This window comes from Ranitomeya imitator, chromosome 4, assembly GCF_032444005.1.
Source record: "Ranitomeya imitator isolate aRanImi1 chromosome 4, aRanImi1.pri, whole genome shotgun sequence".
NCBI classification, from domain to species: domain Eukaryota; kingdom Metazoa; phylum Chordata; class Amphibia; order Anura; family Dendrobatidae; genus Ranitomeya; species Ranitomeya imitator.
The window spans coordinates 693,214,130-693,358,308 of NC_091285.1; the positions used below are offsets into that span (position 1 = coordinate 693,214,130).

The 144,179-nt window shown below is 44.7% G+C and overlaps 1 protein-coding gene across 2 annotated transcripts; it reads right to left on the bottom strand.

Annotated features, from left to right (window-relative positions):
- Nucleotides 1-7,633: 7,633 nt before the first annotated feature.
- On the bottom strand, nucleotides 7,634-110,354 carry CLDN15 (claudin 15). 2 transcript variants are annotated; one of them, XM_069767473.1, is made up of 6 exons: nucleotides 109,686-109,817; nucleotides 78,859-79,010; nucleotides 11,946-12,110; nucleotides 11,080-11,161; nucleotides 10,586-10,693; nucleotides 7,634-10,350 (listed from the first exon to the last, which is right to left on the bottom strand). In XM_069767473.1, exons 2-6 carry the CDS (start codon nucleotides 78,947-78,949, stop codon nucleotides 10,224-10,226), a joined length of 573 nt encoding a protein of 190 aa, XP_069623574.1. In that variant the 5' UTR covers nucleotides 78,950-79,010; nucleotides 109,686-109,817; the 3' UTR covers nucleotides 7,634-10,223. The 2 variants fall into 2 exon arrangements, with proteins under 2 accessions (XP_069623574.1, XP_069623573.1); XM_069767472.1 differs by lacking the exon at nucleotides 78,859-79,010 and having other exon boundaries at nucleotides 109,686-110,354.
- Between the last annotated feature and the right edge of the window lie 33,825 nt (nucleotides 110,355-144,179).

Genomic DNA, 144,179 nt, shown 5'->3' on the forward strand with positions numbered 1-144,179 from the left:
TTTGTCTTTTCATCTTGCTAACAGTCATTATATGTGGGGGCTGCCTATTCCTTTGGGGTATTTCTCTGAGGTAAGTCAGGCTTGTATTTCCATCTTCAGGCTAGTCAGCTCCTCAGGCAGTGCCGAGTTGCATAGGTAGTTGATAGGCGCAATCCACTGCTGCTTCCAGTTGTGTGAGGATAGATCAGGTACTGCAGTCTACAGAGATTCCACGTCTCAGAGCTCGTCCTATTGTTTTGGGTTATTGCCAGATCTCTGTATGTGCGCTGATTACTGCACGCTGTGTTGCCTGATTGCCAGCCATAACACATTATACAGTTTGGGGGCTAATGCAGAGGCCATTATACAGTTTGGAGGCTAATGCGGGGCCATTATACAGTTTGGGGCTAATGCGGAAGCCATTATACAGTTTGGAGGCTAATGCGGGGGCCATTATACAGTTTGGGGCTAATGTGGAGGCCATTCTAAAGTTTGGAGGCTAATGCGAAGGCTATTAAATGGTTTTGGGGGCTAATGTGAGGACCATTATACAGTTTGGAGGTTAATGAGGGGGATATTATACAGTTTGGAGGCTAATGCGGAGGCCATTATACAGTTTGGGGGCTAATGCGGGGCCATTGCACAGTTAAGGGGCTAATGCAGGAGCCGTTATACAGTTTGGAGGCTAATGCGGAGGTTGCTTTACAGTTTAGGAGCTAATGCGGGGGCCATTATACTGTTTGGAGGCTAATGCGGGGTCCATTATACAGTTTGGGTACTAATGTGGGGGCAATTATAAAGTTTGAGGGCTAATGCGGGGACCATTATACTGTTTGGAGGCAAATGTGGGAACCATTATACAGTTTGGAGGCTAATACAGTGGCTAGTATACTGTCTGGAGGCAAATGCGGGAACCATTATACAGTTTGGGGGCTTATACGGGGGCTATTATGCAGTTTGGAGGCTAATGCAGAGGCCATTATACAGTTTAGTGGCTAGCGTGGGGGCCATTATACTGTTTGGAGACTAATACGGAGGCCATTATACAGTTTGGGGGCTAATGCAGGGGCAATTATACAGTTTGAGGGCTAATTTGAGGGCCATTATACTGTTTGGAGGCAAATGCGGGAACCATTATACAGTTTGGGGGCTAATATGGGGGCCATTATACTGTTTGGAGGCTAATGCAGGGGCCACTATATAGTTTGGGGCCTAATGCGGGGGCCATTATAAAGTTTGGAGACTAATACGGAGGCCATTATACAGTTTGGAGGCTAATGCGGGGGCCATTATACAGTTGGGGGCTAATGTGGGGGCCATTATACAGTTTGGAGACTAATACAGAGGTTATTATACAGTTTAGGGGCTAATGCGGGGGCCATTATACAGTTTGGAGGCTAATGCGGGTGCCATTATACAGTTTGGGGGCTAATGCGAAGGCCATTATACTGTTTGGAGGCTAATGCGTGAACCATTATACAGTTTGTGGGCTAATGGGGGGGCTATTATACAGTTTGGAGGCTAATGCAGAGGCTATTATACAGTTTGGGGGCTAATGCAGGGGTCATTATACTGTTTGGAGGTTAATGCAGGGGCCATTATATAGTTTGGAGGCTAGTGCGGGGCCATTATGCAGTTTGGGGGCTAATGTGAGGGCCATTAATCATACAGTATGTGCATTACAGATTACAAAATAAAATAGGATTAACGTTGAAAAGAGAACACTTACAGGTCGTTATGTCATGGTATCATCTTGGCTGGCCTGTGGCTTAGAAGGATAAATACATCCAGGTGCATAGAACAGCTTTGCTGAGCTGATGTTATCTCACTTGCTGGGCCAAGACTAAAGGTACCGTCACACTGAACGATATCGCTAGCGATCCGTGACGTTGCAGCGTCCTGGCTAGCGATATCGTTGAGTTTGACAGGCAGCAGCGATCAGGATCCTGCTGTGATGTCGTTGGTCGCTGCAGAAAGTCCAGCACTTTATTTCGTCGCTGGACTCCCTGCAGACATCGCTGAATCGGCGTGTGTGACGCCGATTCAGCGATGTCTTCACTGGTAACCAGGGTAAACATCGGGTTACTAAGCGCAGGGACGCGCTTAGTAACCCGATGTTTACCCTGGTTACCATCGTAAAAGTAAAAAAAAACAAACACTACATACTTATCTTCCGCTGTCTGTCCCCGGCGCTGTGCTTTCCTGCACTGGCTGTGAGCGCCGGCCAGCCGGAAAGCACAGCGGTGACGTCACCGCTCTGCTTTCCGGCCGCTGTGCTCACAGTCAGTGCAGGAAAGCACAGCGCCGGTGACAGACAGCGGAAGGTAAGTATGTAGTGTTTGTTTTTTTTACTTTTACGATGGTAACCAGGGTAAACATCGGGTTACTAAGCGCGGCCCTGCGCTTAGTAACCCGATGTTTACCCTGGTTACCGGCATTGTTGGTCGCTGGAGAGCTGTCTGTGTGACAGCTCTCCAGCGACCAAACAGCGACGCTGCAGCGATCGACATCGTTGTCGTTATCGCTGCAGCGTCACTGAGTGTGAAGGTACCTTTACTCCCATCTCAGCAGGGGTTAAGATATGCCCTCTGTCATGACATCCCTAAGTGGGCTGAGTAATGATATGCACTGCTCCTCTACTTATTTACATTTTTAAAGTCCCAGACAAAGACATTCTTTTGCCAAGGGGAGAAGGGAACCAGTGGCTTTACAGGATTGGTCAGCTGAAGTTTATTGTTCAATATATTTTTATTGAGCAACAAGGTAATAATCACAAACATTATAAATGTAACCATTCACATTAATAAAGAAAAAGAAGAAAAAAACAACATTCAACACTCTTCCTTCTCATCAGCAATACCGCCACCACCAAGATTCATCCTACAACAATATATATGTTCAAATTGCATATATCATGAGAAGAGGTAAAATGGGCCGAATGGGCAAGAAAAAGAGAATAAAGAATAAAAGAGAATGTTAAAAAAAAAGAAAAGAAGAGAACGGAGATCAGTACAGGTATAGTAATAGGACTTCAGTAAACTAAGGCCTGGCAAATGTTCCACTATAGGAGACGGGGCAATGTACCTTGAGTTATCCAGAGTTGTAAATGTTGTGCCTCTTTAAATTGGTCATCTGCAGTTTAAAAGCCACACCCTGCTCACATGTTAGTATCAAGTTGCACAGTGTCTCTGCAACAGGGCTTTGTTTGTGGTATGAGCGAGTGCAGAGGGGGAAGAAAGGGGGTCGAAGCTGCAGTGTGTGTGTAGAAAGCCATGTAACCTTCTGAAACTAAGCTCACAATATGACATTTTTGGCATTATCGTGACACTATCTATCTATAGATCTATCTATCATTTGATCTATTTATTTACAGATCTATTTACACATCTGTAAGATGTGCCAATTCCGGCACTTAGCCTCTCATAGCGGTGGCATGTGGGGTAATAAGGGGTTAATGTCACCTTTGTATTGTAAGGTGACATTAAGCCCAGTTAGTAATGGAGAGGCGTCAATAAGATACCTATCCATTATTAATCCTATAGTAGTGAAAAAGTAAAAAAAAGACACATCCAGGAAAAAGTATGTTAATATTCTTAATTTCACCATACTTACAACCATGCCTAATTCCTGCGACGCCCTCGATCGCCTTCAAAAAATTAAAAATAATAAACCAACCGTATACTCCCTGTCCCTCGCAGTTCAATTAATGAGTACAATTTAGCAAATAAACGTGTGCACAGCTTCAATAAGAGGTGCCCAGGTAGGTTCCAACACCTTAACCATATACAGGTCCTTCTCAAAAAATTAGCATATAGTGTTAAATTTCATTATTTACCATAATGTAATGATTACAATTAAACTTTCATATATTATAGATTCATTATCCACCAACTGAAATTTGTCAGGTCTTTTATTGTTTTAATACTGATGATTTTGGCATACAACTCCTGATAACCCAAAAAACCTGTCTCAATAAATTAGCATATCAAGAAAAGGTTCTCTAAACGACCTATTACCCTAATCTTCTGAATCAACTAATTAACTCTAAACACATGCAAAAGATACCTGAGGCTTTTATAAACTCCCTGCCTGGTTCATTACTCAAAACCCCCATCATGGGTAAAGGTACTGTCACACTAGACGATATCGCTAGCGATCCGTGACGTTGCAGCGTCCTCGCTAGCGATATCGTCCAGTGTGACAGGCAGCAGCGATCAGGCCCCTGCTGGGAGATCGCTGGTCGGGGAAGAAAGTCCAGAACTTTATTTCGTCGCTGGACTCCCCGTAGACATCGCTGAATCGGCGTGTGTGACACCGATCCAGCGATGTCTTCACTGGTAACCAGGGTAAACATCGGGTAACTAAGCGCAGGGCCGCGCTTAGTAACCCGATGTTTACCCTGGTTACCAGCGTAAAAAAACAAACAGTACATACTTACATTCAGCTGTCTGTCCCTTGCCGTCTGGTTCCTGCACTGACTGCTGGCCGTAAAGTGAAAGCAGAGCACAGCCACAGCGGTGAGTCACCGCTGTGTGACTCACCGCTGTGCTGTGCTTTCACTTTCACTTTACGGCCAGCAGTCATTGCAGGAACCAGACGGCAAGGGACAGACAGATGTCAAGAAGGCCATCATTGACACCCTCAAGCAAGAGGGTAAGACCCAGAAAGAAATTTCTCAACAAATAGGCTGTTCCCAGAGTGCTGTATCAAGGCACCTCAATGGTAAGTCTGTTGGAAGGAAACAATGTGGCAGAAAACGCTGTACAACGAGAAGAGGAGACCGGACCCTGAGGAAGATTGTGGAGAAGGACCGATTCCAGACCTTGGGGAACCTGAGGAAGCAGTGGACTGAGTCTGGTGTGGAAACATCCAAAGCCACCGTGCACAGGCGTGTGCAGGAAATGGGCTACAGGTGCCGCATTCCCCAGGTAAAGCCACTTTTGAACCATAAACAGCGGCAGAGGCGCCTGACCTGGGCTACAGAGAAGCAGCACTGGACTGTTGCTAAGTGGTCCCAAGTACTTTTTTCTGATGAAAGCAAATTTTGCATGTCATTCGGAAATCAAGGTGCCAGAGTCTGGAGGAAGACTGGGGAGAAGGAAATGCCAAAATGCCTAAAGTCCAGTGTCAAGTACCCACAGTCAGTGATGGTGTGGGGTGCCATGTCAGCTGCTGGTGTTGGTCCACTGTGTTTCATCAAGGGCAGGGTCAATGCAGCTAGCTATCAGGAGATTTTGGAGCACTTCATGCTTCCATCGGCTGAAATGCTTTATGGAGATGAAGATTTCATTTTTCAGCACGACCTGGCACCTGCTCACAGTGCCAAAACCACTGGTAAATGGTTTACTGATCATGGTATTACTGTGCTCAATTGGCCTGCCAACTCTCCTGACCTGAACCCCATAGAGAATCTGTGGGATATTGTGAAGAGAAAGTTGAGAGACGCAAGACCCAACACTCTGGATGAGCTTAAGGCCGCTATTGAAGCATCCTGGGCCTCCATAACATCTCAGCAGTGTCACAGGCTGATTGCCTCCATGCCACGCCGCATTGAAGCAGTCATTTCTGCAAAAGGATTCCCGACCAAGTATTGAGTGCATAACTGAACATTATTATTTGATGATTTTTTTGTTTGTTATTAAAAAACACTTTTATTTGATTGGATGGGTGAAATATGCTAATTTATTGAGACAGGTTTTTTGGGTTATCAGGAGTTGTATGCCAAAATCATCAGTATTAAAACAATAAAAGACCTGACAAATTTCAGTTGGTGGATAATGAATCTATAATATATGAAAGTTTAATTGTAATCATTACATTATGGTAAATAATGAAATTTAACACTATATGCTAATTTTTTGAGAAGGACCTGTATAAGAAAAAACCTGGCACTCAACTTATATATAGGCGGTTTATTATTCAAGTAACAAAAACGTTTCGGTCACCAATTTGACCATCATCAGTTACGTATTGTAGATGGTGGTGGGGAAAATGTGCCAGAATAGGCAAGTCGTGATGAGCTTCCTTTGTTTGTAGGAAGAAGTGTGGTATGGGTAATGGTAGTTCAACCGAATGTATGGCGCAGCTGACGCGGTGTCCACGGTGACGTGTGTTATATGCACCTGGTGACAGTATGAACTATACTGTACTCACAGTGGCGGAGGGATACAGTGTGGAAGGATACCTTACGTCATTGTATCCTGGAGCCCCTGGAGAGCGGTCACATCAGCTGATGTGACAGCTCTCCACGGGAGATCGTCATGGGATAATCGTTATTACATGGATTACTGCGGATCAGGGAGTATATTGTTGGTTTATTATTTTAATATTTTTTACAGGTGATCAATAGCTTCGGGGACAAGGTGATTGGATATGTTGTATGTACTGTATGTACTGTATGTTCTGTATATGTGTTATTTTATTTTTTTTTACACATGAACAAAGTAGCCGAATGATGGGACTATACTGTTCCATCATTCAGCTACCTGTCACTGTAGCAGGCATAGCCAGATGGGATGCCTGCCTACAGACAGAACCACACACACACAGCCCCGCACACACACAGCCCCACGATCCCCACACAAGCCTGCGATCCCCACACAGCCAACGATTCCCACACAGCCCAACGATCCCCGCACAGACCCGTGATCCCCGCACAGCCCCCGATCCCCGCACAGCCCGCAATCCCCGCACAGCCCGCGATCACCACACAGCCCGCAATTCCAGCACAACCCTGCGATCCCTGCACAGCCCACGATCCCCGCACAGCCCCATGATCCCCACACAGCCCGCAATTCAAGCACAACACCGCGATCCCTGCACAGCCCGCGATCCCCGCACAGCCTGCAATCCATGCACAGCCCCACGATCCCCACACATACCGCAATCCTCGCACAACCCCGCGATCCCCGCACAGCCCATGATCCCCGAACAGCCTGCAATCCATGCACAGCCCCATGATCCCTGCATAGCCCCAGACTTCCGCACACAGATGCACAAACACACAGCCCGCAGACCACCACAGACACACAAACACACAGCCCGCAGACACGCACATCTTCTCTGCACACACAGTCTCCGCCCACACACATAGTCCCCACCCACACTCCACCCACACACTCTTCCCCCTCCCGATCTGCAGCGTTTCTTCCAGATCCTGTGGTTTTGCTGCAGATTTGACTGAATCAATGGAAGTCAATGGGTGCAGAAAGGCTGCAGATCCACAAAAAGAATTGACATGGTCCTTTATTGAATGGAGTGAAATCAAATAGTAGAAAGCAGCAATGTACGAAAAAGGGCTGGAAGATTTCCTTGACACACATAACATTGCGGGTTATAGTTAAATTAGTGACGAAATGTGGAGAAAGGTTGAACTTGTTGGACCTAGGTCTTTTTTCAACCTACGTAACAATGTAACTGTATAGCTGTGAAGGAATCAGGTGAGATATAACACATGCTAAAAAGCAGCAGCATAGATGGCATTACACAGCAGTACTGAGCTGTGTAGCTGTGAATCCTGAAGATGATGAGGCTAATTTGAATATCACGCTAACCTAGTCTCAACCTGACAATGTAACTCTACTGCAATAGCTGATCAGAGGTAAAAAGCACAGACAACAGTGGACACAGAGAAGAAGATATCAGTGATCACACCTTTCTCATATATACAAAATATTTTATTACAAATTACATTCAATTAGTCATAAATGTACACATTCATTTCATAGATTTATTACAAGTCAAAATAAAGTCTGAGCCTGGACAGTAATATAAAACTATTGGCATTAAATTCTCTTTTTCACAAAAATGTAATATTGAAGCTGTACCCCTGCATGCCCTAACTCTGCCCATAAATGTCAAAGCTCCACCCTCTGTATTATGAAGGGCCCAATAATCTATTAATGATAACATCGTAGGGAAGGGTAGTTTTTATTGGTGTGTCAAATTTTGTTCTTTCGAATCTGGAATATTTGGGATATAACTACTATAATACTGCCCCTCGTGGACAATAATATAACTACTATAATACTGCCCCTAGTGGACAATAATATAACTACTATAATACTACCCCTAGTGGACAATAATATAACTACTATAATACTACCCCTAGTGGACAAATTTATAATTTCTATAATATTGCCCCCTAGTGGACAATATAGCTACTATATTGCTGCCCCACTGGAGAATAAGAATTTAACTACTTCCCAATAGATGAAATACATCTGCTATAATACTACAAAATATAGATTGTTATCCTGAAACTTTACCCTCTTACCTGACTTGCAATCGAAATTCATTGGTATTAATCTAGTGTTAGGATGACCCTCAAAATAGATAAAGGACACCTCTGGAGTGGGCAAACATACACCTGAAAAGGTGTTTGTCACATATTATTATTATTACAACCTTATATAACACCATGAGTTATGTTGGAGGACCATTTTCACATTTGCAGTACTGCTTATTGACCACTAGTGGCAGCAAAGGTAAAACAATTAATAAGGACAACATCTACAGGAAATATCTAATGGATTCTTCTAGTTACTGATTTTAATGGCAATGACTTTGAAACATATTTCATACTTTGCAGGCTGTTCATTGTAACTATTATCTTAACCTATCCTAAATTTTTGCATTTTGGTATCGTGTAAGTTTTTGCATTATTTCACTTTTGTAGATTGTATATTGCACTGAGTCTTGATGAGTTAACTTAGGATTCATCATTTAGCTTGATCTAATGAATGGGTAGTTCTAATTCCTTTATTAACCTTTTTCTGGACTCCTCCGTACTGATTTATGACCACATCAATAGAATAGCTGAACTTTGATGTGGTCGTAAATCAAAACGGGCATCTCTGTATTAATCTTCTCCCAAAAAACTATGTCAATCCCTTTCGGCCTTTATTTGCAGACAATATCCCACTTACTTGTAAGCATATCGTAGGGTAAAAATGCTTTAATGCCTTGTTTTTACTCTTAATGACACATTTGTGGACTCGTCAAATTCAACACAAAAGAGAATTAAGTAAAATTATGCTTGGTACCAAAATCAGCGTTGACAAGTTAGTGTTTCCATTTATAGGATTATTGTCCTGTAGTTTGGATAAATGAAGCAGAACTCTCCATCCAAAGTAGTAAATGTTCCTTCTGATGATTCTCCTTCATTTCATGACCCAATTTTCTCAAAACCATCGAGTACACAATAAACGAGGATAGAAATGACAAATACAACTTCCATTCAATAGCAGGATGGAGTCAGCAGGTAGAGTTCAGATGGTCAGGGATGGTCACCAGAGGTTGAAAAAGACAAGTGGTCGCCCCTTGAAAGATTGACTTGATACAACACAATAATGAACAGTAAATACATCATTTCTCAAGTCCAGCGACCCAAAGCCCAACATAACCTGTGCAAAACATGACATTTTTAATAATTCTGAAGACCAAAATCATAAAATTCATAAAGCTTGGTACTCTATTAACCATTGATGACCATCGACTTTATAAAAATATAAAACTAATAGAAATAATCGATTCACAACATGAGGTTTGGAAGACAAGTCCACCAAATGGACGGTTGTAAAATTTACAATGGGATTTGACTTTAAAACGTCTTCATGGCTGTCCTGGTTCTGTCCATGAGTGTCACATTGCCATTCACCCAATTTCAACCTCATTCCTTAGCGTAGACCCAGGATCATGCTCCAGTGGTTGTCGTTTGTGAGTGTCCATTCTCAAACCTCGTAGGCGTCTTTCGTAACTTTCCCTCAAATAAAATATAAATGGCTAATCCAACATTCACGGTGATTGTGTAGGTCCTTTAGCGGTAGATTATTCGATAGACAAAAATTATAAGAATAAATCACAAATTACAGACTGTTGTGGATATTTTCAACATTTTACAAAATTTTCAAAAATAGTAAAAAAAAATTGTAGATTTTCCATAGGGGCTTTACTATTATTGGGAGTTAAGCAGCTTTGAGGAAGGACGTTTTTTACGTTTTTCACCTTGATTTGGCCATCATTAAATGAGATGTTGTAGGCCTCAAGAGAACTTTTTTTGGCACCAACAGATCAATACATCCATCTCAGAAGTTTCATAAAAGAGCAGCGACGCTTAAACGTTTGACAACTGAAAATGCAGACGGACCGTAGCCAAAGACGGTAGAGCTTGAGGTGTGTGGGAAACGGACTTCACGCTTTGGAGGGTTTTTCAGTGTGCCTTATACAGTCCTTAGCCTCGCGAGCTATACGTATGCATTCTTCCCATATTTGGAGATGCTGTTACTGGATTCATATCGAGGAAGAGCAGTTTGAGGGGCAGCCTTAGCCGAAGATTGGTTATTCGCTTGGCGATAGTTATAGGTGTATCTCCTGTGGGAACATAGCAAATTAGAACAGTTATAAAATACTATACTATACTCCACCATGACATGTATATGGCAAGGTTTGGGGTAGTTGATATACTTTTTTATGATTGGGGTTCAGCTGCCATAAGTGCTACTCATTTAGGGATCCCACTGCATATTAGGGTACTTCCAGCTCTTGGATTTTCATGGCTTGGTGGTGTCCTGGGTTGCTTAGCTCATGGAACTATCCTGGTACTTACTGTTTAGCTTTGGTCACTTGTTTGTATGAACAACACATCAATCCTCCTCCGACAACATCCAGAAGGGCACCTGACCAGCCAAGGTAAAGAGCTGGACCGATCTCATATCTGTAGGAAAAGAGCAAACATTTTAGGGATGAGAGCAAGTTCGATAGAGCACCAATGAATTCACATTCCTAAAAAAGGAGAGTATAAACCAGTGGTCAGTGAATCATCTTGTGTGTTGTCCAACTTGTGGGCGAACTTTCCGACTAACTGTTGGAAACATATCAAGAAGTTCCTGGCAGTGACAAGGTTGGGATTTATCCTGACAATCACATTTCAGACTATCCAAAACAAAGGCAGATTGGCCAATATCTGGAAATAACAACTGGGAACATAGAGAAAAGTACACCATGAAGACCTCAACCACTGGTGGATCTGGAATGGAGCTTTGGTGGAGTGGGGTTAGTAACACTGAAAGTGAAGGAGTCTAGTTGATAATCAGTACGTACTTAGTTCCAGGGTACAAGGGATTGAAGAAGTCTTTGGTGATGTTGAAGGCATACCATGAGACCGAAATCCCAGCGCAGATACCTGGAGGGAAAAATAAAAAGAGATAGAAATATTGTAATGTATAGGAATACTTAGGGAGGGGAAGCTGCTCTGCGGGATGGTCTACACCAGTGGTCCCCAACTCCAGGCCTCGAGGGCCGCCAACAGTGCAGGTTTTCAGGATTTCCTTAGTATTGCACAGGGGAGTGCAGGTTTTCAGGATTTCCTTAGTATTGCACAGGGGTTGGATTCCAACCCCTGTGCAATACTAAGGAAATCCTGAAAACCTGCACTGTTGGCGGCCCTCGAGGCCTGGAGTTGGGGACCACTGGTCTACACTGATTTTAAGATGTGCTATAGATTTCCGTTAAACTATCACATTAGTTCTATCTTGATCAAGGACCACCTTTCTTTTCCAGTTTATAAGGTCAATATGAATGGTTCTTTCACTGCTCTGGTATATGAATAGGATATCAAGATAAACTGCAGTGCTGAATGTCCAACAAACCCCATCAACTGTAATGAGGTCCATTAGGTTTCCATCATGGAATCAGACATTTAGCAGACAAAAGAGATTGAAAAGAAGCCTCTAAGATGAGAACATAAATGCCCAGTCAACTTCATATAGAGCGATATTTAAGCCTGGAAATCAGTGGTGGTCCAAGACTTCACTAATGTAGGACTTCACCAATATTGTCTCTTATGTATCTACAACACATCAGCAGATTTTATTTTTTTGTCATGATTTTCCTCTATCGATAAGCTTGGACCTTTTATTATGAATCTAAAGTTTAAATTTAATACATGTAAGCCCATCTTATCTCACCTGCAATTATCGAGAGAGCTCCAGATGCTGTTGCAAGCTTTCCCTTCAGTGCTATGTTGCCATCTGCAACTTTAGTGCACTGAAGCCCGAGCATTCCCAGCAAGCATGCTAAAAGTCCAAACACCAGAGCGGAGATGATCAGAGCCCTGGAAGCCTGCAAGTACCCTGTGAAGACAAACAGAGAGATCCTTAGTGATTCCACCAGCAATTCTCCATACAAGATCCCTTATGTCTCTTATCACGGTAATCCATTGTCCTTTAGAAATTTGTAAGGTTGGTTGACTTTAGAAGAAAGTTATGTAGATCCTGCAGTTGTGTGGTGACTCTACTAGGAAGAAAATACAAGACCTCAACATCACGTTATGCAGAACTAAGTAACTCGGTGTTGTCTACACCAGGAGTTGTCAACCCTCCAGAGAAGCAGATTCTATTGAAACTCTAGGTTTTATCAATAGGAGAACATGAGATGAACGCAGGAGCACCCCAATCTGGATTCTGCAGATACTGCACATGCCACGTTGACACAATATCAATTGACCTAAATATTGGCTGTGGCCTCATCTTTTTATCTTTATTAAAAGATAAACTGGATAAACTGGCAAAATTTGACACCATTTCCTTAAGTAAACCCCAATTTGTTTTATGCACCTACAGTGGCTTGCGAATGTATTCACTCCTTTGGCATTTTTTTGTGTTTTGCTACCTCACAACCTGTAATTTCACTGTTTTTGAGGGTTTGCAACAGTTCATGTAAAGAACATGCCTACAACTGTGAACATTTGTTTTTTCTTTTTATTGTGAAGCAAACAACAAATAGGACAAAATAACTAAAAAACTTCAGTGTGTTTAACTATTCACCCCTAAAGTCCAAACTTTGTACAGCCTCCTTTTGCTGCAATTAAAGCTGCAAGTCACTTTGGATAAGTCTCTATGAGCTTTCTACATCTTGCCACTTGAATATTTTGCCCATTTCTCAATGCAAAACTGCTCCAGCTCCTTCAAGTTAGATGGCTTCCTCTGGTGTACAGCAATCTTCACGTCTGACCACAGATTCTCAATTGGATTAAGGACTGGGCTTTCACTAGGCCACTCCAAAACATTTACACATTTGGGTGATTGTCTTTTTGGAAGATGAACCTCAGTCCCAGTCTCAGATCACCGACAGACTCAACCAAGTTTTCCTCAATAATATCCCCGTATATCACACCATCCATCTTCTCCTGGACTCGGACCATTTTCCCTGTCCTTGCTGTCAAAAAACATCCCAACAGCATGATGCTGCCACCACCATGTTTCATTGTGGGAATGGTGTTCTTGGAATGATGAGCTGTGTTGGTTTGGCACCATAGCGTTTACCTTGGTGGTCAAAAAGTTCAATTTTGGTTTCATCTGACCAAAGCACCTTCCTTCGTACATTTGGGGAGCCTCTCACATATCTTTTGGCAAACTCAAAACGAGCCTTACAATTTTTGCGTGTAAGTAAAAGGTTTTTTTTGCCAACTCTTCCATAAAGGCCACCTCTATAGAGTGTACGGCTTATTGTGGTCATTTGGACAGATACGCCAGTCTCTGCTTGGGAACTCTGCAGCTCCTTCAGGGTTACCTTTGGCATCTGTGCTGCCTATGATTATTGTCCTGCTTGCCTGGGCTGAGAGTTTTGGTGGGCGGTCCTCTATTGGCAGGTTTGCTGTGGTACCATATTCTTTCCATTTGATGATAATGGATTTGATGGTGCTCTGGGGGATCATCAGAGATTGGGATATTTTTTTTCTAACCCAACCCTGACTTTTACTTCACTTATCCACAACTTTGTCCCTGACTTGTATGGAGATCTCCTAGGACTTCATGGTGTTGTTTGTAGACCTCCTTGGTCTTCATGGTGTTGTTTGGAGATCTCATTGGTCTTCATGGTGTTGTTTGGAGATCTCCTTGGTCTTCATGGTGTTGTTTGGAGATCTCCTAGGACTTCATGGTGTTGTTTGGAGATCTCCTTGGTCTTCATGGTGTTGTTTGAAGACCTCATTGGTCTTCATGGTGTTGTTTGTAGACCTCCTTGGTCTTCATGGTGTTGTTTGGAGATCTCCTTGGTCTTCATGGTGTTGTTTGGAGATCTCCTTGGTCTTCATGGTGTTGTTTGGAGATCTCTTTGGTCTTCATGGTGTTGTTTGGAGATCTCTTTGGTCTTCATGATGTTGTTTGGTTATCTCCTTGGTCTTCATGATGTTGTTTGGTTAGTGGTTCCTCTTGTTAATGGTGTTTCAGCTTCTATGGCCTTTTAGATAAGGTAAAGTGTATACCGTACACTGACAGACATGTGACACTTAGATTGCACACAGGGGGACATCCTGTCACTAAACATATGGCTTATGAAGGGAATTGCTTGCACCATAAAAAGGGCCTCATAGCAAAAGGGCGAATACATATGTACATGCCAATTTTTATTTATGTTAACCCATAAATGTAATTGATGCCTATATTTTTCTCAGTTCACTTCACCAACTTAGACTATTTAGTGCTGATTCATCACACACAAATTGGATTATGAAAAGTAAAAAGCAAAGGGGGCGAATACTTTCGCAAGCCACTATACATGTTCATGGGGTTAACTTATAGGGATTATACCATGAATTAGGCCTATAAATTAAAACACAAGAGAGACTATTTATCGTGAGCTACTGGACAATGTCACAACACCCATTTCTCTCCCAGAATCAAGGGAAATTCCAGGGCAATCCCACAATAAGGTCGGTTCATGGTTATTTTATGTCCTCCAATGCTTTCTCAAACACTGGGGATATCATTGAAAGATGATGGATGGTGCTGCATAAAATACATAACCCCAGATATCTCCACCAGTGATTCAGATTTTGGCCATAAATCAGCCCCATAGTGCCAGCGCTATGGATTCTCGTAAAGTGCAAGCTACACATTCCAATCCACCTTCTACGGACCAGATTTTAGAAGATCACATGCGGTGGACACCACTCATTGAGCACTTCATAAAGAACCACAGAAGCTACCAAAATCATAGATGAGTATCAAAGTGTTTCTGGGACTCTAACTTAGTTCCAAGTAATTTCCACTCCTTCTATAAAAGCGTGTCCAAGTCCAAGAATCTGTCTGAACACCTAAACTCCTCCAAATTTCCCTTTTCCAATTTCATACATTTTCTTCTTCATAATATAGACTTTCAGCTTATGAACTGCTGGTCCTGGCTGTTACATTTGGTTCCATTTTTAGTAAGACCACATTGGCATGCCAAGGCTTGGCTTATCACTCTCCACAAGGAGAAACTTTACCCTTTGGATCTCGATGAGAAACCTTTCATCTAGCCAAACCAGAACTCACACTTTGCACAGATGAGGGGCAGCTCCCTAAAACACATTGTCTACAAATTGAGATGGAGTTTGGCTTTTACCCTATGTTATAAGGCAAGGCTTGTTAAAGGGTTGCTTCCAATATATGGCACTAGAGTTCAAGTACTTTTCTTCTCTCAAGAGTCAAGTCGCATGGTAAGATCTGCCATATACAGTGTATGATGAAATAGTGTAACTCTGCAAAACTTGACCATCAGCCAAACACCAGGTCCACAATTATGAAAGTTGTTGGTAATTCATAAGTGCTTTAAAAAGCTGCAAGATTGTCCTAAACATGAACTTTGTCTATGAGGGAACTATTGAAGTAACTTCTACATCTAGTATGGAGCTCATCAAAAAGGTGGTTCCCAGCCAAGGGGCCTATGGGTTGCTCTACTCACACTGCTTTGAAGTGTAAATCTGGAAATACTCTTACTGTAAACCTCAGACTGAAGCCTTTCAAAGTATGCCAATGTATGACACATGAATGGGACATTCTATAAGCACTGTGGTCTGGCTGGCTTGGATACTCTGTAGGCACTTTGCTGTGGATGGGACACTGCTTAGGTACTGTGGTCTCAATGACACACCATATAGTTGCTTATGAGGTCTGTATGGTATGTTCCATAGGTATTGTGGACACTCTAGGTGCTGAGGTCTAGATACAACTCTTTATAGGTAATAGTGTCTGATAGAGACACTCACTAGGTACTGAGGTCTGGATGGGACACTGTTGAGAGACTTAGGTTCGGATGGGATACTTCATAGGAGTAGAAGTCTGGTTGGGACACTGTTTAGAGACGTAGCTCTGGAATGGACACTTTAAAGGTACTGAGGACTGGATGGGACACTCCATAGGAGTTGCTGTCTGGTTGGGACACAGTTTAGAGACGTAGCTCTGGAATGGACACTTTAAAGGTACTGAGGACTGAATGGGACACTACATAGGAGTTGCGGTCTGGTTGGGACAATGTTTAGAGACTTAGGTCTGGATGGTACACTCTAAAGGTACTGAGGACTGGATGGGACACTCCATAGGAGTTGAGGTCTGGTTGAGACAATGTTTTGAGACTTAGGTCTGGAAGGGACACTCTAAAGGTACTGAGGACTGGATGGGACACTCCATAGGAGTTGAGGTCTGGTTGAGACAATGTTTTGAGACTTAGGTCTGGATGGTACACTCTAAAGGTACTGAGGACTGGATGGGACACTCCATAGGAGTTGCGGTCTGGTTGGGACACAGTTTAGAGACGTAGCTCTGGAATAGACACTTTAAAGGTACTGAGGACTGGATGGGACACTACATAGGAGTTGCGGTCTGGTTGGGACAATGTTTAGAGACTTAGGTCTGGATGGTACACTCTAAAGGTACTGAGGACTGGATGGGACACTCCATAGGAGTTGCTGTCTGGTTGGGACACAGTTTAGAGACTTAGCTCTGGAATGGACATTCTAAAAGTACTGAGGTCTGGATGGGACACTTTATAGGGAAAATCACATGTAAGGAGTACAAAACTGTCTAGTAATTGACCAAAAATAGTACTATTAAAACTAAATTTTATTAAAGCCATTAAAACACAGTAAATAAAAAAAAAAGACAATGTCAGTAAACATCCTCATTGACAATGGGGACCAATGTCAGAACAAAAACAGGAAATCCTAGATGACCCTGAAGGAGTGCCTATAATTTCACCCTTCATGGACACGGAGGTTGGCACCATAAATTCGCAAGTGGCGCCCTTGCTCACCGATGTCTAGCCATGTCACATGGAGATGATGTCCAATGGCATACGATTCTGTTGGACATCATCTCTATGTGCCATGCAGTTTATCATTACGGCACACCTACATCTCAGCAGCTAGTTACAGTGTTTAATGCTTAATATTTTCTACTCCTGATGAACCTACTAAAAGGGGAAACGCGTTGAGTCTGTCATGCTGTCAGAGGGTGTAATTATTTAACCCTCCTTTTGCACCTATACTCTATACATTTCACCTGTAAATGATCTGTATGGCTCACGCTTGTAACTAACTAATGTAGACTCTGGCTATATGTTAGATTATGGACACAACACTACAATCTTAATGTGACGTCATTGTTTAGATGGTCCATTGCCCGATGTCTATTCTTGGTTTTGGCTACATGGGGTTATCTTTTACATAATTCATGCTTCCACTCTCTAGTTTCTAAATGGTAACAAAACTATAATTTCTTAAATTTTGTTAAGGGTACAATAGGGTGCAATAGGACTAGCCATCGGTGGCATAAATTTGCCACTTGCAAATTTATAGTGCTAACCTCCGTGGCCAGGAAGGGTGAAATTATGGAGACATCTTCAGAGTCATCTAGGATTCCCTGGGTTGTTATAGTTCTGAAATTGGTCCCCATTGTCATGGAGGAAGTCTACTGACATTGTAATTTTTTTTTAAAAATACAGTTACTCTGTTTTACCAGCTTTAAGACAATTTCTATATATTACGTGTGGATGGGACCCTCTATAGGTAGTGTGGTCTGGATGGGACACAAAGTAGGTGCTGGTGTCTCTATGGGATGTTTCATATGTGTTGTGGACACATCCTATGTGTTGAGTTCTGGATGTGACTCTTTAAAGATATTAATGCCTGGGGTGACACCACCTAGGTACTGATGTCTGGATGGATTATCCCCTAGGTACTGATGTCTGGATGGATTATCCCCTAGGTACTGATATCTGGATGGATTATCCCCTAGGTACTGATATCTGGATAGATTATCCCCTAGGTACTGATGTCTGGATGGATTATCTCCTAGGTACTGATGTCTGGATGGATTATCCCCTAGGTACTGATGTCTGGATGGATTATCCCCTAGGTACTGATATCTGGATAGATTATCCCCTAGGTGGTGATGTCTGGATGGATTATCTCCTGGGTACTGATGTCTGGATGAATTATCCCCTAGGTACTGATGTCTGGATGGATTATCTCCTGGGTACTGATGTCTGGATGGATTATCTCCGAGGTGCTGATGTCTGGATGTATAATCCCCTTGGTACTGATGTCTGGATGGATTATCCCCTAGGTACTGATGTCTAGATGGATTATCCCCTAGGTACTGATGTCTGGATGGATTATCCCCTAGGTACTGATGTCTGGATGGATTATCCCCTACGTACTGAGGTCTGGATGGATTATCCTCTAGGTACTGATGTCTGGATGGATTATCCCCTAGGTACTGATGTCTGGATGGATTATCCCCTAGGTGCTGATGTCTGGATGGATTATCTCCTACGTACTGATGTCTGGATGGATTATCCCCTAGGTACTGATGTCTGGATGGATTATCCCCTACGTACTGAGGTCTGGATGAATTATCCTCTAGGTACTGATGTCTGGATGGATTATCCCCTAGGTACTGATGTCTGGATGCATTATCTCCTAGGTACTGATGTCTGGATGGATTATCCCCTAGGTGCTGATGTCTGGATGGATTATCCCCTAGGTACTGATGTCTGGATGGATTATCCCCTAGGTAATGATATCTGGATGGATTATCTCCTATGTACTGATGTCTGGATGGATTATCCTCTAGGTACTGATGTCTGGATGGATTATCCTCTAGGTACTGATGTCTGGATGGATTATCCTCTAGGTACTGATGTCTGGATGGATTATCCTCTAGGTACTGATGTCTGGATGGATTATCTCCTAGGAACTGATATCTGGATGGATTATCCCCTAGGTGCTGATGTCTGGATGGATTATTCCCTAGGTACTGATGTCTGGATGGATTATCCCCTAGGTACTGATGTCTGGATGGATTATCCTCTAGGTACTGATGTCTGGATGGATTATCCCCTAGGTGCTGATGTCTGGATGGATTATCCCCTAGGTGCTGATGTCTGGATGGATTATTCCCTAGGTACTGATGTCTGGATGGATTATCCTCTAGGTACTGATGTCTGGATGGATTATCCTCTAGGTACTGATGTCTGGATGGATTATCCCCTAGGTATTGATGTCTGGATGGATTATCCCCTAGGTGCTGATGTCTGGATGGATTATTCCCTAGGTACTGATGTCTGGAGGGATTATCCCCTAGGTACTGATGTCTGGATGGATTATCCTCTAGGTACTGATGTCTGGATGGATTATCCCCTAGGTGCTGATGTCTGGATGGATTATCCCCTAGGTGCTGATGTCTGGATGGATTATTCCCTAGGTACTGATGTCTGGATGGATTATCCCCTAGGTACTGATGTCTGGATGGATTATCCTCTAGGTACTGATGTCTGGATGGATTATCCCCTAGGTATTGATGTCTGGATGGATTATCCCCTAGGTACTGATGTCTGGATGGATTATCCCCTAGGTGCTGATGTCTGGATGGATTATTCCCTAGGTACTGATGTCTGGATGGATTATCCCCTAGGTACTGATGTCTGGATGGATTATCTCCTATGTACTGATGTCTGGATGGATTATCCTCTAGGTACTGATGTCTGGATGGATTATCCCCTAGGTACTGATGTCTGGATGGATTATCCCCTAGGTACTGATGTCTGGATGGATTATTCCCTAGGTACTGATGTCTGGATGGATTATCCCCTAGGTACTGATGTCTGGATGGAATATCCTCTAGGTACTGATGTCTGGATGGATTATCCCCTAGGTACTGATGTCTGGATGGATTATCCCCTAGATACTGATGTCTGGATGGATTATCCCCTAGGTGGTGATATCTGGATGGATTATCCCCTAGGTACTGATGTCTGGATGGATTATCCCCTAGGTGGTGATGTCTGGATGAATTATTCCCTAGGTCCTGATGTCTGGATGGATTATCCCCTAGGTATTGATGTCTGGATGGATTATCCCCTAGGTACTGATGTCTGGATGGATTATCCCCTAGGTGGTGATGTCTGGATGAATTATTCCCTAGGTACTGATGTCTGGATGGAATATCCCCTAGGTACTGATGTCTGGATGGATTATCCTCTAGGTACTGATGTCTGGATGGATTATCCCCTAGGTACTGATGTCTGGATGGATTATCCCCTAGGTATTGATGTCTGGATGGATTATCCCCTAGGTACTGATGTCTGGATGGATTATCCCCTAGGTGCTGATGTCTGGATGGATTATTCCCTAGGTACTGATGTCTGGATGGATTATCCCCTAGTTACTGATGTCTGGATGGATTATCCCCTAGGTACTGATGTCTGGATGGATTATCCCCTAGGTATTGATGTCTGGATGGATTATCCCCTAGGTACTGATGTCTGGATGGATTATCCCCTAGGTGCTGATGTCTGGATGGATTATTCCCTAGGTACTGATGTCTGGATGGATTATCCCCTAGGTACTGATGTCTGGATGGATTATCCCCTAGGTACTGATGTCTGGATGGATTATCTCCTATGTACTGATGTCTGGATGGATTATCCCCTAGGTACTGATGTCTGGATGGATTATCCCCTAGGTGCTGATGTCTGGATGGATTACTCCCTAGGTACTGATGTCTGGATGGATTATCCCCTAGGTACTGATGTCTGGATGGAATATCCTCTAGGTACTGATGTCTGGATGGATTATCCCCTAGGTACTGATGTCTGGATGGATTATCCCCTAGATACTGATGTCTGGATGGATTATCCCCTAGGTGGTGATATCTGGATGGATTATCCCCTAGGTACTGATGTCTGGATGGATTATCCCCTAGGTGGTGATGTCTGGATGAATTATTCCCTAGGTCCTGATGTCTGGATGGATTATCCCCTAGGTATTGATGTCTGGATGGATTATCCCCTAGGTACTGATGTCTGGATGGATTGTCCCCTAGGTGGTGATGTCTGGATGAATTATTCCCTAGGTCCTGATGTCTGGATGGATTATCCCCTAGGTATTGATGTCTGGATGGATTATCCCCTAGGTGCTGATGTCTGGATGGATTATTCCCTAGGTACTGATGTCTGGATGGATTATCCCCTAGGTACTGATGTCTGGATGGATTATCCTCTAGGTACTGATGTCTGGATGGATTATCCCCTAGGTACTGATGTCTGGATGGATTATCCCCTAGGTATTGATGTCTGGATGGATTATCCCCTAGGTACTGATGTCTGGATGGATTATCCCCTAGGTGCTGATGTCTGGATGGATTATTCCCTAGGTACTGATGTCTGGATGGATTATCCCCTAGGTACTGATGTCTGGATGGATTATCCCCTAGGTACTGATGTCTGGATGGATTATCCCCTAGGTATTGATGTCTGGATGGATTATCCCCTAGGTACTGATGTCTGGATGGATTATCCCCTAGGTGCTGATGTCTGGATGGATTATTCCCTAGGTACTGATGTCTGGATGGATTATCCCCTAGGTACTGATGTCTGGATGTATTATCCCCTAGGTACTGATGTCTGGATGGATTATCTCCTATGTACTGATGTCTGGATGGATTATCCTCTAGGTACTGATGTCTGGATGGATTATCCCCTAGGTACTGATGTCTGGATGGATTATCCCCTAGGTACTGATGTCTGGATGGATTATTCCCTAGGTACTGATGTCTGGATGGATTATCCCCTAGGTACTGATGTCTGGATGGAATATCCTCTAGGTACTGATGTCTGGATGGATTATCCCCTAGGTACTGATGTCTGGATGGATTATCCCCTAGATACTGATGTCTGGATGGATTATCCCCTAGGTGGTGATATCTGGATGGATTATCCCCTAGGTACTGATGTCTGGATGGATTATCCCCTAGGTGGTGATGTCTGGATGAATTATTCCCTAGGTCCTGATGTCTGGATGGATTATCCCCTAGGTATTGATGTCTGGATGGATTATCCCCTAGGTACTGATGTCTGGATGGATTATCCCCTAGGTGGTGATGTCTGGATGAATTATTCCCTAGGTCCTGATGTCTGGATGGATTATCCCCTAGGTGCTGATGTCTGGATGGATTATTCCCTAGGTACTGATGTCTGGATGGATTATCCCCTAGGTACTGATGTCTGGATGGATTATCCTCTAGGTACTGATGTCTGGATGGATTATCCCCTAGGTACTGATGTCTGGATGGATTATCCCCTAGGTATTGATGTCTGGATGGATTATCCCCTAGGTACTGATGTCTGGATGGATTATCCCCTAGGTGCGGATGTCTGGATGGATTATTCCCTAGGTACTGATGTCTGGATGGATTATCCCCTAGGTACTGATGTCTGGATGGATTATCCCCTAGGTACTGATGTCTGGATGGATTATCCCCTAGGTATTGATGTCTGGATGGACTATCCCCTAGGTACTGATGTCTGGATGGATTATCCCCTAGGTACTGATGTCTGGATGGATTATCCTCTACGTACTGATGTCTGGATGGATTATCCCCTAGGTACTGATGTCTGGATGGATTATCCCCTAGGTGCTGATGTCTGGATGGATTATTCCCTAGGTACTGATGTCTGGATGGATTATCCCCTAGGTACTGATGTCTGGATGGATTATCCCCTAGGTACTGATGTCTGGATGGATTATCTCCTATGTACTGATGTCTGGATGGATTATCCCCTAGGTACTGATGTCTGGATGGATTATCCCCTAGGTGCTGATGTCTGGATGGATTATTCCCTAGGTACTGATGTCTGGATGGATTATCCCCTAGGTACTGATGTCTGGATGGAATATCCTCTAGGTACTGATGTCTGGATGGATTATCCCCTAGGTACTGATGTCTGGATGGATTATCCCCTAGATACTGATGTCTGGATGGATTATCCCCTAGGTACTGATGTCTGGATGGATTATCCCCTAGGTGGTGATGTCTGGATGAATTATTCCCTAGGTACTGATGTCTGGATGGATTATCCCCTAGGTACTGATGTCTGGATGGAATATCCTCTAGGTACTGATGTCTGGATGGATTATCCCCTAGGTACTGATGTCTGGATGGATTATCCCCTAGATACTGATATCTGGATGGATTATCCCCTAGGTACTGATGTCTGGATGGATTACCCCCTAGGTGGTGATGTCTGGATGAATTATTCCCTAGGTCCTGATGTCTGGATGGATTATCCCCTAGGTATTGATGTCTGGATGGATTATCCCCTAGGTACTGATGTCTGGATGGATTATCCCCTAGGTGGTGATGTCTGGATGAATTATTCCCTAGGTCCTGATGTCTGGATGGATTATCCCCTAGGTATTGATGTCTGGATGGATTATCCCCTAGGTGCTGATGTCTGGATGGATTATTCCCTAGGTACTGATGTCTGGATGGATTATCCCCTAGGTACTAATGTCTGGATGGATTATCCTCTAGGTACTGATGTCTGGATGGATTATCCCCTAGGTACTGATGTCTGGATGGATTATCCCCTAGGTATTGATGTCTGGATGGATTATCCCCTAGGTACTGATGTCTGGATGGATTATCTCCTGGGTACTGATGTCTGGATGGATTATCTCCGAGGTGCTGATGTCTGGATGTATAATCCCCTTGGTACTGATGTCTGGATGGATTATCCCCTAGGTACTGATGTCTAGATGGATTATCCCCTAGGTACTGATGTCTGGATGGATTATCCCCTAGATACTGATGTCTGGATGGATTATCCCCTACGTACTGAGGTCTGGATGAATTATCCTCTAGGTACTGATGTCTGGATGGATTATCCCCTAGGTACTGATGTCTGGATGGATTATCCCCTAGGTGCTGATGTCTGGATGGATTATCTCCTACGTACTGATGTCTGGATGGATTATCCCCTAGGTACTGATGTCTGGATGGATTATCCCCTACGTACTGAGGTCTGGATGAATTATCCTCTAGGTACTGATGTCTGGATGGATTATCCCCTAGGTACTGATGTCTGGATGGATTATCTCCTAGGTACTGATGTCTGGATGGATTATCCCCTAGGTACTGATGTCTGGATGGATTATCCCCTAGGTACTGATGTCTGGATGGATTATCCCCTAGGTAATGATATCTGGATGGATTATCTCCTATGTACTGATGTCTGGATGGATTATCCTCTAGGTACTGATGTCTGGATGGATTATCCTCTAGGTACTGATGTCTGGATGGATTATCCTCTAGGTACTGATGTCTGGATGGATTATCCTCTAGGTACTGATGTCTGGATGGATTATCTCCTAGGAACTGATATCTGGATGGATTATCCCCTAGGTGCTGATGTCTGGATGGATTATTCCCTAGGTACTGATGTCTGGATGGATTATCCCCTAGGTACTGATGTCTGGATGGATTATCCTCTAGGTACTGATGTCTGGATGGATTATCCCCTAGGTGCTGATGTCTGGATGGATTATCCCCTAGGTGCTGATGTCTGGATGGATTATTCCCTAGGTACTGATGTCTGGATGGATTATCCTCTAGGTACTGATGTCTGGATGGATTATCCTCTAGGTACTGATGTCTGGATGGATTATCCCCTAGGTATTGATGTCTGGATGGATTATCCCCTAGGTGCTGATGTCTGGATGGATTATTCCCTAGGTACTGATGTCTGGAGGGATTATCCCCTAGGTACTGATGTCTGGATAGATTATCCTCTAGGTACTGATGTCTGGATGGATTATCCCCTAGGTGCTGATGTCTGGATGGATTATCCCCTAGGTGCTGATGTCTGGATGGATTATTCCCTAGGTACTGATGTCTGGATGGATTATCCCCTAGGTACTGATGTCTGGATGGATTATCCTCTAGGTACTGATGTCTGGATGGATTATCCCCTAGGTATTGATGTCTGGATGGATTATCCCCTAGGTACTGATGTCTGGATGGATTATCCCCTAGGTGCTGATGTCTGGATGGATTATCCCCTAGGTACTGATGTCTGGATGGATTATCCCCTAGGTACTGATGTCTGGATGGATTATCTCCTATGTACTGATGTCTGGATGGATTATCCTCTAGGTACTGATGTCTGGATGGATTATCCCCTAGGTACTGATGTCTGGATGGATTATCCCCTAGGTACTGATGTCTGGATGGATTATTCCCTAGGTACTGATGTCTGGATGGATTATCCCCTAGGTACTGATGTCTGGATGGAATATCCTCTAGGTACTGATGTCTGGATGGATTATCCCCTAGGTACTGATGTCTGGATGGATTATCCCCTAGATACTGATGTCTGGATGGATTATCCCCTAGGTGGTGATATCTGGATGGATTATCCCCTAGGTACTGATGTCTGGATGGATTATCCCCTAGGTGGTGATGTCTGGATGAATTATTCCCTAGGTCCTGATGTCTGGATGGATTATCCCCTAGGTATTGATGTCTGGATGGATTATCCCCTAGGTACTGATGTCTGGATGGATTATCCCCTAGGTCCTGATGTCTGGATGGATTATCCCCTAGGTATTGATGTCTGGATGGATTATCCCCTAGGTACTGATGTCTGGATGGATTATCCCCTAGGTGGTGATGTCTGGATGAATTATTCCCTAGGTACTGATGTCTGGATGGAATATCCCCTAGGTACTGATGTCTGGATGGATTATCCTCTAGGTACTGATGTCTGGATGGATTATCCCCTAGGTACTGATGTCTGGATGGATTATCCCCTAGGTACTGATGTCTGGATGGATTATCCCCTAGGTGCTGATGTCTGGATGGATTATCCCCTAGGTGCTGATGTCTGGATGGATTATTCCCTAGGTACTGATGTCTGGATGGATTATCCCCTAGGTACTGATGTCTGGATGGATTATCCCCTAGGTACTGATGTCTGGATGGATTATCCCCTAGGTATTGATGTCTGGATGGATTATCCCCTAGGTACTGATGTCTGGATGGATTATCCCCTAGGTGCTGATGTCTGGATGGATTATTCCCTAGGTACTGATGTCTGGATGGATTATCCCCTAGGTACTGATGTCTGGATGGATTATCCCCTAGGTACTGATGTCTGGATGGATTATCTCCTATGCACTGATGTCTGGATGGATTATCCCCTAGGTACTGATGTCTGGATGGATTATCCCCTAGGTGCTGATGTCTGGATGGATTATTCCCTAGGTACTGATGTCTGGATGGATTATCCCCTAGGTACTGATGTCTGGATGGAATATCCTCTAGGTACTGATGTCTGGATGGATTATCCCCTAGGTACTGATGTCTGGATGGATTATCCCCTAGATACTGATGTCTGGATGGATTATCCCCTAGGTGGTGATATCTGGATGGATTATCCCCTAGGTACTGATGTCTGGATGGATTATCCCCTAGGTGGTGATGTCTGGATGAATTATTCCCTAGGTCCTGATGTCTGGATGGATTATCCCCTAGGTATTGATGTCTGGATGGATTATCCCCTAGGTACTGATGTCTGGATGGATTGTCCCCTAGGTGGTGATGTCTGGATGAATTATTCCCTAGGTCCTGATGTCTGGATGGATTATCCCCTAGGTATTGATGTCTGGATGGATTATCCCCTAGGTGCTGATGTCTGGATGGATTATTCCCTAGGTACTGATGTCTGGATGGATTATCCCCTAGGTACTGATGTCTGGATGGATTATCCTCTAGGTACTGATGTCTGGATGGATTATCCCCTAGGTACTGATGTCTGGATGGATTATCCCCTAGGTATTGATGTCTGGATGGATTATCCCCTAGGTACTGATGTCTGGATGGATTATCCCCTAGGTGCTGATGTCTGGATGGATTTTCCCTAGGTACTGATGTCTGGATGGATTATCCCCTAGGTGCTGATGTCTGGATGTATAATCCCCTTGGTACTGATGTCTGGATGGATTATCTCCTATGTACTGATGTCTGGATGGATTATCCCCTAGGTACTGATGTCTGGATGGATTATCCCCTAGGTGCTGATGTCTGGATGGATTATTCCCTAGGTACTGATGTCTGGATGGATTATCCCCTAGGTACTGATGTCTGGATGGAATATCCTCTAGGTACTGATGTCTGGATGGATTATCCCCTAGGTACTGATGTCTGGATGGATTATCCCCTAGATACTGATGTCTGGATGGATTATCCCCTAGGTGCTGATGTCTGGATGGATTATCTCCTACGTACTGATGTCTGGATGGATTATCCCCTAGGTACTGATGTCTGGATGGATTATCCCCTACGTACTGAGGTCTGGATGAATTATCCTCTAGGTACTGATGTCTGGATGGATTATCCCCTAGGTACTGATGTCTGGATGGATTATCTCCTAGGTACTGATGTCTGGATGGATTATCCCCTAGGTACTGATGTCTGGATGGATTATCCCCTAGGTACTGATGTCTGGATGGATTATCCCCTAGGTAATGATATCTGGATGGATTATCTCCTATGTACTGATGTCTGGATGGATTATCCTCTAGGTACTGATGTCTGGATGGATTATCCTCTGGGTACTGATGTCTGGATGGATTATCCTCTAGGTACTGATGTCTGGATGGATTATCTCCTAGGTACTGATATCTGGATGGATTATCCCCTAGGTGCTGATGTCTGGATGGATTATTCCCTAGGTACTGATGTCTGGATGGATTATCCCCTAGGTACTGATGTCTGGATGGATTATCTCCTATGCACTGATGTCTGGATGGATTATCCCCTAGGTACTGATGTCTGGATGGATTATCCCCTAGGTGCTGATGTCTGGATGGATTATCCCCTAGGTGCTGATGTCTGGATGGATTATCCCCTAGGTGCTGATGTCTGGATGGATTATTCCCTAGGTACTGATGTCTGGATGGATTATCCCCTAGGTGCTGATGTCTGGATGGATTATCCCCTAGGTACTGATGTCTGGATGGATTATCCCCTAGGTGCTGATGTCTGGATGGATTATCCCCTAGGTGCTGATGTCTGGATGGATTATCCCCTAGGTGCTGATGTCTGGATGGATTATTCCCTACGTACTGATGTCTGGATGGATTATCCCCTAGGTACTGATGTCTGGATGAATTATCCTCTAGGTACTGATGTCTGGATGGATTATCCCCTAGGTATTGATGTCTGGATGGATTATCCCCTAGGTACTGATGTCTGGATGGATTATCCCCTAGGTGCTGATGTCTGGATGGATTATTCCCTAGGTACTGATGTCTGGATGGATTATCCCCTAGGTACTGATGTCTGGATGGATTATCCCCTAGGTACTGATGTCTGGATGGATTATCTCCTATGTACTGATGTCTGGATGGATTATCCTCTAGGTACTGATGTCTGGATGGATTATCCCCTAGGTACTGATGTCTGGATGGATTATCCCCTAGGCACTGATGTCTGGATGGATTATTCTCTAGGTACTGATGTCTGGATGGATTATCCCCTAGGTACTGATGTCTGGATGTAATATCCTCTAGGTACTGATGTCTGGATGGATTATCCCCTAGGTACTGATGTCTGGATGGATTATCCCCTAGATACTGATGTCTGGATGGATTATCCCCTAGGTATTGATGTCTGGATGGATTATCCCCTAGGTGCTGATGTCTGGATAGATTATTTCCTAGGTACTGATGTCTGGATGGATTATCCCCTAGGTACTGATGTCTGGATGGATTATCCTCTAGGTACTGATGTCTGGATGGATTATCCCCTAGGTACTGATGTCTAGATGGATTATCACCTAGGTATTGATGTCTGGATGGATTATCCCCTAGGTGCTGATGTCTGGATGGATTATCCCCTAGGTGCTGATGTCTGGATGGATTATTCCCTAGGTACTGATGTCTGGATGGATTATCCCCTAGGTACTGATGTCTGGATGGATTATCCCCTAGGTACTGATGTCTGGATGGATTATCTCCTATGTACTGATGTCTGGATGGATTATCCCCTAGGTACTGATGTCTGGATGGATTATCCCCTAGGTGCTGATGTCTGGATGGATTATTCCCTAGGTACTGATGTCTGGATGGATTATCCCCTAGGTACTGATGTCTGGATGGAATATCCTCTAGGTACTGATGTCTGGATGGATTATCCCCTAGGTACTGATGTCTGGATGGATTATCCCCTAGATACTAATGTCTGGATGGATTATCCCCTAGGTGGTGATATCTGGATGGATTATCCCCTAGGTACTGATGTCTGGATGGATTATCCCCTAGGTGGTGATGTCTGGATGAATTATTCCCTAGGTCCTGATGTCTGGATGGATTATCCCCTAGGTACTGATGTCTGGATGGAATATCCTCTAGGTACTGATGTCTGGATGGATTATCCCCTAGGTATTGATGTCTGGATGGATTATCCCCTACGTACTGATGTCTGGATGGATTATCCCCTAGGTGGTGATGTCTGGATGGATTATCCCCTAGGTACTGATGTCTGGATGGATTATCCTCTATGTACTGATGTCTGGAAGGATTATCCCCTAGGTACTGATGTCTGGATGGATTATCCCCTACGTACTGATGTCTGGATGGATTATCCCCTACGTACTGATGTCTGGATGGATTATCCCCTAGGTACTGATGTCTGGATGGATTATCCCCTACGTACTGATGTCTGGATGGATTATCCCCTAGGTGCTGATGTCTGGATGGATTATCCCCTAGGTACTGATGTCTGGATGGATTATCCTCTATGTACTGATGTCTGGATGGATTATCCCCTAGGTGCTGATGTCTGGATAGATTATTTCCTACGTACTGATGTCTGGATGGATTATCCCCTAGGTGGTGATGTCTGGATGGATTATCCCCTAGGTACTGATGTCTGGATGGATTATCCTCTATGTACTGATGTCTGGAAGGATTATCCCCTAGGTACTGATGTCTGGATGGATTATCCCCTACGTACTGATGTCTGGATGGATTATCCCCTACGTACTGATGTCTGGATGGATTATCCCCTAGGTACTGATGTCTGGATGGATTATCCTCTAGGTACTGATGTCTGGATGGATTATCCCCTAGGTACTGATGTCTAGATGGATTATCCCCTAGGTATTGATGTCTGGATGGATTATCCCCTAGGTGCTGATGTCTGGATGGATTATTCCCTAGGTACTGATGTCTGGATGGATTATCCCCTAGGTACTGATGTCTGGATGGATTATCCCCTAGGTACTGATGTCTGGATGGATTATCTCCTATGTACTGATGTCTGGATGGATTATTCCCTAGGTACTGATGTCTGGATGGATTATCCCCTAGGTACTGATGTCTGGATGGATTATCCCCTAGGTACTGATGTCTGGAAGGATTATCCCCTAGGTACTGATGTCTGGATGGATTATCCCCTACTTACTGATGTCTGGACGGATTATCCCCTACGTACTGATGTCTGGATGGATTATCCCCTAGGTACTGATGTCTGGATGGATTATCCCCTACGTACTGATGTCTGGATGGATTATCCCCTACGTACTGATGTCTGGATGGATTATCCCCTACGTACTGATGTCTGGATGGATTATCCTCTAGGTACTGATGTCTGGATGTGTGGCTGGGTCTCTCCACAGGTCCTATGATACTACCTCTACAGTCTATAAAACCATTTAAACACTACGGCAGCACTGTATTCATATCATTAGTTTATGTCATGGGCATAAATAGTCATCTATCTACTTGACTGGTTACAGAGTACATTGTGGATGAGTTCAGTACAATCTTTAGATAATGTCAGCACTCTGGTTGCATAATGAAATTTTCCATGTTTACACTTCCCATTTTACCTTTGCCTCATTATCATTGAGAAAACTTCTGTCACCTTGACTCTTGACCTAATTACTGGCTGTAACAATTGGTTTCGGTTTTTGTAATGTAATGTAATGTAATGACATTGAAGGAGTCTAAGTTTAACATTTACTACACATCATTTCCACACTTATGCAAGTTGTAGTTATTGCCTGATTATCAATATTTTACAGTGGTGCAAGAGTGTCCTAAACCTCCACAGCTACAACGGAAGTCATGGAAAGTGGTGTGGTTCCTTGCCAAGGAAGTCATGGATTTGGTGGCTCTCAGCCCAGAAACCCATGGAAAAAACTGACCTCAGCTCAGGTCAATCTTGAACTTTGCCATCCTGAAAGAGTTGGAATCACAATGTATGAAAAAACTAAGTAGCATTCACAACTGTTCCAGCCAAAGCCTGTTGTGCCTCAGTTCACAGACAGGTAATAGGCAGAATGAAAGTGTCCTCCTTGTCTTGACTCCACCGACTTGCTGTAATCATGACCTTAGCCAAGTGTGTGCAATAATGAGGAACGTCTGCTAGTACAGCAAGCATTTTTGCCAAAGACCTGACCAAAACAACACATGATTCAGCCAATAATTAAAATATATGTAATGGGGCAGAATTAAAGAGTTTTTGTCCATAATTGATCCGATGCAAGAAGTTTGTCTGGAAACAATCATCTGGCGGAGATGTTGGCTTTCAGTCAAGAGATTGGAGAGGATTGACTTCAGGTCAGGTCAACTTCCATAGTGGGATGGTTTGAGTCATGACCCAACAAGAAGACCACACCACCCTTTTAAAAGGGATGGGAAAATGAGACTTAATAGGAATAAATGGTGGAGTGAGCATCAGAAAAGGTCCATTGGGATGTCTGTAATGGTGCCACCAGGAATTTTGCAACAATCAGCTGAAATCAGGGTGAGCAGAAAAAAGGATGCCAGCAGTGTGTCCAGTGTCTAAACCACAAACACATTTTGCCAAAAATATTGTCAAACTCAAGGGTGGCACTCAATGTTGCCCGTAAATCCATAATGTAGTAATATGATTGGATGCTATATCTCCCTCCAAACAGGTATGTAATAGGCAAGTATGAGAATGGTGCCCATGTTTCAGGATGTCATGATATAAATGCTAAAGAGACAATTCCACATAGAGTGGTGTACCTGTGTGGGTAGTAGTGGTCATGTTAGTCTCCACAGCCGTAAGGTATAATGGTATTATGCCGATGCAACGCCTGGTACATGCCATCATACAGCCGTGTTGGCACAGGTACTGCTCACACGGGACGTAATGTGCTTTATAAAAGGCTTAAGCTGCAATTATTATGATTAATGGTCTCATTGAAAACTTCTCCACTTACAGCCCTGGAAACTTCAGATGTAATGAGCTGGAAACTTATCTCCCTCCCTCCTTCACCCCTTTATATAGCATTGCTGCCAATGCTCTGTATTAGAATTTACCTCCCGGAAACTATTCATGTCGATGGTTCACGTGTCACAGAGAATGTGTATATTATAGCATTATATTTAGTTCACACAGCAGGACCAGTCTCTCTTATCCGGCCCCTCGCCCCTGGTGTATAGCATCCGCCTCCAGTATATAACATCTGGCCCCTTGGCATCGGTTTATAACATCCACTTCCTCACCCCGGTGTATGACATCTGCCCCTGGTATATAACATCCGACCCCTCGGCACATGTATAGAACATTTACCTCCTTGCACCTGGTGTATACTATCCGCCCCTGGTATATAACATCCACATCCTCGCCCCCAATATATAACCTCTGCTTCTTCCCTACCGATATATAATGTCTGACTCCTCAGCATTGGCATATAACATCCGCCTCCTCGTCTCTGGTGTATAATATCCAGCCCTCACCCCGAGGTATAACATCTGTTCCCCGTCCCCGATGCATAACATCCTGCCCCGGCCTCACCCCTGGTGTATAACATCTCGCCATTGCCTAAGTGTATAACATCCGCCCTCTCGAATGCCGGTGTAATAGGCCAGATTAACCCCCACCCAGAATATACCCGGGGTTAAAGTGGCCTAGGCAAGATTATACCCCTCTGGGCCAGAATATATCTCAGCTGCTGTAGATAAGATTTTTCATGCTTTTGAGAACCATTGAGTGATACACTTAATAACAAGGCCCCAGTCAGTGCACAGGGGTCCCAGGCAGCATACAGTGGCCCCAGGCAGCGCTCAGGGGGCAGAGACAGCGCATGGGGCCCCAGTCAGCGCAAAGGGCCCCAGACATGGCACAGGATTGAGTGATATACTCAACAACGGGGCCACAGGCAGGGCACATGGGGAAAAGACAACGAATGGGGTCCCAGCAGCACACAGGGCCCCAGGCAGCCACAGGGGCCCCAGGCAGCACACGGGCCCCATGCAGCACACGGTCCCCAGGCAGCACACTGGGGCAACATGCAGTGCACAGGGGCCCCAAGCAACCCACGTGGAGGCAGAGACAGCGAACGGGGACCCAAGCAGCACATGGGGGCCCCAGGCAGCACACAGGGGCCTCAAGCAGTGCAACGGGCCCCATACATCACACAGGGGTCCCAGACATCACACATTGCACTGGGGCCCCAGACATCACACAGGGGCCCCAGACATCGCACAGGATTGAGTGATATACTCAAGAACAGGGCCCCAGACATCGCACATGGGGTCCCACACAGCACACAGGGGGTCCCAGACAACGCACGGGGGTCAGAAACTGCACACAGGGGTCCTGCGCACTGTCTCTTCCCCCTTGCATGCTGTCTCTGCCCCCTGTGCGCTGTCTGGGGTCCCATGCGCTGTGTCTGCCCCTCTGTGCTCTGCCTGGGGCCCCTGTATGCTGCCTCAGGCTTTGTGCACTGCCTGGGGCCCCATGTGCTGCCAAGGGCCACTATTTGCTGCCTGGGGCTCCTTTGCACTGCCTGATGCCCCTGTGTGCTGCCTGGGGCCCTGTGCCCTGCCTGGAGCCCTCGTGTGCTGCGTGGGGCCACGTGCACTGCCAGGGGCCTCTGTATGCTGCCTGGGCCCCCGTGCGCTGCCTGGGGCCCCGTATGCTGCCAGGCCCCTGATTCCTGATGTGTAACATCCGGTCTCTCCCTCCCTCCTGGTGTATAACATCCGGCCCCTCACTCCTGTTGTATAACATCTGGTCCCTCTCCCCTATAGTGTAATATTCGGCCTATCACCCTTGGTGTATAACATAAATCTTCCCATCCCCAGTGCATAATATCCGACCCTCATCCCTGGCTTATATAATCTGGCCCATCAGTCCTGGTGTATAACATCGGCCCTCCCATCCCCAGTGCATAACATCTGGCTCTCACTCCTGATATATAAAATTTGGCCCTCACCCCAGTGTACAACATCGGTCCACCGTCCCCAGTGCATAACTTATGGCTCTCACAACTGGTGTATAAAATTCGGCCCTCACCCCAATGTATAACATCCGCCTCCAGAGCCCCGGTAAATAACATCCGATCTCTCACTCCTGGGGCATAACATCTGTCTCCTCACCCTCAATGTATAACTTCCTTTCCCATTGCCCCCATTGTTAACTATTGGCTCCATCCTCACTGACACCAGTGTGGTTCTGCAATAAAAACCACCGGGGTAACAAGTCTGGTCATGACATTTCTTCCTCCTGAATCTTCCTCCATCACCTGTGAGTGATATTATTGAGAAGTGGAACCATAGCAACTCAGCCCCGAAGTGGAGACCCTGTAACATTACAGAGCGGGGGACCGAGAGGAGCAGAGGGCAGAAAAGTAACCACCGCTCTGCTAATCCCATAACTGCAGAGTCCAGACCTCCTCTGGAATCAGCACAAACATTGGATGGAGCAGCGTAAAGCCACCACTGGACTCTGGAGGAGACGTGTTCTGCGCAGTGATGGATTGCACTTCTCTATCTACGTCTGATGGAGGTAACTGGGTTTGGTGATTCCAGGAGGAAGTTACCACCTGACTGTACTGTGCCCGTTATACAGATGGTGGAGGAGGATAACGCTATGGACTTGTTATCAAGGGGCGGCCTCGGCTCCTTAATTTCAGTCAAGGTAAACCTTAACACTTAAGCACAAGACATTGAGTATAATTGTAGCTTCCATATGTGTGGGAACAGTTTGGAGAAGACACTTTTCTATTCCCGGCAATCAAAAATAGAAGAACAGTGCTCCATCCAGGTGTAGTGGTAGAAAACTTTATTCTGCCACAGTGCAACACACAACGTTTCGACCAACAATAGATCTTTGTCACGTGGACCAAACAGTGCAAAGAGCTGGCTTTAAATACTGTGGAGCTACAACAAGCACCAATCACCATCAAACCACTTTATAATGTGTAAAGTCAAAGAATATTGTACCTTCAATCCACATATATCCATGAAATACATTCATCACAACAGCAACTAATAGAAAAAGTACATCCTCGTCTCCATAGAGATCATTACCCAATCACTCAGATCGGATTAATTAGTGCAAAAATATACCTTACAATGATACAATCATATAGAAAGGCGTCAAGTATCCATGGGGAAGGGGGATCACCAATCCATGACCCTCTTTCATCACATCTGATGTCAGCATCTAAAAACCCTAATCCTGCGTACGCTACTGAAGTCAGGGGACCGAGTCACGCATACGTTACTGGACCGCACCCCCAGGATGAAACATACCACGTGACTCAAAGCCAGAACGCCAACGCACGTAGTGCCTGGAAGAGACATCACCATGTGACACAGTGACGCATCACCTAGGAGACCACATACGCCTATGTCACAAGGCAGCGTCACCGGGCATACATCACCTGACGAGCCACATGATCACCCAGGAAATACAGCCAAATCACACAAGTGCACTAGGCCACCCAAAATACCTCGTAACCCGCACAGGTGCACTAAAGCAGGGGTCCCCAACTCCAGTCCTCAAGGCCCACCAACATGTCATGTTTTCAGGATTTCCTTAGTCTTGCCCAGGTAATAATTGCATCACCTGTGCAATGCAAAGGAAATCCTGAAAACATGACCTGTTGGTGGGCCTTGAGGACTGGAGTTGGGGACCCCTGCACTAAAGCACCTAAGGGAGACCGCTCCTCTAAAAAATATCACCAAATTTCCATGGTGACACAGCATACAAAAACCTCCATAATAGGAGGAAAAAGCTGTTTTTCACATTATCACGATAGTAAAAATACACAACTATTGGATCATGAATAGGTATATAAATGTATAAAGAATATTAACAACATACATTATATGCTTAATTTATTATATATAAAAGCGAGAGATATAATCCCATATTCAGAACAACATGTACAGTGCTTTGCGAAAGTATTCGACCCCCTTGAACTTTTCAACCTTGTCATGGAGTCCTTCTCCAATACCACACACTCAACAGAGCGAAGGAAGTGTGAACAATCCCAAGACCTTTATTATAGGCAAAACTAAAAGGTCCACAAACAATCCACCACACTGAGGATACAATAGTCCAGAACAAGAATGCAGTTCAATCGGATAAATGTCCAAGGAGATGAGAGTCCAATAATCCAGCAGACAGAGGATTAAAATGATCCATATGCTTCCCTTTCTCTCTTACATGCTCTGTTCACACCATCCTCACCACACAGGGACTGACTTTTTTCAGCCCCTGTCCTCATTAGCCCCCTCCTTATGTCCAGGAGTAGTCAAACAGGTTGGGCTGATTTTCAGGCATCCCAGACCTGACAAAGGTGCTTTGGGGATTAAGGCACTACAGGGGGTCATCAAGAGGCATAGTTACAGTCCGGCTGCAGACAGTAAAGGCCCCTTCACATTAAGCGACGCTGCAGCGATACCGACAACGATCCGGATCGCTGCAGCGTCGCTGTTTGGTCGCTGGAACGCTGTCACACAGACAGCTCTCCAGCGACCAACGATGCCGGTAACCAGGGTAAGCATCGGGTAACTAAGCGCAGGGCCGCGCTTAGTAACCCGATGTTTACCCTGGTTACCATGCTAAAAGTAAAAAAAAACAAACACTAGATACTTACCTACAGCCGTCTGTCCTCCAGCGCTGCGCTCTGCTTCTCTGCTCTCCTCCTGTACTGTCTGGGAGCCGGAAAGCAGAGCGGTGACGTCACCGCTCTGCTTTCCAGCTCACAGCCAGTGCAGGAGGAGTGCAGAGCGCAGCGCTGGAGGACAGACAGCGGTAGGTAAGTATCTAGTGTTTGTTTTTTTTTACTTTTAGCATGGTAACCAGGGTAAACATCGGGTTACTAAGTGCGGCCCTGCGCTTAGTTACCCGATGTTTACCCTGGTTACCAGTGAAGACATCGCTGGATCGGTGTCACACACGCCGATCCAGCGATGTCTCCAGGGAGTCCAGCGACGAAATAAAGTTCTGGACTTTATTCAGCGACCAACGATCTCCCAGCAGGGGCCTGATCGTTGGTCGCTGTCACACATAACGATTTCATTAACGATATCGTTGCTACGTCACAAATAGCAACGATATCGTTAACAATATCGTTATGTGTGAAGGTACCTTTAGGTACCGTCACATTAAGCGACACTGCAGCGATATAGACAACGATGTCGATCGCTGCAGCATCGCTGTTTGGTCGCTGGAGAGCTGTCACACAGACAGCTATCCAGTGACCAACGATGCCGAAGTCCCCGGGTAACCAGGGTAAACATCGGGTTACTAAGCACAGGGCCGCGCTTAGTAACCCGATGTTTACCCTGGCTACCATTGTAAATATAAAAAAAACCCCACTACATACTTACATTCCGGTGTCTGTCACGCCCCCCGGCCTCAGCTTCCCTGCACTGTGTAAACGCCAGCCGTAAAGCAGAGCAGTGACGTCACCGCTGTGCTCTGCTTTACGGCCGGCGCTGACACAGTGCAGGGAAGCTGACGCCGGGGGACGCGACAGACACCGGAATGTAAGTATGTAGTGTTTTTTTTTTTTACATTTACAATGGTAACCAGTCACAAACGCCGATTCAGCGATGTCTGCGGGAGATCCAGAGACGAAATAAAGTTCTGGACTTTCATCTCCGACCAGCGATGTCACAGCAGGATCCTGATCGCTGCTGCGTGTCAAACACAACGATATCGCTATCCAGGACGCTGCAAAGTCACGGATCGCTATCGTTATTGTTCTAAAGTCGCTGAGTGTGATGGTACCTTAAGTGAGCTAATTCAATTATCAGCCTTTTGGAAGGTAATTGAGACTCTAGACAATATGGGGAATACACGGAATGATACAGGGCAACAAGAGAGCACTATGAAAATCAGTAAAATATAAATATACACAAAATGATACCCACACATAACATATCACACCATCACAAACCTTTTCCCACATATCATGCTTCAAAGATAAAGATACCAAATGTTAATTTTTGGTGAAGAATCAACAACAAGTGGAACACAATTGTGAAGTTGAACGAAATTTATTCGTTATTTAAAATTTTTATGGAAATTCAAAAACTGAAAAGTGGGGCATGCAATATTATTTGGCCCCTTTACTTTCAGTGCAGCAAACTCACTCCAGAAGTTCGTTGTGGATCCAGGGCTGCCACTAGGAATTTCGGGGCCCTATACTGGCAAAATTTTCGGGGCCCACTTAAGACTCCGCCCAGGCTCCACCCCAGCCCCGACTCCACCCCTCGAACTGTACACAGCCCTGCCTCCACCCCTCGAACTGTACACAGCCCCACCGCTGTCTCATGGACAAACTCCACTTCTCACCAATCACACATTAACAGTTCTCATCCCCAGGTCACACACATAGACAGCAGATTTTGTTTTGGCCAAAAGGTTTTTTTAATCTGCCACTATGACAAGGTAGACTCTTTTGGCTGGGCCCTACTCTACTCTAGCTTATTAAACATTTGTTAAAATATGCAATACAATTTAGGTATATTTTTATTTATTTTTCAATTTTTTGTACAGACCACATATTACCACCACAGTGACCGAACAATATCACATACAAGGGACAAATACCACCACAGCATGTACAGACCACATATTACCACCACAGTGATCGAATAATAGCATATACAAGGAACAAATACCACCACACCATGACCAGACCACATATTACCACCACATAGTGACCAAATAATAGCACATACAAGGAACAAATACAGCCACACCATGACTACACAACATATTACCACCACATTGTGACTGAATAGTACAATACTGATCATTAATAATAAAAAAATAATACTATCACCATAAGTGCCATTATACATAGGAGATCTGTACTTAGTATGCAGTGCCTGTGTACAGGTAATACAGTGGTCACAGGTGCCATTATACACAGGAGCTCTATATATAGTGTCAGTGTACAGGTAATACAGGAATCACCAGTGACATTATACACAGGAGCTCTGTATATAGGGTACAGTGTACATGTAATACAGTGATCACTAGTGACATTATACACAGGAGCTCTGTATACAGTGTTTGGTGTCAGTGTACAGGTAACATACTGACTCACCAGTGACGTCTCTAGCTGAAGTCCTTCATCTTTGCGTTTCTTTTTAATCCAGCACAGACCGCCATCACTTCTTTCAGCCAGAACTCGTCTCTGCATAAAATAACACAGTTATCTAGAGCACCGCTTCCAGAGCACATTCCCCACTTTTTCCCTTTCTCCTACACATCTGAATACAGAAGTTCACCCACCATTAATATATAATTGGTTATTATGCAACCCACCATTCCAAATATAAATTATAATCCACCACTGTACCCCAGCTATCTGTACATAACCACTTTCCCTATTTAATATATAAATTAATTAGCACCTGTACTCTTTCCCCCAATTTATTACCAGTCACTTTATCCTCAACGACCCCACTATGTACCTCCTGCTCTAACCCTTACCCCGATTCATTATAGTTACATGCCCCTTCTGCCTCAATTCATTGTCATGTCTTCTCTCTCCCACTCTCTATTCATTATCAACTGCTCTTCCCCACCCTCAAAATTCATTATTTGCTCTACCCACCTTCAATACACCATTTGCTCTCCCCACCCCACCTTCAATTCAATTGCCGTCCCCCGTACCTCACAGTCACTTGATGTGCAGTCCCCATCACCCCCACTTCATCATTTGCAGTCCACCTTCATCATTTAGTCCCCTATCCCCTTTCACTTCATCTGCAGTGCCCCTTACTTCATCATTTGCAGGCCCCTATCATTTCATCATGTGCAGTACCCCCTCAAACACAATTCATCATCTGCAGTCTCCATCACTCCCACATCATCATTTGCAATCCCCATCACCCCCACCTCATTTCCAGTCCCCATCACCCCTGCATCATTTGAAGTCCCCATCACCCCCACATCATCATTTGCAGTCCCCATCACCCCCACATCATCATTTGCAGTCCCCATCATCATTTGCAATCCCCATCACCTCCACATCATCATTTGCAGTTGACATCACCCCCACTTCATCATTTGCAGTCCCCATCACCCCCACTTCATCATTTGCAGTCCCCATCATCCCCACATCTTCATTTGCAGTCCCCATCACCCCCACTTCATCATTTGTAGTCCCCTATCCCCCTTCACTTCATCTGCAGTCCCCCTTACTTCATTATTTGCAACCCCCTATCATTCATCATGTGCAGTACCCCCTCAAACACACTTCATCATTTGCAGCCCCCTATCATTTCATCATCTGCAGCCCCCTATCATTTCACCATGTGCAGTTCCCTCTCATTTCACCATGTGCAGTTCCCTCTCAAACACACTCCATCATCTGCAGTCTCACTCCCCCCCACCTCACCCAATTAAATAACAAAAATGTTTTTTATACTTACCTCAGTCGTTCCCGGGGCATCTAGTGTTTCCAGCAGTGAAGCAGCAGCTAGAACGTATGGGCTGCTGAGAGGACCTGACAGGAGCCCCTACATTCTAGCACATTCACTACTGAGACGGCTAGAATGTATGGGCTGTAGTCAGGACCTGCAGGGAGCCCATACACTCTAGCTACAGCCGAGCAGGAGCTGCGCAGCCGACTAGGTGAGACGGCCGTGCACAGCTCCAAGAAGGCTCCCGGGCCCCAGCGCCGACATGTGCGCCGCAGTGCACAGTATTTTAGTGCACGATGGGGCCCGATCAGTAGAAGCACAACAGTGGGGCCCCGGATCTGCGGGCCCCCTCTGTGTACTGCTGCTGACCGGGCCCTATACAGCAGTAAGGGCAGTAATGCCCTGATGACGGCCTTGTGTGGATCTCTGAATGATCCAATGTTGTCCTAAATGCCTAATGATGATAAATATAATCCACCTGTGTGTAATCAAGTCTCCGTATAAATGCACCTGCTCTGTGATAGTCTTGGGGTTGTGTTTGAAGCACAGAGAGCATCATGTAGACCAAGGAGCACAACAGGCAGGTCCGTGATACTGTTGTGGAGAAGTTTAAAGCCGGATTTGGATACAAAATGATTTCCAAAACTTTAAACATCCCAAGGAGCGCTGTGCAAGCGATCATATTGAAATGGAAGGAGCATCATACCACTGCAAATCTACCAAGACCCGGCCGTCCCTCTAAACTTTCATCTCAAACAAGGAGAAGACTGATCAGAGATGCAGCCAAGAGGCCCATGATCACTCTGGATGAACTGCAGAGATCTACAGCTGAGGTGGGACAGTCTGTCCATAGGACAACAATCAGTCATACACTACAAACATCTGGCCTTTATGAAAGAGTGGCAAGAAGAAAGCCATTTCTCAAAGATATCCATAAAAAGTGTTGTTTAAAGTTTGCAACAATTCACCTGGGAGACACCAAACATGTGGAAGAAGGTGCTCTGGTCAGATGAAACCAAAATCTAACATTTTGGTAACAGTGCCAAATGATATGTTTGGTGTAAAGGCAACACAGCTCATCACCCTGAACACACCATCCCCACTGTCAAACATGGTGGTGGCAGCATCATGGTTTGGGCCTGCTTTTCTTCAGCAGGGACAGGGAAGATGGTGAAAATTGATGGGAAGATGGATGGAGCCAAATACAGGACCATTCTTGAAGAAAACCTGTTGGAGTCTGCAAAAGACCTGAGACTGGGATGGAGATTTGTCTTCCAACAAGACAATGATCCCAAACATAAAGCAAAATCTACAATGGAATGGTTCACAAATAACCGTATTCAGGTGTTAGAATGGCAAAGACAAAGTCCAGACCTCAATCCAATCGAGAATCTGTGGAAAGAGCTGAAAACTGCTGATCACAAACGATCTCCATCAAACCTCACTGAGCTCGAGCTGTTTGCCAAGGAAGAATGGGCAAGAATTTCAGTCTCTTGATGTACAAAACTGATAGAAACGTACCCCAAGCCACTTGTAATCGCAGCAAAAGGTGGCGCAACAAAGTATTAAGTTAAATGGGATGAATGATATTGCACGCCCCACGTTTCAGCTTTTGAATTTCCACAAAAATTTAAAATAACCAATAAATTTCGTTCAACTTCACAATTGTGTTCCACTTGTTGTTGATTCTTCACCAAAAATGTACATTTGGTATCTTTATGTTTAAAGCATGATATGTGGGAAAAGGTTGAAAAGTTAAAGGGGGACGAATACCTTCGCAAGGCACTGTATATATATTTATATATATATACTAGATGGTGGCCCGATTCTAATGCATCGGGTATTCTAGAATATGTATGTATGTATGTATATAGCAGCCACATAGTATATAGCAGAGGCCACGTAGTATATAGCAAATACTACATTGCCTGTGCTATATACTATGTGGCTGCTATATACATACATACATATTGTAGAATACCCGATGTGTTAATACAGGCCACGCAGTATATAACAGTGGCCACGCAGTATATAACACAGCCCAAACAGTATATAACACAGCCCACATACTATATAACACAACCCACGCAGTATATAGCAGCCACGCAGTATATAACACAGGCGACGTAGTATATAACACAGGCCACGCAGTATATAACACAGGTCACATAGTATATAGCACAGCCCACGCAGTATATCACACAGCCACGTACTATGTAACAGCCCACGCAGTATATAGCAGCCACGCAGTATATAACACAGGCGACGCAGTATATAACACAGGCCACGCAGTATATAACACAGCCCATGTAACATATAACACAGGGCACATAGTATATAACACAGCCCACGGAGTATATCACACAGCCCATGGAGTATATTACACAGCCCACGGAGTATATCACACTGCCCATGTAGTATATAGCAGCCACGCGGTATATAACACTGCCCACGCAGTATATAGCAGCCACGCAGTATATAACACAGGCGACGCAGTATATAACACAGCCCACGTAACATATAACACAGGGCACGTAGTATATAGCACAGCCCATGGAGTATATAACACTGCCCATGTAGTATATAGCAGCCACGTGATAGGTAACACTGCCCACGCAGTATTTAGCAGTGTGGGCACCATAACCCTGTTAAAAAAATAATTAAAATAAATAATAGTTATATACTCACCCCCTAGGATCCAGCGAAACTCTGGCGATGCGTGCGCGGGTGCTGCAATCTTCCGTTCCCAGGATGCATTGCAAAATTACCCAGATGACTTAGCAGTCTCGCGATACCGCTAAGTCTTCTGGGTAATTTCGCAATGCATCTTTGGCAACAGAAGATGGCAGCCGGCGCGAGCGCATCGTCGGTTGACGGAAGGTGAGAATAGCAGGTTTTTTGTTTTTTGATTATTTTTAACATTACATCTTTTTACTATTGATGCTGCATAGGCAGCATCAATAGTAAAAAAGTTGGGGACACCCAGGGTTAATAGTGGCGGTAACGGAGTGCGTTACACCGCGGGCCGTTACCACTGGCATTAACCCTGTGTGAGCGGTGAGTGGAGGGGTGTTTGCGGGCGCCGGGCACTGACTGCAGGGGAGTAGGGAGGGACTAATCGGACTGTGCCTGTCGCTGATTGGTCGCGGCAGCCATGACAGACAGCTGGCGAGACCAATCAGCGACGTGGGATTTCCGTTATGGAAGTTGCCGACAGAAAGATGGAAGTACCCCTTAGACAATTATATATATAGATATACATAGATATAGTCAGGGGGCAAGGGGAGGGAGAGTGAAAAACCATCAATCACATGTCTATAAATATAAACAAAAACTGATCCTCATCATCTCGCTCCCCATGGGAAATGTTTAAGAACATAATGGGAAATGTTTAAGAACATAATGGGAAATGTTTAAGAACATAATGGGAAATGTTTATTAAGAACATCCTAAATAGGCAGTGTAAGCGGTTTATACCTTGTGGGAATAAAAGGACTAGAAATAGGAAAAACCCAATGTGGCTAAACAAAGAAGTAAGACAGGCAATTAACAGTAAAAAGAAAGCATTTGCACTACTAAAGCAGGATGGCACCATTGAAGCTCTAAAAAACTATAGGGAGAAAAATACTTTATCTAAAAAACTAATTAAAGCTGCCAAAAAGGAAACAGAGAAGCACATTGCTAAGGAGAGTAAAACTAATCCCAAACTGTTCTTCAACTATATCAATAGTAAAAGAATAAAAACTGAAAATGTAGGCCCCTTAAAAAATAGTGAGGAAAGAATGGTTGTAGATGACGAGGAAAAAGCTAACATATTAAACACCTTCTTCTCCACGGTATTCACGGTGGAAAATGAAATGCTAGGTGAAATCCCAAGAAACAATGAAAACCCTATATTAAGGGTCACCAATCTAACCCAAGAAGAGGTGCGAAACCGGCTAAATAAGATTAAAATAGATAAATCTCCGGGTCCGGATGGCATACACCCACGAGTACTAAGAGAACTAAGTAATGTAATAGATAAACCATTATTTCTTATTTTTAGGGACTCTATAGCGACGGGGTCTGTTCCGCAGGATTGGCGCATAGCAAATGTGGTGCCAATATTCAAAAAGGGCTCTAAAAGTGAACCTGGAAATTATAGGCCAGTAAGTCTAACCTCTATTGTTGGTAAAATATTTGAAGGGTTTCTGAGGGATGTTATTCTGGATTATCTCAATGAGAATAACTGTTTAACTCCATATCAGCATGGGTTTATGAGAAATCGCTCCTGTCAAACCAATCTAATCAGTTTTTATGAAGAGGTAAGCTATAGGCTGGACCACGGTGAGTCATTGGACGTGGTATATCTCGATTTTTCCAAAGCGTTTGATACCGTGCCGCACAAGAGGTTGGTACACAAAATGAGAATGCTTGGTCTGGGGGAAAATGTGTGTAAATGGGTTAATAACTGGCTTAGTGATAGAAAGCAGAGGGTGGTTATAAATGGTATAGTCTCTAACTGGGTCGCTGTGACCAGTGGGGTACTGCAGGGGTCAGTATTGGGACCTGTTCTCTTCAACATATTCATTAATGATCTGGTAGAAGGTTTACACAGTAAAATATCGATATTTGCAGATGATACAAAACTATGTAAAGCAGTTAATACAAGAGAAGATAGTATTCTGCTACAGATGGATCTGGATAAGTTGGAAACTTGGGCTGAAAGGTGGCAGATGAGGTTTAACAATGATAAATGTAAGGTTATACACATGGGAAGAAGGAATCAATGTCACCATTACACACTGAATGGGAAACCACTGGGTAAATCTGACAGGGAGAAGGACTTGGGGATCCTAGTTAATGATAAACTTACCTGGAGCAGCCAGTGCCAGGCAGCAGCTGCCAAGGCAAACAGGATCATGGGGTGCATTAAAAGAGGTCTGGTGTTATGGCTGGCAATCAGGCAACACAGCGTGCAGTAATCAGCGCACATACAGAGATCTGGCAAAAACCAAAAACAATAGGACGAGCTCTGAGACGTGGAATCTCTGTAGACTGCAGTACCTGATCTATCCTCACACAACTATAAGCAGCAGTGGATTGCGCCTAACAACTACCTATGCAACTCGGCACTGCCTGAGGAGCTGACTAGCCTGAAGATAGAAATACAAGCCTGACTTACCTCAGAGAAATACCCCAAAGGAATAGGCAGCCCCCCACATATAATGACTGTTAGCAAGATGAAAAGACAAACGTAGGAATGAAATAGATTCAGCAAAGTGAGGCCCGATATTCTAGACAGAGCGAGGATAGCAAAGAGAACTATGCAGTCTACAAAAAACCCTAAAACGAAAACCACGCAAAGGGGCAAAAAGACCCACCGTGCCGAACTAACAGCACGGCGGTGCACCCCTCTGCTTCTCAGAGCTTCCAGCAAAAGACAATAGCAAGCTGGACAGAAAAAAAACAGAAAACAAACTAGAAGCACTTATCTAGCAGAGCAGCAGGCCCAAGGAAAGATGCAGTAGCTCAGATCCAACACTGGAACATTGACAAGGAGCAAGGAAGACAGACTCAGGTGGAGCTAAATAGCAAGGCAGCCAACGAGCTCACCAAAACACCTGAGGGAGGAAGCCCAGAGACTGCAATACCACTTGTGACCACAGAAGTGAACTCAGCCACAGAATTCACAACAGTACCCCCCCCTTGAGGAGGGGTCACCGAACCCTCACCAGAACCCCCAGGCCGACCAGGATGAGCCACATGAAAGGCACGAACAAGATCTGGGGCATGGACATCAGAGGCAAAAACCCAGGAATTATCTTCCTGAGCATAACCCTTCCATTTGACCAGATACTGGAGTTTCCGTCTAGAGACACGAGAATCCAAAATCTTCTCCACAATATACTCCAATTCCCCCTCCACCAAAACAGGGGCAGGAGGCTCCACAGATGGAACCATAGGTGCCACGTATCTCCTCAACAACGACCTATGGAATACATTATGTATGGAAAAGGAGTCTGGGAGGGTCAGACGAAAAGACACCGGATTGAGAATCTCAGAAATCCTATACGGACCAATAAAACGAGGTTTAAATTTAGGAGAGGAAACCTTCATAGGAATATGACGAGAAGATAACCAAACCAGATCCCCAACACGAAGTCGGGGTCCCACACGGCGTCTGCGATTAGCGAAAAGCTGAGCCTTCTCCTGGGACAAGGTCAAATTGTCCACTACCTGAGTCCAGATCTGCTGCAACCTGTCCACCACAGAATCCACACCAGGACAGTCCGAAGACTCAACCTGTCCTGAAGAGAAACGAGGATGGAACCCAGAATTGCAGAAAAATGGAGAGACCAAGGTAGCCGAGCTGGCCCGATTATTAAGGGCGAACTCAGCCAACGGCAAAAATGACACCCAATCATCCTGGTCAGCGGAAACAAAACATCTCAGATATGTTTCCAAGGTCTGATTGGTTCGTTCGGTCTGGCCATTAGTCTGAGGATGGAAGGCCGAGGAGAAAGATAGGTCAATGCCCATCCTACCACAAAAGGCTCGCCAGAACCTCGAGACAAACTGGGAACCTCTGTCAGAAACAATATTCTCAGGAATGCCATGTAAACGAACCACATGCTGGAAGAACAAAGGCACCAAATCAGAGGAGGAAGGCAATTTAACCAAGGGCACCAGATGGACCATTTTAGAAAAGCGATCACAGACCACCCAAATGACCGACATTTTTTGAGAAACGGGAAGGTCAGAAATGAAATCCATCGAAATATGTGTCCAAGGCCTCTTCGGGACCGGCAAGGGCAAAAGCAACCCACTGGCACGTGAACAGCAGGGCTTAGCCCTAGCACAAATTCCACAGGACTGCACAAAAGCACGCACATCCCGTGACAGAGATGGCCACCAGAAGGATCTAGCAACCAACTCCCTGGTACCAAAGATTCCTGGATGACCGGCCAGCACCGAACAATGAAGTTCAGAGATAACTTTACTAGTCCACCTATCAGGGACGAACAGTTTCTCGGCCGGACAACGATCAGGTTTATTAGCCTGAAATTTCTGCAACACTCTCCGCAAATCAGGGGAGATGGCAGACACAATGACTCCTTCCTTGAGGATACTCGCCGGCTCAGATAACCCCGGAGAGTCGGGCACAAAACTCCTAGACAGAGCATCCGCCTTCACATTTTTAGAGCCCGGAAGGTATGAAATCACAAAATCAAAACGAGCAAAAAATAACGACCAACGGGCCTGTCTAGGATTCAAGCGCTTGGCAGACTCGAGATAAGTCAAGTTCTTATGATCAGTCAATACCACCACGCGATGCTTAGCACCCTCAAGCCAATGACGCCACTCCTCGAATGCCCACTTCATGGCCAGCAACTCTCGGTTGCCCACATCATAATTACGCTCAGCAGCAGAAAATTTCCTGGAAAAGAAAGCACATGGTTTGAACACTGAGCAACCAGAACCTCTCTGTGACAAAACCGCCCCTGCACCAATCTCAGAAGCATCAACCTCGACCTGGAACGGAAGAGAAACATCAGGTTGACACAACACAGGGGCACAGCAAAAACGACGCTTCAACTCCTGAAAAGCTTCCACGGCAGCAGAAGACCAATTAACCAAATCAGCACCCTTCTTGGTCAAATCGGTCAATGGTCTGGCAATGCTAGAAAAATTACAGATGAAGCGACGATAAAAATTAGCAAAGCCCAGGAATTTCTGCAGACTTTTTAGAGATGTCGGCTGAGTCCAATCCTGGATGGCCTGAACCTTAACCGGATCCATCTCGATAGTAGAAGGGGAAAAGATGAACCCCAAAAATGAAACTTTCTGCACACCGAAGAGACACTTTGATCCCTTCACGAACAAGGAATTAGCACGCAGTACCTGGAAAACCATTCTGACTTGCTTCACATGAGACTCCCAATCATCTGAGAAGATCAAAATGTAATCCAAGTAAACAATCAAGAATTTATCCAGATACTCACGGAAAATGTCATGCATAAAAGACTGAAAAACAGATGGAGCATTGGCAAGTCCGAACGGCATCACCAGATACTCAAAATGACCCTCGGGCGTATTAAATGCCGTTTTCCATTCATCTCCCTGCCTGATTCTCACCAGATTATACGCACCACGAAGATCAATCTTAGTAAACCAACTAGCCCCCTTAATCCGAGCAAACAAGTCAGAAATCAATGGCAAGGGATACTGAAACTTAACAGTGATCTTATTAAGAAGGCGGTAATCAATACACGGTCTTAGCGAACCATCCTTCTTGGCTACAAAAAAGAACCCTGCTCCCAATGGTGACGACGATGGGCGAATATGTCCCTTCTCCAGGGACTCCTTCACATAACTGCGCATAGCGGTGTGTTCAGGTACGGACAAATTAAATAAACGACCCTTAGGGAATTTACTACCAGGAATCAAATCGATAGCACAATCACAATTCCTATGCGGAGGTAGGGCATCAGAGTTGGACTCTTCAAATACATCCTGAAAGTCCGACAAGAACTCTGGGATGTCAGAAGGAATGGATGACGAAATAGACAAAAATGGAACATCACCATGTACTCCCTGACAACCCCAGCTGGTTACCGACATAGAGTTCCAATCCAATACTGGATTATGGGTTTGTAGCCATGGCAACCCCAACACGACCACATCATGCAAATTATGCAGTACCAGAAAGCGAATAACTTCCTGATGTGCAGGAGCCATGCACATGGTCAGCTGGGCCCAGTACTGAGGCTTATTCTTGGCCAAAGGTGTAGCATCAATTCCTCTCAACGGAATAGGACACCGCAAAGGCTCCAAGAAAAATCCACAACGTTTAGCATAATCCAAATCCATCAGATTCAGGGCAGCGCCTGAATCCACAAACGCCATGACAGAATACGATGACAAAGAGCACATTAAGGTAATGGACAAAAGGAATTTGGACTGTACAGTACCAATAACGGCAGAGCTATCGAACCGCCTAGTGCGTTTAGGACAATTAGAAATAGCATGAGTAGAATCACCACAATAGAAACACAGTCTGTTCAGACGTCTGTGTTCTTGCCGTTCTACTTTAGTCATAGTCCTGTCGCACTGCATAGGCTCAGGTTTACTCTCAGGCAGTACCGCCAGATGGTGCACAGATTTACGCTCGCGCAAGCGACGACCGATCTGAATGGCCAAGGACATAGACTCATTCAAACCAGCAGGCATAGGAAATCCCACCATTACATCCTTAAGAGCTTCAGAGAGACCCTTTCTGAACAAAGCCGCTAGTGCAGATTCATTCCACAGAGTGAGTACTGACCATTTCCTAAATTTCTGACAATATACTTCTACATCATCCTGACCCTGGCATAAAGCCAGCAGATTTTTCTCAGCCTGATCCACTGAATTAGGCTCATCGTAAAGCAATCCGAGCGCCAGGAAAAATGCATCAACATTACTCAATGCAGAATCTCCTGGTGCAAGAGAAAACGCCCAGTCCTGTGGGTCGCCGCGCAAAAAAGAAATAATAATCAAAACCTGTTGAATAGGATTACCAGAAGAATGAGGTTTCAAGGCCAAAAATAGCTTACAATTATTTCTGAAGCTCAGGAACTTAGTTCTGTCACCAAAAAACAAATCAGGAATCGGAATTCTTGGTTCTAGCATCGATTTCTGATCAATAGTATCTTGAATCTTTTGTACATTTACAACGAGATTATCCATTGAGGAGCACAGAGCCTGAATATCCATGTCCACAGCTGTGTCCTGAAGCACTCTAATGTCTAGGGGAAAAAAAAGACTGAAGACAGAGCTAAGAAAAAAAAATGATGTCAGGATTTCTTTTTTCCCTCTATTGGGAATCATTGGTGAGGCTCCTTGTACTGTTATGGCTGGCAATCAGGCAACACAGCGTGCAGTAATCAGCGCACATACAGAGATCTGGCAAAAACCAAAAACAATAGGACGAGCTCTGAGACGTGGAATCTCTGTAGACTGCAGTACCTGATCTATCCTCACACAACTATAAGCAGCAGTGGATTGCGCCTAACAACTACCTATGCAACTCGGCACTGCCTGAGGAGCTGACTAGCCTGAAGATAGAAATACAAGCCTGACTTACCTCAGAGAAATACCCCAAAGGAATAGGCAGCCCCCCACATATAATGACTGTTAGCAAGATGAAAAGACAAACGTAGGAATGAAATAGATTCAGCAAAGTGAGGCCCGATATTCTAGACAGAGCGAGGATAGCAAAGAGAACTATGCAGTCTACAAAAAACCCTAAAACGAAAACCACGCAAAGGGGCAAAAAGACCCACCGTGCCGAACTAACAGCACGGCGGTGCACCCCTCTGCTTCTCAGAGCTTCCAGCAAAAGACAATAGCAAGCTGGACAGAAAAAAAACAGAAAACAAACTAGAAGCACTTATCTAGCAGAGCAGCAGGCCCAAGGAAAGATGCAGTAGCTCAGATCCAACACTGGAACATTGACAAGGAGCAAGGAAGACAGACTCAGGTGGAGCTAAATAGCAAGGCAGCCAACGAGCTCACCAAAACACCTGAGGGAGGAAGCCCAGAGACTGCAATACCACTTGTGACCACAGAAGTGAACTCAGCCACAGAATTCACAACAGTCTGGATACACATGATGAGAGCATTATACTGCCTCTGTACAAATCCCTAGTTAGACCACACATGGAGTACTGTGTCCAGTTTTGGGCACCGGTGCTCAGGAAGGATATAATGGAACTAGAGAGAGTACAAAGGAGGGCAACAAAATTAATAAAGGGGATGGGAGAACTACAATACCCAGATAGATTAGCGAAATTAGGATTATTTAGTCTAGAAAAAAGACGACTGAGGGGCGATCTAATAACCATGTATAAGTATATAAGGGGACAATACAAATATCTCGCTGAGGATCTGTTTATACCAAGGAAGGTGACGGGCACAAGGGGGCATTCTTTGCGTCTGGAGGAGAGAAGGTTTTTCCACCAACATAGAAGAGGATTCTTTACTGTTAGGGCAGTGAGAATCTGGAATTGCTTGCCTGAGGAGGTGGTGATGGCAAACTCAGTCGAGGGGTTCAAGAGAGGCCTGGATGTCTTCCTGGAGCAGAACAATATTGTATCATACAATTATTAGGTTCTGTAGAAGGACGTAGATCTGGGGATTTATTATGATGGAATATAGGCTGAACTGGATGGACAAATGTCTTTTTTCGGCCTTACTAACTATGTTACTATGTTACTATGTCTGTTGACAGCTACAGTGTGACCCTAAAAAATACAAAAAAGAACAATTGAAAAAGAACATAAAAAACCCATAAAAAAAACGATGATAAAAACCAAAGAGGAGAGACAAATAGGCTAACCATGATATACACGTATGTAGATTAAATTCTGTATTCAAACCTCTGGATTGCAGAGTTCCCAGCATGTATATCCACCTTAATTCCTTCTTTTTAAGTATTCTAAGCCTATCACCACCCCTCCTCTCTACCGGAACACTGTCAATTACTCTAAACCTCAATTGATTCACTGAATGTTTATGTCCAACAAAATGTTTCGGAACTGATAATTCTGTTAACCCCGTCCTGATAGTGCTTTTGTGTTTACTAGTTCGGGCCCTGACCTCCATGGTTGTCTCTCCCACGTATGCCATACAACAAGGGCACACAATCATGTATACTACATAACTCAAAGCTCAAGTATATCTTTCTTTCAAAATAATCTTTTTTCTCTTAAGAGGATGATAAAATATTTCACCCTTTAGCATGTTGTTACAACACGCACATCCCCGACATGGAAAATTCCCATGTCCCGGAGTGCTCAAAGTCCGTTGAGCAGAAATTCTAGATGTACCATAATCTGAATTGATTAATTTATCCTTTAGATTATGACCTTTCCTAAAGGACAGTATCGGCTGAGACTCTGGAACAGACGGTAGGCTCCGATGTAATAAAGCCCAATGTTTCCTTAGCATCATCCCAATCTGTTTGCGCCCTGGATTATAGGTGGACACAAATGGACTCAAATGGAATACGTTTACACCCTTGTCTAGTGTATCCTTTATTACGGGTTTCTTCTTCACGTGTAAGACTCAACACCCTATCCTTATGTCTAAAGACCTCCTTCTTAGGATAGCCTCTAGTAATAAAGTTATGGCACATCTCATTGAGTCTCAAATCCACAATCCCTTCATCTGACACTATCCTCCTAACTCGATCCATTTGACTTCAAGGTAAAAAACTCACCATTTGCCTTGGATGATTACTATTAAACAATAGCAATTTTTTTTTATCTGTATCCTTCACATATAGATCAGTACTCAATTTACCACCATCTTTATACATTAGGGTATCCAAAAATTGTATTTGGGTCAATGAATGTGTCAAGGTAAATTGTAATTCAGGATAAACTTGATTCAATTCCAGCTGAAAATCACACAATTCATCTGGATTACCGTCCCATATAAAACAAATGTCATCGATATTCTACTCCCCATGACGGTGCCCAGTGCACGAGGTCCATACAGACATGGAAAGGGGAGTTTGATAGAAGAACACAGAGTCCGGACCTCAGCCTCATCCAACACCTACAACCCCTGGCAAAAATTATGGAATCACCGGCCTAGGAGGATGTTCATTCAGTTGTTCAATTTTGAATAAAAAAGCAGATCACAGACATGGCACAAAACTAAAGTCATTTCAAATGGCAACTTTCTGGCTTTAAGAAACACTAAAAGAAATCAAGAGCAAAAAATGTGGTAGTCAGTAACGGTTACTTTTTTAACCAAGCATAGGGGAAAAATTATGGAGTCACTCAATTCTGAGGAAAAAATTATGGAATCACCCTGTAAATTTTCATTCCCAAAACTAACACTCCATCAAATTAGATCTGCTCGTTTGTCTGCATCTAAAAAGGAGTGATCACACCTTGGAGAGCTGGTGCACCAAGTGGACTGACATGAATCATGGCTCCAACATGAGAAATGTCAATTGAAACAAAGGAGAGGATTATCAATCTCTTAAAAGAGGGTAAATCATCACGCAATGTTGCAAAAGATGTTGGATGTTCACAGTCAGCTGTGTCTAAAATCTGGACCAAATACAAACAACATGGGAAGGTTGTTAAAGGCAAACATACTGGTAGACCAAGGAAGACATCAAAGCGTCAAGGCCGGAAACTTAAAGCAATATGTCTCCAAAACAGGAAATGCACAACAAAACAAATGAGGAACGAATGGGTGGAAACTGGAGTCAACGTCTGTGACCGAACTGTAAGAAACCGCCTAAAGGAAATGGGATTTACATACAGAAAAGCTAAACGAAAGCCATCATTAACACCTAAATAGAAAAAAACAAGGTTACAATGGGCTAAGGAGAAGCAATCGTGGACTGTGGATGACTGGATGAAAGTCATATTCAGTGATGAATCGTGAATCTGCATTGGGCAAGGTGATGATGCTGCAACTTTTGTTTGGTGCCGTTCCAATGAGATTTATAAAGATGACTGCCTGAAGAGAACATGCGAATTTCCACAGTCACTGATGATATGGGGCTGCATGTCAGGTAAAGGCACTGGGGAGATGACCGTCATTACATCTTTAATAAATGCACAAGTTTATGTTGATATTTTGGACACTTTTCTTATCCCATCAATTGAAAGGATGTTTGGGGATGATGAAATCATTTTTCAAGATGATAATGCATCCTGCCATAGAGCAAAAACTGAAAACATTCCCTGAAAAAAAGACACATAAGGTCAATGTCATGGCTGCAAATAGTCCGGATCTCAATCCAATTGACAATCTTTGGTGGAAGTTGACGAAAATGGTCAATGACAAGAATCCAACCTGCAAAGCTGATCTGGTGACAGCAATCAGAGAAAGATGGAGCAGATTGATGCAGAGTCCTGTTTGACCCTCATTAAGTCCAGGCCTCAGAGACTGCAAGCTGTAATAAAAGCCAGAGGTGGTGCAACAAAATACTACTGATGTGTTGGAGTGTTTTTTTTGTTTGTTTGTTTTTCATGATTCCATAATTTTTTCCCTTTGCTTGGTTAAAAAAAAGTAACCATTACTGACTAGCACATTATTTGTTCTTGATTTCTTTTAGTGTTTCTTAAAGCCAGAAAGTTGCCAATTGAAATGACTGTAGTTTTGTGCCATGTCTGTGATCTGCTTTTTTTCATACAAAATTAAACATTTGAATGAACATCCTCCAAGGCCGGTGATTCCAGAATTTTTGCCAGGGGTTGTATAATGGAAATTGTGTCTCCGGCCTCTCCCCAACAGCAGAGTCTGACCAAAAAGGGCAAAAATTTCCAAAATCTTGTGGAAATCCTTCCCAGAACAACGGGAGCCATTTTAACTGCAGAGGAGCGACTCCATATTAATGTTTATGGCGGTAGGATGGGACGTCATAAAAGCTCCTGCAGGGTAAATGTGGAGGAGGCATATACCTCTATTCAACTGTATCTACATACACAGTATAAGGCACATGGACATATAGAAACCTTTCTGCTGCATATCTTGCACCGATCAGGTCTTATTCTGCTCACAGCTTTGGTTGTGTATGGAGCATAATCCATGTTTTAATGAAAAGTTACTCAACGTTACGTCACACCATCCCAGGTCAGAGGTTTCCCTAATAGCCGACACCTGGCAGATATCACCTTTTATATTTCTTTTTAGTGAAATATTTGAGTCTAAGTAATTTTTTATTTACTATAAAGCCATAAATGTTCTCTACAAGCCACTAATGGGTTAACATAGAGGGTAAGACGGGAGCCATTTATCAAAAGCACGGAGCAATAACGAAGCGAAGTGGAGACATCAATGTAAAACTCCACAGACTCCAAAGGGGTCAACCAGGACCTTTCTTTTTCAAAGAGCCCTCTAGTAGCAACATATGCTGCCTCAATAGTGCATATAACGTTGCCTAGAAGACTTAAAGGGGTTGTCCAATTCTAAGATATTGATGTCCTTTCTTACGGTCCAAAACTCCCAACGATCATCTGTTTGCAGAGGCAGCCACCAACTGGAATTGGTGCACAGAACAGCTGTTGGAGCCATTCTCAGATCACATTCACTTCATTAGGAACTGAGCTGCAGTACTTGAGAACGGCTACTACACTATGCGGAGCTGTGGTGTTCCAACTCTGAACACTGCGCTCATCTGGCTGGAGGTGCAACCAGCAGGTCGGTGAGGGTTTGGCAGACACACTCTGATTTTAAAGTATTGAGATGTGAACTTCTTTCTTTACTATGAAGCTGGTACGGACTGGAGCTGAAATTCAGCCCTGGCATTTGAAATCACACAGGCCCACGCTGTCCCCGTCCCCAATGGGATATATTACTAATATTACCCTGGATGGAGTCAAGCAAGATTTACTATAAGATCCAATATTTGTAATAATGGTGGCCGGTGGGGTGAGTCAGTGACTTTGCACTCCGTCACAACTCTTAACAGTATGGGTATCTTGAGAACACCGATTCTGTTAACAACATTGCAGACAAGGCAGCCCATGACCAGACAGGCCCTTCTGGCACTTGCCAGAGTTGCCAGATGGCCAGTCCGGCCCTGCTATGAAGCATCAAATATTTGGTAAAATTGGGTCTAACCGGAAGGACTTTTTCCTATCTTCCACGGAGCAGTCAGACGGCTAGCTACAAATGATGCTTGCTGGCCACCATCCGTCACTTAGTAGGAGTCACTGCAGTAGATAATTTGGAGAAAAAAAGATAGACCCTTGACATGATGATGAGATCCATTCCTTTCTGTAAAGTAACCACTTCTGGTGCCTTCCTTACAATGTCTTGATGGTGGCCAGACTTAGGACAGTGTAGGCTGGGCCCTAACTTCAGGAGTTCAACGTGTGTTGTTTAATCACCATTGGGCCTGTGAAAGATTCCTCCCCAAGTACATCATCTTTAAGTAGATCTTCTCCAACTTTCAGGTTCCCTTTGGATTTACTTGTGTCATGGGTGAGCTGGATGGTCAAGTTGGCATCCCTGTGCCAATTAATATTGAATGATTGCCATACTTAACGACAGTCGTGCATGTGGTGCCCACTAGTCTCTTCATTGCTTCTCACGGTAAACTAAACCCTTTTTCTCAGTGGGGATTATTAGGCCATCATCTAACCCTTGTGGTGGGCAGATGTGAAGAAGAGTTGCCTGGCAAAGATGACTACAGCTAGTCTACATGTAATTAGAAGTCTGGTCATGGGTTCTAAATTAGTTTTAGGTCAAGTTTTGGGTCTAAATTAATTTAAGGGTCTGATCTGGAGTCTAAATTGATTTTGTCATCAGATCGTCGGACTACGCAGGTGACATCGGTGCGGCAAGTTGGTAGAACATGGTGATTCCAACCTTTGTAAACCTTATAGATATGACACTAAACTTGGTCTTTCTTCACTGTCCTTATCTGATCCATATATTAGAGAAGGTTAGCGTGAACTTCAGATCAGGTTCTTATTGGCCACTGGATTGTGTTTTGAAGCCAACTGCTCTCATTGGACCCATTAGCTTGGCTGTTTCATTGGTTTATTGCTGTTGCTCATCTCTTCTGATCCAATCTTAAACATCCATTAGTAGCCACAACTACAGCTGCCATTGGCCTCAGCCATGATTTACCGCTCCACGATCCAGCAATGCTTCCTGCTGATAGCCGCAGCTTGATAGGTCAGACCATAGTTCATGTGGAGATCATCACAATTTGTACTCTTTGGTACTAGTTAGAGGACACTGGCAATTACCATGTCATCTGCAGATGAAAGTAATTCTTGGTGTAGCTCTTGTTCTAGAGTCACAATAGAAAGTCAAGAGAGCTACTCCTGACTGTAATCATGTCCTTCATTACCGTATTTTGCTTTTGTCTCACTCCTTGGATTTATTACCTGGCATCTCCTATAATTCTCCAGGATGTGGCATATCCCCCTGACAGCATCTACATCTTCTTCTCTCACATCCTGATACCCACTAGTGACAAGTCTTGATTTATCGGCTACACTACAGTACCCCCAGCAATTTGACTCCATTCGTTGACTATTTTGGAGACCATGATATAGGATTCCAACCTAGAAAGTCTAAACGTCATTGTGGAGATCAAGAGAGAAGAACATAGAGATCCCATAGACCCCATAACTCAGTCTAACTACTGAAAATGCGATTGTGGCCTGGAGGATTCATTTCTCTGTTGAGAAATGTAATAAAAGACCCTTTAGTAAATCAGAGCTTGGCGACTTTTGTATTTTTTGCCTCAATCAAAAGTCTTGAAATGCCAATGTCAATTGACCGACAGGTTGGGCACAACAATTACCTGAATATCCTATAACCCATTATCGTAACGTCAAATCATTGGCCACAGAAGCCTTGGCACACAATGCCAATGAAATACGTAATTATAGCAATCAAAAGTATAATAGATCTATGTGAAAATACTGAATGCAGGCTTCTATGAGGCACATTCAGTCCTTTCTCACTAGGTAATTTGCTGCCTCAGGCGCTTGCAGATTCTGTGACTCGCTCGAGGTTGCGCGGAGAAGCTTTCTCCATTGTTACCGGCAGTGTCGTTACCAAGTAAGATACTCTTTCCTACCACTCAGTCAACAAATATCCACTTGAGTGGATTGACATGCATTAATGTGATAATCTTTTTGTGGCCTACACTGGAATGTGCTGGATAATTGCCCTGAGACACGTTCAGGACCAATGATCACTGGTAATCTTTTGTGTATATATGTTGAGGACGCTAATCCCTTCCCGTCCTTCAGAGATCATCACATTTACGTAGTATTGACATGACACACCCAACAGAATTATAATAACGGCGTACTGCCAGATGTTACTAAGTGGTACCAAGTCAATCGTCACTGAGGTGATGAAAACTTGGATACCCAATTTTAAGTGTTAGTCTTGGAGGGCTAACTCACAGTGAACAGGAACCAATGGACCAACATGGATATTCAACCCAACAGGCTGCAGGCCAATTGAGCACCTCCCTCAGGTAACATCACTGTGTCTATAGAGGCATAGCCATGAGGGATCAGAGGTAGCAGTCACAGACTATCTGTAGAATTAAACCTGTCACCAGGTTTTCCAATATAAACCATGGTGACCACCTTTAACATCTATTTTTCGGCAGTCTAGCAACATGTATATAAGTCCACAGCCCCCTCTGCCTATTCAAAAAAATACCCTTAATATTCGCCCCCTACAGCACGTTCCAGTCAGATGGGTGTCTCTGGACTTGCTCAACGACTCCTCTATCCCTGCAGTCATTGTCCTCTTGTCCTACTTCACGTGGATGATACATCCTACATGATTCACACAGCGCCCACAGTCTGGCTCCTCCGTAGGAGTACTTTGCTCTGCCCTGCTGATGACTTTCAGGTTATCAACACTCTTTGTTCTCTCCAGGCACATGCACCTTACAGTACCTTGCTCTGTCATCAGCAGGGCAGGGTGACGTGTGCCGGCACAGGAGCGAGATTGTGGACACTGTATGACGTAGGACATGTCATCCATATGAAGTAGGGCGGGGGGATGGTCATTACACGGATATAGGAGGTGCTGAGCAAGACCAGCGATGCCCATAGGACTGATGGGGGATTTTAAAAGGTATATTTTTGGAAATGAAGACTGGGCAGGACACTTATATATAGATTGCTAAACTGCTGCAAAATAGGCATTAACGGTGGTGGCCTTAGTTTATAATGGGCAAACCTGGTGACAGGATCCCTTTAACCAAAATGATTTGTAGGTCTCCGGTCCAATGGTGATTCCAGTAGCCTGTGGCCACTGGACCAAAACCTTACTATCCTCCTCCTTCCTGATCTTCGGCACCTATTCTGATTAGTAGGTGCATTTTCATTGTAATAGTGTGAAGCACACATGACTTATATTGCCCAGCCAAGTAGTATATTGCACAGCGATGTAGTATACAGCACAGAGCCACGTAGTATACAGCACAGCCACGTAGTATATTGCCCAGCCACGTAGTATATTGCCCAGCTACGTAGTATATTGCCCAGTCATGTAGTACATTGTACAGCGACGTAGTATACAGCACAGAGCCACGTAGTATACAGCACAGCCGCGTAGTATATTGCCCAGCCAAGTAGTATATTGCCCAGCCACGTGGTATATTGCCCAGCCAAGTAGTATATTGCCCAGTCACGTAGTATATTGCCCAGTCACGTAGTATATTGCACAGCGACGTAGTATATTGCCCAGTCATGTAGTATATTGCACAGCGACGTAGTATATTGCCCAGTCACGTAGTATATTGCCCAGCCACATAATATATTGCCCAGCCATGTAGTATATTGCACAGCGACGTAGTATATTGCCCAGTCACGTAGTATATTGCACAGCGACGTAGTATATTGCCCAGCCACGTAGTATACAGCACAGCCACGTAGTATATTGTCCAGCCACGTAGTATATTGCCCAGCCACGTAGTATATTGCACAGCGATGTAGTATACAGCACAGAGCCACGTAGTATACAGCATAGCCACGTAGTATATTGTCCAGCCACGTAGTATATTGCCCAGCCACATAGTATATTGCACAGCGATGTAGTATACAGCACAGAGCCACGTAGTATACAGCATAGCCACGTAGTATATTGTCCAGCCACGTAGTATATTGCCCAGCCACATAGTATATTGCACAGCGATGTAGTATACAGCACAGAGCCACGTAGTATACAGCATAGCCACGTAGTATATTGCCCAGCCACGTAGTATATTGCCCAGCCACATAGTATATTGCCCAGCTACGTAGTATATTGCCCAGTCACGTAGTACATTGTACAGCGACGTAGTATACAGCACAGAGCCACGTAGTATATTGCCCAGCCACGTAGTATATTGCCCAGTCACGTAGTATATTGCCCAGTCACGTAGTATATTGCCCAGCCACGTGGTATACTGCCCAGCCAAGTAGTATATTGCCCAGTCACGTAGTATATTGCCCAGCCAAGTAGTATATTGCACAGCGATGTAGTATACAGCACAGAGCCACGTAGTATACAGCACAGCCGCGTAGTATATTGCCCAGCCACGTAGTATATTGCCCAGCTATGTAGTATATTGCCCAGTCATGTAGTACATTGTACAGCGACGTAGTATACAGCACAGCCGCGTAGTATATTGCCCAGCCATGTAGTATATTGTCCAGCCACGTGGTATATTGCCCAGCCAAGTAGTATATTGCCCAGCCACGTGGTATATTGCCCAGCCAAGTAGGAGTAGTATATTGCCCAGTCACGTAGTATATTGCCCAGCCACGTAGTATATTGCCCAGTCACGTAGTATATTGCCCAGCCACATAGTATATTGCCCAGTCATGTAGTATATTGCCCAGTCATGTAGTATATTGCCCAGCCACGTAGTATATTACCCAGCCACATAGTTTATTGCCCAGCCACATAGTATATTGCCCAGCTACGTAGTATATTGCCCAGTCACGTAGTATATTGCCCAGCCACGTAGTATATTGCCCAGTCACGTAGTATATTGCCCAGCCACGTAGTATATTGCCCAGTCACGTAGTATATTGCCCAGTGACGTAGTATATTGCCCAGCCACGTAGTATATTGCCCAGCCACGTAGTATATTGCCCAGCCACGTAGTATATTGCCCAGCTACGTAGTATATTGCCCAGTCACATAGTATATTGCCTAGCCACGTAGTATATTGCCCAGTCACGTAGTATATTGCCCAGTGACGTAGTATATTTCCCAGCCACGTAGTATATTGCCCAGTCACGTAGTATATTGCCCAGTGATGTAGTATATTGCCCAGTCACGTAGTATATTGCCCAGTCACGTAGTATATTGCCCAGTGATGTAGTATATTGCCCAGCCACGTAGTATATTGCCCAGTCACGTAGTATATTGCCCAGTCACGTAGTATATTGCCCAGTCACGTAGTATATTGCCCAGTCACGTAGTGTATTGGCCAGTGACGTAGTATATTGCCCAGCCACGTAGTATATTGCCCAGCCATGTAGTATATTGCCCAGTCACGCAGTATACCGCACAGAGCCACGTAGTATATTGCCTATTGCCCAGCCACGTAGTAAATTGCCCAGTCACGTAGTATACAGCACAGAGCCACGTAGTATATTGCACAGTCATGTAGTATATAACACTGCCCACGCAGTACAGTATATACAGTGGCCACGTAATATATAGCACAGCCCACGGAGTATATCACACTGCCCATGTAGTATATAGCAGCCACGCGGTATCTAACACAGCCCATGTAGTATACAGCAGTGTGGGCACCATATCCCTGTTAAAAAAATAAATAAAATAAAAAAATAGTTGTATACTCACCTCCTGAGATCCACCGAAGCTCCGGCGATATGCGCGCGGCTGCCGCCTTCTTCCGTTCCCAGGGTGCATTGTGAAATTACCCAGATGACTTAGCGGTCTCGCGAGACCGCTAAGTCTTCTGGGTAATTTCGCAATGCATCGCTGGGAATGGAAGATGGCGGCCGGCGCGAGCGGCTCAGTGGACTACGGAGGGTGAGTATAGCAGGTTTTTTTTTTTTTTAATTATTTTTAACATTACATTTTTTACTATTGATGCCGCATAGGCAGCATCAATAGTAAAAAGTTGGGGACACACAGGGTTAATAGTGGCGGTAACGGAGTGCGTTACCCCCGACATAACGCGGTCCGTTACCGCCGGCATTAACCCTGTGTGAACGGTGACCGGGAGGGGAGTACAGTGCGGGCACTGACTCCGGGGTGTAAGGAGCGGCCATTTTCTTCTGGACTGTGCCCGTCGCTGATTGGTCGTGGCAATGATCTGTGGGCATTTTGCCACGACCAATCAGCAACTTGGATTCCATGACAGACAGAGGCTGCGACCAATGAATATCCGTGACAGACAGACAGACGGAAGTGACCCTTAGACAATTATATAGTAGATGTCGTTACTCTGTGGCCACTGGACCATGTGCATGATGTTTGCCATCCTCTACTAAGCTTGCCTATAATAAAGTTTCTCTGGAGCAGGAAGTCTTAGATTGCTTCTGGCTGCCAAAGCAGCAACATAGTTTTTCCATAGGGTACCTACATCCTTGGTGAGAGTTTTCTCCTGGGCCAAGTTACCTGCCGGATTGAGAAAGGAGGCCCATTTTATATGCCCTGGAGCATTTTCCAATTACTAAATTGTTAAGCTCGAGGACTTTCAGTCAGTGAAATGGATGGATTTTCACCATGCAAAGAAGAAATTTGGCAGAATGTAGAAACTTTACTCCTCTCGCTTCTTTTTATTTAGCCTTCCACTTTACTATGTGAGTTGTAGTAGACCTTTCTGATAGTTGGATTACAAGACTGGGCATGGTTCAATTCAGTCATCAGAGGAGCATAGGATCCTCCAGGAGGCCAACACTTGTGCTCGAAAAGGCCACCAGAGGTCCAGCAGAAGACAAACACATTTATAGGAGAATTTATGGAAGATTTCTTTCTAGTTTTGACTGCACTTTGATGCTTGGAAGATTTCGATTGTTTTAGAGATTTGGGCGTCCCGGGACCTGAGCCAATATTAATGGGCAGTGACATCATGTTTACTTTTCAGAAATGGATGTAATCTCCGGTGAGCTATAAAAATATTTCACACATGTCTGGAAGCCAGGCTTTATCACTCCTGTTCTGATAATCACTCAATCAAATCTGGTCTTTATATGGCCACATTAAAGAGTTGAATTATGATTTTATGTTTTTATTTGTCTTCTTGGCCTACAAAGTACGCACGTGTCTTCTGCCCATCCTGACAGTCTTTTACTGTATCTACAAGCTAAAACTCCGTCCAGATCTTCATTTCTTAATTCTGATCTTATTAACCTTATACATACTGTATATTGAACGGGTAAAGTATCATTGTCCATGCAGTGGAAATTGGGATTTATTTTGGCGTGAGTGCTTCAGAGGTCTGTAACACTGAAGTAATAGCTATTCTTACTCTACTCTGAGGCTTAACTTGAAGTTTCCAAGGGACCCAATGCAAAATTCACAACACGCCCCTAACTGTTATATGTCATTAATAATTTTGATGTCCTCCTACATGTTAGAGAGTCCATGTCTACCTGCTTACAATGCACAGTCTATAGCTTCACCCCTAATTCTACCCATGGGGTGGTCATCCAGTTATATATCTAGTAGAGTGCAGATTGGAAACTCTCCCCTATAGACTAGTCATTGACACTGGAAGTTGTTTTTTAAGACATTTTTCCCATGCCAGATGTCTTTTGATGAATTATGTAACATATTGTGGTGTGCTGAGATTTCACATTGTATGTTCAAGATTATTTCATGGCAGATAGTTCTGTTCTCAGGAGTGTTCAATTCTAATATTTAGCCTCCCTCTTATTTACAAAGCTGGCTACATCTGTCCCAGAAGGGTAATCAGACTATGTACCCAGCCATGAAACTATAGTCATAGTGTATCACACTTTAAAAAAACGTCTTGTCAAGAGCATTCCTGGACGCCGGTCCCCAGCTTATGAAGGGTGAGAATTGCGAGACCATGTTAAGGGTCGAGTTCCCGCTTCTGCACAGGGGGAATCTCGGGCCGTTTCTGCTGCGGTCTCCCATTCTGCTCCTGCCGCAGTGGAACCTGCTCAGCAGAGACGTCGGTCCTTGCGTCTGGCTCAGTCTCACTCTGTGCTTAGGCTTGCTGTTGCTTTTCCAGCTTTTGCCATTAAAGCCAGTGCTGGGCAACAGCGAGCGGACCCTTTTGGGACTAAGTCCTGCTTTTTCCCTTCTGAGCATGCCCAGGGTGAGATCTCCCGTTGGAGATCGAGGGTCACATGCTCAGATGCTGCAGTGGTTCCCATTGGTCCTCCTGGAAGGTCCTGAAAGGGCTAACTTCTGTGGCAGCTGCCCATTGGTCCTTTATTGGAAGGTCCTGAACGTATTGCAGCTATATAAGCTTCGCATGACCGCACGGCCATGCGCTAGTGTACAATTGTATGCGTGTGTTTGTTGTGAGTGCAAGTCGTTCATTAAATACCCCTACCCTATTGTATGACTGTTCGCGTAAGGTGTATGGCTGCTACCTAGCGCCCGACTAATCACTCAACGTGTCACACATGAATCAGCGTCTATTGCTGTGACCGCCAGTGTGGCGCCACGCACCAGTAGTGCGCTTCCTAACCCACGTCCGGGTGCTTAGTGGTGTCTGCCAGCACGGCACTGTTCGCACTTCGGTGTTCTAACTATCAGTTACCTAACACACCCAGTTGCGGTGTGGTGCGCAAGTAGTCTGTACGGACTTCAACCTTGAGTCTTGGGATTGAGTTCGCTGACTCCTTGCTTGCACTCATTAGTGCGGTATTGCGGACCTGTGGCTTTACAGGGTTCGCTTACACCGCCTTTTAGCGCTGCCATTTACTAGCAGCAGGTTTTTCACCTGCACGGTGGACCCCGGACTGCGAACGCACCAATATTATTTCATCTTATACTTGGTGCGTTCCACCAGTCCTAACAGACCATTACTGAGTAGTCACTACCTCAGGTGCAGAATCTATATTATCCTCCTGCTCCTCCCCCTTAGCCCTTAGCCCAACAAGAAACAGGAAAAGTTAAATACCCAGATCATAGTTTCCATGATACACCATAATAGACGGACATGAAGCATGCAGTGCACTGCATCAGATGTGATCAACTTCTTGGTTGGTAACTGGTGGAAACCATCAAGTATCAAAGAAGGTAGTAGAAAACAAGAGGTCAAGCCAGAATTGATACAAGGATAGTCAGGCAAGAAAATCCAAAGGAAACAAATCTTCAGGCAATAATGGGCAAACAAGCACTGATAGCACAGGAACAGTACATCCATGACATTGACCTAACATCGGGAAGCCACAGTTCTCCAAGGGACAACACCCTGTCAGGAACTTAAATTGGATCACGGCCTATGACAACTTTCTTCATGTGCAAACTGTGGCTACAAAAATACTCTATTACAGATAGCAAAGGACCAAGCAAATTCAATTCGGGATGGGACCATTTGCTCAATATTGGAGGAGATTTGGTGAAGAAGTGAAGGACTGTCAAAGATCATGGGATATCCACAGAACACAATGAGCACCGTGCACTCGTTTTTTCCGGTAAAATATTAATGCATATGACGGAAAACCAATGCACCTCATTGTCGTTACTCCCTGCATCGCTGTACCTAACTCCTCAGTGTTGTGTATGGATACTCAATGTATCCATCCACAACATTAATACTTTGCTGTATCTGAGCCTAGGCACCCATACTCTGTCTCTGCACTCCCCACTCTATAATGCCCACGGTAGAATCTTCATGGGTGCGAAGGTCCAATAATGGAGAATTATGGAGGAGAAAGCGTAACGAAGGCATGAGGTGGCAGCACTTTTCATTGCTGCACGTAGGGACAATCCCATAAACCTTAGTAAATATGAGTGTGGTACATGAGAAGCTCTTGGCGTTGGACAGAGTGCGATGTTGACCTAGTTTTTAAGCTCCAGCAGAAGATCACAGGCATTAGATTACAGCATAGACATTAATATTTCCATCCTTCTGCCAAATGGCCACATTACACAAACTTTACACCAACCTGCTTTCCTGCTGGAGAAATGTTTTCGCCAGCGAGAGAAGTCATCTGCCAATATCATAATCATTATTAACCTTATCTTCATAAAGCCATTATTGTGGACAGAGTAATACGCACCTGATAATGAATAGCAAATATTACGATGCTGTCATTGATAAGAAGCAGTTTCTTTAACCCCTTTACCCCCAAGGGTGGTTTGCACGTTAATGACCGGGCCAATTTTTACAATTCTGACCACTGTCCCTTTATGAGGTTACAACTCTGGAACGCTTCAACGGATCCCAGTGATTCTGACACTGGTTTCTCGTGACATATTGTACTTCATGATAGCAGTAAAATTTCCTTGATATTACCTGTGTTTATTTGTGAAAAACATGGAAATTTGGTGAAAATTGTAAAAATTTTGCAATTTTCCAACTTTGAATTTTTATGCCATTAAATCACAGAGATATGTCACACAAAATACTTAATAAGTAACATTTCCCACATGTCTATTTTACATCAGCACAATTCTGGAACCAAAATTTTTTTTTGTTAGGGAGTTATAAGGGTTAAAAGTTGACCAGCAATTTCTCATTTTTACAACATCATTTTTTTTAAGGACCACATCTCATTTGAAGTCATTTTGAGGGGTCTATATGATAGAAAATACCCAAGTGTGACACCATTCTAAAAACTGCACCCCTCATGGTGCTCAAAACCACATTCAAGAAGTTTATTAAAACTTCAGGTGTTTCACAGAAATTTTTGTAATGTTTAAAAAAAAAAATGAACATTTCACTTTTTTTCACAAAAAATTTACTTCAGCTCCAATTTGTTTTATTTTACCAAGGGTAACAGGAGAAAATAGACCCCAAAAGTTGTTGAAAAATTTGTCCTGAGTACCGGGATACCCCAAATGTGGGGGTAAACCACTGTTTGGGCGCATGGCAGAGCTCAGAAGGGAAGGAGCGCCATTTGACTTTTCAATGCAAAATTGGCTGGAATTGAGATGGGATGCTATGTTGTGTTTGGAGAGCCACTAATGTGCCTAAACATTGAAACCCCCCACAAGTGACACCATTTTGGAAATTAGACCCCCTAAGGAACTTATCTAGATGTGTGGTGAGCACTTTGACCCACCAACCGCTTCACAGAAGTTTATAATGCAGAGCCGTAAAAATAAAAAATAATATTTTTTTCACAAAAATGAAATTTTCTCCCCCAGTTTTTTATTTTCCCAAGGGTACCAGAAGTAATTGTACCCCAAAAGTTGTTGTGCAATTTGTTCTGAGTATGCTGATACCCCATATGTGGGGGTAACCCACTGTTTGGGTGCATGGCAGAGCTCGGAAGGGAAGGAGCGCCGTTTGACTTTTCAATGCAAAATTGACAGGAATTGAGATGGGATGCCATGTTGCGATTGGAGTGCCCCTGATGTGCCTAAACATTGAAACCCTCCACAATTGACACCATTTTTGAAAGTAGACCCCCTAAGGATCTTATCTAGACGTGTTGTGAGAGCTTTGAACCCCCAAGTGTTTCACTACAGTTTATAACGCAAAGCCGTGAAAATAAATTTTATTTTTCCCACAAAAAATATTTTTTAGCCCCCAGTTTTGTATTTTCCCAAGGGTAACAGGAGAAATTGGACCCCAAAAGTTGTTTTTCAATTTGTCCTGAGTACGCTGATACCCCATATGTGGGGGGTAACCACCGTTTGGGTGCATGGCAGAGCTCGGAAGGGAAGGAGCGCCATTTGGAATGCAGACAGATGGATTGGTCTGCAGGCATCACGTTGCATTTGCAGAGCCCCGATGTACCTAAACAGTAGAAACCCCCCTATAAGTGACCCCATATTGGAACCTAGACCCCCCTAGGAACTTATCTAGATGTGTTGTGAGAACTTTGAACCCCCTAGTATTTCACTACAGTTTATAACGCAGAACCGTGAAAATAAAAAATCATTTTTGTCCCACAAAAATGTTTTTTTAGCCCCCCAAATTTTTATTTTCCCAAGGGTAACAAGACAAATGAGACCCCAGAAGTTGTTGTCCAATTTGTCCTGAGTACGCTGATACCCATATTTTGGGGTAAACCCGTTTGGGCGCACGGGAGAGCTCGGAAGGGAAGGAGCACTGTTTTACTTTTTCAACGCAGAATTGGCTGGAATTGAGATCGGATGCCATGTCGCGTTTAGAGAGCCCTGATGTGCCTAAACAGTGGAAACCCCCAATTATAACTGAAACCCTAATCTAAACACACCCCTAACCCTAATTCCAACGGTAACCCTAACCACACCTCTAACCCAGACACACTCCTAACCCTAATCCCAAACATAATCCTGACACACCCCTAACCCTAATCCCAACCGTAAATGTAATCCAAACCCTAACCCTAGCCCCAACCATAACCTAACCCTAGCCCCAACTCTAGCCCTAACCCTAACCCTAGCTCTAACCCTAACCCTAACCCTGTCCCTAACCCTAGTCCTAACCCTAACTCTAACCCTAGCCCTAACCCTAACCCTAGCCCCTAACCCTAATGGGAAAATGGAAATAAATGCATTTTTTAAATTTTATTATTTTTCCCTAACTAAGGGGGTGATGAAGGGGGGTTTGATTTACTTTTATAGCGGGTTTTTTAGCAGAATTTTATGATTGGCAGTTGTCACACACTAAAAGACACTTTTTATTGCAAAAAATATTGCGTTACCACATTTTGAGAGCTATAATTTTTCCACATTTTGGTCCACAGAGTCATGTGAGGTCTTGTTTTTTGTGGGACGAGTTGATGTTTTTATTGGTAACATTTTCGGGCACGTGACATTTTTTGATCGCTTTCTATTCCGATTTTTGTGAGGCAGTATGACCAAAAACCAGCTATTCATGAATTTCTTTTGGGGGGAAGGCGTTTATACCGTTCCGCGTTTGGTAAAATTGATAAAGCAGTTTTATTCTTCAGGTCAGTACGATTACAGCGACACCTCATTTATATCATTTTTTATGTTTTGGCGCTTTTATACGATAAAAACTATTTTATAGAAAAAATAATTATTTTTGCATCGCTTTATTCTGAGGACTATAACTTTTTTATTTTTTCACTGATGATGCTGTATGGCAGCTCGTTTTTTGCTGGACAAGATGAGGTTTTCAGCGGTACCATGGTTATTTATATCTGCCTTTTTGGTCGCATGCTATTCCACTTTTTGTTCAGCGGTATGATAATAAAGCATTGTTTTTTGCCTCGTTTTTTGAATTTTTTTTTTACGGTGTTCACTGAAGGGGTTAACTAGTGGGATAGTTTTATAGGTGGGGTCGTTACGGATGTGGCGATACTAAATATGTGTACTTTTATTGTTTTTTTTTATTTAGATAAAGGAATGTATTTATTGGAACAACATATATATCTCCCGTCTTACCCGCTATCTCTCAGATAACTCTCTTCTCGACCCTCTTCAATCTGGTTTCCGCTCTTTACACTCTACTGAAACTGCCCTCACTAAAGTCTCTAATGACCTACTAACAGCTAAATCTAATGGTCACTACTCCATGCTAATTCTCTTGGATCTCTCCGCAGCATTCGATACTGTGGATCATCAGCTCCTCCTCACTATGCTCCGCTCCATCTGCCTCAAGGACACCGTTCTCTCCTGGTTCTCCTCCTATCTCTCTGACCGCTCTTTCACTGTATTTTTGCTTGTTCCTCCTCCTCTTATCTTCCTGTTACTGTGAGGTTCTTCAAGGATCAGTCCTAGTCCTCCTCCTCTTCTCTTTGTATACTGCCCCTATTGGACAAACAATCAGTAGATTTGGTTTCCAGTACCATCTCTATGCTGACGACACCCAATTATACACCTCTTCTCCTGATATCACACCGACCTTTTTAGAAAACACCAGTGATTGTCTTACCGCTGTCTCTAACATCATGTCCTCCCTCTATCTGAAACTGAACCTGTCAAAAACTGAACTCCTCGTGTTTTCTTCCTCTATTAACCTACCTTTGCCTGACATTGCCATCTCCGTGTGTGGTTCCACCATTATTCCAAAGCAACATGCCCGCTGCCTTGGGGTCATCCTTGATTCCGAGCTTTCATTCACCCCCCACATCCGATCACTGGCTCGCTCTTCTTATCTGCATCTCAAAAACATTTCTAGAATTCGCCCTTTTCTTTCTTTCGACTCTGCAAAAACTCTTACTGTTTCACTTATTAATTCTCGTCTGGACTATTGTAACTCTCTACTAATCAGCCTCCCTCTTACCAAACTCTCCCCGCTCCAATCTGTCCTGAATGCTGCTGCCAGGATCATATTCCTCACCAACCGTTACACCGATGCCTCTACTTTGTGCCAGTCATTACACTGGTTACCCATCCACTCCAGAATCCAGTACAAAACTACTACCCTCATCCACAAAGCACTCCATGGCTCAGCACCACCCTACATCTCCTCCCTGGTATCAGTCTACCACCCTACCCGTGCCCTCCGCTCCGCTAATGCTCAGGTTAGCATCCTCAATAATCAGAACCTCCCACTCCCGTCTCCAAGACTTTACACGTGCTGCGCCGATTCTTTGGAATGCACTACCTAGGTTTATACGACTAATCCCCAATCTCCACAGTTTTAAGCGTGTCCTAAAAACTCATTTGTTCAGATTGGCCTACCGCCTCAACACATTAACCTAACTATCCCTGTGTGGCCCATTAAAAAAAAAACCAAAACACATAATTGGGTTCCTCGCATCATGTTCTCATACACTTTATGCAGTTATTAGCCCTCTGTGTCTGTGCTGTTAAGGTACCGTCACACTAAGCGACGCTGCAGCGATACCGACAACGATCCGGATCGCTGCAGCGTCGCTGTTTGGTCGCTGGAGAGCTGTCACACAGACCGCTCTCCAGCGACCAACGATCCCGAGGTCCCCGGTAACCAGGGTAAACATCGGGTAACTAAGCGCAGGGCCGCGCTTAGTAACCCGATGTTTACCCTGGTTACCATCCTAAAAAGTAAAAAAACAAACGCTACATACTTACCTACCGCTGTCTGTCCTCGGCGCTCTGCTTCTCTGGTCTGGCTGTGAGCGCCGGGCAGCCGGAAAGCAGAGCGGTGACGTCACCGCTCTGCTTTCCGGCCGATGTGCTCACAGCCAGACCAGAGAAGCAGAGCGCCGAGGACAGACAGCGGTAGGTAAGTATGTAGCGTTTGTTTTTTTACTTTTTAGGATGGTAACCAGGGTAAACATCGGGTTACTAAGCGCGGCCCTGCGCTTAGTTACCCGATGTTTACCCTGGTTACCAGCGAAGACATCGCTGAATCGGTGTCACACACGCCGATTCAGCGATGTCTACGGGGAGTCCAGCGACCAAATAAAGTTCTGGACTTTCTTCACCGACCAGCGACAGCACAGCAGGGGCCTGATCGCTGCTGCCTGTCACACTGGACGATATCGCTAGCGAGGACGCTGCAACGTCACGGATCGCTAGCGATATCGTCTAGTGTGACGGTACCTTTACATATTTAGGCAGTTAAGGCTACGTTCACATTTGCGTTGCGTCAGGCGCAACCGCGGCGACGCATGCGTCATGCGCCCCTATATTTAACATGGGGGGAGCATGGACATGCGTTGTGCTGCGTTTTGCGACGCATGCGTTTTTTTTTGCCGCAAGCGTAGGGCGCAGAGGACGCAGCAAGTTGCATTTTTTTTGCGTACAAAATTCGGCAAAAAAGGACACATGCGTCGCAAAACGCTGCGTTTTAGCGTGTGTTTTGTTGCGTTTTTGTGAATGTAGCCTTAACTGGTTCATGCAGCTTTACATGAACACCCGAGCTTTACACTATGGCCGGTCCGAATAACTAAAACAATTGTTACCATCCACCTCTCGTGTCTCCCCTTTTCCTCATAGTTTGTAGCTTGCGAGCAGCAGGGCCCTCACTCCTCCTGGTATCTGTTCTGAACTGTATTTCTGTTATGCTGTAATGTCTATTGTCTGTACAAGTCCCCTCTATAATTTGTAAAGCGCTGCAGAATATGTTGGTGCTATTTAAATAAAATTATTATTATTTATATATATTTTTTTTATTTATTTAGGATTTTTTTTTTTACACATGTTTGATCGCAGTGTGCCGGGGGTTAATGTGTCGGGGGCGGTCTGTGGCCGCTCCTGGCACATAGTGCCGGATGTCAGGTGCAATAGTCAGCTGACACCCGGCCGCTATCGGCCGCGCTCCCCCCGAGAGCGCGGCCGATCGCTATGATGTACTATCCCATCGGTGGGCTTACGGGCCCAGCCCACCTTGACGGGATAGTCCATCTAATATCAGAAAGGGGTTAAAGCAGCATGCATATATTTATTACTAGATTCTTTCTTGGGCCATCCCTAAAAATGGAAATAATGGAAATCGTAAGCGTAGGAGTTTGCAGCGTTTACTGGAGCTCTGCAGTACTTTGCGCTGCCGTCAAGAGGGCAGATAAAGTACGCCTGCGTAGGAGCTGTGACAGGAAGCAAGGAAGAGGACATCATCGCATGAAGATGGGAGGCGCCGGACCCGGACCGCGACGCCCATTGGACCCTGACCGCCCCTGGGTGAGTATAAACTAACTTGTTTTTCTTATCTTTCAGGATACATTGGGGGCTTATCTACAGCATTACAGAATGCTGTAGATAAGCCCCTGATGGCGGTGGCCGCAGCTCATATACGAAAAAGTCGGTGACAGATTCCCTTTAAGAAAACCCAGCATGAGCTTTTATTTTTGGAGTGAATTACAGGATGGTAGTGGGGCAGTTCACTCCCTCCAGCTGGGTCTTACAAGTGGCCCATGGCCAAAGATTCCATTTAAAAATCCTACAGCAAAGGGTTGGGTGTCAGTGTTTGCAAATTGCAAAATAGGTGGCTCTGCAACATCTGGCTTGTGTGAAGTCAACACAGAGCCAAGGAAAGCAAAATGCCTGGTGCCTCCTCAGCGTGACATGGTGGTGCAGTCGCCCGTGGCAACCGGTCTCTCATACAGACTGTTTTGATGCCTCGGTTGCAAGCCGGAGGATATAATTTTGTCTTTAAGTAGTGATTTTTGGACAATAAAGACATTTGTGTTTGAACTTTACAGGTTCAATACCTCATTGCCGCACAGTGTGAACACCGCCGTACTACAATGTGCAGAAGTAGTGAGCATGTGCAGCAGTTTAGAGCATGCGCATCGGTAGTGCATGAGTAGTTAGCATGTACAGTAGTAGACAACATGTGCAGCATTAGAGAGTATGTGCAGCAGCACTGAGAAATTGCACCAGTAGTGAGCATGTGAAGCAGCAGTGAGCATGTGCAACCAATATTCCTACAATGGAGCAGTGGTTGCACATGCTCACTATCGCTCCATTGATACAGGAGACTTTGGAGTTCTCATTTTTTGTATTGGCTGGAGGCTTCAGTGCATGGACCCCAGTGATTACACATTTGATTATCTGTGATTAATTAAGCAATATGTACCGAAACCGTAGTCACCCAAACAGGAGGTCAGATGCCTGCCGGGCAACCCGAACATAAGTCCTCATGCAGAACAGACTAAGAACTGTAAGAACTTTGTACTCTAAATGTGTTCGTATCACTGATCCATCTATGTGATCACTAGCTGTAGTGGAGCATGGCTTTCAAGGTGTAGGAAAACTTGGCTGCTTACTTCTAAAAACATCACCACCCTTCTGTTCAGGTTGTGTGTGGTATTGCAGGCTCAGCCCCATTTACACTACTGGAGCCGAACTGCAATTCCACGCACAACCTGTAGACAAGGGTGGAGCTGTTTGTTTTATAGAAAGCAGCCATGGTTTTGACCACACTTTTGTCCATGCTCTGTTATTTCAGCTGTACAAATCTATAAAGACTTGTAACAGCGCTAACGTGTTTTACTCCCGTACTCAGACACACACAATTACCCTATAAAGGTGACAGATTTGTACACACGTCATAAACTCGAAGCCCTGGGTGACATTTTTACGTCACGTTGTCGTAATTAAAGGAAGAGAGCGGCGGGTATAAAACAGTAATATTTTCTCTATTAAAATTTACAATGTGTGCTGACGAGATTGCCTTGGGCGGGCAATACATCACCCAATGGTCACTGCCCGTCTACACACGAGAGCTGTGTCCAGCCGTGTGGTCCGAGCATGTGCTGGTGGGTAGGTCCAGTTACAGGGTGAATACTGGGCATAAAGAAGAAGGGTCAGACGGGTCCAGCTCCCTCCGTCCCCACAGTGTGAATGGTGTCCAGACTTCCTGCTGGAATACAACAACACATAATGATATAATCACAGTCAATAAAGACAATTGTTTTATGGCCGTCGTAATTCTCATTCTGTGATGGAAAGATTTATGGAGGAGGGAGGGGAGTGTGCTGAGGTCCACACATTTCCAATGTCAAGGTCCTCTCCCTGAACACAGCAGCTGCGAGATAAAGCTATAAGCGGAGAGAACGGCCGACACATTATAGCAGAGGTGGAGATCCATTTGGATATTTATAACCTCGTTTGCGACCAGACAAAATTATCAAACTAAAAATGATCCTGCTATACTTGGTCAAACAATTAATTACCGCCCCTTTAATGTGATGGCGGAGCTGCTTCTCTTTCAGTTCTTCAATACATAAAGTGAAACTCATATTCTATAGAGTCATTACAATCAGAGTGATCTATTTCACATTTTTATTTCTGTTAATGTTGATGATTATGGCTTACAGCCAATGAAAACCCAAAAGTCATTATCTCAGTAAATTAGAATAATTTACAAAAAACACCTGTAAAGGCTTCCTAAGCATTTATAATGGTCCCTTAGTCTGTTTCAGTAGCTCCACAATCATGGGGAAGACTCCTGACATGACAGATGTCCAGAAAGCATCACTGACACACTCCACAAGGAGGGGAAGCCACAAAAGGTCATTGCTAAAGAAGCCGGCTGTTCACAGAGTGCTGTATCCAAGCATATTAATGGAAAGTTGAGTGGTAGGAAAAAGTGTGGTAGAAAAAGGTGCACAGGGAACCGGGATAACCGCAGCCTGGAAAGGATTGTTAAGAAAAGGCCATTCAAAAAGTTTGGGAGATTCACAAGAAGTGGTCTGCTGCTGGAGTCGTTGCTTCAAGAGCCACCACACACAGACGTATCCAGGACATGGGCTACAAGTGTCGCATTCTTTGTGTCAGCCACTCATGACCAATAGACAACGCCAGAAGCGTCTTACCTGGGCCAAGGAAAAGAAGAACTGGACTATTGCTCAGTGGTCCAAGGTGTTGTTTTCAGATGAAAGTAAATTTTGCATTTCATTTCGAAATCAAGGTCCCAGAGTCTGGAGGAAGAGTGGAGGCCACAATCCAAGCTGCAGGAGGTCTAGTGTGAAGTCTCCACAATCAGTGATGGTTTGGGGAGCCATGTCATCTGCTGGTGTAGGTCCACTGTGTTTTATCAAGACCAAAGTCAGCGCAGCTGTCTACCAGGACATTTTAGAGAATTTCATGCTTCCCTCTGCTGACAAACTTTTTTGAGATGAAAATGTAATTCTCCAGCAGGACTTGGCCCCTGTCCACACTGCCAAAAGCACCGATACCTGGCTTGCAAACAGCGGTATCACTGTGCTTTATTGGCAGCAAACTCACCTGACCTTAACCCCATAGAGAATCTATGTGTATTGTCAAGAGAAAGATGAGAGACACCAGACCCAACAATGCAGACAAGCTGAAGGTTGCTATCAAAGCAACCTGGGCTTCCATAACCCCTCAGCAGTGCCACAGGCTGATCGCCTTCATGCCACGCCGCATTGATGCAGTAATTGTTGCAAAAGGAGCCTGACCAAGTATTGAGTGCATTTACTGAACCGACATTTCAGTAGGCCAACATTTTGGATTTTACAATCATTTTTCAAGCTGGTGTTATAAAGTTTTCTAATTTACTGAGATAATGACTTTGGGGTTTTCACTGGCTGTAAGCCATAATCATCAACATTATCAGAAATAAACACTTGAAATACAAGGTGGGCCATTTATATGGATACACCTAAATAAAATGGAAATGATTGGTGATATCAATTTCCAGTTTGCGGCAGATTAGTATATACGTAGGAGGGGGAAAACTTTTCAAGTTGGGTGGTGACTATTTTGAAGTTGGCCATTTTTGATTCAACTTTATTTTTTCCAATGGGAAGAGGTGTGAACTTATTGAAAATTTCACAAGAAAAACAATGGTGTGCTTGGTTTTAACGTAACTTTATTCTTTCATGAGATATTTACTAGTTTATGACCACTTATAAAATGTGTTCAAAGTGCTGTCCATTGTGTTGGATTGTCAATGCAACCCTCTTCTCCCACTCTTGACACACTGATAGCAACACGGCAGAAGAAATGCTAGCACAGGCTTCCATTATCCTTTGTTTCAGATGCTGGGGTAATCTGAAGGCAATTGTCTATGCTGTGAAGATACAAAATGTGCAGCATCTGAAACAACGGATACTGGAAGCCTGTGCTAGCATTTCTTCTGCAACCTGTCTCCTCCATACATCTGTGACCTCGTCTCCCGGTACTTACCTACAAGCAACCTCCGATCCTCTCAAGATCTCCTTCTCTACTCACCTCTCATCTCTTCTTCCCACAACTGCATCCAAGATTTCTCCCGTGCTTCCCCCGTACTCTGGAACTCTCTACCTCAACACATCAAACTCTCGTCTACCATAGACACCTTCAAAAAGAACCTGAAGACTCACCTATTCCGACAAGCCTACAGCCTGCAGTGATCCTCAACCTACTGAACCACCACACAACCAGCTCTACCCTCTCCTAGTGTATCCTCACCCATCCCCTGCAGACTGTGAGCCCTCACGGGCAGGGTCCTCCCTCCTTATGTACCTGTGTGCCTTGTTTTTTTGCTCATGTTTAATGTATTTGTCTATATTTGCCCCCTTTTTCACATGTAAAACACCATGGAATAAATGGCGCTATTAAAATGTATAATAATAATAATAATAATCATATTGGAGACACCAAGACTACGGTATATACATCACATAGGAGACACCGAGAGTGCTGTATATACATCACATAGTAGATAACAAGACTGACATATATACATCACATAGGTGGCAGCGAGACTGCTGTTTATAAATCACATATCAGATAACAAGACTGCTGTATGTACATCATATAGGAGACACCAAGACTGCTGTATACATAATACATAATAGCAGATATCAAGACTGCTGTATAAATTGTGAGCCAGTGAGGGGGGATCATATGCGAGGGGCAATATGTGTCCCCCAGGATGCGGACGGAGTCCTATTAAACCCGCTGGAGTGCCTTGTGTTCATAGCAGGATGCCTGTGATTCACAAGGCAAAATAAAAGAAAGAGTGGATTGGGTCCAAGTAGTGACAGATTTTAGGAAAATCGGTTAAGGGTTTTTATTTTTGGAGTGAACTACAGGAAGGTAGTGGGGCAGTTCACAACCTCCAGCCAGGTCTTGCAAGTGGCTCATGGCCACAGATTTCATGTAAAAACCCTGCAGCAAAGGTCTGGGTGTGTCAGTGTTGGTTAGCAAGTTGCAGAGCAAGTGGCTCTGCAACATCCGGCTTGTGTGTAAAGTCAGCACAAAGCTAAGGTAAGTGAACGCCTGGCGGCCCCTCAGCATGACATGGTGGTGCAGTCGCCCATGACAACTGGTGTCGGATACGGGCTGTCTCAAAACCCCAGAGGATACCGTTTGGCTTTCATTTGTGAGTTTGGACATTAAAGTCATTTTGCTTTGAACTTTGCTGGGTCACTGTCTCATTACCGCATGGTGTGAACACTGCCGCACTACAATATACATCACATAGTAGACACCAAGATTACTATATATACACATCATATAGGATACACTGAGACTGCAGTATAAGAATCACATAGGAGACTGTGACTGCTGTATATATATCACATAAGAGGCACTGAGACTGGATTATTTACATCACATAAGAGACACTGAGACTGCTGTATATACATCACAAAGGATAAGAAACTAAGACTGATGTTTATACATCACATAGGGGACAATGAGACTGCTATGTATAGCGCACATAAGAGGCACTGACACTGCTGTATAGGCATCACATATCAGACCCTGAGACAGCTGTATATACATCACATAGTGGGCATTAAGACTGCTGTATATAGCGCACATATGAAATTCTAAGACTGCTTAATATATGATAAATATGCTGTCTATACATGACATAGAGGACACTAGCACTATTGTATATTCATCACATAAGAGACTCCAAGATTGCTATATATACAGACTGCTGTATATACATCACACAGGGACACTGAGACTGCGGTAAAAACATCACATGAGAGACACTGATGCTGATGTATATACATCATGTAGGAGACACTGAGACTTCTGTACATGTGTCACTTAGGGTACAGTTTAGACTGCTATACATTCATCACATAAGAGACGCTGAGACTGCTGTATGTACTCACATCGTAGACACTGCGACGTCTGTATATACAGTGGGTACGGAAAGTATTCAGACCCCTTTAAATTTTTCACTCTTTGTTTCATTGCAGCCATTTGGTAAATTCAAAAAGTTCATTTTTTTTCTCAATAATGTACACTCTGCACCCCATCTTGACTGAAAAAAAAACAGAAATGTAGAAATTGTTGCAGATTTATTAAAAAAGATAAACTGAAATATCACATGGTCATAAGTATTCAGACCCTTTGCTCAGTATTTTCCTTGCTCCATCTTCTTTCCTGTTTTGAAGATAGGGACAACATTTGCCCTTCAATCTTCTGGGACTTCTCCTGTTTTCCATGATTTTCCAAAGATTCTGGCTAGTGGTTCTGGAAATTTCCTCTGCTAACTCTTTCAGTACCCTAGGATGTAATTCATCTGGACCAGGAGATGTAAATTCGTGTAAATTAGCTAGGTGTTCCCTCACCATCTCTCTGTCTATAGAATTTGTGGATTCTTTTATTCCTTCAATGGCACCATGAAGATCGGTTGATGTTGCATTTGCTTTCTTAGAGAACACAGCTGCAAAATAGGAATTTAAAAGTTTGGCCTTCTCAACATCATTTTTGACAACTTCACTCTTTTCATCCTTTAAAAATCCTATAACAATTATTCCCAGGGGTAAAACCTAAAAATTTGCACAAAAATGTTTTTACTGTAAATCTAGTGTATATAAATGCGTATGTCTAGTGTGTATATACATGTGTATAGTATATACATGTGTATGTGCAATGTGTGTAGATACTGTACATCTCATAGGATACACTGAGACTGCTGTGTAAGGAGATAGAGCCCACGTTGCTCCTTGAAGAAAAAGTTGTAATGTTGTATCACGCAATGTGAATTGTGTTATGCGTTAATGATGTTGGTAATGTGTATTAATCGACGGTAGGGAAAGCTAGAGTTAAAGATAGGGACTAGCCCAGAATGGGAGGGACTAAGGTGAAGGACAGAGATAGACATGACAACAGACATGACCTAGTGTTCATCTGGAGTAGATCTACGGTCTAGACAGTAGCAGTGCTGCATGATTTGAGTCCCTAACGTGAGAGGAGACCGTGACAGAGGATAGCTAGATCCTAGCAGAAAGGAGAGAAGTAACAATGTCAGAATAATCGATCTGAGACCTGTACATAGGAAGGACAGCTAGCACTACAGTTCAGAGTTTATAACTCCGAGAGGTAATGGGCTAAGATGGGACAAAGTACGTGAGATGAAGAGAGTGCCCTGGATGAGAGTTCCAGAGACAGAGAAGATAAGTACCAGTCATAGTGGCAATATAGTTCCTTAGAGGTGAAAGAAGACTGAATCATTGTATTGTAAGGTGGTTACCAGACACATAGTTGATGGGAAGTATGTATGCTTCTTTTTAACTCTATTTAGATACCAAGTTATGGATTGGATACTTTCTATATATTTGGGTTTGGATAGGACTCAAACTGTCCCTGGAGCTGGGACCCTAACTATCCCTGTCCTGGGGGTACTCCTAAAGTCTCCGACTTTACTATGCTCCTGTAAAATCCCTAATCTGTCCCCTCCCACACCCCATGAGGCATGGGACAGAAATGAAAGGTAAACCAGTCACAAATTCAAAACATGGATAACAGAAAACCTCTATCATACCAAAGCACTAACCAACAATAGGGAGGAGGATAGGGACTGGGAGGAATAAACTAAATGGGAAAAGGGGACCAGAAAATAAATACACACGTACAACAGCAAACTACAGTACACCACAACTCCAACTCCAAACTTGAACTACTTAGCTTTAGCATACAGCACAGTGTCTCCTAAAAGCAAGGAAGCAGAGCTTTCACCGGCAGGGCAGAGATGGTCTGGCCAGGTTTTATAGGAAGAATTAACGACTAGATCAGAAGCAGCTTAAATGAAGCTGCATGTTTCTGACTGTTAGGGCTAGCGGAACGCACCAAATAATTACATAGATATAATAAGGTGCGTTCGCAGCCCGGGGTCCACCGTGCAGAGATGGAACTTGCTGCTAAGTAATGACGGACTATATGGCGGTACAATGAGGATACACACATGGGTTAACTTCACCCTGTATGAAGAAAGCGATCCCTGTTAAGTCACAGGGTCGCGGTACCGCACAGAGAGCGCAAGCAAGGAACCACAGAACTCTATCCCAGGACACAGGATTAGAGTTAGTGTAGACCTCTTGCGATCGACACCACAATTGGGGTATCAGAGTAACTAATATGCACAGAAGTGCATGCTGTGCCACACTAGCGGACACCACTAACCACCCAGACTTGGGTAAGGTAAGCGCTCTAATAGCGCACGGCGCTGCACTGGCGGTCACAGCAGTTAGACGCTGTTTCGTGTGTTAACGCTGTGAGTTCAGCCGGGCGCTAGATTGCAGCCATACACCTTACGCGAACAGTCATACACAAGGGATGGGTTTTTTAAGGAACGACTTGCACTCATCAACACACACACACGATAACAATTGTATACTAGCGCATGGCCGTGCGGCCATGCAAACCTTTTATAGCTGCAGCAAGTACAAGACCTTCCGAGAAGGACCAATGGGAGTCAGCCACAGAAGAAGAACACCTTTAGGACCTTCCTAGAGGACCAATGGGATTAGCTGCAGTACCTAAGCATGTGACCCCTGACCTCCAATGGGAGGTCATCCCGTGGGCATGCTCAGAAAGAGAAAATCTGGACTTAGTCCCAGAAAGACCTGCTCGCTGCTGAACATTGCTGGCTACAAGAACAGAGCCTGGAAGGGCAGTAGTAACCAGTCGTCCAGTATTAGCCTGAGCTAGACGCTGGGACCGACGTCTCCGCTGAGCAGATTCCACTGTGTCTGGAGAAGAATGGGAGATCACAGCGGAGATGGTTTGAGATTCCCCCTGTGCAGAGGCGGGAACTCGACACCTAACACTGACTTGCATAGAAAGGGTCGTTGATCTTTTCAGCACCAAAGGAAACCAAATTCATTTAATATTGGATCACAATTACACAGGCTAAATCGAAGATCTGTGATTCACAATACGCAGTGATTTTCTAACCCCAGATCTCACAGGTTGGCATGACAGTTAGACCCTGTTAGTGAGATGTTTGGATAGTCATCTGCATTTCGGTCATTCTCTGCGTTTCGGTCAGTTCTCTTTGTCTCGGATAGTTCTCTGCATCTTGGTCACACAGTCCTCTATCAGATCACAGAGTCTATTGTGGATGAGTTCACCACTACTTTATGTGCTGTCGGCTTTCTGTTCTGACTCCATGTCTGCACATCACTTGTCACTTCTACCTTGTTATAGAAAACATTTGTCCACTGACCGTGTTTTCCAAAGCTGAAAATAGACGGTAGGGTTAAAGTTAACTCTATGACCCAAGGTAACACAAAAAGCACAAACATGCCCTATGTGCTGTATGTTGATAAGACAACCACATTTCTGGGCCCTAGCATTGTGAATGTGGACATTACAGACAGTCTCTATGATGGTCAGAACAGGAGGTCAGTCAGTAGGAGAATTTCTTGTTCAGGTGGACTTATTTTCTAGAAACACAGTGATCGGTTGATTGACACAGCTGATTATCTTGATGAGGCAGCCTCCTCAGTGGCTGACATGTAAAATTCCAATCTGTTGAATCCTTAAGGGTGGCATATAAAAACCGTCTAGCCTTCTCAATTGAAGAGGATCCCGACCCTTGTTGGAGGATTCCTGTTGTGAATTCTGTGGCTGAATTCACTCCTGTGGTCACAAGTGGTATTGCAGCCTCTGGGCTTCCTCCCTCAGGTGTTTTGGTGAGCTCGTTGGCTGCCTTGCTATTTAACTCCACCTGAGTCTGTCTTCCTTGCTCCTTGTCAATGTTCCAGTGTTGGATCTGAGCTACTGCATCTTTCCTGTGGCCTGCTGCTCTGCTAGATAAGTGTTACTTTGTTTTTGTTTCCGTTTTTTCTGTCCAGCTGTGCTATTCTCTTTTGCTGGAAGCTCTGAGACGCAAAGGGTGCACCGCCGTGCCGTTAGTTCGGCACGGTGAGTCTTTTTGCCCCCCTTTGCGTGGTTCTGCTTTAGGGTTTTTTGTAGACTGCATAGTTCTCTTTGCTATCCTCGCTCTGTCTAGAATATCGGGCCTCACTTTGCTGAATCTATTTCATTTCTACGTTTTGTCTTTTCATCTTGCTAACAGTCATTATATGTGGGGGGCTGCCTATTCCTTTGGGGTATTTCTCTGAGGCAAGTCAGGCTTGTATTTCTATCTTCAGGCTAGTCAGCTCCTCAGGCAGTGCCGAGTTGCATAGGTAGTGTTAGGCGTAATCCACTGCTGCTTTTAGTTGTGTGAGGATAGGTTCAGGTATTGCAGTCTGCAGAGATTCCACGTCTCAGAGCTTGTTCTATTGTTTTTGGGTTATTGCCATATCACTGTATGTGCGCTGATTACTGCACACTGTGTTGCCTGATAGCACAGCATAACAGTACAAGGAGCCAAACCAATGATTCTCAATAGAGGGAAAAAAGAAGTCCTGACATCATTTTTTTTTTCCTCCTCAGCTCTGTCTTCAGTGTTTTTTTTTTTTTTTTCCCCTAGACATTAGAGTGCTTCAGGACACAGCTGTGGACATGGATATTCAGGCTCTGTGCTCCTCAATGGATAATCTCGTTATAAATGTACAAAAGATTCAAGATACAATTGATCAGAAATCTATGCTAGAACCAAGAATTCCTATTCCTGATTTGTTTTTTGGTGACAGAACTAAGTTCCTGAGCTTCAAAAATAATTGTAAGCTATTTCTGGCCTTGAAACCTCATTCTTCTGGTAATCCTATTCAACAGGTTTTGATTATTTCTTTTTTGCGCGGCGACCCACAGGACTGGGCGTTTTCTCTTGCGCCAGGAGACCCTGCATTGAGTAATGTTGATGCGTTTTTCCAGGCGCTTGGATTGCTTTACGATGAGCCTAATTCAGTGGATCAGGCTGAGAAAAATTTGCTGGCTTTGTGCCAGGGTCAGGATGATATAGAAGTATATTGTCAGAAATTTAGGAAATGGTCAGTACTCACTCAGTGGAATGAATCTGCGCTGGCAGCTTTGTTCAGAAAGGGTCTCTCTGAAGCTCTTAAGGATGTCATGGTGGGATTTCCTATGCCTGCTGGTTTGAATGAGTCTATGTCCTTGGCCATTCAGATCGGTCGTCGCTTGCGCGAGCGTAAATCTGTGCACCATCTGGCGGTATTGTCTGAGAGTAAACCTGAGCCTATGCAGTGCGACAGGACTATGACTAAAGTTGAACGGCAAGAACACAGACGTCTGAACAGGCTGTGTTTCTACTGTGGTGATTCCACTCATGCTATTTCTAATTGTCCTAAGCGCACTAGGCGGTTCGATAGCTCTGCCGTCATTGGTACTGTACAGTCCAAATTCCTTCTGTCCATTACCTTGATATGCTCTTTGTCATCGTATTCTGTCATGGCGTTTGTGGATTCAGGCGCTGCCCTGAATCTGATGGATTTGGATTATGCTAAACGTTGTGGATTTTTCTTGGAGCCTTTGCGGTGTCCTATTCCGTTGAGAGGAATTGATGCTACACCTTTGGCCAAGAATAAGCCTCAGTACTGGGCCCAGCTGACCATGTGCATGGCTCCTGCACATCAGGAAGTTATTCGCTTTCTGGTACTGCATAATCTGCATGATGTGGTCGTGTTGGGGTTGCCATGGCTACAAACCCATAATCCAGTATTAGATTGGAACTCTATGTCAGTAACCAGCTGGGGTTGTCAGGGAGTACATGGTGATGTTCCATTTTTGTCTATTTCGTCATCCATTCCTTCTGACATCCCAGAGTTCTTGTCTGACTTTCAGGATGTATTTGAAGAGCCCAAGTCTGATGCCCTACCTCCGCATAGGAATTGTGATTGTGCTATCAATTTGATTCCTGGTAGTAAATTCCCTAAGGGTCGTTTATTTAATTTGTCCGTGCCTGAACACACCGCTATGCGCAGTTATGTGAAAGAATCCCTGGAGAAGGAACATATTCGCCCATCGTCATCACCATTGGGAGCAGGGTTCTTTTTTGTAGCCAAAAAGGATGGTTCGCTAAGACCGTGTATTGATTACCGCCTCCTTAATAAGATCACTGTTAAGTTTCAGTATCCCTTGCCATTGATATCTGACTTGTTTGCTCGGATTAAGGGGGCTAGTTGGTTTACTAAGATTGATCTTCGTGGTGCGTATAATCTGGTGAGAATCAGGCAGGGAGATGAATGGAAAACGGCATTTAATACGCCCGAGGGTCATTTTGAGTATCTGGTGATGCCGTTCGGACTTGCCAATGCTCCATCTGTTTTTCAGTCTTTTATGCATGACATTTTCCGTGAGTATCTGGATAAATTCCTGATTGTTTACTTGGATGACATTTTGATCTTCTCTGATGATTGGGAGTCTCATGTGAAGCAAGTCAGAATGGTTTTCCAGGTACTGCGTGCTAATTCCTTGTTCGTGAAGGGATCAAAGTGTCTCTTCGGTGTGCAGAAAGTTTCATTTTTGGGGTTCATCTTTTCCCCTTCTACTATCGAGATGGATCCGGTTAAGGTCCAGGCCATCCAGGATTGGACTCAGCCGACATCTCTGAAAAGTCTGCAGAAATTCCTGGGCTTTGCTAATTTTTATCGTCGCTTCATCTGTAATTTTTCTAGCATTGCCAGACCATTGACCGATTTGACCAAGAAGGGTGCTGATTTGGTTAATTGGTCTTCTGCTGCCGTGGAAGCTTTTCAGGAATTGAAGCGTCGTTTTTGCTGTGCCCCTGTGTTGTGTCAACCAGATGTTTCTCTTCCATTCCAGGTCGAGGTTGATGCTTCTGAGATTGGAGCAGGGGCGGTTTTGTCACAGAGAGGTTCTGGTTGCTCAGTGTTGAAACCATGTGCTTTCTTTTCCAGGAAATTTTCTGCTGCTGAGCGTAATTATGATGTGGGCAACCGAGAGTTGCTGGCCATGAAGTGGGCATTCGAGGAGTGGCGTCATTGGCTTGAGGGAGCTAAGCATCGCGTGGTGGTATTGACTGATCATAAGAATCTTACTTATCTCGAGTCTGCCAAGCGCTTGAATCCTAGACAGGCCCGTTGGTCGTTATTTTTTGCTCGTTTTGATTTTGTGATTTCGTACCTTCCGGGCTCTAAAAATGTGAAGGCGGATGCTCTGTCTAGGAGTTTTGTGCCCAACTCTCCGGGGTTATCTGAGCCGGCGAGTATCCTCAAGGAAGGAGTCATTGTGTCTGCCATCTCTCCTGATTTGCGGAGAGTGTTGCAGAAATTTCAGGCTAATAAACCTGATCGTTGTCCAGCCGAGAAACTGTTCGTCCCTGATAGGTGGACTAGTAAAGTTATCTCTGAACTTCATTGTTCGGTGCTGGCTGGTCATCCAGGAATCTTTGGTACCAGAGAGTTAGTGGCTAGATCCTTCTGGTGGCCATCTCTGTCACGGGATGTGCGTGCTTTTGTGCAGTCCTGTGGGATTTGTGCTAGGGCTAAGCCCTGCTGTTCACGTGCCAGTGGGTTGCTTTTGCCCTTGCCGGTCCCGAAGAGGCCTTGGACACATATTTCGATGGATTTCATTTCTGACCTTCCCGTTTCTCAAAAGATGTCGGTCATTTGGGTGGTCTGTGATCGCTTTTCTAAAATGGTCCATCTGGTGCCCTTGGTTAAATTGCCTTCCTCCTCTAATTTGGTGCCTTTGTTCTTCCAGCATGTGGTTCGTTTGCATGGCATTCCTGAGAATATTGTTTCTGACAGAGGTTCCCAGTTTGTCTCGAGGTTCTGGCGAGCCTTTTGTGGTAGGATGGGCATTGACCTATCTTTTTCCTCGGCCTTCCATCCTCAGACTAATGGCCAGACCGAACGAACCAATCAGACCTTGGAAACATATCTGAGATGTTTTGTTTCTGCTGACCAGGATGATTGGGTGTCATTTTTGCCGTTGGCTGAGTTCGCCCTTAATAATCGGGCCAGCTCGGCTACCTTGGTCTCTCCATTTTTCTGCAATTCTGGGTTCCATCCTCGTTTCTCTTCAGGACAGGTTGAGTCTTCGGACTGTCCTGGTGTGGATTCTGTGGTGGACAGGTTGCAGCAGATCTGGACTCAGGTAGTGGACAATTTGACCTTGTCCCAGGAGAAGGCTCAGCTTTTCGCTAATCGTAGACGCCGTGTGGGTCCCCGACTTCGTGTTGGGGATCTGGTTTGGTTATCTTCTCGTCATATTCCTATGAAGGTTTCCTCTCCTAAATTTAAACCTCGTTTTATTGGTCCGTATAGGATTTCTGAGATTCTCAATCCGGTGTTTTTTCGTCTGACCCTCCCAGACTCCTTTTCCATACATAATGTATTCCATAGGTCGTTGTTGAGAAGATACGTGGCACCTATGGTTCCATCTGTGGAGCCTCCTGCCCCTGTTTTGGTGGAGGGGGAATTGGAGTACATTGTGGAGAAAATTTTGGATTCTCGTGTCTCTAGACGGAAACTCCAGTATCTGGTCAAATGGAAGGGTTATGCTCAGGAGGATAATTCCTGGGTTTTTGCCTCTGATGTCCATGCCCCAGATCTTGTTCGTGCCTTTCATGTGGCTCATCCTGGTCGGCCTGGGGGTTCTGGTGAGGGTTCAGTGACCCCTCCTCAAGGGGGGGGGGTACAGTTGTGAATTCTGTGGCTGAATTCACTCCTGTGGTCACAAGTGGTATTGCAGCCTCTGGGCTTCCTCCCTCAGGTGTTTTGGTGAGCTCGTTGGCTGCCTTGCTATTTAACTCCACCTGAGTCTGTCTTCCTTGCTCCTTGTCAATGTTCCAGTGTTGGATCTGAGCTACTGCATCTTTCCTGTGGCCTGCTGCTCTGCTAGATAAGTGTTAGTTTGTTTTTGTTTCCGTTTTTTCTGTCCAGCTGTGCTATTCTCTTTTGCTGGAAGCTCTGAGACGCAAAGGGTGCACCGCCGTGCCGTTAGTTCGGCACGGTGGGTCTTTTTGCCCCCCTTTGCGTGGTTCTGCTTTAGGGTTTTTTGTAGACTGCATAGTTCTCTTTGCTATCCTCGCTCTGTCTAGAATATCGGGCCTCACTTTGCTGAATCTATTTCATTTCTACGTTTTGTCTTTTCATCTTGCTAACAGTCATTATATGTGGGGGGCTGCCTATTCCTTTGGGGTATTTCTCTGAGGCAAGTCAGGCTTGTATTTCTATCTTCAGGCTAGTCAGCTCCTCAGGCAGTGCCGAGTTGCATAGGTAGTGTTAGGCGCAATCCACTGCTGCTTTTAGTTGTGTGAGGATAGGTTCAGGTATTGCAGTCTGCAGAGATTCCACGTCTCAGAGCTTGTTCTATTGTTTTTGGGTTATTGCCATATCACTGTATGTGCGCTGATTACTGCACACTGTGTTGCCTGATAGCACAGCATAACAGATTCCCAAAAATGATTGATTATACTGAACGAATAGAAATTCATTGTCGATGGGCAGCTATGGAGTTGAAGACATAGTAAACCTATCCTAAAATGAAGGAATTCAGTAACTTTTACCCCACAAAAAAGAAAAAATAACATCTTTTTGGTTAAGAAGTTCTTGCTATGCCCCTTATTCAAAATCTGGTCATGTCCATTACATCTCTGCATGTGGAGGAACCGCCAAGTTTCTGATGTCTGGTGTAACTCTCTGAAGACACACTGTCTTTGGTTTTGGGAAGGAAGGATTCAGTAAATTTTCTATTTGCATTCACTTGGTTCTAGCTTTTTATTTTTCACCTAACCAAGCTGGAAGAACCTGGAGAACTCAAAGTGCAAGGCTTCCAAACCACCATTGCTGCTTAGTCTACAAGGTTAAGTAGAACTTTAAGAACTCTTTTAGGAGACTACCTCTTCAAGTTATTCCCTGCCTATAAGTCATATTAGGACATAGAGACATTACTGAGGGATCTCTCATGTACAGGACTTCTCCAGAAAATCTTTGTGAGTGACTCTTTTTCTGGAGGTCATGAGACATCTGTGAATTTCATCTGACTGGCTGTGATATTACTTTTCCTCTGTGTTGGCCATTGATAGGGGAAGAAGAAAGATCTTGAGGTGCCAAAGGCTTAAAGTCTAAGTAGGATAAAATGTTCTAAAGAAGAGGAAAGCATTAGTAGCGATAAAAGAATCATATATGGAGATTGTACATTTTAAGAAGGGGTTGTTAGGACTGGCGGAACACACCAAGTATGAGATGAAATATTAATAGGTGCGTTCGCAGTCCGGGGTCCACCGTGCACGTGAAAACCTGCTGCTAGTAAATGGCAGCGCTATTCTATATGCTTTCTAGACAGAACAGAAGCATCTCTACTGGTCACAGAAGGTGCAAAAAGTGTCAGAGAACCTCCAAAAGCAGATGAGTGGAAGCATGTGACCAAAAGAAGCAAGAAGACCATGGAGAAATCACCAACCACACAACTGAAGAACCGATATCAAATCTTTGTAGAGGATGAAGATGGCACACCTAAGAATGAAGCAATACCAGCAAGCAAAAAAGAAAAGGGCACACAGCAACAAGTGACAGCAAAAAGTACAGCCAAGAAGCAACGAAGAGTGGTGGTGGTGGGAGACTCACTACTGAGAGGCACCGAAGCAGCCATCTGCAGACCGGACATAACTGCAAGAGAAGTATGCTGCCTTCCAGGTGCGATGATCAAGGATGTGACCGATAGGATACCAAAGCTCTTCAGCTCCAAGGACGTCCACCCATTTCTTCTGATACATGTTGGCACCAATGACACGGCAAGGAAGGACCTACCGACAATCTGCAAGGACTTTGAAGAGTTGGGGAAGAAAGTAAAGGAACTGGATGCACAGGTAGTTTTTTCTTCTATCCTTCCAGTAGACGGGCATGGCACCAGGAGATGGAACAGGATCCTTGATGCAAACAACTGGCTAAGACGATGGTGCAGACAACAAGGATTTGGATTCCTGGACCACGGTGTGAATTACTGGTATGATGGACTCCTCGCCAGAGACGGACTACACCTCAACAAACCTGGGAAACACACATTCGCCAGAAGACTCGCTACACTCATCAGGAGGGCGTTAAACTAGAAGAAGAGGGGACGGGAAGAAAAACATTAGACTCGAACAAAGACGACCCAGGAAAACATACTCAGAAGGGAGGTAAGAACATTTCTAAAACAATCCACAGTGAGGAGATTGGAACAAAACAAAATCCTCTAAACTGCATGCTCGCAAACGCCAGAAGCCTGACAAACAAGATGGAAGAACTAGAAGCAGAAATATCTACAGGTAACTTTGACATAGTGGGAATAACCGAGACATGGTTAGATGAAAGCTATGACTGGGCAGTTAACTTACAGGGTTACAGTCTGTTTAGAAAGGATCGTAAAAATCGGAGAGGAGGAGGGGTTTGTCTCTATGTAAAGTCTTGTCTAAAGTCCACTTTAAGGGAGGATATTAGCGAAGGGAATGAGGATGTCGAGTCCATATGGGTTGAAATTCATGGAGGGAAAAATGGTAACAAAATTCTCATTGGGGTCTGTTACAAACCCCCAAATATAACAGAAAGCATGGAAAGTCTACTTCTAAAGCAGATAGATGAAGCTGCAACCCATAATGAGGTCCTGGTTATGGGGGACTTTAACTACCCGGATATTAACTGGGAAACAGAAACCTGTGAAACCCATAAAGGCAACAGGTTTCTGCTAATAACCAAGAAAAATTATCTTTCACAATTGGTGCAGAATCCAACCAGAGGAGCAGCACTTTTAGACCTAATACTATCTAATAGACCTGACAGAATAACAAATCTGCAGGTGGTTGGGCATTTAGGAAATAGCGACCACAATATTGTGCAGTTTCACCTGTCTTTCACTAGGGGGACTTGTCAGGGAGTCACAAAAACATTGAACTTTAGGAAGGCAAAGTTTGAACAGCTTAGAGATGCCCTTAATCTGGTAGACTGGGACAATATCCTCAGAAATGAGAATACAGATAATAAATGGGAAATGTTTAAGAACATCCTAAATAGGCAGTGTAAGCGGTTTATACCTTGTGGGAATAAAAGGACTAGAAATAGGAAAAACCCAATGTGGCTAAACAAAGAAGTAAGACAGGCAATTAACAGTAAAAAGAAAGCATTTGCACTATTAAAGCAGGATGGCACCATTGAAGCTCTAAAAAACTATAGGGAGAAAAATACTTTATCTAAAAAACTAATTAAAGCTGCCAAAAAGGAAACAGAGAAGCACATTGCTAAGGAGAGTAAAACTAATCCCAAACTGTTCTTCAACTATATCAATAGTAAAAGAATAAAAACTGAAAATGTAGGCCCCTTAAAAAATAGTGAGGAAAGAATGGTTGTAGATGACGAGGAAAAAGCTAACATATTAAACACCTTCTTCTCCACGGTATTCACGGTGGAAAATGAAATGCTAGGTGAAATCCCAAGAAACAATGAAAACCCTATATTAAGGGTCACCAATCTAACCCAAGAAGAGGTGCGAAACCGGCTAAATAAGATTAAAATAGATAAATCTCCGGGTCCGGATGGCATACACCCACGAGTACTAAGAGAACTAAGTAATGTAGTAGATAAACCATTATTTCTTATTTTTAGGGACTCTATAGAGACAGGGTCTGTTCCGCAGGATTGGCGCATAGCAAATGTGGTGCCAATATTCAAAAAGGGCTCTAAAAGTGAACCTGGAAATTATAGGCCAGTAAGTCTAACCTCTATTGTTGGTAAAATATTTGAAGGGTTTCTGAGGGATGTTATTCTGGATTATCTCAATGAGAATAACTGTTTAACTCCATATCAGCATGGGTTTATGAGAAATCGCTCCTGTCAAACCAATCTAATCAGTTTTTATGAAGAGGTAAGCTATAGACTGGACCACGGTGAGTCATTGGACGTGGTATATCTCGATTTTTCCAAAGCGTTTGATACCGTGCCGCACAAGAGGTTGGTACACAAAATGAGAATGCTTGGTCTGGGGGAAAATGTGTGTAAATGGGTTAGTAACTGGCTTAGTGATAGAAAGCAGAGGGTGGTTATAAATGGTATAGTCTCTAACTGGGTCGCTGTGACCAGTGGGGTACCGCAGGGGTCGGTATTGGGACCTGTTCTCTTCAACATATTCATTAATGATCTGGTAGAAGGTTTACACAGTAAGATATCGATATTTGCAGATGATACAAAACTATGTAAAGCAGTTAATACAAGAGAAGATAGTATTCTGCTACAGATGGATCTGGATAAGTTGGAAACTTGGGCTGAAAGGTGGCAGATGAGGTTTAACAATGATAAATGTAAGGTTATACACATGGGAAGAGGGAATCAATATCACCATTACACACTGAACGGGAAACCACTGGGTAAATCTGACAGGGAGAAGGACTTGGGGATCCTAGTTAATGATAAACTTACCTGGAGCAGCCAGTGCCAGGCAGCAGCTGCCAAGGCAAACAGGATCATGGGGTGCATTAAAAGAGGTCTGGATACACATGATGAGAGCATTATACTGCCTCTGTACAAATCCCTAGTTAGACCGCACATGGAGTACTGTGTCCAGTTTTGGGCACCGGTGCTCAGGAAGGATATAATGGAACTAGAGAGAGTACAAAGGAGGGCAACAAAATTAATAAAGGGGATGGGAGAACTACAATACCCAGATAGATTAGCGAAATTAGGATTATTTAGTCTAGAAAAAAGACGACTGAGGGGCGATCTAATAACCATGTATAAGTATATAAGGGGACAATACAAATATCTCGCTGAGGATCTGTTTATACCAAGGAAGGTGACGGGCACAAGGGGGCATTCTTTGCGTCTGGAGGAGAGAAGGTTTTTCCACCAACATAGAAGAGGATTCTTTACTGTTAGGGCAGTGAGAATCTGGAATTGCTTGCCTGAGGAGGTGGTGATGGCGAACTCAGTCGAGGGGTTCAAGAGAGGCCTGGATGTCTTCCTGGAGAAGAACAATATTGTATCATACAATTATTAGGTTCTGTAGAAGGACGTAGATCTGGGTATTTATTATGATGGAATATAGGCTGAACTGGATGGACAAATGTCTTTTTTCGGCCTTACTAACTATGTTACTATGTTACTATGTTACTATATGGCGGTGGAAGCGAACCCTGTTAAGCCACAGGACCGCAATACCGCCCTAAAGAGCGCGAGCTAAGAGTCACCGAACTCAGTCCCAAGACTCGGGGTAGAAGTCCTTTTAGACTAATAGCGCTCAACAACGCAAATGGGTGTATTAAGTAACAATAGGAATATTTTTAGAGCACCGAAGTGCGAACTGTGCCGTGTTGGCTGACACCACCAAACACCCAGACGTGGGTTAGGAATTGCACTACTGGCGCCGCACTGGCGGTCACAGCAATAGACGCTGATTCATGTGTAACACGTTGAGTGGTTAGTCGGGCGCTAGATAGCAGCCATACTCCTTACGCGAACAGTCATACAATAGGGTAGGGGTATTTAATGAACGACTTGCACGCACAACAAACACACGTATACAAATGTACACTAGCGCATGGCCGTGTGGTCATGCGAAGCTTATATAGCTGCAGTACGTTCAGGACCTTCCAATAAAGGACCAATGGGAAGCTGCCACAGAAGTTAGCACTTTCAGGACCTTCCAGGAGGACCAATGGGAACCGCTGCAGCATCTGAGATCTCACATGCTCAGAAGGGAAAAAGCAGGACTTAGTCCCAAAAGCGTTTGCTCGCTGCTTCTCAGCACTGGCTTTAATGGCAAAAGCTGGAAAAGCAACAGCAAGCCTAAGCACAGAGTGAGACTGAGCCAGACGCAAGGACCAATGTCTCCGCTGAGCAGGTTCCACTGTGGCAGGAGAAGAATGGGAGACCGCAGCAGAAACGGCCTGAGATTCCTCCTGTGCAGAAGCGGGAACTCGACCCCTAACAGGGGTTTCCGTAAAATATGATGGGTGAGCAGAGAAGCCACCTATCGTTAGATGTTTTGGAGCAAAGTAAAATTAATTTCAAAGCAAATCCTGTCAACCGGGACAAAATTCCTATTTGTAAAATTCTTAAGCAAGAGGGAAATAGCCAAAAAAAAGATGAATGATGACAACTTGTGATCTATTAGCAGAAAAAGGTATAAACTAATAACCACGAGGGCAACATACATTAGCATTGGATGTGCACAAGTGTAACCAATCAATTCTACGTTTTACTTACGTGTACCAGTGTTAGTGATACAGTGTGCTGCGAATCCAGTAGGATAATAGGTATGATGTTCGGCTGACAGCTGGTGCTGCATGTGGGGTGCAGATTGCCAAGGATGCCGATGGTCAGGGTATGTTCCAGTAAGGAGCGGTGCTGCTGGGCAATCGCTGCTGAGCAGGGATAGATGCCGACACCTCGCGTGCTCCAACTGGAAGCAAAGCTGAGGCTGTGGCGTGGTTGGAGGGGGCAGAGCTAGGTGTGACATCACAGAGCTACGAGAACAGGTGTGCGAGGAGAACAACTACTAATGCATCGCACTAGTATATAAGGACTGGCTACACGCTGGAGCCATAGCCCTGACAAAGAGGGGTGATATCCCTCGAAATGCATTGTTCTGGACTTCTCAATCTGGTACAGGCGATGCAGTTCTTCCATAACCCGTCCTTGAATACAGGCGCCTTGGTCAGAGTGAATCCTCTTCGGACAGACGTACACTCAGATGAAGTCTCTGCAAATGGCCTGTGCCAACGACTCAGCAGTCTGATCCTGAGTTGGAGTCACCACAGCAAATTTGGTGAAGTGGTCAGTCATCACCAGGCAGTGTTCGTATCTGAGGTGAGCTGGACGTACACTCAAGTAGTTGATCATCAGCGCCCGCAGAGGGGCGGAGGTCACAATAGTTTGTGTAGTGGCCCTCTGCTCTGGAGGCTTCGCTAACTCACAGCTCCTTCATTGTTGACAAACCTCATCTACTGCTGCTCTCAGCTGAGGATGCTAGACCAGTCTCTGCAGCCACCAGAATGTCTTCTCTGGACCAAAGTGGTAACCCTCTCTCATGGGCTTTGATAGCCACTTCAAGGAGCAATTTTTCTGGGAGCACTTGCCAGGTGACTCCCCATTCTCATATCAACTGCACCTTCCAATACAGCAGGCCATCTTTCAGTTGAATTCTCTCCCACTGTCGAAGGATCTGTAAGGTTCCCGGGAAAAAGGCATCTCTCTCTCTTTGCTTGGGAAGTTGTTTCAAAGCCACCAATTGTCTCATTTGGGCGCGTTCCTTATCTTCCTGTTGAAGCCTTACCAAGTCATCACGGGGCCGTCCCAGTGTGTGTTTTCTGGTAGCCCCCCCTGATCTCTCCCTGCATTACAGCCAGCCTACTGACGGAATTACGAAACTCAGGGATCTCTTCAGCCTCCAGTTCTTCATCCCGGTTAGGTCCAGGTCGCTCATGAGTCACTCTGGATAAAGCATTGGCATGGGTGTTTTCGGCTCCCCTCCGATAGGAAATCTTGTAGCGGTACTTGGTCATGCAGGGTACTCATCTCTGCTCCATGGCTCTTAGATTCACATTTTACAGATGAGCTAGAGAGTTGTTGTCATTGCTTACTAAGACTTCGGACCCTGACAGGTACTCAGCGAACTTCTCAGTCATGGCCCACACCAATGCCAGCAGTTCTAGCTTGAAAGAGCTGTAGTTATCTGGGTTACGTTCAGCATCATGGAGAGACCTACTCGCATAGGCTATCACCTGCTCTTTTCTGTCCTGCATTTGTGACAATACAGCTCCCTGTCTATGTACTGTAGACTTCTGTCTGTGTGGAGGATGAAGGGTTGAGAAAAGTCTGCATAGGCCAGCACGGGTGCTTCAGTCAGAGCCATCTTCAGGGCTCAAAAGCTTCTTCCTATCTCCCCACTGTATGGTCCGGCACTCCTTCCAACAACCTTAACAGCGGATTAGCAATGCGGGTGAAGTTTTTCACGAACTGTCAATAATACCTGGTGAGTTCCAAGAAAGACCGAACATCCTTCACAGTCTTCAGGATGAGCCAGTCCTGTTCTGCTGTAATCTTCTCATGTGACGGTCTTACACCTTCAGCAGAGATGACATGTCCAAGGTATTCAGTCGGTGTGCGAAAGAGTTGACACTTCCGAGGCTTCACTTTCAGGCCATGCTTCTATAAATGACTCAACACTTGATCCAGCCTTTGCATGTGTTCCTCAAAAGTGGCTGCATAAACAATGATGCCATACAAGTAGATGAGAGTTGCCTCGAAGTTTAAGTCTCCCAGATATCTTTCCCTCAGTCGCTGGAAGGTCCTGGGTGCGTTAGACAGTCCAAAAGGCATCTGGTTGAACTCAAACAACCCCATAGACAGTATGAAGGCTGTCTTCGCCTGGTCATGCTCGGACATGGGCACTTGCCAAAACCCACTGGCCAGGTCCCATGATGAGAAATACTTTGCTTTTCCCAGAGTAGACAGTGATTCCACAATCCTCGGCAGCGGGTATGAATCTTGCATGGTGCAAGCATTCAGCTTCTGATAGTCTACACAAAAGTGCAGGGTTTAGTCTTTTTTTCAGACTAGGACAATGGGTGCGGCCCAAGGACTTTGGCTCTCTCGGATAACTCCGCTCTGCAGCATATGCGCCAACATCTCTTTCACCTCCTGGTACATTTGTTGTGGGATCTTTCGATATCATTCACTAATGGGTGCAGCGTTTCGCCTTGGAATCTCATGGATGATAACTGTGGTACACCCAAAGTCATCATTATGTCAAGCACAGACATCCTGATACCGCTTAGCACCGCTTCTACTTGATGCACCTGTTGTGGTGAGAGTTCTGTGAGTTCGGCCCGCATCTGCTCTAGGATTCTCCTTTAGGTGATGAGATTCTTACTCTGAGGACACCAATACGGCCACTGTCCAGGGAGCTCCTTGCTTTACTGCCAACTCAACGGCTTCTGCAGGTATCAGCTCTTCTGGCATTCCCATAACTTCTGCTACCTCACTCTTGGGCGGAAGCGTGAGAGCGCTTTCTCTCAGGTTGACACAACCACACTCGTACACTGCCATCATGAACAATGGCTAACGTTCATGCAATGAGAAAACCTGGGGGTAATTGATCCATACAAACTGGCTCTATCTGCACTTCAACTTCTTCGAGAGGGGTACAGGCACGGATACACAGGGTGAGCACAGTCTGACCTGGTGGTAAGACGAGGTTGGCAGCAGCCAGGATGATTACTTTGCCCAAGGTTTTCCATTCACTCCATGTCTCTTGGGCCTGGGCTACTCGTATCAGCTGTTGTAACACTTTTGTCTGGGGTGCGAGGGCTCCATCGATTCAAGAACGTATTTGGTGACTCATTGACCAGGATGCTCCTGAGTTCTTTCAGTACGTTCATTCCTAAAGTCACAGTGGGGCCATTGCCGGGGTTCCCAGCAGTCAGCACGACTTCTTTCCAGCCCACATCTTTACCGCACACGGTGATTTGCATCCAGACCACCCCTGTGACTGGGATGGGCAACTGATTGGCTGCTGTCAACTTGATCACTGGACCCCATTCAGGCCGCATCACTTCAGGAAAGTGTCGTCTGAAATAAGTCTCAGGCATAGTAGTTAATTGGGAGCCGGTTTCAACTAAATAGCGGAAGGCTCGACCATCCATTTCGGCCCATATGATATGACTCAGGGAAACTAAGCTTGTGGGACTTTTCTCTCTCCTTCTTGGCTGCTCTGGCTCTGGGCGGCGGTAGAGGGATCTCCCCCAATGCGGGCATCCTTAACCCCTCTGTGACTTTGGACGTACTATCCCGTCGAGGTGCCCTGGGCCTATCTGACCCTTGACGGGATAGTACGTCCTGCCCTTTAATGCGATACCGCGACTTAAGTCGCGGTGATCGCATTAAAATTCCGACGCCATCTCACCTGGGGGGAGATGGCCTCGGCATCCAGGGCATTGTCGCCGCCCACCCGCCCTCTCGATCGCTGTGATTGGCTGTTCAATTCTGAACAGCCAATCACAGCCATTCTCATTGTTTCAGCCAATCGGAGTGGCTGAAACAATGAGGTCACAGGCTAGGATCGAGTACCGATGTACTCGATCCTAGGTCCGGTGCCTGGCAACGCCAGGCACCGGCAAGAACACCCCGGATTGGCGCGATCGCCGATCGCATCGATCGCGCCAATCGCAGGGCACCGCGCGGTATTACCGCGCTGTGCCCTGCCGGAACCTGCGTGGATCGGTGCTCTAATAGCACCGATCCTAGGATAGGACACAGTGCAGGCCCAGCAGGGCCTGCAAGAGCCGATTGGCGCGATCGATGTCATCGTCGATCGCGCCAATCACAGGGCGCAGCGGCGATCACGCTGTGACCGCTCTGTGCCCTGCAGGTGACCTGGCTGTGACCTGCCTAGGATGGCGCGAACAGATCCGATCCTAGGCAGGTCACAGCCAGGTCACCAGGAAAGCTCTGATTGGTGGGATCGATGTTATGGTCGATCCCACCAATGACAGGTCACAGCAGCAGCATGACCGCTCTGTGACCTGTCTGTGTCACCTGCCTGACCTGTGTATGACCGCTCTGCAGGGTCCTCATTCTAGCTGAGGATTCCTACAGAGCGGTCATACTGCTGGATCTCCTGGCTTGATCTCTCTGCTGAATCTACCTTCTGTGCTGGGTATTGTGGTGCCACAGCAGCCTGTAGCACCACAATCCCTGCTAAAGAAAGAAGACCACTAAACGTAAGTTTTATCCCTGATCCCTGCCCAATCCCCGTTCATCCGTGCCCAATCCCCGTTCATCCACCCCAATCCCCGTTCATCCACCCCAATCCCCGTTCATCCACCCCAATCCCCGTTCATCCACCCCAATCCCCACTTCCCCCTCTTTTTACCCCCTCCACCCCCATTTGTGCCGCCTCCGTGCGCACATTTAGTAGCCGCCGAGCGTTGATTGGTGACGCAGTTCACCGATCAACGCTCGCGCTCGCTTTTTTTTTCCCTCGCCCCCGTTGCACCAACTCCGTACACACATTCCGCAGCCGCCAAAGTTTGATAAGTGACGCAGTTCACTTATCAGAGTTTGTGCCTGCCGTTTTCCTTTTTTTTTTTTTCACCCCCCTTTTGCGCCACCTGACTACAACCGTACGTTTTGATCACTGATCCCTGCCCAATCCCCACTTCCACCCCCATCTCCCTTCCCCCTCTTTTTACCCCCCTTTGCACCTCCTCCCGTGCGCCCATTTAACAGCCGCCGAACGTTGATTGGTGACGCAGTTCACCGATCAACGCTCGCGCTCGCTTTTTTTCCCTCACCCCCGTTGCGCCAACTCCGTACACACATTCCGCAGCCGCCAAAGTTTGATAAGTGACGCAGTTCACTTATCAGAGTTTGTGCCTGCCGTTTTCCTTTTTTTTTTTTTCACCCCCCTTTTGCGCCACCTGACTACAACCGTACGTTTTGATCACTGATCCCTGCCCAATCCCCACTTCCACCCCCATCTCCCTTCCCCCTCTTTTTACCCCCCTTTGCACCTCCTTCCGTGCGCCCATTTAACAGCCGCCGAGCGTTGATTGGTGACGCAGTTCACCGATCAACTCTCGCGCTCGCTTTTTTCCCTTCAGCCTTTTTGCGCAACCTCCGTACACACATCCCGCAGACGCCAAACTTTGATAAGTGACGCAGTTCTCTTATCAGAGTTTGTGCCTGCCTTTTTTTTTTTTTTTTACTGGTTTTTCTTCTCCTTTTAGCATTTTCTTTTCAGATAAGTTTGCACAAATCACTATCCCCCCACACATACACATACAGTTATCAATAAAGTGCACCCAATCACCATATTCACACAAAAATGTCCCGCTCGTGCTATTCATTGGAGGAGGCATATGCTTTCCTTGCCTCCGACACTGATAGCGAGGGAGAGGATCCCACTTTTCTTCACTTTTCTGATTCTTCATCCTCTTCCTCCTCCTCCTCCTCTTCCTCCTCATCTTCCTCCTCGGGTCCTGCGGAACCACCACGCAGACGCCCCAGGACAGAAGATGAGGCAGCCCCCACCACTCCTGAACCAGCGCTCCCCACTGCGGAACCCACATGGACCTCGCCCCCCGAAAATTACGAGCCACTGATTCCTGATTTTGTGGCAGAATCAGGAATCAAGTTTGACACCACGGGCCTCACAGAAACAGACTTTTTCAAAGTCTTTTTCTCTGAGGATTTTATTAACCTCATGGTGGAGCAAACTAATTTGTATGCTCGTCAATTTTTGGAGCAAAACCCCGGTACATCATTTTCCATCTAGTCTCCTGTAGACGCAGTTGAAATGATGCAGTTTTGGGGCCTGGTCCTCCACATGGGGATCGTGAAGAAGCCAGAAATGCGGAAATATTGGAGTGTAGATGTTTTATATAACACTCCAGTATTCCGAATGGCCATGGTTCGGAGACGTTTTGAGGCCATCCATAAATTCCTGCATTATTCCGATAATGCACAGTGTCCCGCACGAGATGACCCCAACTTTCACCGTCTGTTCAAAGTTCGGCCGGTCATCGAACACTTCAACAAAAAGTTTTCTGAAGTGTACGTGCCCAAAAGGGACATCTGCGTGGATGAGTCCTTGGTCCATTTTAAGGGGCGGCTCGGATTCCGTCAATACCTGCCCAACAAAAGGGCCAGGTACGGAATCAAACTCTACAAGCTGTGTGAGAGTGCCTCAGGGTACATCCACAGGTTTAGAGTGTATGAAGGGAAGGACAGCAGGATTGAACCCCCTGAGTGTCCTCCTGTCCTGGGAGTGAGTGGGAAGATCGTGTGGGATTTGGTGCACCCACTGCTGGATAAAGGTTATCACCTCTATACTGATAACTTTTATACCAGCATCCCACTCTACAAATCCCTCTCTGCGCGAGGTACCGCAGCCTGCGGTACTGTGCGCAAAAATCAGAGAGGCCTCCCAAAGACGCTACTTCGGCAGATGCTCAGAAAAGGTGAGAGCAAGGCCCAATGTAGCGACCACCTCCTGGTGGTCAAGTACAAGGACAAGAGGGATGTCCTTCTCTTGACCACCATACATGGTGATGGCAGAGCCCTAAGCACTGTACGGGGTACCTCTACACAGGTCTGCAAACCGGACTGTGTACTGGGCTACAACAAAAGCATGGGGGGGGTTGATCTCTCTGATCAACTCCTCCAACCATACAGTGCTTTGAGAAAGGCCAAGGTGTGGTACAAAAAGTTGGCCGTCCACATCGTACAAATGGCAATGCTCAACGCTTTCCTGCTGTTACGATGTGCACGCCACACCGATACGTCGTACCTTCAGTTCCAGGAGGTAGTGGTTAAGGCCCTGATATTTGGTACTCCGGAAGGAGAGGGCCCCAGTACTTCCGGAACTGAAGGTGCTCGTATCGTACCAGGCCAGCATTTTCCGGGGGTGGTCCCGCCAACCGGCAGAAAAGGTAAGCCGCAAAAAAGGTGCCAAGTGTGTTACAAAAGGGGAATACGCAAGGACACCATTTATCAATGCGACACCTGCCCCGAAAAACCTGGCCTGTGTATGAAGGATTGCTTCAGATTGTACCACACCTCCATGCACTACTAATTTACTTTACAAGAAAGCGTACATTAGTTCCAAAAAGGGGGCACATCTAGATAAGTTCCTTGGAGGGGGTCTAGGTTCCAAAATGATGTCGCTTGTGGTTTTTTTTTACTGTTTAGGCACATCAGGGGCTCTGCAAACGGAACATGACGACCGCAGACAATTTCTGCATTCCAAAACGTCACAACTTCCCTTTCGAGCCCCAACGTGTGCCTAAACAGTTTTTTCCCACATATGGCGTACCAGCGTAATCAGGACAATTTGGACAACAACTTTTGATGTCCAATTTCTCCTGTTACCTTTGGGAAAATTAAAAATTGGGGACTAAAATATCATTTTTGTGGGAAAAAATAGGATTTTTTATTTTCACGCCTGGGCATTATAAACTTTAGTGAAGCACGTGGGGGTTCAAATTTCTCACCAAACACCTAGATAAGTACCTTAGGGGGTACAGTTTCCAAAATGTGGTCACTTGTGGGGGGTTTCTACTGTTTAGTCACATCAGGGGCTCTGCAAATGGAACATGATGCCAGCAGAACATTCCATCAAAGTCTGCATTCCAAAACGTCACTACTTCCCTTTCGAGCCCCAACGTGTGCCCAAACAGTAGTTCCTCCCCACATATGGGGTATCAGCGTACTCAGGACAAATTGGACAACAACTTTTGGGGTCCAATTTCTCCTGGTACCCTTGGGAAAATTAAAAATTGGGGACTAAAATATCATTTTTGTGGGAAAAAATAGGATTTTTTATTTTCACGCCTGGGCATTATAAACTTTAGTGAAGCACGTGGGGGTTCAAAATTCTCACCACACAACTAGATAAGTTCCTTAGGGGGTCTAGTTTCCAAAATGGGGTCACTTGTGGGGGGTTTCCACTGTTTAGGCACATCATGGGCTCTCCAAACGCGACATGGCGTCTGATCTCAATTCCAGCCAAATTTAGCTTGAAAAAGTCAAACGGCGCTCCTTTCCTTCTGAGCCCTGCCATGCGCCCAAACAGTGGTTCCCCCCAAATATGGGGTATCAGCGTACTCAGGACAAATTGGACAACAACTTTTGGGGTCCAATTTCTCCTTTTACCCTTGAGAAAATAAAAAATTGGGGACTAAACGATCATGTTTGTGGAAAAAAATAGGAATTTTTTTTTTCACGCCCGGGCTTTATAAACTTTCGTGAAGCACTTGGGGGATAAAAGTGCTCATGACACATCTAGATAAGTTCCTTAGGGGGTCTAGTTTCCAAAATGGGGTCATTTGTGGGGGGTTTCCACTGTTTAGGCACATCAGGGGGTCGCCAAACGCGACATGGCGTCCGATCTCAATTCCAGCCAAATTTAGCTTGAAAATGTCAAACGGCGCTCCTTTCCTTCTGAGCCCTGCCATGCGCCCAAACAGTGGTCCCCCCCACATATGGGGTATCAGCGTACTCAGGACAAATTGGACAACAACTTTTGGGGTCCAATTTCTCCTTTTACCCTTGAGAAAATAAAAAATTGGGGACTAAACGATCATGTTTGTGGAAAAAATAGGATTTTTGTTTTCACGCCCGGGCGTTATAAACTTTCGTGAAGCACTTGGGGGATAAAAGTGCTCATGACACATCTAGATAAGTTCCTTAGGGGGTCTAGTTTCCAAAATAGGGTCACTTGTGGGGGGTTTCCACTGTTTAGGCACATCAGGGGGTCGCCAAACGCGACATGGCGTCCGATCTCAATTCCAGCCAAATTTAGCTTGAAAAAGTCAAACGGCGCTCCTTTCCTTCTGAGCCCTGCCATGCGCCCAAAAAGTGGTTCCCCCTCACATGTGGGGTATCAGCGTACTCAGGATAAATTGGACAACAACTTTTGAGGTCCATTTTCTCTTTTTACCCATGGGAAATTAAAAAGATTATTGCTGAAAGATGATTTTTGTGACTAAAAAGTAAAATGTTAATTTTTTCCTTCCATGTTGCTTCTGCTGCTGTGAATCACCTGAAGGGTTAATAAACTTCTTGAATGTGGTTTTGAGCACCTTGAGGGGTGCAGTTTTTAGAATGGTGTCGCTTTTGGGTATTTTCTGCCATATAGACCCTTCAAAATGACTTCAAATGTGAGGTGGTCCCTAAAAAAAATGGTTTTGTAAATTTGGTTGTAAAAATGAGAAATTGCTGGTCAAATTTTAACCCTTATAACTTCCTTGAAAAAAAAAAGTTTGTTTCAAAAATTGTGCTGATGTAAAGTAGACATGTGGGAAATGTTATTTATTAACTATATTGTGTCACATAACTCTCTGGTTTAACAGAATAAAAATTCAAAGTTGGAAAATTGTGAAATTTTCAAAATTTTCGCCAAATTTCCGTTTTTTTCACAAATAAACGCAAGTTATATCGAAGAAATTTTAGCACTATCATGAAGTACAATATGTTGCAAGAAAACAATCTCAGAATCGCTAAGATCCGTTGAAGCGTTTCGGAGTTATAACCTCATAAAGGGACAGTGGTCAGAATTGTAAAAATTGGCCTGGTCATTGACGTGCAAACCACCCTTGGGGGTAAAGGGGTTAAGCATAATGTCCAGGGCTCCCACAGTTAAAACAGGTCGGCTGCTCTTCCATGCGGGGTGGCCTCTTTTCCTGATGGGGCCCAGGACCAGTTCGGCTTCCGGGGCAATCTAATAATATGGAAGGCTTCTTCTTCAGGTCAGCTCATTCCTCCCTCATGTCCTGGATTTCCTTCCGACGCTCTCTCACCCAACTTGGTTCAGTTGCCAATGAAGCAGTTACCTCTCCGCTCTGGACCTTCAGTGTCAGGACTGTCACCCTCTGCTCTTGCTCACGTGCACATGCTTCGGCCCCCACCTCTAAAAAGGACATGCATGGATTTTCTAGCAAGATCTCTCGCAAGGCTTGTTTAAGCAAGGTGTCCCTAAAGCCTGCCACTAGCTGGTCTCTCAGGACTGTGTCAGGGGGTCCTGTGACTATGCCAGCTCGCTTAGCAATCGCAGCGTGAATCTCCTGCTGCACGTTCATGTATTGGGTCACGGACCCCCCCTCCCTTTGGACACGGCTAAACAAGCACATGTGCAATTCTCCGACGTCTGTGGGGTCTCCATGCATTTCTTCTATAATTTGCAGCACTTTGGTGAAGGTATCTTGCTCATGTGGGGGCTGGAACATTACAGAGCTCCTCGCTTCTCCATCTAGATCCATCATGGTAATCTCTTCCTCCATCACAGGGGTCATGGGGTGCATCCTCAACATACCCCTGACCCGCTCAGTTCAGTCCCGTAGCAGAATGTTGCTCCCTGTAAACTTAGGGAGGTCGCTCAACGTGGCCTGTTTATTTTTTAAAATTTACTTGTAAAGTTTAGGTTATAATTTATAAGCCAAGGGGGTGTTACCAGAGATTCATCACTGGGGGTGGGCACTTTTTTTCCTGCATGACACTGACCAATCATAAGCAGGAAGCATTATGTAGGGGAAAAAAACATGCTCATGTGAGACATGTAATGACACATAACCCTGCTCTGCTCTGGAATCTCTGCACTTACTGTGTACTATAGAGCAGAGCTAAGTGTGATTACAAACACCTCAAGCTTTCATCTCCCAACAGTCAGTGTGGGTGAAATGGGGAATATAGCTGAGCTAACAGAGCTCTGAGAGGAGAGCTGGAGCTGCAGAGGTGTTTTTAATGAGGCATGGCTCAGCTCTACCCTTTTCCCACAGACTGACTGCTGGGAGATCAAAGCTGCTGGAGGTGTTTGTTATCACATCTAGCTTTGCTCTGTATTAGACAGTATCTGCAGAGATCAGAGCTGAGTGCAGGGCTGTCTGCTGGAACTTGTAAAAGGTCCTCTTTAATCCCTTCCCAACATTTATAAAGTGCGCGTATGTGAATCGGGTTTGTTAGAAGATTCTGCTCCAGGTATGATGGGTGCTTGTGGTCTTATACAGCTCTCACTTGCCTCTAACAGCAGCAACCAGAGCGAGGTCTGATCACTGCTGTTTACAACTTAAATGTTGTTGTCAATCACTAATGATGTAATTTAAGTAGTGAAATTTAGGACCTGGCTAACTTATTAGCTCATCTTTTCCCTGTGATGTGATCACAGGGGACGGAAAAATAAGTGTTATGGCTCTTGAAATAAGGGGAGGAAAAGTGCAAAACAAAAAGTGAAAAAACAAAAAGTGCACGCATCTAGTAAAGAGGTCAGTCTCCTTCTTCAGCTTCTGAGGCTGAACCTCCATCCTGCCGAGGATACCTGACTTTCTAGAAACTATCAGGATGGTAGAGAGATTATTTCTGCTAAGGTTTCGCTCACAGAGGATTGTCAGGCTGGGTACTACAGGAACAATCCATCTGTTCTGAAAGGATTAGTTCTGCGGATGTTTTGCTCACAGAGGATTGTCAGGCTTAGTACTAATGGAACAATCCATCTGCTGTGACGATGATTAGTTCTGCGGATGTTTCGCTCACAGAGGATTGTCAGGCTTAGTACTAATGGAACAATCCATTGGCTGTGACAATGATTAGGTCTGTGGATGTTTCGCTCACAGAGGATGGTCAGGCTTAGTACTAATGGAACAATCCATCTGGTGTGACAATGATTAGGTCTGTGGATGTTTCGCTCACAGAGGATGGTCAGGCTTAGTACTAATGGAATAATCCATCTGGTGTGACAATGATTTGGTCTGTGGAGGTTTCGCTCACAGAGGATGGTCAGGCTGGGTACTAATGGAACAATCCATCTGGTGTGGCAATGATTAGTTCTGCGTATGTATTGCTCACAGAGGATTGTCAGGCTGTGTACTAATGGAACAATCCATCGGCTGTGACAATGATTAGTTCAGTGCAGGTTTCACTCACAAAGGATGGTCAGGCCGTGTACTAAGGAACAATCTATCTGCTGTGACAATGATTAATTCTGTGGATGTTTCGCTCACAGAGGATGGTCAGGCTTAGTACTAATGGAACAATCCATTGGCTGTGACAATGATTAGTTTGGTGCAGGTTTCGCTCACAGAGGATTGTCAGGCTTCGTACTAATGGAACAATCCATCGGTTATGACAATGATTAGTTCGGTGCAGGTTTCGCTCACAGAGGATTGTCAGGCTTAGTACTAATGGAACAATCCATCGGCTGTGACGATGATTAGTTCGGTGCAGGTTTCGCTCACAGAGGATTGTCAGGCTTAGTACTAATGGAACAATCTATCGGCTGTGAAAATGATTAGTTCGGTGCAGGTTTCGCTCACAGAGGATGGTCAGGCTGGGTACTATTGGAACATTCCATCTGCTGTGACAATGATTAGTTCGGTGCAGGTTTCGCTCACAGAGGATTGTCAGGCTTAGCACTGATGGAACAATCCATCTGCTGTGACAATCATTAGTTCGGTGCAGGTTTCGCTCACAGAGGATTGTCAGGCTTAGTACTAATGGAACAATCCATCGGTTATGACAATGATTAGTTTGGTGCAGGTTTCGCTCACAGAGGATTGTCAGGCTTAGTACTAATAGAACAATCCATCTGCTGTGACAATGATTAGTTTGGTGCAGGTTTCGCTCACAGAGGATTGTCAAGCTTAGCACTAATGGAACAATCCATCAGCTGTGACAATGATTAGTTCGGTGCAGGTTTCGCTCACAGAGGATGGTCAGGCTTAGTACTAATGGAACAATCCATCGGCTGTGACAATGATTAGTTCGGTGCAGGTTTCACTCACAGAGGATGGTCAGGCTTAGTACTAATGGAACAATCCATCGGCTGTGACAATGATTAGTTCGGTGCAGGTTTCGCTCACAGAGGATTGTCAGGCTTAGTACTAATGGAACAATCCATCGGCTGTGACAATGATTAGTTTGGTGCAGGTTTCGCTCACAGAGGATTGTCAGGCTTAGTACTAATAGAACAATCCATCTGCTGTGACAATGATAAGTTCGGTGCAGGTTTCGCTCACAGAGGATTGTCAAGCTTAGCACTAATGGAACAATCCATCGGCTGTGACAATGATTAGTTCGGTGCAGGTTTCGCTCACAGAGGATGGTCAGGCTTAGTACTAATGGAACAATCCATCGGCTGTGACAATGATTAGTTCGGTGCAGGTTTCGCTCACAGAGGATTGTCAGGCTTAGTACTAATTGAACCATCCATCTGCTGTGACAATGACTAGTTCGGTGCAGGTTTCGCTCACAGAGGATTGTCAGGCTTAGTACTAATGGAACCATCCATCTGCTGTGACAATGATTAGTTTGGTGCAGGTTTCGCTCACAGAGGATTGTCAGGCTTAGTACTAATGGAACAATCCATCGGCTGTGACAATGATTAGTTCGGTGCAGGTTTCGCTCACAGAGGATTGTCAGGCTTAGTACTAATGGAACCATCCATCTGCTGTGACAATGATTAGTTTGGTGCAGGTTTCGCTCACAGAGGATTGTCAGGCTTAGTACTAATGGAACAATCCATCGGCTGTGACAATGATTAGTTCGGTGCAGGTTTCGCTCACAGAGGATTGTCAGGCTTAGCACTAATGGAACAATCCATCGGCTGTGACAATGATTAGTTCGGTGCAGGTTTCCTCCTCCTCCTGCAGGAATCTTATTAGTTGCTGACAGGGAGCAGAGATCTGGGAACAGTAACATAATGATGCAGATGTGACAAATTTTTCAGAAAAGTTGACAAAGTAACGGAATCGCCCACCCCAGTAATCAAGAATCGTCTCCCTCCGATCCATAATAATAATATTAGGAGTGCAGACGGTGGGGCGTCAGTGACTGCGGACAGTGTGCACACTGTACGCCACATTCTACTTTCGAGGAGTCCGATCAGAGCGACTGTTACACATAGAAGGAAGGAAGTGGCTCCATCATGTGCAGATCAGTGTCAGGAGGCCACCCAGTAAGTCACAGGGACACAGTGGACTATGGAGAGGCGACCTACCTGCTGATTGTCTTAATACAATTTACATACAGTATACAGAGGTAACCTACTTGCTGACCATCTCCTTACACTATTCATACAGTATACAGAGATGACCAACCTGATGACTGTCTCATTACACTGTATATACAGTGATAACTTCTCTGCTGACGGTCTCCTTACACTATACATATAGTATACAGAGGTATCCTACCTGCTGACAGTCTCCTTACACTATACATACAGTATACAGAGGTAACATACCTGTTGCCTGTTTATATATATATACACTATACAGAGGCAACCTACCTGCTGACTGTCTCATTACACTGTGCATACAGTATACAGGTGACCTACCTGCTGACTGTCTCATTACACTGTACATACAGTATACAGGTGACCTACCTGCTGATTGTCTCATTACACTGTACATACAGTATACAGAAATAGCCTAGCTGATGACTGTCTCATTATTATGTATATACAGAGGTATCCTACCTGCTGACTTTTTCCTTATGCTGTATATACAATATACAGGTGATCTACCTGCTGACTGTCTTATTACACTGTACATACAGTATGCAGAGGTGTCCTACCTGCTGACTGCCTCATTACACTACACTTTATAATATACAGAGGTAACCTACCTGCTGACTGTCTCCTTACACTACTCTTACAGTATAGCTGGTCTCCCATCCACCTTCCCTCCGGTCCATCATTTGGGTCCTGTCCGTCTGTGACCTCCATCACATGCTCCCCCGGACCTCCACCATATGCCCTCTTTATGGTCTCCTCTATATTTTAGTTTCTCCTGCAGTTTTTCCTTAACCCATTACTTTCCAAATTAAAATTTATACAAGTAAGGATTTTTCAGAAAAGGGCGTCCCAATGTTCAATTAAAAATGACAATGACACGATTTCCTATTTTGAAAACATTCATTTTACAAACACAACACAAAAAATTGGACCTAATTATAAAAATTATAAAATCTTAGTTGCTAGAAGCAAAAGATTAGGCGTCCCAAAAATGGACATTGGTAGGTAATGGGTTAATGTCCTGTTTCTCCCTCTGTCAGTGCTTCTCCTCCTTGTCCTCCTTCTTCACCCCCTCATTCTCGTCCTTAGCCATAAAAGACCCTTAAACCTGGAATGTCCCCGTTCTTTTGTCCAGATAATTGTTACCATCCATAACTCCCGGATCCCAACCTCATCCCCAATGCCCCCGTCTACATCGCTTCCCAACCTCCTTAACCATCAGTGTCCACCAAACTCTCCATCACTGACCTTCTCCTACACCACAGCCGACCCCCCAGAACCTCCAACCCCCACACCAACTCACCGGAAAGCGCCAGCAAGGAGGGGAAGTCACGACAGTTGTATACTCCGGTGGAGTCGGTGGCACAGCTCATCCACAGGTTCTCGAACAAGGTGGACGTGGTGATGACGTTCCCTTCTACCGAGGACACCCGCCAGTTGGCATTGAAGAGAGTGATCCCCAACATGACCGAGCCTGTGACTCCGAAGAAGAAGCCTATTGTCTCCACGATGGCGGACATCTCGATGGGTGGTGGTGGTACAGAATAAGTTGGCAAGGGATTGTTTTACTGGTGGTGTCGCTCTGTGGGCTCCACTGTCTACGCTGCCAGATGTTGACCACTTCTGCTCTTTGGCTTTGACTACTATCAATCTGTTCTCTGCTCCTCTGACATCTTCATCTCACTTCGGTAACACTGACCCTTTTAGCCCTTTTGATCCTTTGTTCGCTTCGCCACCTTGATCTTCTGTCCCTCAAAGCTCCAAATTCATTGACTCCTCAAATGATCACCTGTGGTGCAGAGCCAGTGGAGATCTGCTATGGTGCGGAGCCAGCAGAGATGTTCTGATGTTCCCAGCAGCTATGTGAGGTGTTTAACCCCACAGCTCCTCCTCGCATTCTGTTACACCACACCTATGGCTGATCCTGGGCTCTGGAGGGCACTGATACATTGTACCTGTGCAGCACATGGCTGATAGAATGTCTCACACTTCTCCACATTCCTTGTGCTTCCTCTTCCCTCAGGCTTCTCTGTACCAATACACCTTCATTTAGCAATTCTGTCCCCACCACTACCGGACACCCTCCTCCATTATTACTACAGCAGCACATTAAGGGCCCGTGCACACCACCGACAATCTTGTACGAGTTCTGTTCGAGGTTTTATACTTGTAAATATGACATTCTATGGGGTTGTTCACATGTCCAATTTTCTCCTCGGACCAAGTTGTCTGCATACATATCGGAGACATGTCCAATTTTGATCTGAGTGCCGGATCATTCTTTTGGAATGTGCCTGGATGACATCTGAGTGCAGTCCGATTTTCAGGGGCTGACAGAATGGAGATGGTGGAGAAAACTTTGTTTTTTCTCTCCATATCCGAGAAAAAACTAATCCTACTCTGCTTGGACCTTTTTTCTCAGACTGAATTCTTCTCATATTCGCTAAAATGCGAATTTTTCATAATTTGCTTACATAATTATAAAGGGTCCAGGAAAGAAAATAGTAGAACGGCACTAGGTATAGCGGTAACTGATGGACCGTGAACATGGAATCATGCAGGCAAAGACCTCTTCTGACCATTTAGCGGTGGTGGTATCATTTCACGTTGTGGTGCTGAACAATAAAGCAATCTATGACAAAAATTGTAGAAGAAAAAGATGCGGCACTCACCAAATCGTGTTGTTAAAAGTCCTTTTATTCTCCCACTTAATGGGGTGAGGACATTGCTTCAAGGGTGCAGGGAAACAAAAACAGGACGACGGCTGTTTCGCCCCGACTGCGGGTCCTTGAAGCAATGTCCTCACCCCATTAAGTGGGAGAATAAAAGGACTTTGAACAACACGATTTGGTGAGTGCCACATCTTTTTCTTCTACAATTTTTGTAATTATAAAGGGCAATCAAAAGGTGAAAAAATAAAAATATATATATTTATACTCCACACTCTGAACTGTCCGCTCCCCATTGATCCCCGTCTGGTCCTCGTCTCTGGTCTGATGAGGTCCAGAATGATTCCATGCATGTGCTCACAAGTTCATGGTGGACATCATGATGTCGTGACCTTACACGCGACTGTGCAGAAACATCTCGGAGCTCATTAGAGCAAGAAGTCCTAGCCTAATGCTAGAAGCCTGAAGATTCATCGCTCATGGTAGTGATGAGAAGATGTGGTGAGAACCGGCGGGGTGAGGGGCCGCAGAGGTGAGCGGTACAAGAGAATAACTTTCCTGCAAATGGGATTTCCTACGACGATCCGTATGAGCAGGTGTATTAAAATGTTGGCAAATCCGCTCATCTCTGCTGCCTACGAGTGGAAAGGTCAAATATTGTTTAGCACCAAGATACGTTCAATTTTGCTGTTAGATGGAATGATCCAGTAGTCAAGATTTTATCGAAGTCAGTTGACTAGAAAAAAAGATTGGACCTTACAAGCTGTGCTATTGAGATCCCCCGACAGTGCAGACCCTAAGAGAGGAGCTGATCATACTCAGTACACGTTGGAGATGCATGAAACAATGTCGTATAACCTACAGTAAGTGGATAAGAGGACCATGTTGAAGTTGCCTGTCTTCAACCATGGAGGTCACGATTCACATTGAGGAAACCAACTGCATTGGGTGTTGGGTTGAGTATGGACACGACTGACCAGGAACAGTGGGATTCTGAGCACATGAACCTCTTGTTAGAGGGTAGAAGTAGCCAGACGGATGGTTCTCCTGCAAAACTCTACCTAAAGGAGCAGATTTTACCATATTCAGTCCTGTAATCTGTGATGACTCTGCATCAGAAAATTAGGACTGCTTCACCCTCTGGGGTAGAGCTGAACCTCCAGGCTGTCCTGCAAATATTGAATGTGCAGCCTCGGATCACCTGGCGTCCAAAGTCTATAGATTTACTTCATATACAGCCGGGTCTGCTCCTATTAATAGTATTTTAGAGATGGGACAGTTTTGCCTGAGCACGTGAACGCCTGGATGGATCACGTATTGCCACCGAGTATCAACAGCCAAGACAAGAAATGTCAAAAATTCAGTAAGGAAATTAAACTGTCAATTGGCTGTAATAGATTTATTGCATCTTCAGTCTTCCATCGAGGGTGAGGTTATAGGGATCACAAACATACACACATCAGAACCAATTTAGTAAGTCCAAAATGTCATGGTCCCTACAGAGTGATGGGTCTATGACTATCCCCAATCCTTGTGGTCCTGCGAGCTCAGTGATGCCACAAGGGTCCAGTTAGATGACCATGAAGAGTTGAGGAGTCAGGATAAGATTGGGCCCCTGTAGTGGGATGTAAATGTTTGGGCACCCTTGGTCGGTATCACTGTTATTGTGAACAGTTAAGCAAGATAAAGACGAAATAATCTCTAAAAGAGCTAAAGTTACAGATGGCATACTTTGTATTTTAGGAAAAGTAAAAATATATATATATATTTTCATCTTTTACGTTTTAAAAAGGAAAATTCACCAATAGGCACCCTGCTTGGTTAGTACCTAGTAGCACCCCGGTTTGAAACTATCACAGCTTGTAAATGCTTTTTGTAGCCCGACAAAAGTCTTTCAGTTCTTGTTTGAGGGATTTTCATCCTTTCTTCCTTGGAGAATTCTTCCAGTTTCGTGAGACTTTTGGGTCATCTTACATCCTCTGCTATTTTGAAGCCTAGCTACAGATTTTCAATGATGTTCAGACTGGTCAGGGAACTGGTCAGGATGCAGGAGAGGTTTTCTTCTGATGACTCTTCCACGAAGGCCATATTTGTGCAGGTGTCTCTGAACAGTAGAGCAATGCACCACAACTCCAGAGTCGGCTTATCTTTCTGAGGATCTTTTGCAGTCAAGCTGGGGTTCTGATTTGCCTCTCTAGCAATCCTACGAGAAGCTCTCACTGAAATTTTGCTTGGTCTTAAAGATCTTTCCTTGACTTCCAATGTTCCCATTAACTGTCATTTCTTATTTACATTTCTGAGGAAAGGGCAACTTGAAAACACTTTGCTATCTTCTTATAGCCTTCGCCTGCTTTGTGTGCCTCCTCCATTTTCATTTTCTGAGTTCTACGCAGCTTTTTAGCAGGTCAGAAATCTTGGCAAAGTTATCTGAGCACACAAATCTCCAAGGGTGCCAAAACTTTTGCTTCAGCCCATTTTCCTTTTCGTAATTTTTAAAAATAAAAAAAATGACAAAGAAAATGTCATCTTTAACCCTTTAGTGACCATTAATAGGTCTTTTTACTGACCTGCGTTATGAGAAACTAGCATCCCCCAACGGGTGACAATCCTGTAGCTGTCAGCTGTACAATACAGCTGACAACTTGCTGCATCTGCCATGATTTGTGTTGGTGCCATCTATACTTGTTTAACCCCTTAAATTCTGCTGTCAATAATGACTACAGCATCTAGATGGTTAACAGAGTGTGGGGGTTTCCTCTTCAACCCCATCGGCACCCTGAGATCTTGATCTTGTGGTGTTGATGTTGGCAATTCATGGCCAAATAACGGCCTTAAAGTCTGCTGGCTACAGAGGTCTGTTCAGAAATCGGCAACATTTAGGTGGTAAAAATCAATTTTTTCATTCCTGTTATGCCACTTTGCATTAGTTCCTGAAAAGCACCTGAAGGGTTAATAAACTACCTGAAAGCAACTTTGAATATGCTGATGGGTGCTGTTTTTAATATGGTATCACTTTTGGGGGGTTTTCAATATATACAGTAGATCCTCCAAAGTCACTTCAAAACTTAATAGGTCCTTTAAAAAAATAGGTTTTGTACATTTCCTTGAAAAAAATGAAAAATTACTGCTACGTTTTTCAACCTTCCAAAATGCGAACAAAATAAAACAACATTTTACAAATGGTGCTGATGTAAAGGAGAGATGAGGGACTAAAGGGATAAGTTTGAAAATTGCTAATTTTTTGAAATTTTTGTAAAATTTCTGATATGTGTATAAATAAACGCATAAAATATTGACATCAATTTACCATTATCATAAAGTACAATACGTCACGAAAAAATAGTCTCAAAATCAGTGAGATATGTTGAAGCATTCCAGAGGTATTGCAGCATAAAATGACACTAGTCAGAGTTCAAAAATGTTGCTCGGTCATTAAGGGGTTAACTTTAGGCCTTTTAGAGATGATTTCATCTTCAACTTGCTTAATTGTTCACAATAGCAGTCATTTTGACCAGGGGGTGCCCAAACTTTTACATGCCACTGTATGTGGCTGCACAGGTTGCACAAATATTGTGTATGCCCCTGGACACTAACCCTCTATTAGTGCTGGACAATGATGGCACTATAGCTTCCTGATCTATGAGGAGACACAAGCCTCTATGTACTGGTGGATAAGTCCCTGATCTATGAGGAGACACAAGCCTCTATGTACTGGTGGATAAGTCCCTGATCTATGAGGAGACACAAGCCTCTACATTCTGGTGGATAAGTTCCTGATCGATCAGGAGACATAACACTAGATGTACTGGTTGATAAGTCCCTGATCTATGAGGAGACACAAGCCTCTATGTACTGGTGGATAAGTCCCTGATCTATGAGGAGACACAAGCCTCTACATTCTGGTGGATAAGTTCCTGATCGATCAGGAGACATAACACTAGATGTACTGGTTGATAAGTCCCTGATCTATGAGGAGACAGAAGTCTCTATGTCCTGGTGGATAAGTCCCTGATCTATGAGGAGACATATGCCTCTACATCCTGGTGGATAAGTTCCTGATCGATCAGGAGACATAACACTAGATGTACTGGTTGATAAGTCCCTGATCTATGAGGAGACAGAAGTCTCTATGTCCTGGTGGATAAGTCCCTGATCTATGAGGAGACATATGCCTCTACATCCTGGTGGATAAGTTCCTGATCGATCAGGAGACATAACACTAGATGTACTGGTTGATAAGTCCCTGATCTATGAGGAAACACAAACCTCTATATTCTGGTGGATAAGTCCCTGATCTATGAGGAGACATAAGCCTCTATGTACTGGTGGATAAGTCCCTGATCTATGAGGAGACAGAAGTCTCTATGTCCTGGTGGATAAGTCCCTGATCTATGAGGAGACACAAGCCTCTACATCCTGGTGGATAAGTTCCTGATCGATCAGGAGACATAACACTAGATGTACTGGTTGATAAGTCCCTGATCTATGAGGAGACAGAAGTCTCTATGTCCTGGTGGATAAGTCCCTGATCTATGAGGAGACATATGCCTCTACATCCTGGTGGATAAGTTCCTGATCGATCAGGAGACATAACACTAGATGTACTGGTTGATAAGTCCCTGATCTATGAGGAGACAGAAGTCTCTATGTCCTGGTGGATAAGTCCCTGATCTATGAGGAGACATATGCCTCTACATCCTGGTGGATAAGTTCCTGATCGATCAGGAGACATAACACTAGATGTACTGGTTGATAAGTCTCTGATCTATGAGGAAACACAAGACTCTATATTCTGGTGGATAAGTCCCTGATCTATGAGGAGACACAAGCCTCTACATCCTGGTGGATAAGTTCCTGATTGATCAGGAGACCCAACACTCTATGTCCTGGTTTATAAATCTCTGATCTATGAGGAGACACAAGCCTCTATATTCTGGTGGTTAAGGCCATGTGCACACGTTCAGGTTTTTTCGTGTTTTTTCGCGCTAAAAACGCTATAAAAACTCATTAAAAACGCATACATTATGCATTCTATCATTTAGAATGCATTCTGCATGTTTTGTGCACATGGATGTGTTTTGTTCCGCGAAAAAAAAAACGCATCGCGGTAAAAAAATGAGCATGTTCATTATTTTTGCGGATTTTCTGCATTTTTCCCGCAATTCTATGCATTTGGGAAAAAACGCACAAAAAACGCGTCAAAAACGCGTCAAAAAACGCCAAAAAAACGCATGGTGGATAAGTCCCTGATCTATGAGGAGACAGAAGCCTCTATGTCCTGGTGGATAAGTTCCTGATCTATGAGGAGACACAAGCCTCTATATCCTGATAGATAGTCCAGTACAGAATGGCTAAAGGTTTACACTCTTGTTCTCATTTTGCAAGAGTGTCATCTGAGTAATGGCAATCAAAAGCCCTTACAAGTCTCATGGCCTCCACTTTTACTCTCGTTCATATAATCCTAAATAGGGTTGAGCGACTTTTACTTTTATAGAATCGGGTCGGGTTTCACGAAACCCGACTTGTTCAAAAGTCGGGTCGAGTGAAATCGGCCGATCCTATAAAAAAGTCGGGGTCGGGGTCGGCTGAAACTCGAAACCCAATGCAGTGCATTGGGTTTCCAATGGTTCCCAGGGTCTGAAGGAGAGGAAACTCTCCTTCAGGCCCTGCGATCCATATTTAAGTGTAAAATAAAGAATTAAAATAAAAAATATCGCTATTCTCACCCTCGGACGCGCCCTGGTACTAACCGGGAACCTTCCTTCCTTCGAATCAGCGCTTGCAGGACCTTGCGGTGACGCCGCGGTGACGTCGCGGCTTGTGATTGGTCGCGCGACCGCCCATGTGACCGCTCGCGCGACCAATCACAAGCCGCGACGTCACCGCAAGGTCCTGCAAGCGCTGATTCGAAGGAAGCTTGCAGGACCTTGCGGTAACGTCGCGGTGACGTCGCGGCTTGTGATTGGTCGCGCGACCGCCCACGTGACCGCTCGCGCGACCAATCACAAGCCGCGACGTCACCGCAAGGTCCTGCAAGCGCTGATTCGAAGGAAGAAAGGCTGCCGGTTAGTACCAGGGCGCGTCAGAGGGTGAGTATAGCGATATTTTTTATTTTAATTCTTTATTTTACACCTAAATATGGATTCCGATACCGATTTCTGATATTGCTAACATATCGGAACTTGGGATCGGAATTCCGATACCAGATTCAGAAGATCGCCGACTTCATGGCCGACCCCACACAGGGGTCGGGTCGGGTTTCATGAAACCCGACTTTGCCAAAGTCGGCGACTTCTGAAAATGGCTGACCCGTTTCGCTCAACCCTAATCCTAAACACATTGCACTACACATTAGAAGGTTTCAGTATATTGTTGTGCGGCGCCCCAGGGTCCTGGTCATCGCAGTGGTATTGCTTTCCTCTCGGGGAGAGTGATGCTACATTTGGAGGCAAAGAAGGATAACTGCATCCAGGTATCACAAACATGCAACACATTTCACACTCCAGGCCACCAGGGGAACCTTGCTCCTATTTATTAGGTCACTCCCCACACTTAGATAAAACTGGTTGCCTGTAGCGAAAGTTAGTTAGTTGCTGGCTGAGCTCCGCTCAGTTAGTTGTTCCCTGGCAGGGGTGGGATCCTGTCAGAGAGCAAAGGAGAAGGATACAGAGCTGTGCATGCCCTCAGAGCAGCAGTTCTTAGAAAGAGACATCGAAGGCAGAAGTGTATTGCAGCGAGCGTGCAAAGAAGTTGTAGCAAAGGAGTGGATATCAGAAGGGGACCAGCCCTACACAGGCTGCCTCCTTCTGAGGCGCAGAATCCCGGTAGCTGGAACACCGAGGGAGTAACGACCTTTATGCCTTGCTCCAGAGACCGGCAGGACCTGTTCGACCTACGCCCAGGAGGCACGGTGGCACCCCTTAGAGGCTGGGGCATGATATAGTCCCTATAAACCGCCTCAAGCCACCAGTCATACGGGTTTATCCTATCCTATCCGGGGGACAGAGAGAGAGACATAACATCGATAACATCTACAACAGTTGTGAGGACCTTATGAGAAGCTTAGCAGTAAGGGACTACAACACTGCAGCGCAAAGGAAGGCTACTGATTTCCACCTGGACAAGGGGACTCTGGACTTGCCTCCAAACTGGCCGGACTCTGCCTGCCTTGTGATCTGGTGCCCTGGACTGTGGATGCTGAAGTCTTCAGTAAAAGTAAAGAGACTGCAACCTTATGTCCTCGTTCTTCACTGTGCCTCTCACCATCCACCATCTACACACTGGGAAGCCCTGGGGATATACTTCACCTGTGGGAAGGTATACCATCTAGCTGCCATAACATTACCCCAGCGGACCCCTTAAAGCAGCGTCGGTCACTCTGACCGAATACCACAGGTGGCATCACGAACATAAACTCTATCCCTTTAAAGACCTTCCCCCTTTACATGGACGTCCCAGGGCCACGGACCAGGTCAGCCACCGTGACATCCCTCTGTGAACCGAATGACCCGGTACCGAGTACCCCGCTGCCATGACGGGCGATCCAGTTGTCTTCATTATATAGGTGATTTCTATACAAACATGGATAGTTCAGACTAGAGATGAGTGAATCAATTTGAAAGACCCTGGTCCAATGGACAAGTCAGTACTCCATGGTTGCTAGAGCCCTTTGATTTGCCTTCTACCCATCAGCATCCAATACTTCTCTTTTAATTAGCGGCCCTGGCATATTGTGGCATTGTTGTGGTGTGACACATATCTGATATCGTGCCTGGCACTGGGGATGTGGTCAGGTAGGAGGCTATTTACAAGGCTTCCATCCAACAGCCACAGAGTGCTGACTTTGCTGCTGGACCAGGCTGCAGAGAATTTATTATTTATCTCTACTTAGGACCTTCAGAATGTGGAAAGGCAAAAGCTATAAAAGTGATATGCCCCTTTGGGACGAAAGAGATACAGAAAGAGCCCCAGACTTAAGCTTTGTAACTGCAATAAAAAAATAAAGACCCAGCTCTCAGCACCTTTTTTTTTTTACTAAAGTTGCGCTGTCAGTTACAGTCACATAGCACATGATTAGGTGAATGGATAAGTAAGTGAATGCAGAATATCCTTAAGTTACCTCCTATGTCAGGGAGACCTGTACGGTGAAACTCAAGCAGGAAAGTGAAAGGTAAGAGATGGTCAACAACCCTAAGTAGGATGGTAAGAGCACTAGCTAGACATTATTAATGATGACGAACTTCACAAATCGGTCAACATTTTACTCTTCATGTTCATAAAGGTCTTGGCCCTCTTCCATTTCAGAAGGCAAGAAAGTAAAGATTTTCAAAACTTTGGTAATAGATCGTAGAATAGAAAAAATGCCAACTTGTATGGCTAAGATGAGCTGTTTTGAGTGTCAAGGTTCTCAACAGTAAAATAGATTCTTGGGTTAATATTTTTTGTTGTTGGCAAAACTAAGGAGCTGAGTCAGAGGAATCACTCTGCACTTAGGTCTAGAGCTCCTGCTTAGGGTATGGTCTTATTTTTGGCATAAATCTCCTGGTTGCTGTCTCTCGGTTTGGCATTCACTGGTGGTAGTTGCCCTGTAGACATGTGTAGAGCATATATAGGCCAGAAGCCGATATCAGGAAAGCAGACCAGTAAGCCTGAAGTCATGGTAGTAGGCAAGACTCAGGCAGAAGACAATTCAGTGGTCAAAAACAGGAGGAAACCAGAAGGTGCAAAGTGCCAGATGAAGCAAAACATAAAAAAGCCATAATCAGACATAGGTGATTATCGGGGTCAAAGTCATTGTCGTAACACAGAACCATGTCTAGAAAAGGATATGGCTTCACTTTATGATCAATGGTGGTCTGACATGTAGGATCAACTTTGACCAAGTGATCATCTGCTGTGCATTTGGGCCTCCTTCATCTTCCCTTGCCCCATCCAATTTATTCTTGAGGACATTAGCTATTGTCAGATTGTTCAGAAGTGGATTACAGCCCTCTTCATACTAAGATTGTAGTTAAGTGTGCGTATCTAAGGAGGGTCCGGAAAGTCATGGCCATACAAGTATAACAGTGATCTAATGCGTAGAGGACTGAACCAAGAATCTTATTGACTATACCTCTTGTTAGGGTTGGCGGAACGCACCAAATATATAGTTTATTAGATGGAATTGGTGCATTCGCAACCCGGGATCCACCGTGCAGGAAAGTACCTGCTGCTAAGTAAGACGGACTATATGGCGGTACTATAAGTATACATACAAGGGTTAACTTCACCCTGCGTGAAGGAAGCGATCCTGTTGCACCACAGGACCGCGGTACCGCACATAGAGCGCGAGCAATAAGTCAGCGAACACAACCCCAACTAGGATTGAAGTCCGATTAGACCACTGCTGGCACAACACCGCAACTGGGTGTGTAAGGAAACTATTGAAATAGTAAATAAGGCACGAGAGTGCGTGCGGTGCCGCACTGACGGACGCCACTAACCACCCAGGCTTGGGTAAGGAAAGCGCAGAGGAAGCGCACGGCGCCGTACTGGCGGACACAGCAACTGGACGCTGTGATGTGTGTTACGTGCTGTTGGATAAGTCGGGCGCTAGATAGCACACATACACCTTCCGCGAACAGACATTCAATAGGGAGGGTTATTTAAAGAGCGACTTTCACTCACAACACACACACATATTTACAAGACAATACTAGCGCATGGCCGTGCGGTCATGCGCAGTTTATATAGTTGCAGCACAGGAAGCTGCTACTGAAGTTTTTGCCCTTTCAGGACCTTCCAGAAGGACCAATGGAAAGTGCTGCAGTACCTGAGCATGTTTTGCCCTTTCAGGACCTTCCAGGAGGACCAATGGAATGTACTGCAGCACCTGAGCATGTGACCGAACATGTGGCCCTCGACCTCCAATGGGAGACCCTGCCCTGGGCATGCTCAGTGTGAGTAAACAAGGACTTAGTCCCAGAGAGGCTCGCTCGCCGCAGATCAGTGCAGGGTACCATAGGAAAGCCAGAAAAGGCAGTAGTGACCCTATGCACCGAATCAGCCTCAGCGAGACGCTGGGAGCGATGTCTCCGCTGAGCAGAGCCCACTGTGGCCGATACCGAATGGGAGACCGCAGCAGACACGGATCGAGATTCCCCCTGTGCAGCAGAGGAAACTCGACTCCTAACACCTCTCATGCAATGTTCCTCGTCCACTATCAAACTACCGTACTTTAGGAAATTATTTTTTATTTTTGTGAATCAGATTTGAAAGTTGAATCACAGTTGATGATTGCTGACTGAACCCAGCAATTTTGGTGGAAAAGATACAACCATCTAATGTGTGAACGACCCAACTACTCCAAAGGAGTGTGCAGCAGCTCAGTCTGCTCTGCTTTTGCACGCTTACCTGAATCATCTGAAGGCTATCAAATGTGTAACAGCCACTCTAATACCCTAACTGTCAATAAAAAAAGTCCAACAAAAAATGAGAAGAATCTGAGATAACAATCAATACAACTGAAGACACCACAATGCCTGCTATACCATCATAGTGCAAAGTCCTAGGAGGGATAATCAGATTACTCAGAAGTTTATCTATGCATGCAGGGCTGATGAAGCAACGTGTGTGCTGTCTTCAGTGTGATCACTTCTAGGGAGCACTCAATTATTGACGAGTAATGTGCAGAACCGGTAACCTTCTAGTATGGTTCAAAAACAAGGTAAGGAAAAGCCCATGGGGTATTTGGCCTCTGAAAGATTTGTTCCATTTAATGGCCCAATATAATTGGATGATATTCACCATTTGTTTATCTTATAGTCCATAAATCAACCCAAGCGTGTGCTCAGAAAAGGTCAATGATGACAGTGTTTGTCAGACACATGATCAAGGCGCTTAAACATCGATCTAGGTCATCATGGGTTAGTGAGATGGTGGACCTGGTTACTGTCCTGGATTTGTCTCTGTTTCTTGGTGGTTTTGCATTTTGTACCTAAATAGTTGGCATTTCCTTACATTGAAAATGAGCAAAGTGGACAATTGCCGTGAGGTTGGCAGGCTGAGCTGATAGGATGATCTCCCGGAGATAAGCTGGTGGCCGACGTGTCAATCGATGACTTTCTCATAGAGAACACAAGAGCTCTCAGCTGAACGAGTGCTCCTGTGGTAGAGATATCTATGTTTCTGCCACTAAATCTTTCTTTTTCCCTTAATTTGTCTTGGTAGCACAACCCATCGCCTCACTTGACCTTTGTTGGCCTGGATTTGGCTGTTGGAATTTTGTTCTATTTGTGGATCATTATAATACCATAAATTAAGATTAATTTATGGACAAGGAGATTGTATCTTTGCCAAAACTGCCTAATCATCATATTATTAAAAAAAAATCTCCGTCCAACACTCGTAGGACCATCTTTTTCCTTAGCTGTATTCTTGATGTAACTTTACAAAAGCAAAATAATGGGTGAGACAATACTACCTTCGGTACATATAGATGTCACCATTAATCTTCTTACCATTGTTTCAGGAACAGCTGGTAATTTAAACTATGAATAGAAGTTTAAGAAATATTTGTCTCTTTCACAATGTCAAGAGATTTGTAACTAAATTCTAGAGCAGCTGTTATCGCAGGTGGAAGGAAGCATTTTGTCTGGTCACAAAACAGCCAAGATTTGGAGAGTGCGAAATTATGAGTCATGTTAGCTGGTCTCTAGTCAACATTGATCAAATCAATGTCTTGGAGAATGTGGATGATAAAAATAGTCTGCCCCAAGGACAGAGCGAGGTGGAACAATGGAGGAAAACAATGTCATCAAGAACCTGGCAAAGCCAGACCAAAGCATCAGTCGATAGCACTAATTTAATTTTCCTTTACAGCTCTGAAATCTTGATTTTTAATCTAACCATCGGCTTGGAGTTTGTATATTTTCCCTTGGAAACAGCGGGTTTCCTCCAGTTTTTACTTAAAGGGGTTGGCCACTACTTTTTTTTTATTGATAGCCTATCTTTAAGGTAAGCCATCAATATCCGATTAGTGGGGGTGCGGTACCAGGCAGCTGTGCCCAAAAGTTCTTGAATGCTGCCACAGCACAGCAGCTCAGTCATTTCTATAGTGCCCTTGGTCAAATAAGAGGTGGATATACAGATTCCAGACACGGCCACTATAGTTTTGATGGAGCTTATGTGACCTGACAGCATCAGAGAAATAATGGCCATCACCAATGCCAGTTGCAGCTAATTGGCAAATGGTCCATCCAATCAGATATTGATACCTATCCTACTGAATGACCATCAATGAAAAAGTACTGGCCAATCTCTTCGAAAGAAAAACAAAATTAGATATGAGCCTCCGATGAGGACAGGGACATATGTGAGTGATAAAAGTCTCAATAAAACGATGCCAAAATTTAGGGACAATATAAATAAATTTGGAATGAAATTAATAGTTTATGATGACTTAAGTGCAAGGAACCCAGGAAAAATATCTCTGAGATAAGAACCAATTCTAAGAATTTGAGCCAGCACTCGAATTATGAAACCAAATGTTAGACCAAATGTTGAAACCAGGAATGGAACCAAGAGAGAGAGAAACATCTGAATCCACTCCTAAGAAACCACCAGTCGGAAACTCCTAAGAAGCCACCAGTCGGAAATCCCAAAATTGGAACTGGAAATTCTGATTCCACAGCTTACTCATCAGGTCATTCACAAATTCTTAAGTTCCATCGTACATTGAGCCACCGTATTTTTGACTCAATCAATTGCCCTTCCACAATAACGGAGGACATGCCAATTGCACCTCTGCCATATCGGAGGATACTTATTTGGCTCTGAATTATTTTTACCAGTAATCTCTTCCACGATTTACTTTTTTAATCCATACATACGTATAAAAAAAAATTGCTTTACGAGTTATATAAGACATAATTCACAAAGGGTGAGTGCGTGCGGCTCTGCCAAATCCCAGCATCATATGTGCAAACAATCCTGTGAAAGTAAAACAAACCCTCAGCTGATTCCGTGACCTGGGTCAGAGTCTCACGGGACAAATTGGCGGAAAAAGGAGATATTTATTTACCACTGTAACACAATTTAATAGCTACTTTGATCTGCCGCCATCACCTGTACACACTAGCGGCTAAACTGCATCATAATGCAACTCGATATTGAAGAAAAGTGGTGAAGCTTGTGGATTCTTCAAATCAACAAAAAGTATCTGAGAGGCTTCAATGGCAATTTTTTTTAGTTTTCTATGAATAATATTAATTTATTATACTATAATTTGTATTTTGATTTTAGGAAGAACCTCATGGAGAAAGGAAACCCTTCAAATAATGCAAGGGAAATTATGAGCAAGCCTCATCTGTAGAACATATTGATTGGTCAGGATCAGTTGTGGTAATGGCAGTGGACTGTAGGTAAAGAAACTTGTTCTACTTTTTTCCCAAAAGAGTTAGGCAGGAGATAAAGAAGAATGAAAGCTTTGAGCTGGCGCATCTGCTACAATTCAGAATCATACCTAGTCTAGAAAGTGGATGGATTAGCCGAAAGAGAGACCCTGAATGTACTATAGAGCAGATCCTAAGAAAGAATGGCATTGTTGTTGGCAGATATGCAACAGATACAGACTTATTTGTGTGCAGGAGGAGATTACACTATTCTGGCAGTAGATGGCGATGTTGTTACTGTTATATGCTTAGTTGAATGTAATGCATATACTTGTTGTACTTTGGTTTCACTTTCTCTCTGGTAAAAAGGTATTTTTCAGACTTCCTGTTATGCTGTATTAAGAAGCTGATGCATGTACCTCATGATCTGTATAGATAAAAGTTGAATTGCCCCATATAATATACTCTCACAAGCCTCTTCTGCGACCAAACTATGCAACAATTGTCACCCACAATGTACATGTTTTATGGTGCATCATTGAGGAGAAACTCTCCCACCACTCAGGGAAACGCATAGTACATTTTATGTTATCATAAGTCCCGGTCACACTGAGAAACTGACATGCCTGTTATGCTTCTGTTCTGCTTGCAACTTATTCGTGACTTCATATCATAAATGTAAGGCCAGGCTGCATTATCCACATGGCCATCTTACTCTACTCTTGTACAAGTGTGCTGGTATGAAATGTTGCCTGAGAGGAGTCAGTATTAGTGAAGCTGTTCCTGTATCCCCGGCCATTGCTGACGGGGTCTCACAAGCAGAAACTGAACATCTCAGAAATGGGTTTCATTTTTTCTCGGCTCTTCATCTCATTCTCAAGCTCCATTTACGAAGTGGCATTAAAAAGGACCTGTCACTTCCTCAAAAAATTGAATTCAGATACTTTTAAAAAAAATCCCATAGCTCCCTTGAATCTGCTGCTTTTGTCTGTTTTGAGCTGCGCTGCTCCATTTCGGAGATATTCAGAGAGCATAATAAATTGACTTCCTGCTCTTCCCTATCTCCTCTGATGGTGAGCACAGGCTTGGACCATTATGATAGTCAAGAAAAACCAAAAAACAGTCAGAGATGCCTACCTGTCTAAGTAGGCCGCAATTCAAATGCGCTAACATTATGATAGTCACCAGGTGCCACTTCACAGCAGTTACTGGACCTGCAGTGGTTGACTAACGGGTCAAATGCATAATACAAGGGACCAAGGGTGAAGACAGAGACGTGGTGAGGAAGTTTGAGGTCGGGGCAGGCAGCACAGGTTCAGAGTACAAAGCTGGGCTGAGGAGGCGAAAGATCAGACAAAATGAGTAAATACGCCGGGGTCGATAACAGAAGGGACTGAATAACAAATCACCTTGACGGGAACTACTGATAAACTTTGACTAGGACCTAAGCTCAGGCAAGGTGTGGAGGGAGGAGCTGCCTAAAATACTGATATGTCAAGGATCCTTTGCAGGAAACAGTGTATGCAAATTCCTGCAGAGTCTGGCCGTGTCTCCTTCTTCCGGGTGGAGACTCTCCAGCAGGAGGAGGTTTTAGTAGTGCTGAGATGGTTTGATACTGAGAGGAGCAGAGTGGTGCATGCAGTGAGTAGAACGGTGGTTTGAAACCATGCGAGTCACAGACATGACCCCAATCACAGCATAATTAGTGTCTGAAAATGCAAGAATGTTAGATCAGTTGCCAATCTGTCATTGGCTGCATCTAGGTGGGAGGAATATAAGCACATGCCCCCAGAGAAGACACACCTCATTGGTCTGCAAGTAGAGATTTCTTATTATGAGCTCCAAAAGCATCAAATGTGAATATCTCAGTAGTAGAGCGACGCAGCGCAAAATGGAAAAGAACAACAGAATCGGGAGAGTTCAGGGATTTTTATAAGGTGTTTATCTCCATTTTTTTAAGCAGTTGACAAATCCTCTTTAACTTTTTGTATATCTATGCAAATAATGATTTAAAGAAACATTTTATTCCTTTTTATCTAGGTTTTTGTCTCTGCTTATATAGCATCAATAAATAATGCAGCTCGGTATAGAGATCGCAACTATCCATGCCAGCCACAATGTGACATGGTATTTGGTTTCTCTATCTCAAGACATGAATGTTAGGGCAATTTTTTGTAGGAAACTTATTAGTCAAGACATTTTTAGAAGTAACCAGAGAACCATGAGAAAACGGTCAATGCAAATGTTCAAGATGGGTTTATGGTGGCATGTAAAACTTTGGGCACCCCTGGTCCAAATTACTGTTGTTGTAAACAGTTAAGAAATTTGAAGATGAAATTATCTCTAAGAGGCCTAAAGTTAAAGATGACACATTTCCTTTGTATTTTAGGCAAAATAAAAATAAAATGTTTTTATCTTCTACATTTTAATAATTACAGAGAGGAGAATGGGCCGATGCAAAAGTTTGGGTACTCTGCATAGTTTGAATGTAGTGGTACCCTGTTTGAAATTATCACAGCTTGTAAACACTTTTTGCAGCCAGACAAGAGTCTTTCAGTTCTTGTTTGAGGGATTTTTCTTCCATTCTTCCTTGGAGAATTCATCCAGTTCTGTGAGATTCCTGGGTCATCTTGCATCCTTTGCTATTTTGAGGTCTAGCCACAGATTTTCAATGATGTTCAGATCAGGGGACTATGAGTTTCAGTGTAGAACCTTCAGTTTGCACCTTTTGAGGTCGTCTGTTGTGGATTTTGACTAGTGATGAGTGAATTTGTTTGGAAAACGATCGTCAAACATAAATTCAGCAAAAGTATGGCACGTTCGGATTTGTGATCGGAAACACAAAAACAAAATTTTATAAAATCGGAAAAAATTGGTAACATTCCGTAAAAAGTGCGGGAAAATATTTGCATTGCCACAAAAACTATTTTCATGCCTTTAGCAATGATAATCGTGGGGTATCATGAGCGTTTGATGAGGGGTGGGGGTTTGCAGAGTTCAGAGGCGCGTTGATCTTGAAAACAGTCATTTTTTTTCCCTAACCTTATGTGTGCACATTGCGGCTAGCCAATCAGGGCGCAGGAAACACCCACAATGTCCTGACACAACGGCTTCTGTCATTGGCTGCTGAAATCTCATGTCCCTCTCCATATAAATAGCGGACATCTTGTTTTAGCACCATTTTGAAACTGTAACAGCGCAGAGAGGCTGCTCCTGATGCTGGCGCTAGCAGCAAGATTTTATCTAGTTATCTAGGCGGTTGTATATCACTCAGATAGTGTAGCTAACTAGTGTCCATTGTGGCAGTTAAATTTACCTTCTAGCATTTTTTTGTCATTACTGATGTCCACAGACAAAGCTAGCAGGGCACATGTCCTACAAGTGTGTTGTGCACTGCTTTAATTGTGATCCATGCACAAGTATAGCATTCTAAATAATATTTTTTCACTAAATGTGAAACAGCCTGCTGTATCCCACCTTGTCATTATGTACTGTGGTGATATGAAACTGTCTGCAGACCTAAAGCACATAAAAAAAAATTATATATTTTTTCTGTTGCTGAATATGATACAGCCCACCATATCCCATGTTGTCATTTAGTGCCGTGGTGATATGAACATGTCTGCAGACCTAAGGCACATTAAAATAAAATTTTAATTTTTCAGTTGCAAAAAGTTAGACAGCCTGCCGTATCACACTTTGTAATTTTGTTGAGTTGAAATTAAGCTGTAGAGGCCTGATCCAGAGGCCACAAACAAATTCTTCTGTTCCTAGTATCATACAGTAGGAGACCTGACTTTCAAATAGTTTGCAGCATCTAGTGTGCTATAGAGGCTTGATCCAGAGGCCACAAAACATTCTTCTGTTCCTAGTGTCGTACAGTAGGAGTGTCATGATCCATTTTTGGATTCGTGGCAGCTCTGGTTCCACTCTGTTTTAAATGTAGCTTTTTTCCTTTCAGGCCAGCGGGGGTTAATGTCAGTTTTTCCCTCACTGTCAATCTTCTGCAGTTGCAGAGTTGCTGGGTCAGTTGATGTGAGTGGTGTCCACTCCCACCATCCTTTAAATGGTCACCGGATGCTTCAGCTGACTATTGGAGATAGAGTTTCTCTATGAAGACCAGCCGTGCAGTAGCAGCTCTCTGGTGTCAGCTATTTCTGAAGTTTTTGTTTTATCTGCAGTGTGGAGCTTGGCAGCGGAGTCTGGAAGCTAAGTGTTGTGTTTTTTCCTTGTCCCTCCCATGTTTGTCACTGTCCCCTGAGTTTGTTGCCATTTGCGTTGTGTTTGTTACCATTTGAGATTAGCGCTCTTGCCAACCAGTGCACTAGCCAGGGCAGTGTGAGGTGACAGCGAGGGACGAGATTTGTGATGCGGCAGGGAAAGGACCCGCTTAGGGTGCTAGGGGAGTGCAGGGACAGAATCAGGTTTGAGTTCAGGTGGCGACCATCCCTCATTCCCTATTGGTAGGGCCTCCCTCTCCCCTATACCATCCCATTGAGTGTGTGTCTTGCCATCCGCTTACCATCCCCTGTGTGGTCTGTTGTGAGTTCTGTTTTTGGGCTCCCTCTGGTGGTTACTGATGGTACTGGGTGACTTGTGTTCTCTGCGGTCTCTGGTGTCCACCTGTTCCATCAGGTTATGGGAGTTTCCTATTTAACCTGGCTTTTTTGTCATTTCCTCGCCGGCTATCAATGTAATCAGCGTGTCTTTTTTCCTCTGCTCCCTGCGTCTGTTGTCTTTAGGACAAGCTAAGTTTTGATTTTCCTGTTCCACGTTTTGCTTGGTTTTTGTCTTGGTCCAGCTTGCAGATATGTGATTCTTTGCTGCTGGATGCTCTAGTGGGCTGAAATTACTCCTCATGTTCCATAAGTTGGCACATGAGTTCAGGTAATTTCAGGATGGTTTTTTGAAGGGTTTTTCGCTGACCGCGCAGTTCACTTTTGTATCCTCTGCTATCTAGCTTTAGCGGGCCTCATTTTTGCTGATTCTATTTTCATAACTACGTATGTGCTTTCCTCTCATTTCACCGTTATTACATGTGGGGGGCTGCTATTTCTGTGGGGTGTTCCTCTGGAGGCAAGTGAGGTCTGTGTTTCTTCTGATAGGGGAAGTTAATCCTTCGGCTGGCGCGAGACGTCTAGGAATCATCGTAGGCACGTGCCCCGGCTACTACTAGTTGTGTGTTAGGTTCAGGATCGCGGTCAGCTCAGGTTCCATCACCCTAGAGCTTGTTTTGTTTTTGTGCTTGTCCTTTTGTGATCCCCTGCCATTGGGATCATGACAGTATAGCCGGCCTAAAAAATAAAAATTTGGTCATCGTTTTGCCTGAAGTAGGAGGAAAAGTAGTCTGAGGAAGTTTTTTTTTTTTTTTCCCCTTCCTCAGTTTTTTCCTCCTCTTAATCCTTGAATGGCTCTGACCTCAGCTGTTTATCATGGACGTCCAGAGTTTCCAGCCTGAATAATCTTGCTGCTAAGGTTCAAAATATACAAGATTTTGTTGTACATACGCCTATGTCTGAACCTAGAATTCCTATCCCAGAGTTTTTTTCTGGAGATAGATCTAGTTTTCTGAATTTTAGGAACAATTGCAAGTTGTTTCTTTCCTTGAAATCTCGCTCCTCTGGAGACCCTGCTCAGCAGGTCAAGATTGTTATATCTTTCCTGCGGGGTGACCCTCAGAATTGGGCATTTGCATTGGCACCAGGGGATCCTGCGTTGCTCAATGTGGATGCGTTTTTTCTGGCATTGGGTTTGCTCTATGAGGAACCTAACCTAGAGATTCAGGCTGAAAAAGCTTTATTGGCTCTCTCTCAGGGGCAAGATGAAGCAGAAATATATTGTCAGAAATTTCGGAAATGGTCGGTGCTTACTCAGTGGAATGAGTGCGCTCTGGCTGCAAAATTCAGAGATGGCCTTTCTGAGGCCATTAAAGATGTTATGGCGGGGTTCCCGGCGCCTACAGGTCTGAATGAGTCCATGACTATGGCTATTCAGATTGATCGGCGTTTACGGGAGCGCAAACCTGTGCACCATTTGGCGGTGTCTTCTGAACAGGCACCTGAGATAATGCAATGTGATAGAATTCAGTCCAGAAGTGAACGGCAAAATTATAGGCGGAAAAATGGATTGTGTTTTTATTGTGGTGATTCAGCTCATGTTATATCAGCATGCTCTAAACGCACAAAAAAGGTTTATAAGTCTGTTGCCATTGGTACTTTACAGTCTAAGTTCATTCTGTCTGTGACGCTGATTTGTTCATTATCATCCATTTCCGTCGATGCCTATGTGGATTCAGGCGCTGCCCTGAGTGTTATGGATTGGTCATTTGCCAATCGCTGTGGGTTTAGTCTGGAGCCTCTGGAAGTCCCTATTCCTTTGAAAGGAATTGACTCTACACCTTTGGCTATGAATAAACCTCAGTACTGGACACAAGTGACCATGCGTATGACTCCCGTTCATCAGGAGGTGATTCGCTTCCTGGTACTGTATAATTTACATGATGTCTTAGTGCTTGGTCTGCCATGGTTACAAACTCATAACCCAGTCCTGGACTGGAAAACAATGTCTGTGTTAAGCTGGGGATGTCAGGGGGTTCATGATGATGCATCTCCGATTTCTATCGCTTCATCTACTCCTTCTGAGGTTCCGGTATTTTTGTCTGATTATCGGGATGTTTTTGAGGAGCCTAAGCTCAGTTCGCTTCCTCCTCACAGGGATTGCGATTGTGCTATAGATTTGATTCCTGGCAGTAAATTCCCTAAGGGTCGTTTGTTCAATCTGTCAGTGCCAGAGCATTCTGCTATGCGGAATTATGTTAAGGAGTCCTTGGAAAAGGGACATATCCGTCCATCTTCGTCCCCTTTGGGAGCAGGCTTTTTTTTTGTGGCCAAAAAAGATGGTTCCTTGAGGCCTTGCATAGATTATCGTCTTTTGAATAAGATTACAGTCAAATATCAGTATCCTTTGCCTTTGTTGACTGATTTGTTCGCTCGTATTAAGGGGGCAAAATGGTTCACTAAGATTGATCTTCGGGGTGCGTATAATCTTGTGCGGATAAGGCAGGGTGATGAGTGGAAAACCGCATTTAATACGCCTGAGGGCCATTTCGAGTATTTGGTGATGCCTTTTGGACTTTCTAATGCTCCTTCTGTCTTCCAGTCTTTTATGCACGATATTTTCCGTGAATATCTGGATAAATTTATTATCGTGTATTTGGATGATGTTTTGGTTTTTTCTGATGACTGGGAGTCTCATGTTCAGCAGGTCAGGAAGGTGTTTCAGGTCCTGCGGGCCAATTCTTTGTTTGTAAAAGGTTCTAAATGTCTCTTTGGAGTCCAGAAGATTTCTTTTTTGGGGTATATTTTTTCCCCTTCTACTATTGAGATGGATCCCGTCAAGGTTCAGGCTATTTGTGACTGGACGCAGCCTACATCTCTTAAGAGTCTACAGAAGTTCTTAGGCTTTGCTAATTTTTATCGTCGCTTCATAACTAATTTTTCTAGTGTTGTTAAGCCTTTGACGGATTTGACTAAAAAGGGTGCTGATGTTACTGATTGGTCTCCTGCGGCTGTGGAGGCCTTTCAGGAACTTAAGCGCCGGTTTTCTTCTGCTCCTGTGTTGCGTCAGCCAGATACGTCGCTTCCTTTTCAGGTTGAGGTTGATGCTTCTGAGATCGGAGCGGGGGCGGTTTTGTCACAGAGAAGCTCCGATGGCTCAGTGATGAAGCCATGTGCGTTCTTTTCTAGAAAATTTTCGCCCGCTGAACGGAATTATGATGTTGGTAATCGGGAGCTTTTGGCCATGAAGTGGGCATTTGAGGAGTGGCGTCATTGGCTTGAGGGTGCTAGACATCGTGTGGTGGTCTTGACTGATCACAAAAATCTGATGTACCTTGAGTCTGCCAAGCATCTGAATCCTAGACAGGCTCGTTGGTCACTGTTTTTCTCCCGTTTCAATTTTGTGGTTTCATACCTGCCAGGTTCAAAGAATGTGAAGGCGGATGCTCTTTCTAGGAGTTTTGTGCCTGACTCCCCTGGAAATTCTGAGCCCACTGGTATCCTTAGGGATGTGGTGATTTTGTCGGCTGTCTCCCCAGACTTGCGACGTGCTTTGCAGGAGTTTCAGGCGGATAAACCTGATCGTTGTCCGCCGGAAAGACTGTTTGTTCCGGATAATTGGACCAGTAGAGTCATCTCCGAGGTCCATTCTTCTGTGTTGGCAGGTCATCCTGGAATATTTGGTACTAGAGACTTGGTGGCCAGGTCTTTTTGGTGGCCTTCCTTGTCGAGGGATGTGCGTTCTTTCGTGCAGTCTTGTGGAGTTTGCGCTCGGGCTAAGCCTTGCTGTTCTCGGGCCAGTGGATTGTTGTCACCTTTGCCTATCCCGAAGAGGCCTTGGACGCACATTTCCATGGACTTTATTTCGGATCTCCCTGTCTCTCAAAAAATGTCCGTCATATGGGTTGTGTGTGACCGCTTTTCTAAGATGGTTCATCTGGTACCCTTGCCTAAGTTACCTTCCTCCTCTGAGTTGGTCCCTCTGTTTTTTCAAAACGTGGTCCGTTTGCATGGCATTCCGGAGAACATCGTTTCTGACAGGGGATACCAGTTTGTGTCTAGATTTTGGCGGACGTTCTGTGCTAAGATGGGCATTGATTTGTCCTTTTCGTCTGCATTCCATCCCCAGACGAATGGCCAGACGGAACGAACTAATCAGACTTTAGAAACTTATTTAAGGTGTTTTGTTTCTGCTGATCAAGATGACTGGGTTTCCTTTTTGCCGCTTGCCGAGTTTGCCCTTAGTAATCGGGCTAGTTCTGCTACCTTGGTTTCTCCTTTCTTTTGTAATTCGGGGTTTCATCCTCGTTTTTCCTCTGGTCAGGTGGAGCCTTCTGATTGTCCTGGAGTGGACATGGTGGTGGATAGGTTGCATCGGATTTGGAGTCATGTGGTGGACAATTTGAAGTTGTCCCAGGAGAGGGCTCAGCGGTTTGCTAATCGCCGTCGCCGTGTGGGTCCTCGACTTCTTGTTGGGGACTTGGTGTGGTTGTCTTCTCGTTTTGTTCCTATGAAGGTCTCTTCTCCTAAGTTCAAGCCTCGGTTCATCGGTCCCTATAGGATCTTGGAAATTCTTAACCCTGTGTCGTTTCGTTTGGATCTCCCGGCATCGTTTGCTATTCATAATGTGTTCCATCGGTCGTTGTTGCGGAAGTATGAGGTACCTGTTGTTCCTTCGCTTGAGCCTCCTGCTCCGGTGCTGGTGGAGGGTGAATTGGAGTATGTTGTGGAGAAGATCTTGGATTCTCGTGTTTCCAGACGGAAACTCCAGTATTTGGTCAAGTGGAAGGGTTATGGGCAGGAGGATAATTCTTGGGTGATTGCCTCTGATCTTCATGCTGCCGATTTGGTCCGTGCTTTTCATAGGGCTCATCCTGGTCGCCCTGGTGGTTCTCGTGAGGGTTCGGTGACCCCTCCTCAAGGGGGGGGTACTGTTGTGAGTTCTGTTTTTGGGCTCCCTCTGGTGGTTACTGATGGTACTGGGTGACTTGTGTTCTCTGCGGTCTCTGGTGTCCACCTGTTCCATCAGGTTATGGGAGTTTCCTATTTAACCTGGCTTTTTTGTCATTTCCTCGCCGGCTATCAATGTAATCAGCGTGTCTTTTTTCCTCTGCTCCCTGCGTCTGTTGTCTTCAGGACAAGCTAAGTTTTGATTTTCCTGTTCCACGTTTTGCTTGGTTTTTGTCTTGGTCCAGCTTGCAGATATGTGATTCTTTGCTGCTGGATGCTCTAGTGGGCTGAAATTACTCCTCATGTTCCATGAGTTGGCACATGAGTTCAGGTAATTTCAGGATGGTTTTTTGAAGGGTTTTTCGCTGACCGCGCAGTTCACTTTTGTATCCTCTGCTATCTAGCTTTAGCGGGCCTCATTTTTGCTGATTCTATTTTCATAACTACGTATGTGCTTTCCTCTCATTTCACCGTTATTACATGTGGGGGGCTGCTATTTCTGTGGGGTGTTCCTCTGGAGGCAAGTGAGGTCGGTGTTTCTTCTGATAGGGGAAGTTAATCCTTCGGCTGGCGCGAGACGTCTAGGAATCATCGTAGGCACGTTCCCCGGCTACTGCTAGTTGTGTGTTAGGTTCAGGATCGCGGTCAGCTCAGGTTCCATCACCCTAGAGCTTGTTTTGTTTTTGTGCTTGTCCTTTTGTGATCCCCTGCCATTGGGATCATGACAGTGGTCGTTACATATTTTGTGACAAGGAGGCCCGACTTTTACATAGTTTATAGCATTTCTTGTCTTTATAGAGGCTTAATCCAGAGGCCACAAAACATTCTTGTGTTCTTAAAGTCATACTGTAGGGGACATCTGACTTTCAAATTGTTTGTAGCATATCTTCTTTGTCATAGAGTCCTCATCCACACTCAAACAATTCTTTCTTCTGTGACTAACACAATACAGCATGCCATATTTCACCTTGGAATTTACTGTCGCTGAAATTCAACTGTTTGCAGAGGTGGTGTAGAGTTTAGAATATAATTTTTTGTTGCTAATACTGTGCTCCTACCACACTATCTGAGCAACATGACTGGAAAAAAGCAAGGCTGTGGTGGAAGGGGAATTAGGCTTTTTGTTCAAGGTGTATGTGGGGTAGGTGGTAAAGTTTGTGAAAGCATTAGTGAACAAACGTCACATATTATGCAAAGACAACTGACAACTTCAGTTACTGGATGGGCTACTCCACTACTTTTTTGGCAGACGCACAGCTATACACCTTGTTGATGAGGCCCAGAAAGAGCATGTGCTCTAGTGGGTTGCAAGTGCAGCTTCAAGTGGCCTCTCCTCCTCTTCCTCTGCCTCAACATCACACCCAGTACAGTCCACAGTGGTGGCACCAAAATTCCCCTTGCTTCCCCAGGTTCCCCACTCTCCAACCATACAACTGACTGTACAGAACCACAGATGGATGAGTCTGAAGAGCTGTTCACACATTCTACGCCATGGTCATCAGAAGTGTACTCAAAGGCTTCATAGAGTCAAGAGGAGGAAATCTGCACCGATACCCAAATTTTTTTTATCTTGGATCTGGAGCAGGACAAAGTAGGGTCTGAACCGCATCCTGACCTCCGTCATCAAACATTAATCCCTGGGGGGAGGTGATCCTGATGAGACTCAGATATCTGAGGCTCACGCAGACTGTACTATGCCGTCAGGGCAGGAAGAGGAGGAGGGTGATTCTAAGGGCAAGGAATGTGATAACACAGAGGTTGGTCATCTGAGTAGGAAGATGAGGAGGTTACGTTGCGCCGTACGTCGCAGACACGTAGTGATGCAACCATGACGAGCAATGCTTCCTCAGCCACAACTGTGGCTGTGACCAGCAGCATCCGTTGGTGTGCAGCTCACAGGGTTGGCAAGGGTTGCCTAGCCTGTGCCTTTTTTGACACTGCAAAAGAAGAGCCAACTCACATAATCTGCCAACTTTGCAAAAAAATGGAGTAGAGGTAAAAAGTGCAATAATTTGACTACTATATGTATGAACCTTCACATGCACAATCACATGCATTACTCCGGGAATCTCACTATGCTAAAATGCGGACCAGTGGACCTCAACAACTATCAGTTGCCCCATCAATTGCATCTGCTGCTTCTTCCTTTTCCTCTGTTACTGTGCCAACTATTGAGATGCAGGTCTTCAACCACAGAAAATCGGGTTTCTTACCCGCTCCATTCGCACTAGCTGACTGTGAGCCCACTGTCAACTGTAATATAAGCGGACAGGCCTGCTGTTTTTGACTGATCTCAGAGAATGATCACACCACAACCTTCTCCGTAACATCCACGGTAACATTTCTGCCTACACCTCTCTCACGGTCCAGCAGTTTGTCTGGATCACCATAATTCGCCCTCAGCACTGCAGCCAGCCCACGGTTCCGCAGTTGTGGTCACATAAAAGATTGCTTCCTCCTGTGCATGACAAAGCTAAGAGGTTGAATTCCACCATCTCCAATCTGTTGGCCACGGAAATGCTGCCTTTCTGCCTGGTAGATACAGATGGTTTCCGAAAGCTGATGGCCGTCTCAGTTCCTCAGTACCAATTGCCCAGTCGCCATTACTTTTATAAGAAAGCTGTGCCTGCGCTACACCAGCATGTCACAGACAACTTCACCCATTCCTTGATTAAATCTCTGTCTGCCAGGGTGCATTGCACCACAGACACTTGAACGAGTAAGCATGGCCAAGAGTGTTACATCTCGCTGACTGAACAATGAGTGACTCTGGTGGCTGTGGGTGCAGGCGCTTCTCCACAAGTCTTGGAATCCCCAAGGCTTGCAGGACAAACCTCTACATTTAACACTTCCTCCACTGCTTCTGCCTCCTCTATCTTCTCTAGGGCCTCCACCTGCACCCTCAATCTCTGCCTTAATGAAACACATGTTCTAGCAATGCAGAGCAAATCAGGCAGTATTAAAATTGATATTCCTTGGAGATCGCAGTCATACGGCTGAAGGGTTGTGGACAGCTCTCCAAGCTAAGTTTGATCAATGGCTGTCTCCACTGAATCTGCATCTAGGGAAGGCCGTGTCCGATAATGGTGCAAACCTGTTGGCGGCCCAAGCTCAATGTAACAGTGGGTTGCACATTGTCCTACAGAACAAGTTTTTCAGCTAAAACTTAAGAATAATTTTAAACTTTAACTTTTTAAGTTTGAATTCCTGGCATAAGCATTCTGAGCGAGCGTGTGTGACGCATTCCCATACATCACGAGTTACCATCGCTTGTGTCATGTTTAGTAATGTCTCCTGGATGTGTAACAAATGCTTACCTGGGTGATAATATTATTGACTCAGGATTTGGAAGTTTTGTAGAAAGTTTTAGAAAGTTTACATAAAGCAAACAAAGCTGAAAAAGTGCTCTCCACCACCAGAAGTGCCTCATTTACATCTTAAGTGGAGCGATCTCAATCCAAGTAATCATGAATTCTAAATATAGGTTCCAGGAAGATACTGAGGCAGGAAAACAGAAGAGGGACCAGGAGCTTCAAGAATAAAAGCTACCGAAAAATTACCAGCAACGGTGTGTAGTTATTAAAGGGAACCTGTTACCCCCAAAATGGAAGTTGAGCTAAGCCCACCAGCATCAGGGGCTTATTCTGTAATGCTGTAGATAAGCCCCAATGTAACCTGAAAGATGAGAAAAAGAGGTTAGACTATACTCACCCAGGGGCGGTCCCGCTGCTGTCCGGTTCAATGGGCATTGCGGTCCGGTTCAGGGCCTCCCATCTTCATAGGATGACGTCCTCTTCTTGCCTTTATGCTGCGGCTCCGTCACAGGCGTACTTTGTACTGCAGTGTGCAGACGCCGGGCTCTCTGACCTTTCCCGGCGCCTGCGCACTGCAGTACTTTGCTCTACCCTCAACAGGGCAGACAAAGTTCGCCTGCGCCGGAGCTGCGGTGTGAAGACAAGAAGAGGACGTGATCGTAAGAAGATGGGAGGCCCCAGACCGCGATGTCCACCGCAGCGGGACCGCCCCTGGTTGAGTATAATCTAACCTCTTTTTCTCATCTTTCAGGTTACATTGGGGCTTATCTACAGCATTCCAGAATGCTGTAGATAAGCCCCTGATGCCGGTGGGCTTAGCTCAACTTCCATTTTGGGGGTGACAGGGTCCCTTTAAAGAAATAAGGAACATTCTAATCCATTTCCTCTTAGGATTGTCCAACATTAGGTTCTCTTTAAGCAGTACACATCAGGAGTTAAAGAAAAATAAAACATTAAATCATAAAGTAAAGCTGAGTTCAATGCTTGCCAATCACGGTAATGCCAGCGCCATCTTTGGTGTGGCATTAGTGTAACTGGCTTGACTTACAGCGTCATAGGGTATATTTAATGCCTGCCGGTACCATCTTGCCCACATTACAGCCGGAAACAGGGTAGTGAGAGTGTAGTGTGAACGTACGGAGAGTGAAAGCAGTCTATGATTCCAAAAAGCCCTTTTATGAGCTACTGAGGGTGAGGGAGAGATTTAATATGAGGGAAAGGCAGGAACCTGGGAGTTCTCATCATTGCAAGTACATGCAGAAGATGTCTGCTAGTTTGCCTTGTGTTGTATAGCATAGGAACAGACTGTGGGATTAGGGAGAGAGAGGGAGGGTTTCATCCACAACAATAATAAACAAAGCAGCTCTTTTTAGAAGCAAATAATATTAGTACCAGCATATACTAAACACATTTTTAGAGCTACATAATATTCCTGCATATCAGCATACATTTTTTTTACAGCTAAATAATATTCCTCAGTGCCATCATATAGTAAACATCATTTTTAAAAGCTAGTTGCTAAATAACATTCCTCGCTTTTTGCTGAAATAGCTAATATTTATCTAGCAGCTCTGCAACTGGCGCAAAACCTGCTGAGCTACGCAAACGTCATTATTTACCAGTAATTTCCCTGAGTCTGCTGTTAGCATGTGTCAAGCAAACGTCACAATTTATTAGTGACAATAATTTTCCTTACTCTGCTCTTGCCATATGTCAGAAAAGCGATATAAAAAATACTAATTTTAATACTATTGGTTAAATAAATAGCATATCTTTATCTAGCATGAAGAGTCCCAGGAGACAAATGACCCCAAGGCTTGACACTCCCTTGTAATTATTCTGGTCTATTAACATGCGCCATTAAGGTAAGTCATGAGAATGTGGAGTGCTCTGATGCCCAAACATTTGTGTGCTTACGGGCAGGAGAATGCCACATTGGGGAGGATCAATTCATGTCTGAAGAGACATTCAGATTGATGAATTGGAAGATGACGTGGTTGATAATGAGGCCACTGATCCAACCTGGCATGGTGGCACGCCTAGCAAGCACAGCAGTGCAGAGAGGGATGGATCCGTATCACAAAAACAGACAAGAAGAGGTATTGTTTAGACCAGAGGGAGAACTTGGTCAACTGTTCCACAGAGCCCTCCCACTCAGCTAGATAACAAGCCAAGGGTGCATTGTTTCCCTGTATGGCAGTTTTTTCTGAAAGTCCTTCAGACAAAACTGTAATTTGTAGCATCTTCCAGTCCAAGATGAGAAGAGACAAGAACACTGCTAACCTGAGCACCACCAGCATGCAGAAGCACATGGCAGCCAAGCACCCCAGTAGGTGGGTGGAACATCTGGGTACAAAATCTGTGTCTGAGGGTGAAACCATTGCCCCTTCCACTGTGTTATGACCTTCCCAATCTGCTGTCCAGGTAGCCGTTTCTGATGCCTCCTGCCCACAACCTGTGGTTGCACAGACACAACAGTTAGCAACCATGTTTAGTTTGTTGTCCCAGCGCAGCGTTGAGTTGTCCCTGCCCCAGAAAGCAGAAATATGTGGCTGAGGTCCAGAGATGCAGTAGGGAGATGGGAGAAAGTTCAACAAAGTCAACTATCACTGCAGCCCTCCACCAGTCTGGCTTTTTTGGGAGAGTGGCCTGACAGAAGCCACTCCTTAGTGGAACAACACCGTATGCACTACCCGAAGAGGTGCCCAAGTAGGGTCCAACACCATATATCAAGAGAAAATAAACTTAGGCACTCAACTTTGCGTGTCGGCGTGGCATTCAGAGATGCGGTATCCACTCTGACTAGCGGTGGATACCACATCTCTGACTGCCACGCCGCCAACCTGGGCTCCCATGCATTACCGGTTACCCGGTCTTTGGACATTTCGCTTCCCTGCAGATTCACTCTGCTACAGTGCGGATGTGGGACACTTTTACATGCGGTCATTCATGCATATCTCTAACCCTGCACATTGTTACTGAAGAAGGCCGTCTATTGTAGCCGAAACGTTTAATTTGATGACTACATTAAATCATAAAATTCCGCAAAGTTGAGTGCCTAAGTTTATTTTCTCTCCTTAGTGGAAGACATATAAAAGCCCACATAATTTGCTAAAAAACTCATGAAGGGCTCTCAGACTATGAGAAATAATATTCTCTGGTCTGATGAGATGAAGATAGACCTTTTTGGTGATAATTCTAAGCGGTATGTGGGGAGAAAACCAGTCACTGCTCATCACCTGCCCAATACAATCCCAACAGTGAAACATGGTGGTTGCAGCATCATGCTATGGGGTGTTTTTCAGCTGCAGCGACAGGACGACTGGTCTTCATTGAATGAAACATGAATGCAGCCAAGTACAGAGATATCTTGGATAAAAACCTCTTCCAGAGTGCTCTGGACCTCAGACTTGGCCGAAGTTTCACCTTCAAACAAGACAATGACCCTAAGCACACAGCTAAAATAACAAAGGAGCGGCTTCAGAACAACTCTGGGACCATTCTTGACCGGCCCAGCCAGAGTCCTGACCTAAACCCAAGTGATCTCTGGAGAGACCTGAAAATGGCTGTCCACCAACGTACAGCATCCAACCTGACGGAACTGGAGAGGATCTGCAAGAAAGAATGTCAGAGGATCCTCAAATCCAAGTATGAAAAGCTTGTTGCATCATTCCCAAGAAGACTCATGGCTGTACTAGCTCAAAAGGGCGCATCTACTCTATACTGAGCAAAGGGTCTGAAGACTTATGACCATGTGATATTTCAGTTTTTCTTTTTTAATAAATTTGCAAAAATTGCTACATTTCTGTTTTTTTGTCAGTCAAGATGGGGTGCAGAGTGAACATTAATGAGAAAAAAATGAACTTTTTTAAATTTACCAAATGGCTGCAATGAATCAAAGTGTGAAAAATTTAAAGGGGTATGAATACTTTCCGTACCTGTATATATGCTAGTTTGAAAATATTACCCACACATCCTTTTATAAAGTGAAATTCGACATAATACCTCTGTTAGCATACGCCATACACTGCTCATATACGCAGCACCCCAGTAGGTGGGCAGAATGTCTGGGTACAAAATCTGTGTCTGATAGTGAAATTCGTGGCTTTTCCCCTGTGTTATGTCCTTCCCACTCTGCTGTCCAGGAAGGAGACGCTGAGGCCTCAGGTCCACAACCTACAGTTGCACAGACACAACAGTCAGCAACCACGTCCATTCCATTGTCCCAGCGCAACGTTCAGTTGTCCCTTGTCAGCATATATGTCTCTTCCTAAATTGTTACTTAGATAGGACATATATATTCGTTAGCAATGTTCATTGTCCGGTGCTGGACAAAGACCATTGCTGACTTACCAGGCTCCTAAATGAGATGTGTGTCTCTTTATTAAACTGTCACTTCCCTTCAATTTTCTAAATTTGGGTAAAAAAAAAATGGTGGTGGGGTATTGGCCAGTTTCTGTACATTTTAAGCAGGTGAAAGGGACTGGGTTTATATGCTCCACAGGCCTATCCAGGCCGCAGCCTTACACATATTGGAACATGGTCATTGCCACGTTAAGGCCTTTACCTGAGCTCTGTAGCACTGCCTGTTGCCTGAGTAATATACTCCACAGACCTCAACACTCTCTAGGACATATCCTGTATTACTCCATTGCTGTTCCAAACCATGCAAAAGATCCATTCTGCCTGGTTGGGTAGTTTCCAGAAGAAGTGCTTGGTCTTGTGCAGATTGGTCAATGGCAGTCCTGTCTCTTTCCCTTGAGGAGGCTGCTTCCAAGTAAAATGAGGCTTGTACATGTTCCTGACATGGGTTTCAGGCCTGACACACTGACCACAATGCCGGCCCTCGCTTGTTACACTGGATTCTGAATTTAATTCTATTGTTTTTGGTGTCTGGTAGAATCCAATTTCCTGACATTGATCATACAGCTCCACCAACTCCTGTATTATATTCACCTTACAGCGGCTTCACCCGCAGTGACAGTGGTTCCATTGGGATCTGGTGGCCAAAATGAACCGTGGCGCTCACAAAACTCAGGTTTCACAACACATGGTGGCCCTCTGAAAATGTGAAGCGAGGGCTGCAGAATGACATGGCGGTGGACATATTGGTGGTGGGCGAAGCCCAGAAACCAAATGGGTATGTTTTAGCTGGCATTGCAAAGGGATGGGGAATATGTATTTCACTATCTAGCTAACAATTCAGAATGAGGGAGGGACCTCCCAAATCTAGGAGTGAGAGCTGAACCAAATGTATGATACAGAGCCACCTGAGGGCCCTTCCCAAACTCATGTTTCACGGCACCTGCTGGCCCTTTGAAAATGTGAAGCGAGGGCTGCATAATGACATGGCGGTGGATATGGTAGTGGTGGAGGGCGAAGCCCAAAACTCAAGTGGGCATGTTTTAGCTGGCATTAAGGATGGGAATATGTATTCCACTATCTAGCTAACAATTTGGAATGAGGGACGGACCTTCCAAATGTAGGAGTGAGAGCCCTCACAAATGTAAAAGGAAAAACTAAAGTCAAAACCCTCCGTGTGAACATATGCTAAAGGAGAAAAATATATATATTTTTATATTTTTTTTATTTTGCATTTTTCCCTTTAAAAAAATATTTTGGGTTTGGTAGGTCTTCTTATAAATCCGTAAAGCTGGCACAATAGTCTGACAACATTATTCTCAGATACCATACATGAGTCAGAAAGGCATGCAGGTGTGGCGCCTCAGGAGTTCAGGTACCACAGTGGTACTGCCTTCCTCTCGTGGAGGGTGATGCCATGCCTGGAAACGAGGAGGATCCCTTTGACAGGTAACCTGTACATGCAACACTTTCTGGCTCCTGGCCAGAAGGGGGAGCCCTAAACTTGGTTTCAGGGGAGCTTCCCTAGATAGATATACATTCTGATCTGGAGGAATTAGGTAGTCTGTAGCAAACAAGGAACAGTGAAGGAGCACAGGAGAAGTCAGGAGCTAGAGGAGAGCTGCGATTGGGCTCCCTCTAAGCTGAAGTGCAGAAACCAGGCACCGGCAACCCGAGGCTGTGTGGAGCTACAGGTCCCACGGCAGAACTGGAGGGCAGGAAATTGGAAGTGACTTGCCCACATTACACCCTGAGGTACAGCAACATCCAGAGCCCGGAGTCACCGTGGATAGAGACCCCAATGAAACGGGTCGCATTGCCTACCATTCAGGTACTGTCCCAGGACAGAGCGTAAGAGAGGACCTTGAAGGAAGCCATAGGCAGCAAGGGACTATTATTCAGCTCATAGTGGATCGCTCCCAATTTGACCTGGCAAAGGGAATTTTCGTTTTCAGGCTACCTGGACTCCAGAAACGTCTGAAATACACCTCTATTACTAACCCCATAGTCATATTTTATAAAAAAAACAACAACACCAGAATAAGGTACTTTAATAGAAAAACTGAAACAATTTTTAAATTAATCTAAATTAAAAAATGCTCACGCCATCATCACCCATTCCACTGAAACCATTGTCTCCAATAATAATATAAAACTAAAAAACAATCATATCCCTCATCTGTCTGACGTTCTGTCCCATCCAGTAATCCATGTCTGGTGATAAACAGCTTTCAAACTTGATGGTGCCAAGATGTGACTATTCAGGCTGAGAACCCTTGGGGAATGAGCTGCTGTGAGCGCACATCATAGAGATTTGCTCTGGTCACTGAGGCTGCATTCACAGCCGGGCCCCTGAACTGCAGGGACCTCTGAGATCAGCGGTGCGCCGCGAGACTTTTACTCACTGGTCTAGCGGTGATCTCACCAAGGTAACAGCAGTTCAGGGGCCCAGTTGGGAATTCAGTCTTAGTGACTGGCGGTAACCTCAATGAGGTCACCGTTGCTCAATGATGCTACGCTCGCATCAGCTCATGCCTCAGTGGTTCTCAACCTGGACGGTTGCATCTTGGCACCAT

What these genes read in the sequence shown, in the direction of transcription:
- CLDN15 (XM_069767472.1), bottom strand. Translation starts at nt 109,902, where the DNA reads ATGTCCGCCATCGTGGAGACAATAGGCTTCTTCTTCGGAGTCACAGGC. An exon ending in CTCCTTGCTGGCGCTTTCCG is followed by an intron (nt 12,111 to 109,685) that starts GTGAGTTGGTGT and finishes TTGTCTTCACAG; the next exon opens with GGTACTTGCAGGCTTCCAGG. An exon ending in CAAGTGACCAAAGCTAAACA is followed by an intron (nt 10,351 to 10,585) that starts GTAAGTACCAGG and finishes ATGTTCCCACAG; the next exon opens with GAGATACACCTATAACTATC.